At 55.9% G+C, this 142,463-nt stretch overlaps 1 protein-coding gene across 1 annotated transcript; it reads right to left on the bottom strand.

Annotated features, from left to right (window-relative positions):
- Positions 1-40,344: 40,344 nt before the first annotated feature.
- Positions 40,345-135,831, bottom strand: AJAP1 (adherens junctions associated protein 1). The gene is made up of 6 exons (XM_066374880.1): positions 135,075-135,831; positions 89,177-89,982; positions 53,051-53,138; positions 50,565-50,807; positions 48,721-48,852; positions 40,345-41,528 (listed from the first exon to the last, which is right to left on the bottom strand). The coding sequence occupies exons 1-5, from the start codon at positions 135,101-135,103 to the stop codon at positions 48,780-48,782; spliced, it is 1,239 nt and encodes a 412-aa protein (XP_066230977.1). The 5' UTR covers positions 135,104-135,831; the 3' UTR covers positions 40,345-41,528; positions 48,721-48,779.
- Between the last annotated feature and the right edge of the window lie 6,632 nt (positions 135,832-142,463).

The following is a 142,463-nucleotide window of genomic DNA, read 5'->3' as shown; positions in this document are numbered from 1 at the left end:
TGTATAATGAGTGCGGGGAACAAAGCTGTCAGCGTGGGCCATTGCAGACGTGGGGACTTGGCTCACGCGGGGCAGGATAACGGCTGGGCACTCAGGGTGCAGCCGACACGTGTCGACCAGATGCCCTGTTTACAAAATAGACCGTCTTCACCGCTTCCCTCTCGGGACACCATGGATGCGTCCGGAGCCCGTGCAGAGAGAAGTTGAGTTCGCCTCTTGGTTCCACTTTCTCATGGCGCTGACCCCCGAAGCGAGCCCCTGAACCTTCCGAAAACCAGGAACAACGTTCGCTTTGGTACAGGCAGGTCCCAGTGAGATGGGGACGTGAACGTTGCCCGGTCGGAAGGACTGGTTCTGAGACCCTGCTCCTGCCTCACACCTCCAGTCCACATCCATGTGCTTAGCAGGGTTTGCGTTTTGAGGTGGAACTCGCCTGCTGCCCAGTCTCCCCAGGACTTCAAGCTGAAAGTGACCCCATGCAGGAGGGCGTGCCAAGCCGTGACATGTGGAGGAGGAGACATGAGGGTTCATCTGCAAACGTGGGTCTCCCAGGGGGCTCATGGTGCTGGGTCCTGCAGAAGGGTCTGTGCCGGGCTCCTGGGCCCAGAAATGCCAGGGAGACTGATGATGGATGCTGCTTCCTCCTGTGACCAGTGACTGAGGGCCTGGACCAGACGGGTGAGGGGCTGAGGGAGTCACTGGCCTGAGGACCAGGTGCCACAGGGCATTGTGGGGAGCACAGGGCGGAACAGCCCACCTGACCTGCACTCCGCCGGCCTCTTGCAGGGATCTTAAATCTTCTGCAAAATGGAGTCAGTGAACAGGGCCTGACCTGTGGTGGCACAGTGGATAAAGTGTCTACCTGGAATGCTGAGGTTGCCGGTTGGAAACCCTGCACTTGTCTGGTCAAAGTACATATGGAAGTTGATGCTTCCTGCTCCCCCACCCCCCACTCTCACTCTCTCTCCTCTCTAAAATGAATTAAAGAAAAAAAATGGAGTCGGCAAAACCATCATCACGCAGGGACATTTCCGAGAAATTGTTCTCAGGAACGAACGACAACATGACTCTAATAAAGAGAACAGTCTATAAAACACTCTGGGTTCTAATTGATAATGGGATTGTGTGTGTGTGTGTGTGTGTGCGCGCGCACATGTTACCATAAGTAAGGCTAAAAGCTTCAGATAGTGTATTTAAATTTCTATGTTGAAAACCCCGGGACACCCAGCCAGGCTCTTCCATTAGAGAGAGTGCGGGGGTTGGGGGGGGAGAGATTTGCATAATACACGTTAGAGACCAGACTGAGGAGGGCACAGGACCAACGCTTTAATCCAAAGCTCTTATTAAATATTGTTTTCACTCCGATTTGCTCTTTTGAATCATTCTGCACCTGGGTTGATACCTGCTTAGCACCGCTCTCCGAATGTGTGATGGGTAGGCTCTGAGCTCTGCGGGGCTGGTGCCGGCGGTGCCCTCGGGCTGCAGGGGTGCCAGTCCAGAGAGGCCTGGTGAGCTCTGTGAGGGGGCAGAGCTGCTGGGAGGAGGCCTAGTACTTTCTCAACCCCAGTGAGAGGTCCCTTTGGAGGGAGCACATCCATCCAGGGCCCCCAAGGAGCAGCCAGCAACCCTGAAGTGCGGCAATGAACCCTGGGAGCCCCAGAAGCCTGGGGTGCGGAGAGGGAAGAGGCATCGACATCAAGTTATGAGAGGAGACAGCCAGTGGCCGGGTCAATGTGAGGTGCTAGACGAGAAGACACGCAGTTATGAAATAAAACCTTGTCACCCCTACATTCTGCACTGAAGGACGAGTTCTCTGGGTTTACACGACGGCCTCGCCCTCATACCCGTGACTATTGCAAAGGGGATGTCATTGTCAAGGTCACAGGCGTCACTGAGGTCCCTCCACAGAGCCCGGGGGTGGGGTGGTGGTGAGGGTGGGACCGAGCAGAGACCGGCTTGCACTTCGGAAGCTCTCTGGGAAACAGAGAGGACGTGGGGGTGGTGGGCTCGGGGACACAGCACAGCAAGGCCAGTGATATGGGCACACTCCTGGTTGGACTGACCCTGCCCCACCGTGAACAGACCTCGGAGGATGGTGGAGGGAAGGGGCTGCAATGAGCTGATTGGAGCAAAGCCGTGGACACGTGAAGACTGCCCAGGAACAGGAGATGACATCTCCCCTTGTCTCTGCGCTCCCATGACAGCATGAGGAAGCCCTGACCCCCGAGGACTGAGTGAATATTATAGCGGGGACAGCACAGAGAGAGAGAGAAAGTGCTACAAAACAGGAGTGTGGTGTGTGTGTGTGCATGTGTACGCACGTGTGTGCACGGTGGGGCAGAGGGAGGGAATAGGAAACAGACCCCAGGTCTTTGGTGTGGGTTCACACGGCCTATCTGTGTGTCCCTGGTACCCACAGTGTTGGATCTGAGTTCTGAGAGCGTCATCCTTGACCGTGGAACCCTGAACTTGGGGCCCAGCAGTACTGGCAGAACACCCTCCGGGGACCCAACCCTGTCACCGAGGTGGCCCTGGCACAACCCCACATCCATGGTGACCAAGCAGAGCCTTCTGTGCCGGCCGACGTTCCAGCAGAACGGCTTGCTCCTGAAATTTGCCAAATTGCTACAAATTAGTCCATAATCACCTCTGTTTGCATTCCCAATTATGGAGGGAGTGATTTTCACCCACTAAACAATCCGGCAGTTGAAATTCCCCTGGAGAGACACTCCTGACTTGAAGGTTATCACCTTCTAATGGAGATACCCCCACCTCCACCCCGGGGCCAGTGGAGCAGAGATGAGAGACTCTGGGTTTCAGCTGTCTAAGCCTGCCTTCACTGCCCGGCAGCGTGGGCACAGGCCCTCCTGGTCTTCATGCCAACACTTTTAATTTCTCTGCTGTTGTGGAAATTGAAAGAGCTCATCTGGGAGGGAGGGCGCACCACCCATGGAAATGCACCCCATTCCCAAGGTGCCCTGTGGAATCCTGGTGCCCACAGCAGGGCATCCCGGCAGCCTGCTGGTTTTCTTTCTCCCCTGGGCCATGGGCATCTCTGCCACTCTTAAGGACCAGCGTGGTCCACACAGGGCCATCACAGCATGAGGGCCACCACCACCCTTAGGAGGACTGGATCTTGGGGCTGGTCTGTCCTGTGTCAGCCTCCGAGGGCCACCATACCAGCATAACAAACCAGGCAGTTTCAGCAATAGAAATCTACTCTCTCCCAGTTCTGGAGGCCGGAAGTCCGAGATCCAGGTGTCAGCCGGGCTGGTCCCTCTGAGGCTGCAGGGGGACCCTGCGCCCTGGGCTTCCCCCGTCTCCTGGTGGCTCCCAGCCTCCTCAGCATTCCTCGCCCTGTAGACCCGTCACTCATCTCTGAGCCATCTTCACATGGTGTCCTCCCTGTGCGTGTCTGTGTCTCAATGACACCTTTTATAAGGACATCTGTCCTATGGGATTAAGGTCACCCAGTTCCAGTCAGTAGGAACTCATCTTAACTTAAGCAATGGTATCTGAAAAGAAGTTGTTTCCTGTTAAGGTCACACTCTGAAGTCCTAGGGGTTAAGACGCTGACATATAAACTTTGGAGAGGCAGATGATTCAACTCGCAACGTAACCCAATGCTCCCCTTTGTATATTCAAGCCCAGAGAGGTTAAGGAAAAGGGTCGGAGCCGGACGCGGATCAGAGAGTCCTCGCGTCCCCTCCAGTCTCGCTAACTGGCTCCCAGAGGGCCGCCCCGCCCCTCTCCCAGGACGTCAGCTCACTGAGTTCTGCCCCAGGGAGCCCGTGGGGAGGACTGAGCGAGGGTGCCCAGCTCCCTGTGGTAGGTGCCAGGCCAGTCCCCTCCCCCGCCAGCGGCCCCGGTCTCCTCATCCCTAAGGCGGACGTGGGACCCTCGCCAGAGCATCAGTGCACAGGCGAAACGGACACGTGGCTGCCGGGACCTGCCTCCCCCTCTCCAGGCAGGTTCCTCCCGGCACCCTTCCAGGTCCCTGTGCATCCTCCCCAAGCCCCGCCTTCACTACCTGGCTGCGGTCTGTCTGTCTGTGTGACTCCTGCTCCAGCTCAGCCTCTGAGTCCCCAGGGGCTGCTCCATCATGTTCTGCTCACCCCCTGGTGGACCCAGGACCTCGAGGGTGGGCAGGAGGAGAGCAGTTCCTCTGGGCGTGTTTCTGGAAGGTTCCTCACCAGGGAGGCCCTCGCCCACAGACAGGCTCTCTCTCACTGCTTCCCCACCAATGCCATTATCTCTGTATCCTGTCCCCTAACCTTCCAAATCCCCCTTCGCTGGTCTCCTCCTCTCAGGATGATGACACCCTTCCATGAGCTGCACCGGCCTGGGCATGTCTTCTCTGGCCCCTGTGAACCCTGGCGGGGAAGGGGGGTATAACTGAGGACCCAAAGTCTGTGTGCCCAGCTGCCTTTGAGGACAGGAAATGGCAGCCACTCCCCGTTGGGCCCATGCTGAGCACCTGGGTGGTTTCAGATGACCGGCCCACTGAGAGAGTGCCTCACGTTAATATTGGGGGGAAGGGGTTCTGCCATGTTGTCATGTATTAGAGCGGCCTCCCACCCCAGGACTTGCCCGAGCACAGGAGGCAGGTGGCCTCCCACACCCGGGTCCCCGTCACACTAATGAGGATGGGCCAGTGTGTGTGTGCAGAGCGGGCTGCACTAATGGGCGCCCAGAGCAGCCGGCCCCGACTCTCCTTGTCTTATTCCATTTACTGGGGAGGAAAAGGAAAAAAAAAGACTCCCTTTAAAAAATTAAGAGTTGAAAGGAATTTGTCAAAAGGCCATTACCTGCAGACATGTCGAGCGGAGCCTAATTAATGAGCAGACACAGTGCTCACGGTCCCCACATAAAAGTTAAAAACCCATTTTACCATGTTCCATATTTCCTGCTCAGCGTCGCTGTCAGGCAGATTTCAAGGAAGACAGGTATTTGCATACGGTGCCAAGCCGGCGTTTCCATAGCAACAGGCATCCTCAGAGAAACCTGGACCCGGATGGCCCGTTCCACCTAAACGCTGCGGGTGAGAGAGGCCGGGAGGGGACGCTGTGCTCGCGCCCCACACCCGTGCAGATGTGACATGGTGGGCCTCCCGTTAAAGAGGACTGGGGGTTTTGTAGTTATTGTTTGGGACTAAGCAAAAAAAAAAGAAAAAGAAAAAGATGGAGAGAGAAAGGAAGAGAAGGAGGAGGAGGAAGAAGAAGAGGAGGAAACATCTCTTCCTACCTTCTCACCAAGGAGGAAACAACTTACCTTTCTGAACACCCAGGCTCCCGCGCCTCCGGGGGCCAGTGCTCCAGGGAGGGTCATGGGTGAAGCCCACCAGGGTTGTCTCATTCTGGAAGGGAAGGGGCTGCTGACTGTGACCCAAGCCTTGGGGCATGGGATTCCCCATGACCAGGAGAAGGAAACCCAGGTGCAGTGAGCTCCCCAAGGCGTGGCAGGGATGACAGGTGCCTCTGGAGGGTCTGGCTCTGACCTGGGGGCACCGTGGACCTGAGCAGGGGCCGAGGAGACGTCTAGGAACGGGGCTCTGAGCTGGGACCAGAAGTGACAGAGGCTCCCAGGGTCTCCCAGAGTCCCCCCTCCCTCCATTACACCTCCAATTCACCAAGTTTGTCTGGGTTTTCATGGCGCTGACCAAGTGGCCCTACCACGGACCCTCCTGAGCCCAGCGAGAGGCGAGCCATCTCTCGGGCACCTGGCCGTGATGAGGAGAAACAAGCCTCCGTGCGTGTGTCAAGGCAGTTTCCTCAGAACCGTGTTCCTGTTTCCTGTGCATGCTTTGGGGGGAGGGGGGGACAGGCTCCTGGTGAGTATTTATAAACATGCAGAGATGGGGGCGTAGGGCTCCCTAATTGTAAGATAACCAACATTTTTACAATAAAAAGGAGGACAAAAATAAATGGAAGAAAACAGTATCATAAATAAAAGAAACATTTTCTTCATTGCAACAATAATACACTGTAATATGATAAATACATAATAAAAACATGTAATATTTTATATTGTAATTATGCTTACATGCCTATTAATTTTTAATAATAATTGTAAGAAAAAAGTGCTCATTTAGATACAAATACGTCCCATCACACGCAATGGATCAACACGTATTTGTATTAGATACAAATACGTCCCATCATACACATCGATCGAATACAGACATTTACAGATGAGTCTTCCAATATCAAAAAGGAGGACAGGTCGGAGGACACTTTTTGAGGGAGGATGGAACTAACAAAAGAGGGACTGTCCTCCCTAAAGGAGGAAGATTGGTCACCTGACTGGTTGTCACCCCATCTCCGAAACCCCACAATGAGCACTGTGTTCTTCTCCGCTACTTTATATCTGACAGGGCCGGGTGAGGTCCCGTGCCTCCTCGGGGACGCAGACCGGCAGAGGGAATGAACGAAAGCGCGGGGTGGTCACCGTGAATTACGGTCTCACGGTGCGCTGGGCGACACGCTATGCAGTGGCAAGAGCACAGGTGAGCATCCCGGGCGCTGTGGCAGCGAACAGGGCACCATCAGGGACAGCGCTGTTGGCCTGATGAACAGTCACAGAGAGCACCTTCCCAGGGTCGCAGGCTGTCGTCCGTCCGCGGTTCCCCGGCTGGTCTGACTCTCTGGCACGGGGCTCCTCGGGAGACGCTCGGTCGGTCTCATGTCTTACGCGGCAGGTGTGATAAACCACAGATCGCTGCCACCAGCACGTGGCCCCGCCAGTGCCATTTCTCTAGGAAGCAAGCAAAACAGACAGAGCAAGCCAGACAGATGGACCTGGTTTCTAAGGCACAGCTCGTGGAGGCTGAGTATGTCCACCAAGTGTTAGAGTGAGGCTCCGGGAGGGTGGGTGTGGGGGCTATTTTTTTTTTTTTAATAAAATAGTAAAGATTGAAAAACAGCGTATCTATCAGGGAAGGCTAGGTTGGGGCAGGGGAACAGGAGCGCAGCCTGCCTGAGGTTCTCTGAGTGCAGACGCGTGCACCGCGGTAGCTGGGGGCGGGGTCTCGTGTGCTTGACTATAATATTGATGCCAGGGAGAGACTCCATGCAACTAACTGTCTTGTCAATAGAGATCTTTCACTTACGTTATCTAGTTTACCCTCAAACCCCTACCAGAGGCAAGGACCAGAAGGAGGAGGAGAAGGAGGACCAGCACCAGGAGGAGGAGGAAGAGGCTGGGTGTGGTGCAGCCCCCCTGTTCGGCAGTATTTGGTGGTGTGACCGGATGGCGCCTTCGCTGGTCTCAGGTGCACAGACATTCTTGAGAGGTGATAAGTGACATCCTCCTGATCTTGTAGTTGAAGAAACTGAGGACAAGAGAGTTTAACCAGCCCATCCAAGACCCCACACGCATTTAAGAAGAGGCTTGGAAGCAGCTAAGATGGAGGCCGTCCTGCAGGGAAGGTGGGTTCATGGGGCCGAGAACCTCAGGGGAGCCTTCGTGGTAAGCAATGAGCAAGTCTGTCTGGAAGGCTGGTGACCGCGACCCCTGTTTGTTGACCTGGCGGCTGCTGAGGACACCTGGGACCATGGTGTCAGCCTTGGGTGGACCTGGAACAGGGTTCTTTGTATGGTATGGGTTCTTCTACAATCTGGCTGTGTCAACACGCTCTCCTTTGTACTTAAAGCCCTCACTGGGGATAGATGGTTAAAGCTAATCTGAAAATGGAGTCAGAACAGAAGTAGTGCCATTAGTTTATTGTGGCTGGAGGATGTGACCGGGGGAGAAGCATCTGGGAAGGTCCAAGTTCAAGGGAAACGCAGACACGGTGTCACTTTCAATAAGGGAGTGACTGGCAGGTTGAGATTGCCCTGAACTTGAGCTCAGACAGGTGCCACGGCTGACCTGTCCCGAGCCTGCTGTTCACCAAAGGCCCCATCAGTTTCCCATCAACTCAGTGAGGTAAGGGTTATTTTCCCCTTTGACAGATGAGGAAACTGAGGCTCAGAGATGTTACATAACTTGCCTTCAAGAGTTGCCTATTCTAAGCATCAGCGTCTGTACCCTGCCCCCAGGCCTCCTCTGATGCCTCCATCCTGACGTTTGCTGTTGTTGTGGTGGTTACGCTCTGTGAGTCACACCCCACGCCCAGGTTGGGGCAGATCAAGGAAGCCATGTTGGTCAAAGCAGGGAGCTGACTGTCCGCTTTCTATTGGGGGAAATTGTCTTGCAGCCTCAGCTCCCAAATTCGGAATCAGTGGGTGGAAGCCCTTACTCTGAACAGGTTCCCCGAAAGCCAAGCACAGCCAATGCTCTTGAGCCTGGAGAGTCCCGAGCACAGAGCTGTTTTTGTACCCGGGTGACACGGTGGTGAGTTTGACCTCCCAGCCTCCTCTGCGCCGCTCTTCCACACAAACGAGGGTGTCTTTGTGTACTTCTTCACCCAGCGTCAGAGCTGAGGAAGTGACGTACAACACCAGCCTCTGAATTCAGGAGAGCTGCAGCGGGTCAGGATGGCACACCTCTGAGACGTGCATCAGCCTGGACCATCCACACAGCACAGAGGAGGGGACAGAGCAGTCGGGATTGTCCTCCCCGCCCAGTGGTAAGTTCAGGGGAAGTGACTACAGCAGCTAACATTCCCTGGGTGCTTCCTACACACCGCATGCTGCCCTGTGCTCTCAGTCTGTGCAAACCAAGCCCCATGGCTACCCTAGGGAGTAGCTGCCTCCTCCTTAGACAGAGGAAGCCCCCAGAGAGGCTTAGCAGTGTGCCCAAGGCCAAAGGGCAGGGGTGCGAACTCAAAACGTCATGGAGATCCTGAGCTCTTGGCCTCACACTTTTGTGGGTACCCCCCAGGTCCATTGAATGAGTGGCTGGCAGGACTCCAGGAACTACGGAAACATAGCTGGGTCTTCCGGTCCATCTCAGAGTGAGCGGCTGTGGTGTTAGAGTGAACGCACCCATCCCGCCACCAGCAGGGGCCCTGGATCTCTCTGGCCAGAGCTGATGGATAAAAAAAATCAGGGATAAGATAGAAAAGTCCCAAGAGCTCTGTCTGTGCCTGGGTGATAATTCTACCTTACGTTAAACAAACTCCAAGATTTTCAGTTGCATGAGCCAATAAATTCCATTTTTGCTTAAGACAGTTTCTATCACATTTTGTCATTTTCAATAAAAAAGATCTTTAGTGATTCTGTACTCTCTCATTTTTCACGAAATGTGAAATCTAAAAATAAAGTTGTCTCTTTATCACGACAGAGGCTGAAAACAGGGAAAAGCATAACAAGATATTTAGCACCTTGGGGCTCCTTCTATGCATCAGATTGGGCTGCCCTGCCTGCCACCCCAGGACTTGGGCTATGGCTCTGCCTCTGGTGTCAGCTTTGGCTTACCCCCAACTCTCAAAGTGTGCAGGAAACAGGCTGCAACTCTGCATGTTCCCTGCCCTTGTTCAAATCTACTACCTCCAGCATCACCGCACAATCACACCCCAGAGAAAATTTACTTTGATAAACATTTTAACACAACAGATGTGGATGCCAGCAGGAGCCTGGGCAAGAAGAGAGGTGGCATGAGGAAGAAATAGGCACCAACAACAAATCTCAAGCTGTGCTCTTTAAGACTGGGGATCATTGTGCTAGAAGACCAGCATTTTTTCAACTGTTAGAGAAAACGAGATGTTGGGCAGGGAGTGAGCCCTAAGAGCAGGTACCCAACACCAGGCACCATTTGTCACTAAGTTATTGTGCTAAATTATGCTCCTGACAACAGAGCTCTGTCTCCAAAAAGTTCTGTCCACAACCTACAAATGTGCTTTATAATTTCTCCCCTAACCATCTGCATAGATGAGTGGATCAGCACGTTACAATGTTTCATCTCCTCCCAGCCTCAGCTAAACCACATTTGTTCTAATTAGAGATGGTTGCCCCTCCAACAAGTCCCACCTTCAAAGGGAGGAGGAGGAGGAGGAGGAGGAGGAGGAGGAGGAGGAGGAGGAGGAGGAGGAGGAGGAAGAGGAGGAGGAGGAGGAGGAGGAGGAGGAGGAAGAGGAGGAGGAGGAGGAGGAGGAGGAGGAGGAGGAGGAGGAGGAGGAGGAAGAGAAGAAGAAGGCAGGGGTTAGAGAATGTGGGTCCTGAGAGGCGCTACCTCCCAGCCAGGTCCATCGGTCTGTGAGGGGGTGTCATTGTGTCTCCTCCTCTGCTCCTGCTGGTGAAGTGCTGCAGTCTGAGCACAGGGTCATATTAGCAGTGGTGACAATAAAAATAATATACATAAAGGTCATGGTCACCAGAGCCTGTTCTACCTGCCCAGTTTCCATGCCAGGCAGCATCCGGGCATATTACGTTCAATATTCTGTTCAATCTTTACATCTTTGCTCCTCACAGCAGAGGAGATGGAAACATGGGGGGAGGGGTGCTGCCACTCAGCCCGTGTCAAAGCCCACAACCAGGAAGTGACTGGCTGGATTCAACCCCACGTTTGCATTCTCACACCCGTGCTGCCGGCCTCTCTCCCAGTGGAGCAAGGTTGGAGTTTAAGGCGAACCACAGACATAGAACCTGGAGCTGGGACCATGGGCAAGTCACTTGGCCCTGAGGGCCAACCATGGTGTCTATAAAACAAGGACAATGGTGTTGGGTGTGTGGGGCGGTTGTGGACCCTGGGAGCACACATGTTCATGACCTGTGTTCGTGAACACAGAGAGCATGAATGTGATGGAAGAGCCAGGTATGCACACCTGTGAGACACATATGCATGTGTGCACCGTGGTCCAGGTATACACCCTCACACTCTCGGTCCAAACCTCCAGAACTGATGACTGAAATTCGTCGGCACAGCTGGCTGCCACAGGGAAGTCCCAGAGGGCAGCTCTTCCAGGAGGGAAACCAAGTATCATGCCGCAGACTTCCTGCCCTCCCTCTGTCCTACCTGTCTCAGCCAGGATAGACTAGGTTTTGCTGCTATAACAAGCGGGCCCCACATCTCAGTGGCTCCACATAGCAGAAGTTGTTCTTACTCACTGTGGATCCATTGCAGGTAGGTGGAGGGACTGTGATCACCACCATCCTGCAGGCTGAAGCTGACGAGGCTCGGGCCCAGCCCTGCTTCCCTCGGCCTGGAAGCAGACTAGGGGATGTGGTGAGGAACACGCAACTTGGGAGTGTCTGCTCGGAGCTCTCACACACTCCCCTGCCCACACGGCACTGGCCACAGCCAGCCCCGGGCCACTCTAACTCGAATGGACCAGGGAACCGTGGCTCTCCCACATATGAGAAGAAGAAGGAGAAATTCTGCTGAAGAGCCGCACCTCCATATTGGTCTGCTTGGGCGGCTGTAACAGGACACCGCACAGGGGGCAGCTTGCAGGATAGGATTTATTGGCTCATGGTGCTGGAGGCTGGGAGTCCAAGACCACAATGCGTCACCTCCATCATCAGCATGGTCATCACATGGCCTCTTCCCTCTGTGCGTGTCTGTGACCAAGTGCTCCCTTTTTGTAAGGACACCGGTCCTATTGGAATAGGGCTCATTCTAATGACCTCACTTGAACTTGATCATCTGCAAAGATCCTATTCCTACATCAGGTCACATCCACAGGTACTGGGAGACAAGACTTCAACATCCTGAAGGAGATCTTAGGGGAGAAAGAATTCACCCCATGACACCTTCTGACTCCACAGAACCTCTGCCCGTGTGAGCCAGGCCTTTCCAGATGGCGGGACTAGACAGATAAAAAGACACAGCCATCTCTGCCCCCGCCCCCGCAGAACCAAGACTGTGCAGACATGTGCGTATGATGTCACGTGGTTGAGACCGGACCCAGATTCTTCCCCTGCAGGTAAATCACGGAGCCCCACGTTCACACAGAGTTGGACAAAACTGCTCTCGGATGGCACTTGGCAGGATATTTTCAAGTAAACAAAGTAATGGAAAAATTAGGAGGAGAAATGGAAAATTCAAGAATCCCAAACAATAATAAGAGGGACTCACAGAAACAAATTATGCCAGACGGTCTTTATTGCGTGCTTCCTCCCAGTTGGGTTCCAACAAAAAACAAAAGGAAAGAAAAAGAAAAGGTGATTGGTCCTGGTTGGTGCTATATATTTAAACTCATAAAATGTTTGAAAGCATCCTGTGAATTTTCACCGGCAGAATTATTTAAATTGGCTGGGATCGCAATGTCAGAAAGATTAAAGGCTGGATCGCCATGGGTGCCCCACGGGTCATAGTAAGCAGTAGAGAGAGAACACTTTTGAAGACCACTGCTCTGGGGTGGCAGACATCCCAGGTTTTAATTAACTTCTCTGTTAATAATTAAAATAACTAAATTGTTTCATGGTATCCTGACAACCACCACCATTGCTTCAACTACATCAACAGCCAACACCACAAACACCAGCACCACAATATCACCAAGACAACAGCATCAGCAGTAACCACCACCACCATGAGAACAGCCACAACATCAACACCCAACAGTGGTATCACCAATGATTGTCATCACCACCCCCGCCTTGGTAACAACTGCATCCACCATAAGAACAACCGAACCATAACCGGCACCACTGCAATCACTGCAGCAGTTGCAAACAACAATCACAACCACTACCGAAAGCAGGAAAATATTACCACCCCAAACCACCAGCACCGTAGCAACCATTGCAACAGTCACCACAACAGAATCAACAGCTGCAAACACCACTGCCCTATCACAGCAACCATCATCACTGCAGCAACCATTGCAACAACTGCCACCACAAAAATCAACAACTGGAACCGCCACCGTATCATAGCCACCACCACCACTGTAGCAATCATTGTAACAACCGCCACCACCAAATCAACAACTGCAAATATCACTACCTCCACCAGCACGCAAACAACAAGCCCCCACGTCAGGAAGCCTGGCCCGAAGGGGTGGGCTGCCCAGGCCCAGCCCCGTTGGGGTTTATTCCAACTTTGAGGCTGGCTCGCAGCAGAATGGAGCCCAGCCCATGACTGTCAAGCAGTGAAGAAGTGCTGGTCCAATCTGGCCTCATCCATCTGTGGGCTGACTTCCATGACAAAATACAAGTGCCATGAAAATTGGGATGTCACCAGCCTTCCAACTCTGTAACAATGGCACCAGCATGGAGCAGGTGCTCTGGATGTGCCCCTGGGTCAGTGAACAACGGGAGCGTGGAGGGGGTTTCTGTGACTGGGAACGCCAGGCAGCGGCACGCAGGTGACCTGCAGTGATGGCGTGGGCCCGAGGCTCCCTTCCGTCTCCCCGCACAGGCCAGCGTCACCGACAACTCTGTTCCCTAGGACACAGCATGGCTCACAGGGCTAGAAGTGCTCGGGTTTGAACTCACGAGGACTGAAGGAGTTCTCTCCCTTCTCCAGAAAATGGAGAAGAGAGGGAGCAGACTCGCCAGGTCTCACGGGAGTTCAAGCCAGCTTCCGATGCAGAGTCCCCTCTTCTCCTTCCCCTGCACCCCCTCTGAAGACGCCCCAGGAGAGCAAGTCCCAACCATCTCTGCTGCTCCCCCCATATGTGCTAACTGCTCTGACTTTTCTCTGTAAATAATTCATGGTTTCACAAGGGTTGCATCAAGCGACATGTCACGGAAGCCACGGCAAGGGCAACGGTTAAACCCCTGAGACTTTCTACCCCCGCGCCCCCCAGAGCGCTTTCCATCATGTCAGGGTGTTGGAGCGCCCACCGGGACATGGCTCAGGGGGCAGAGCTGGGGATGGCGCAGTCTAGTTCTGTGAACAGGGCGTTGCCAGCAGCCTGGGGTAGGAATAGTTTCTAGAAACCCCCCTGCTGCCCTCTCCAGTGTGCCCACTCACCAAGAATTGTGAGCTGAAGGTGCAGGCGTGGGGCTCTATCTTGATATGAAAATGTCTCACCATGCCCGCCCTGGGAAGTATGTTGGGGTAGAGGAGAAACACAGTTTGCAATTCAAGGAGCCCAAGCCAGCAGCATGCAGTGAATTCCTCCAAACACAGGGCGTGAAGACGTTCAGAAACACACACACCCGATCATGCTGCGTGTTCAATGACAGATCCTGGCTCGTTCTTTCCTTTGAAAAGTGTAGGATAGACTTTCCTCCAATTGTGTTTGTCAGACACAAACCCGCAGCACTGTGACCACCCGCAATCCCTGTGGGTGACACCACCCCGTGTTTTACAGCTTCCAGGATCATGGATCAAGTCTCGGGGGTAAAGCCAGGGTCTCTGTCGTAACCACAACGAGACTCGCCACCAGAAACAACACACAGTCAGCCAGCCCAGGGGAAACCGGTGATGGAATACATACACGTCCTAGTGGCGAAACACATGGATACATTGGTGCGTGAACACCCGTGTCAACAGGATAATTTGATTACAGCTCTGTCGCTCAATATTACACAGCCGCAGTCGTAAAATGCATTGATTTCTGATTAATTTTTAAAGTTCTTCAGAATTATGGATTGCAACCAGAACTGAAATTATGAGAGGAAGCAGGACTGTGATGGGAGCCAAAAAAAAAAGAAAGAAAGAAAGAAAGAAAGAAAGAAAGAAAGAAAGAAAGAAAGAAAGAAAGAAAGAAAGAAAGAAAGAAAGAAAGGGAGGGAGGGGAGGGAGGGAGGGAGGGAGGGAGGGAGGGAGGGAGGGAGGGAGGGAGGGAGGGAGGGAGGGAGGGTAAACCAAAAGAAAACATAGGTAACTGTCAGACTTTTTAATTCAGTCTCACAATGTGTATGATTATTTCCCATTTTAAATAAGTGTAAGTGTTCACTCCACTACAGAACCTGTTTGCATGTATATTTGTATTTTAAGTACAAGGGGGCCTAGGGCTGTGTACTTCCTGCCCCACGGTCATGGACTAGCCTCTGTGAGGAAGGACTTCGCCCTCACGTCCCCGGTTCCTGAATGGACAGGAGCGCTGCCCAGCCCGGGGTCTGCTCTCTGAGACGCTCTTGTCCAAGTCCAGGGCCCTGGCTTTCACCTGGGGCTCCCCATGTGCACCTGAGGGGACGTGGCCACGTGTTCTCTTTAAGGACGAAAGCTTTGGGGAGATAGCATTGCCTTTTAGGTTCAAACAGTGTTAGCTTTCTCAGGAAAAGGTTGTGTTCTATTTGACAAAGCGATTCCCTCCAAGACCCACAGGCTTTTCTGCCTGGTCTGTCCCAGGCCCCAGTGGGACGTCCTGTGACAGGCAGAGGCCCCAAGTTTACCCCCCACTGCTTTCTCAAGCCGGCAGGTGCCGGTTTCTGAACACTCCGTCCACCTGGCGTGCGGGCCCCAGAAGAGGGCCTTCCTGAGCAGAGCCCCGCACAGGCACACGCATACACCCGTGCACACCCGCGTTCCCACAGGGGCAGGGGCATGTGGGCTCAGATGGCTGCTTGTGTGTGCACGCACCCCGCCACCGCAGACACTCTTCGCACACCCTCGGGGGCTCACGGGGCACGTACCTCTGCAAACCCCCTTTGCCTGCACCTTCATCACCAGGAAGGAACAGGAAATAATCCCGCCCAGCAGCATGGCGTCTGCCCAGGAGGTGTCAGACAGATATCTGCTCCCCGCAGCAAGCAGCCCCTTCCCTCCAGTCCTCAAAGGGGAGAGAGGATGTTGTCTGGCCTGTGTTACCTGGGCTCTCATGAAGCACCTGTGGGAAGGCTGGGTGGGTAGAGGGGGCTGGTCCCCCTGAGGTTGGGAGTGTTGAACCACCTTGCAGGGGACCCTCTGTGCACAATTGGTGTGATGAGCTGGGTCTGGGGATGGGGCGTCTTTGTAGGTTTGCACAAACCCTGTTGGCAGGGTCCACGTGTGTAAGGTGGGGAGTCCACTGCAGGAGCGTGCAGACTGTCCAGGGCTCAGCTCAAGGTGACAGCAAGCCAGTAGGTGGGGCTCAGGCCCTTGGTCCTCCTGGGCATCACTAGGGGGTCCATTGGCATGGCACCCTGGTCCTCATGAGTTTAAACAGCCCAATGGTCTAAGATACTAGTTCTAGGGTTTTATCATCTTTTTTTCTACCCAGGTAAAGTTTAGAATCAGCCTTCAATTAAAAAAAAAAAAGTTAGCTTAGATTTTGATTGGGATTACACTGCATCTATTGATCAATTTGAGGAGGATTAAAATTTTAATATTGAGTCTTTCAGCCTTCAAACAAGAGAGTTCTCTCCATTGATGTAGATTTTTAATTTCTTGGAACAATGTTTGATATTTGTGTGTGTGTGTGTGTGTGTGTATGTGTGCATGTGCATTTCTTGCATGTATATATGTAGACAAACACAAATTTTATATAGCATATATGATGTTAAGTGTATATAACTACACACCATATATATATCCTTAATATATATTAATATATTAATTATTAATGAATATATTATATTAATATATAATATTTATATATAATATATATTATATTATATATAATTAATATATTATATTAATATATATTAATATATTTTATATATTAATATATATATTCTTGAATTGTTTACTCACTTGATGCTATGGTAAACTATGTTATTTTAAAAGTTTAATTTTCCATGTTTCTATTGCTATAATGTACTGATAAAATTTATTTTTGTATAATTTTTGTTGACTTCGTAGTCAGAGAACTTGATAAACTTAGCAACGTTTAGGGTGGTTCCTTAGCATGTTTTACGTACATAAGCACGTCACCTGTGACTAAAGGCAGGTTTACGGCCTTCCGTTCAGTGGGTACGCTTTGTGCTTCACGCCTCTGTGTCACTGTCCCGGCGGGGACCGCAGGACCGTTGTAAGAAGAAGTAGTGAGAGGGGACAAACTCTTGTCACACGCCTGTGAACATGAATGCAGGCTTTCACAGTGGTGTGGTTTTAGCGATAAATTCTGTTTGGTTTGGGTTTTGTGGGTTATAGATTTTTGGGTGTCCTTTGTCAACGAGGATGTGTCCTCCCATTTCTACCCCGCTAAGGCTTTTTAACATCACGGGTATTGAATTCTGTCAAATGCTTTCTCTTACCCCTTTGACACGGTCCCGTTTCTCCCTCTCTGTGAGACCACGTCACATCCCAACTGCTGCTACTTTTTTGTATATACGCCTGAATTTTATTTGGTGAAATTCTTTTAAGAATTTTTTTTAAATCTATGTTAATGAGGGATATTAGTCTGTTCTGGTTTCTTTTTTCTTTTACTTTAAAAAAAATTTTTTATTGAACTTATTGGAGTGACATTTGTTAATACAATGATATAAGTTTACTTAGAGGCAGAGAGGGAGAAAGACAGACTCCCACATGCACCTTGACAGGGATCCACCCAGCAAGCCCTCTATAGGGCGATGCTCTACCCATTTGGGGTCATTGCTCCATTGCTCGGTAACCGAGCTATTTCAGTGCTTGAGGTGAGGCCATGGAGCCATCCTCAATGCCCAGGGCCAGCTTGCTCGAATTGAGCCATGGCTGCAGGAAGAGAAGAGAAATAGAGAGAGAGAGAGAGAGAAGGGAGAGAGGTAGAGAAGCAGAGGGTCTACCTATCTTCTGTGCCCTGACCGGGAATCAAACGGGGGACATTCACACGCCGGGCCAACGCTCTACCACTGAGCCCACTGGCCAAGGCCAGGTGTACATCTTTGGTACTATTTTCTTTCAGCCAGAAAAATATAAACAGTTCTTAGTACAAGTCCAGCAGCTACATAAATTTGCTCATTTTGTTACAGTTTCTATTTCTCCTTTTAGAGATGTCATTTTTTTGGCTTCTGTGTTGCATTGTGTTTGAGGAGACATCTATCTATAGAAAGTCTGACCCTTCTTCTTCTGAAGGTGTCTCTTTTATTCCTATAAATATTTTTAAGATTTTATTTTCTATCACTGGTTTTCAGAGATGGAGTGACAATGTGCCTTAGTGTGGTTTCCTTGGTGTTTATCTTTTTAGAGTCTACGTGGCGTGTTGTGTCTGTGAGATTTAGTTTTATCAAATTGGGAAATTTTTCAGTCATTATTTTTTCAAATATTTTTCTGACACCTTTCATCTTCTTGTTCAGGGACTCCAATTTTAGAGATGTTGTGTTGCTTGACTTTTGTCCTACATGTCACTACAACTTTGTTCTTCATTCATCCTTGTCTTATGTTTGAATTGGATAATTTCTACTTCTATATCTTCAATTTCGCTTATCTTTCATCTGAAGCATTTAATCCGAGGCTAAGCAGATCCAGAGAATTCTTCATTTCGGACATTTTGTTTTCCAACGTCAGAAGTTCCATTTGGTGTTTTTCTATCTTACATTTCCCTCATATTTTTGGATTTACCTTTCCTATCCTTGAGCAGATTGATAATTCCTGTTTTAAAGATCTTGGCTGTTAATGCCATCGTTTCTTCCATTTCTGGGTCTGTTTTTATGAAATACATTTTCTCTTTGAAATTGGTCATATTATCTTGCTTCTTCATGTGTCTAGTGATTTTTTGTTGGATGCTAGACATTTTGGATATTATATTGTTGAACATCTTCTTCTTGTTATCCTTTATAATCCACTAAGTTTTGTTCCGGGTGTGGTTATTTGAGAAATCAATTTGATCCCTTTGGAACTAAAAGAAAAAAAAATTGTAGGAAGAGTCTAGCATAGCCTTTCATCTATGGCCATTGAGCCCTACTCATAAGTCATCGTGCTCTGGGGCTCTGTCCTGCAGGTGGCCAATGGTAAGCAGTGTCTCTCTACTCAGGCTGATCAGAATTCAGAACCCCAGGAATCCTGTGTGGAGTTCAGGGCTTGTTCTCCGTACAGTTCCTTCCTAGTTCTCTTACCCTTCCTTACGGAGTTTCACCTTTTCATCGTGTAGCATTTAGCAACCAATTCCCAAGAATGTTGGTGCGGATTCCTGGTACTCCTTTATCCCCCGTACATCTCTTTCCCCTTCAGTCCTGGACCCCTGCCAACTGCAAGCTCAGCATCCCCCCCCCAAACTCCAATCTCTCCCTTCTTCTTGACAAGACTGCTGTTGTCTTCCTTGATTCCCCTCCCCGTGTCACTGTCTATAAGTGCCCTCTGATTTCTCCCTTCTCTCACAGGTCACAGCTCTGCCCCGCCACTTCTCCAATGTCTCAGAGACTCTCCTCCAGCTTTTTAGTTGCTTATGATGGGAGCACAGGTCTGGTACTATTTACTTGGGGTTGGTGAGAGCAGGTGTTTATCTTTATGCTGACCTTTGAGCCTGCAATCCCAGCTCTGCCTTTCGCTTGGTGTTTGGCTTCCTGTCTCCCGTTCCCCAGAGGACATCTCCTACCCTGCCGTTATCTCCGAGCCATCCTGTTCCAGAGTGAGCTCCTTATCTCCCTCTTCCCATCAGCTGTTCCATCCACTTTCCCCCTGTGTCTGCAAAGCTCAAAATCTAGGTCATCGCCAAACATTAACTTAATCATCTGTCTCCTTTCAAAAATCGATTCCAATTTCAAGGCATGCCCGTTATTCCTCAAAGATCTTTTAAATCTACTCCCTTCTCTCTATTCTTCTTGCAACCTCGCCGGGACAGGCCCTCCTCATCCCAGTACTGTCGTTCTAAGTGAGGGACTGTAGGAGAAGGTGGGTGATACCGTACACACAAGAATACCTCTCCATGATCAACAGGGCTCTTCAGCTCTTTAGACGTGTCCAGTCCACTCCGTATCCTGTGCGCCGGGCACTTAAAGAGCTATAATGATGCCCTCCCATGCTGTTTTGCCTCCTCTCTGACTCTTCCTCTATGTTATTCCATCTTCCTGCCACCCACTTCTTTCTCGCCTCTCTCCCTCCAAGACCACCATCATGTTTAGCCCAAACTTGCGCTCACCCTAAGTTCTCACTTCAAATATCCCTTCTTTCAGAAAAGCTTCCCGTCCTTCCTCTTCCACCAGATGAGGTCCAGTGGCCTCTCTCTGGGTTTTCTTTCCCAACAGACCCCCTTCGCCCGCAGCATGGCTTCGTGACTGTCTGCTCCTCCATGAGGTTCTAGGATGAGGCTCGCGTACCTGATGCATTCATTGATGGTGTTTCCACAATCACTCGACCACGTCAGTGCTTGGCACGGGCTCTGCCATTTGTAGGATGCTCAACAAATACTTGTTAAATAAATAAACAAGTGCCTGGACACACGCATATGGGTGATGTTTATTTTGTACGGTCTTGGTCCTGTGACGGAAACCAGACAGAATAAGAAAATAATAGAAAGAGTTAGAAAGGTCCCAGGAGTAGCTTAGTCTACTCTTAGTCCACTCAGTGCCTGCCACTCCCGATAAGACAGCCAGCCAGCCTGTGCTGAGTCCACTCAGTAATGGGGAATGTACTCTTTGCCATGGCAACCTGCACCTTTCCTGAACTCTTTTATTGATAGAAATTGAACCAGAAGCATCTTCTGTGTAACTTCCATTCACTGGCCTCAGTCTTCCCTCGGAATCTGTGTAGGCAAGTGGTGTCCCTTGTTCCAATGGGAGCTGGTAAGGATCCCGGAAAGTTCCCACAGCTCCCAAGTCTCCTTGGCAAGGAAAACGATTGTCACCATACCAGCTGACATTTGTCGGGTGCTTCCCCTGCTCATCTGAATTTGACAGCAATCCCATGAAATAGCTCATATTATCAGCACCATGTTGAATGAGGTAACCGAAGCTGGCAGGGGGACTCCAGACAGGGAGCCTCAGGTGTTTAACTCTGTCCAGCTCAGATTTTAGACACATGAGTGATGGAGCCTTCAGAGGAGTCCAGCTCCAGCCCCCATCGGACTGCAGCCTGGCCAGTGACCTCAAAGGAGAACCACCCAGCTGAGCCCAGTCAACGCAAGAAAGAGGAACAAAAATAAAGTGAATTTTGTTTTGTTTTGTTTTAAACCACTAAGATTTTGATGGTTTCTTCAGTAGCAATAAACAATCTGTCTACTACAATGGACCATCCATGCTCTAAAGCAGGGGTCTCAAACTCAACTCAGCATGTGGGCCTCAGAGCAATATCACAGCCGTTCGGCAAATACAAGTAGGCCCCTAGGCTTACTTAATTTTATCCAAAATATTTTGAACTTCGTGGATTAGTCTGCGGGCTGCACAAAATTGTTTGGCGGGCCGCATGCAGCCCACGGGCCGCGAGTTTGAGACCCCTGCTCTAAAGGGAACGTCCTTCAGCATGTGGAGTGGTGTGTTACGCTGCAAACACCTCGCACGTGGAAATTTAGTTACTGGTGTCGTAATAATGACAGTAAATGTTTATTTCCTATCTTCATAATCATATTTTTTTTAAAAAATTGTGACCTCATTTTAAACTGGACATTCAGGTCAGAGTCACAGGTGACTGTGGTCTAAATGCTCACAAGGTGAAGAATGCTCACGGGGAAGCGGTGGACGAATCCCATGTCAGGATGTGTGTTAGGACGGCGAGGAAGCAGAGATAAGAGCATCCTGAAGGGGCAGAGGCAAGAGTCCAGTTGTTCCTTAGTGGGTTTGCAGTCCTTTTCCCTGGGAGAAGGGCAATCTGGGCTGAGCAGACAGCTTAAGCATGGAACACAAAGATTATGCCATGTAGGGGGACCGATGCTTTGGCCCCTGGGGTTGAAGCATGGGACAAGTGGGGAGGGGCCCGAAAGGACTGGGCAGTGTGGAAGGGCTCATCCACTGGGACACCGTTTGAGGGGAGAGGGTAGCCTCCCATTGGCAGAAACCATCCGGACTTTGGAAACGCCTCATTTGACTGTCCCATGTAGGTTATCTCACCCAAGTGTCGAAAACAAGAGGAATGGCCCCGCCATCTTATCTCAGCAGGGTACAGGGATTTATGAGATACACACGGAAGCGCTACAGCAGGAAATAATACATGACCCTGATTTGGCTGTTGTCCCACCATAGTTCTAGAAATTGACATGGTAAGGTTTTGATTGGATGGGTGTTTGTTCCGGCACCTTCCGTGCTCGGCCACCCACCCCGACTGCAGGGAGGGTGCTGCAGAACGCACCCCCGAGCTCTGGGCTGCAGCCAGGGAGGGTGGAACCAAGGCAGCTGCCCCTCCAAAGGGCCCCAGTAAAGGGCGTCTCAAAGCCTCAGTGCTTTGGTTTGCGACAATTCTGTGATGTTTGGTATTCTTACACCCATCACCAGCCGGAGCCTGAATCTTAAAGAAAGGGAAAAAAGAAATCCCCTTTGGGTGGCAGGGCTCACTTTGGTCACCTCTCAAACTAGGCACCCAGGTGATAAATGTCACCCAGAGTACGGCTTAGGGAGCAAACCGCCAGTCTATCCCTAATTAAAATCAACCCAGATCATCTGGGTGCAAGTCAGAAGTGAGAGACTGCACCGTCAAGGAGGAGGTAGGAAGGAGGGACCCTGAACGAATTCGGAGGATCTTCCACAGAATAAATAAACCGTCCCCTGGCTGTCAATTTTCAAAGGATCACTCTTTTCTAGGCAAAACGTGACTTCAAGGGCATATATTCCCCGGTAGAGGAGCCGCAATGAAAACCCCGCCCTCCCCCCAGGAAGGTCACAGAGGCAGACAGTGAATGGATTTAAAGGCTCCGTGCAGGTGCTTGGGACCTCGGAGATTTCTGCGCAGAAGATGTTTAAGGTCACGTTTGTGATGGGCCGTGAGACTAGGTGAGTGGTGGGCAGACCAACGTGAAAGTGATGCCTGTGGACCCGGCAAAGGCACGAGGCTGGGAGGGGTGAGGAGAGGGGAGGGCACAGAGCCGTTTCTGGGTGGGGGATGGCGCTCTCTGGTCCTGGCAGGTTCCTGGTGTGTGTTTGCTTCTGCTTCACACCATTAGACCTTCAGCCCCACCTGGCCCCCCGCTCGGGACCTGTGTCTGGAGCAGCCTGTGTGCGGACACTTTCCAGCGCAGACAGCTGGCTTCCTGGCGAACACCCAGACAGTCCTGGAGACTTGGAGACAGCCCCTCGTTCTGGTCCTCCTGCCGACCTCCCCCTGGGGCAGAGGGGGTGGGCCTGCTGGGGTGCAGGGGGCGGAGGCTCTCCCTGGCCGACAGCTCTCATGCCTCCGTCCCAGCCTCCTTCTGGGCTTGTTTCCTCCGACCACTGCTCACGCCCTCTCCCTCAGACACTGCTCCATTTATTCCACCCCTCTGCGCAAAACAGTAACAGTTCTTTGTCGCCTGGAGGAGTGATTCTGCCCCAATGGGGAACATCTGCTTCACCTGGGACGCCTTTCAAAGCCAGCATCATGCAGTCGAAAAGTGAGCCCCTTGTCTGGTGATCCAGTGTATGGCAACTGAGTGTGCTCCCTGCTGGTCCACAGAATGAGGTCTGAGTGTCAGGACCCACCCACCAGGCCCTGACCTGCAGCCTGGCTGACATCGTACCCTGGGCGATCCCAGGAGCAGACCCGGGCATCCCATTGCTTTCAGGATGCCAAGCTGCCCCTGGCCCACCTGACTCCTCCGTGCAGGGAAGCCACAGTTTTCCGCCGAGCTCCAGATCTGTCTTCCTTGGGGTTCCCTAGAGGCCGCAGCCCTGGGGGGATTCCTGTGCCGATGCTTCAGCAGAGGTGTTGAAACTCCGGGAATGCGACGATTGGGTGAGAGGAAGGTGAGTACAGAAAGGGACCTTGCTGGCTGCGGCCTTCCCGGAACACACAGCAGATCAGGCCGCGAGGCCACGCGGTCCGCTGGAGGAGAAAAGGAGAATTTAGCATCTGGCTACATCTTTCCCTCCTTCCCCTTAAGGTTGTTAGCTCCTGTGTGCACCCAAGATTAAACGACCTGGTCTAGAAAGGCCCCCCCTCTGAGGAAGCCAGGTCCTGTGTTGTCAGAGGGAGCTCCCAGACCCGGCGTGCCGGGCGAGCGGATGATGGAACGCAGGCCACGGCTCCCTGCACGCAGCTTGAGTCGCACCTGACCTCCGTTCAGCCTGGGGAGCCTGGCACCTGACCTCCGTCCAGCCTGGGGAGCTTGGCACAGGTAGACGCACAGGTCTCTAACACCTCACACGGCCATGGGGACAAGAAGGACAGAGGGGGCGGGCGGGAGGTGGGACATAAAGCCTGGGTGTGGGGGCGGCACAGCTGTTGCCCTGGCCTGGGCTCCACCACACAGGCCGTGAGAGAGCCGTCACCTCACCCCTGCCCGGCAAGTGAAGCACACACTGTGTTGGACTTTGTGTTTTTTCTGATGTGGTTTCCCTCCCCACCCAAGGGTGAGCCTTCTCTGCAAGCTCAGGGGTCCTCCAGGAACTCTGGGTGCAGACTTCTCCTCCCGAGAGCTTTGTCGGATCCACTCAGCCGCTGGCTGCACATAGCATTCTGGAGGGATCTTCCTGGCGGGCAGCTTGGCAAAGCAGGGAGAGTGTGGGTGCTGGAGCTGGACCACCGGCTCCAAGTCAGGCTGTGTGACCTTGGGGATGTCACTCAACTTCTCTGTGTCTCAGTCTCCTCATCTGCCAAGCAGGGATGGCGCCGTTGTTTCTTTCCTCGTGTGGTTGTGAGGAGTAATTGAGGCAATGCAAGCAGTGTGCCTGGCTTGGGATCTGTGGCTGGGAAGGACCCCACCCTGCCCTGTTGTGATGGGGTGGGAGGAGAAGTGGGGAGCCCAGGGCTCGCGGGAGGGCTGCACCCCCTCTGCCTCCCAGGCTGTTCCTTCTGTCCTTCCTCACCTCCAAGTTGGCCCGCAGGGTACACTGTGTTTTCTTTTTCTTTTTTATTTTTGCAAGAGAGACAGAGAGAGACAGATAGATAGGGACAGACAGACAGGAAGGGAGAGAGATAAGAAGCATCAACTCTTCCTTGCAGCTCCTTAGTTGTTCATTGATCACTTTCTCATATGTGTCTTGACCTGGGGGCTACAGCAGAGCTAGTGACCCCTTGCTCGAGCCAGCAACCCCTCGCTCAAGGTAGTGAGCCCACACTCAGGCTGGCGACCTCGAGGTTTTGAACCAGGTTCCTCTGCATCCCAGTCCGATCCTCTATCCACTGCGCCACTGCCTGGTCAGGCCATGCTGTGTTTTCCAGGTAAAGCTGGCCGCAGGAGAGGAGGAAGGTGGGACCCAAGGAGGATTAAGCCTCCTTCTTCTCCAGCTTAAGAAGGGGATGTTCTGGCAGGTGGGGCAGTGGTGGGGAGGGGGAACAAGGGACACAAGCAGGGAGTGGATGCACAGGTGTTCCAGGCCCTGGGTTTGGCCGCATGGCCCGGGTTGGAGCCGCCTTGGTCCTGGCTCACACCCGTGCTCACTGACCCTGATGGGCAGCGGCTGCCCCTGTGGCTGAGCCTCCACCCCTTCCAGCTTCGATCCACCATGTCTGCAGAACTGGAGCCCCACTGTGAGTCTCCCTCACGTGCGGTTCACCCCACTTACATGGCAGATCAATATTGATGTCCAGGAAAAGTTAAAAATAGTCACGGGAACCGGGCTAGAGCGAAGCTATCTCAGCTGCCTCTCCAGAGTCCTGACTAAAGCCCCCGGGGAGGGCTGGGACACCTGGCAGGGCAGGTGGGCCACTCTGGGCCGGGTTGGGCGTGAGCGCCCCCGGCCGCACGCTTGTGCGAGGTCACGTGACGCAGCAGATGAACGCCAGCCGTGGGAAGAGGAACCCCACCCTTGTGGGAGCAGAAGCCTGGATGTGCAACCAACCCTAGCAGGACAGAAGCCCCACCGCCTTCGACGACCTTTTGGGGAGAAAAAGCGGGAGGTTGTCATCTGTAAGTGAAGCACTGCTGCCCGCTGCAAGGACAGGAGGGCCACCTGTGCCCATCACTGAGGTGGTCAGGGGCCAGTGGGACCCAAGTGGAAGGTAGGGTCTGAGCTGGGCGGGTTCAGCTTTGCCACCGGCCCCAGGTGCATGCACCACACACACACACTGACCACAGGGGACAAGTCTGGTGCCTGCTGACCTTCCGAGGGGTAGCCCCAGACATCACACTTGCCCCTCCACACGTCCCCCCCACCCTACCCCCCACACGCAGACACGCCGGGGTTTCAGTGTGATGACAGCAGCAGTCCTCGTCACCTCCCATGCTCTCCCCCAGCGTCCCGCCCTTCCAAGCCCGTTTCCCACGTCATTGATTCCGGAATGAGATGTTGATTTGCTCTTTGAAAACAACACTTGGAACCGTTCAAACAGAGCCTCCTTGGCTCAGGTAAATCACAGCGGCGGGGACAGGAGCTCAGGGCTGCATGTCACTTAGAGACGCCTTCCCTGCCCCCCCCCACACCATGCTCCTGCTCCTGCGAAGCCCCCAGGGCATCCCCATGGGGATGCAGCTTCGTCCCAGCCTCATTCCGTAGGCCCCCTGCCCACTGTCACTTTGATTGAAGCGGTGATTCAACCCCAAAGGGAGCCGCCGCTTTCAATGCTTCTCATTATTTTCCTGCATAATGTCATGGTATATAAGGACCTGCGCTGAGGGACGCGCACACCCCGGCCATTACTCACACACGGTGCCTGCTCTCGAAGGCCGGCGAGGGCCCAGGCTGGCCAGTCGGGTGTCTGCCTCACTCCTGGAGCAGCTGTGGCACGATTCCTTTTCTCACAGGAGGGTAGAGCTCAGCCAGACACCCATGCCAGGGCATCATTAGGATTCTTCCCCACACCCCAAGGTGAGCTGGCATCACAGGGGGTGGTCCCTGATGGGTGCAGGGAAGCTACGAGAGAACCCAGGTCACAGAATGATGTGGGACTTCTATAGGATGAAAGGAAAAGGTTCTCAGAACCCTTGAGCACTCTCCAAACTCAGCTGCTGTGGTTGATGACAGCGTCACCAGCCTGCTGGTATCCATGAGACCAGCCAGAGTGACCTGCGGTCCTTGGGGACAGCTAACCTGTGTCCGTTACTGTGCCCACGGCTCCCTCAGTGTCACTATCGAAGACTCGTTACCTGGCAGTTTCCCGGGGAGCTCTTGTTTGTGTAGAAGCATCTCGGTGACCGCACACTGGGTGGCTGTCGCTAAAACCGTCAGCAGGAGGTCTAGACGCTGGTTCTTCTCAAGCAAGATGGGTTGACAAGTCAAAGAGATCCAGTGAGCGCACCCCAGAGCATTCAGCACCACGGAGAGCTCCAGGCACCTTCCCAGATGGACATAAGAGCTGAGTGGCAAAGCCCCAGAGCAGGGTGACCTGTAGGCTCTCTGGGCATCTTTGACCTTGAAGGTGCGGCTTCTCCATGTCACCTCACCCCTGCCACCTGCAGCAGAGACCTCAACCCCCCCCTCCCTCGTAGAGACCTCACCAGCCTGGAGAGCTCCTGCCTCAAAGGTTGGAGATCTTCCTGTATCTTCTCTGCAGAAGTTCAATTCTGAGTCATCAAGACACGCCGAGAGAGCCATGGAGAAGAGGGACCATGCAGCCTTGGGGGTGGACAGGGCACAGGGCAGCTTCTGAAGTCTAGACCCTCTCTCCAATGGTGAGCGTGGGGAGCATGCCAGGAAGAGCCTGGGGGACCACAGGCACAGTCGGCACAAGCATCTCTCCCAGCGACCTCCTTCCCTGTATCGACACAGCCTGTCCTACAGATGGGGACAAGATAATGTTGTAGGAGGTGGTACCAGAGGTGGACAGGGAGCTCGGAACCCTGGAGAAGAAGTGGAACAGAAGGAAGGATTCACAGATTCAGAAAAAGACAAAAAGAGATGAATGCGTGTGTACATTTGCAGCTGCTCCGGGTGCCGGGCGTTCTGAGGTCAGAGCCCCCTTTCCTAGGTCTTATTGCCGCACATGACCACGCAGCTGCTCCACCTCTATCCTGAACCTGAAGCCAATACCAATTCTATTCTGGGAACAGTCACTTCGAAAGGAAGCTGCAGCTCCTTTCAAAGCCCAGCTGGGCCTCCCAGGAGACGTCCAGCGGCCGCAGAACCCGCAGGTGACGCCACCTCTGTCCCCGTCACTTCCTGACCGACCCCCTGGCTTCTGCGCAGGGAGGAGAATAAACACGAACCTCCTCTCTGGGTTCACCTGTCCTCAGCATTCCCCTCACTCTTTCTTTGGGCAGATACAAAACAAGGAGAAGGGGGCAGGTATTTAACACTAGGGATGGCACCTCTGATTCCGGGGTTCTGGGCTGAATCTGTCTTTCAAATCTACCTGTTGAAAACCTCACTCCCAGGACCACAGAATGGGACCTTATTTGGAAGTAGAGTCGTCACAGATGTAATAAGCAAAGGTGAGGTCACGCCGGAGCAGGCTGGGTCCCAACCCCATCGGACTTGAGTCCTTATACAAAGGGCAAGTGTAGACACAGACGTCCACACAGTGGGAACGTCATGTGAGGACTGGGGCGATGCTGTCCCAAGCCAAGGAACCAGCGGAAGCTGGAGAGAGGTCTGGATGAACCTTTCCCGGCACCTTCAGAGGGAGAACAGCCCTGTGATCTTGGACTTCCGGTCTCCAGACGAGAGACCATAAACGTCCACTGTCCCAGGCCACCCAGTTTGTGGTGCTTTGTTCCAGCAGCTGCGGCAAACCAGTGACTCACGTTAAAAACAAAACCAGGGGGGAAAAAAAGCCCAGAAGGAAAAGGGAGTCCCCCCCCTTCCCTCCCTGGAGCCACACTGTCTCTGGACGGAGCAGCCGATTCGGGGGACTCTCTGTGGTCCAGTCCTGGGTGCCAGCCTGTGGTGGCGCGATGTCCTGGATGGTCAACACCCAGTCTATTCACGAGTCCCCTCGGCAGAGAGCAAGTCCACTGTGAGCCCCCCAGAGCAGGCTCTCTCGATCGGGCACTGACCACATCAGGGTCAGTAACCAGATTGCTCTTTGCTGTGCATCCTGCACACGAGGGAGGGGTCACAGCATCCTGGCCTCTACATGCCAGTCAGTTGACAGTAGCATGTCCCTGTCCTTAGGGGCCGTGGGGGGGAGGAGCAGAATCCCCCAGGTGAGATTCTGGGGGGTTCCATGGTGGAAGGAAGCCATGGTGTTTTCTCGCTTAGGGCCCGCGTTCTTGCTTCTGCAGAAATGCCCAGCTGTGAAGGACAGGAGTTACATCTATTATTATTATTATTATAATTATTATTATTATTATTATTATTATTATTTAGAGATGAAATGTAATGGGGTGACATTGGTCAATACAAGTAGGGTAAACCTCTCTACTGCATGTGAACTGCTGGAATGCGTTGTGTGCTCCTATGTATGTCAAAAGTTCTTCTTAGGAGACAAAGCAAACGCTGGCACTGCGGCGAGCCCTGTAGACTCGCAGCCTCGAGAATCCCGCGATCCCTCCCAGCCCAGGTTGGTTGTTCAGTTGTTTTGTAGCTGACTCAATGAGCACCTCCGACAGCTAGACATCTGAACTGCCTGTCTGTCTCTCTCATGCTCTCTTTTTTTTTAAGTGAGAGGAGGGGAGATAGAGAAACAGACTCCTGCATGTGCCCCAGTCAGGATCTACCCGGCAATCCCTGTCTGGGGCTGATGCTCAAATAACCTGAGCTATTTTTAGTGCCTGAGACCAATGCTCAAACTAGTTAAGCTACTTCCTGTGAGAGGGGAAGAGGGAGAGAAGGGGAAGAGAGAGGGGGAAAGAAGCAGATGGTCGCTTCTCCTGTGTGCCGTGACCGGAAATCGAACCCAGGCTGATGCTCTATTCACCGAGCCAATCCACCAGGACTGAACTGCCCATCTCTTGAGGACACAGATGTGGACCCTCCACACCCCCATCTCCCTGAAAATAAATGTCCCTGCCTTCTTCACTGCCCCTACAGTTGGTGGGGACACTTGCTAAGGGGACTCCCTCATACTCAGCCCATCTTTAATGTACCTGGCGGGAAGCTGACTCTATCCAGCCACATGGGGACCCCCTATTTTTTTTCTTGGCTTCAGTCCTACGCCAAAGAGCTCAAAGCAGAAGCAAGGGGACACTGGAACCCCAATGTCTCCGTCTCACTGGTGAGCAAATTGAGTTTCCTTTCATGGTATCCTGGCTGCTGATTGTTTAAATTAGTTAAACAGCCAAAGGGGCATTGTGTTTTTCTGCTTGTTAGAGATGGCTACGTCGCCCGCTCGCCACAGTGTCAGGACATTGAGCCTGCCCCTGGTTCGGGAGAGGCGGTCATCTCTTCACTTCTGCTGTCTGCCGGCCCAGCCCACAGCCTCAGAAACAAATGGAAGCTCCCAGGGGCATGAGAAGACACCGCCCCAAGCTGGGACAGGATGGACACTCGCGTGTCGCCGCAGGTCCTGTGTGCTGGGAGAGACGACAAGTAAATTGTCAGTGGCCCCTGCGGTGCCACTGGGTTGAGGGAGGTGGCAGAACGCCATGTCCCCTCCTGAGCTCACTGGGGGTGGGGGGATGATGCTTATTGAAATCTGCAGGGAATGCCCCACCCCAGCTCTCAGGGATTGACACAATGGCATCTCTCTTAGGAAAGCCGGCTGAGACCTCGCTTCTCCCACTCTGCGGACCGCAGACCTTTGACCGGGGTCCCAATGGGCAGGTCAGCTCTCCTGTGGTGGCTGACCCCTGGGACCACGGCTTCCTGACCCCTTCCCTCCTGTCCTTCAGATGCTGGTCCCTGGCCTCCTTGGCAGTGGCTGCACTTAAGACCAGTCAACTCAGCAGCAGTTTAGTCACGCTGTGAAGACGGTTCTGGAGGTGATGGAGGCTGTGATTGAGCCAGTACAGGTGGGGGGAGGGATGGATAGGGTGCTGGGTCCAGCTTGGCTTCTCTGACCTGGGGCTCGGGGCCCTTCACAAGCCTTCAGGTGCCCTGGTGGTGACTTGGTCTGTCCCACTCGTTCACTGGGGCAGCTGATGATGTGCATGACTGTGATGGTACGCTCCACTGATTCCAAACACTTAGGGCATTTGGACACGTTGATAGGGGCTCAGCTGATGGGGCACCGCGGTGCTGAGCAGGGCTTTCCTGAGAAGAGAACTGTCCTGTCGTTCCTGCTGTCTTAGACTGAGCCGCTGAGTCCTCCCCGGGGGCGGAGCCTCTGAGCCCCACCCAGGGGCAGGGAGACCTCAGCGACTGAGGCCGGGCGTCTCCCACCGGAAGCAGAATTCTGTCTATTCCCCACAGGGAGAAACAGGCTTCCTCAGCCTTGTTACTACTGATGTGGGGGCCAGGCTGTTCTAGTTTCAGTGGGGGCCACCCGTGCACAGTAAAATGTTTAACATCATCCGCATCTTCTACCCAACAGGTGCTAGCCGTACCCTTCCCCCAGTGGGACAGCTAAAGATGTCTCCAGAATTGCAAGGTGCTTTCTGGGGGCAAAACTCCCCCCCACCCCCGGGGAAGCCTGAGCACATATTATATAATTAGCCTGACCTGAGCCCGTCTTTGCTCTCCGTGAATTCCAGGCCTTCCCCGTATCCCCTTGGCTCCAGCGTGGGGGCCCTGCGGACTCTCTTGCTCCACATCGGCACAAGCCAGAAGCTTTGGGGGCATCTTCTCCCCAGGCTGTGGTCCCCACCCCCCAGCAGCATCTCTGCAGACAGACCCCGTCTGTCCCTGAAGATGCACTGGGAGCTCCCCCACGCCTGCCATCGGGGGTGGCTGTGGTCTCAAATACAACCTTCTGGACCGTCCCCACTAGCCCATCTGAAAACAAGCAACCCCAGGACCTGCAGACGGGACCTGGGAATGTCTCCCTAGCTGTTAACCCAGGCGGGCCTTGGGCAGAAATGATGGAGACTGGGATGGGAGCCTCGGACAGTGTGGACCACATGGCTCAACAATGCCATGCCCCCACATCCTTTGAGCAGGTCTCAGATACCACTGTTCAAAAAATAAGTAAACAAACAAACAAGTAAACAAAGAACATTCCGAAGACATCCTTTGGAGGTCATGGCTTCAACCCATAGCAAGCCTTTTCTCCTTTTCTTTTTTTTTTTTTTCATATTATGTTGTTGGTTTTTTTTATTAGCAACATCAGAGTACTAAATAGACAGGAACATTGATAGAAGGGTTGCATTTACAATGTTTCCCAAATACATGGCTTTGAAATACAGAAACAACTTTAAAAAAAACCTGAAGTAAAGAGATCACCTGGGCAGAAATCACCCCCGGTCCCCGTCTTACCCCCACCCCAATAGAGTGCGTCATCTCCCTTTATTAAACATGATTATGATATGCATTCAAAGGGAAACTAAATGACCACAGTTTACCTCCTTCAAGAAGGTGATCTACAAATGCGTCTGTAAGGACAGCTGTGGCATTCGATAGAACACTCAGACAGACTTCCATGTTTCTGTTGAAAAATCACAGGTGCTCCGTGTACAAGTGTAAATAAGAAGTTAACAGTTCATTGCATCCAAAAATAATTTAGGGAAAATCAAAATAAGCCCAGGGTCACTATACATAAGTCGGGGGGGGGAGGGAGTGCTTTATGTATAAATATGTGAAAACAGGGGCTCCCTGGCCACTTAATGTCCTATCCCGTGCGTCACGTTCATGGTCTTGACTTTCCCCATTCTGCAGGTGAGCCGGGGGTGGGGGAAGGAGGGAGAAGTGGGCCCCCTCTTTAAATTCATGTGACGAGGCGTGGCGAATTCCGTCTCACTCTGAGACGCTGGGAATATCTAAATGGCAGTGACTCCTTCCCTGTCTGAGACCCGTGACGCTCGGATAGAGGCCCCCGGTGAAAAACCCAGCCCATAATCTGGATGCCTCTCCGGGTCCTCTGTTCACGCCACCCCGACACCCGGAAGTGCCCAGCGGCCCGCGTCTGCCGACGGGGGACGGGGAAGCAACACGCACACGCGGTTGGCTGCCTTTTCCACTCAATCAAAGAGACACTCCAACGCTCCGCGATGAGTTCAGCGAACGACAAGTTCAACTGGAAAAGATGCTCACAAAGGCTAATTAGATTAGATCTTTGGGGTTTTTTTTTTTGGGGGGGGGGGGGAGAGGGGTTTGGTATAAAATATACGTTGCAGCCAGATCTGTCAACTGCGCTAACCACATGGGGCGATCTCTACAACTTGTCTTTGCCGGGTCAGCATTTAATGAGCAGTTTCCACCAAATTAAACAATAATTAAAGGGTTTCTGATGTTTTCTTTTTGTTCGGTTATTGGTATTTTCTCCATGTGTTGTGGTAAACACTTATTCCTTTATAAAAGCGTAGAATGACAAAGACAGCCTGGTGTGTCCTCCTCCGATGTCCGGTTTCACACCTTCTGGATCCAGTTCCTGTCCAAGGGGACTCCCGCTCGGTGGCACCGGCGGAGGCTGACACGGATGTTCTGTTGCTGTCGACCTCTTGGTCCATGCACGCACGCCAAGTTAACTAAACCTGATCAGCAAGGTCGTTAAAGGTCGCATGAGGCTTTGTTGTCGTCCAGCTTTTCACTGAAACAATTTTAACTGAAGGATGATGGTGGTCTGGGCTCCGGCCCCACCATCTCGTCTCTCCGGGGAAGGTAGGAGCAGGAAATGACCCCCATGGAGTCGTCAGAAGAAGAGAAAGGGGGAAAAAAACCTCTAAGTTTAAAGAAAACAATTTCCCAGAGCTCCAAACTGTTCACTCGTTTTCCCCAAACCACAATGTTTCACTCCAAAGCTTTCCAAGTCCCCACATTGCCCCCTCCCCACTGGCTGGTGGGTGCCCCAGGCGGAGTTCTGTCCTCCCACCGGGCAGCACAATGCGGGAAGGGCTCTGAGACCACTGCCTGAAGCTTGAGCCATTCCGTGCCATCCTGGGCTGCCCGTCCATCTTTAAGGATGAAATCCGTGGCCCGCTGACTGAGAACCAACTTTTCCCAAGATCCATTCGCCCTCTGGCTTCAGAGCAAGCCACCCAAACAAACAGAATGTGCCGTGGGGGCGTGACAGTTCGGGTCAAGGAGCGTGTGGCCACACGTGGAGCCTGTAATGCCCCGCGGACCTCTCCAAACAGCTGCCCATCCCTGTGGTTACGGCCTGTCCCTAGGAGGACAGTTGTGCTTGTATGCAGATGTGGCAGGATAGGTCTGAGCACCGTAGGGGGTCCCCTCCCCACTTCAGAATTTCCTGTGAGTTCGTGTTCACTTAGGAACTCATCAAGAAAACGGGCTCATGCTGCTTTGACCTTAAGCTGCAGGCACTCACCTAATTTGATATTGGAAACCCATACGCATGAGAGAGAGGTAACACAGGCAGCGTTCCCAGCCCCGAACAGACTTGAGGGGCAGAGGGAGAGGGTTCCCTCTGGTGGCAGAGGTGGTCACACTCAGCCTGGTCAAGGACAATGCTACTGGCTTGCTGCTACCCCTATATGGATGGACTTCAGCAGCCTAAGACTGCGGCAAACCCCTTCCCTTCTACTCCAATGAGTCCCCGAAAGGTTGGAAATTGGGTCTTGGTGTCACAATGGCTTTGCAAGTGTCCCTTTTGGCTCTTGGGATGATCGAAGAGTAGAAAGGGCGGGGATGGCTCTCTTGGGAGATGGGACAGTGGCCCAGTAGGTTGGGACCAGGGTGCTGCCTGGGCAGTTCTCTGGGTGACAACTTGAAACAATTATCGGGGGGTCCTCCACGTGTCCCTGTCCAAGCTTTTAGTGACTACAAGTCTTAACGGCACATAAGGGAGCCCAAGGGTAGAAGAAGGTAGGACCACATTGTGTCCTTGCTTCTCCTGTGGCCATGTTCTCCCTGGTCCTCTGGAGGCGGTAACTCGGCAAATTCAGAGAGACCGGCGTTCACGGACAGTCTGCCCGGCATCCCTCATGAAAGACCGCCTTGCGGAATCTCAGGAACCCCGCAGACGCCAGATGGGGAGCTTGGCTGGCTCGGTGTCCACGAAACCACAAAACTCCTAGGAGGCTGTGGGGTGTTTCAAACATTCGGGTGTGGATTTTCGCATGAAAATTCAGGTCTCCAGAGGATTCTATTTCAAGAGAGAGACTACCTGGGATGAAAACAATGAGCTTTCCTAAAGGAGAGTTGCCTCCAACCCGAACCTCTCTGCAGCCGTTCCTGCCGACTGTTACTCAGCAGATGTTTTTACCGCAAGATGCCAGGTTCTGGCAAGAGTGGAGTCAGTCCCGGGGATGACAAAGCAACTCTCTTGGCTGACGGCATCAAGCCATTTGATGAGTACCGTCCATGGCATGTGTGTGCTCTGATTCCAACCTACATGGGAGAGAGAACGAGGCCGTGTATTCATTCACTGACCCTTCCCCCACGACTCACTAGCTGTTTAAACTGCCCCGATCCCACGTGCTTACAGACCTATGAGTCCCAGAAGGGCAAAGCCTCGCCCAGTTGACATCATGCCTCTTAGGCTGCGGCTGGTCCACACAGGACTCGGATTCATGGTGGCGCAGTGGAGAAAGCATTGACCTGGAACACTGAGGTCTCCGGTTCGAAACACAGGAAGCACACATGGGAGTTGATGCTTCCTGCTCCTCCCCCCTTCTCTCTCTCTCTCTTTAAAAATGAATAAATAAAATCTTTAAAAAAAAAAAAGATTTACGGATTCCTTCAAAGCTAGTCTGTTGATCTTCTGCACAGTCACCCTGGGAGCACCGAGCAGGGGACCCATCAAGTGGGACAGGCGACGGGACTCCCTGGAGGATGTGTTTTGGTGCTCTGGCTACAAGTGACACCTACGGTAATCGGGTGACCTGTTCTCGTCACTTGCCTTTCACAATGGGCGTGGGCAGTACCTTTACATACGTGGAGTGTGCTCCTGTGGCAGGTGGTGTCTGCGAAACCATGGAGACAACCCCTCTCTCTCCCCATCCCCCGATGCCTGTGCAGTCCACGCACAACTGCCCTAGAGGCCTGAGACGAGCACCTCAGCTCTGCACCTCCCTGTGGTCTCGGGCCAGGGTGTCCACAGCTTCCCGTTTAGAGCTACACCTCCCCCACGCCAAATGAAACTGAAGGTGTGTGTGTGGGAGGGAGGGCATGTGGAGCAAGTCGGAGTCGGCTGCCCCCTTCTGGTGGGGCCGCTCCTCTGCGAAGGTGCAAGGGCTATTCCCGACCCTTCGGTATAAAGATGATGACGCACAGAGTGAAGTTCTGCACCCAGGGGACCGGCTGTTCCCACGGTAGCCGAATGGGACCCCGGAGACTGGCAAGGGCGTGCCTGCTGGCTGAGACCTTTCCAGAATTGTTTGAGGTCATGACATGTGTCTCTTCAGTTCACGGTTTGGGGGTGATTGGAAATAGGATGATCCCTCACCTAATAAACCTCTGTGTACCCGACCCCTTATGCTCAAATGCAAACTCTCAACCCTGAAATGCAAATGCTGCACAACCACGCTCCCTCCCCCACCCCAGTCGGGGAGGAAAGGCAGGTGGCATCATACTACCCCAAGACTTCATCGGGCACCCCATGGATAGTCCCTCACACTCACATCTTGGCTCAGGGTGGGGCGAGAGGGGGGAGAGAGAAGCTCTCGTTTTCATAACGGGAAGCACAACAGCGGAAAACAAGTCAGGAAAAATAATCAAAGACTCTCAGATGGTGAGCTTGGCTCGTTTATGTGGGCTGTGCTGTTTACACCGAGAGACAAACAAACGATCCGAAAACAATACGGCGCAGCAAACAGACGGACCATAGCAACCAACAGCTCGGAAATGACATGAGTCACAGCGAGTCGTGGAATGCGCTGCTCACTTCAAGGCAGATGTTGTTTGAGCAGCGGCATGATCGGTGTTGTGGGTAACTTCCGAAGAGGCAGCTGCCTTCCCTAGGAGGAGGAGGGTGGCGGCTCTCCCCGCCCCCCCCCCGGGGATCCCCTGGGGGCTGCGTCTCTGTCCTCGGACTCCGTTGTCCTCCTGGAGGCCTGGTTGGCCTAACAGTGACTTGACAGTGTTTAGGGATGTGCCTGGGGAAGGGCCCAGGGGGAGGGACAGAGCTCAAGAAGAGGGTGAGTTCCTCATCAGGGTCCACCTCTCCGTGTGCCCCCTCTGGGACCATGCCTCCCTAGAATGACTGACGGATGACGTGGAAAACCAGGTGGGAGTATGGAATGATGAAAACATCTTATCTATGGCACTGGTGTGCATTTTCACCCAGGAGGTGGGGGTAAGGCTGTCTTGCTCCCTTTGGCCCCAGAATCCACCTGAGGTCAGCAGTTGGAGAAGATGTGGACGAGAATCACAGCCAATCACAGCCAATCCCATTTCTTCCCTCTGTCTTCCTTCACCAGCCCCGTTCCCTCCCCATCACTTCTCCCTCGGGAAGCCATTTCGTTTGCTTCTGCGTTCCTATCTGTCCCTCCCCAGAGCGGGAGATAAAAACCCATGAGGGCAGGTTTTTGGTTGTTTATCTTGCTCCTCACCATCTCGCCCAACGTGGAGAAGTTCAAGTCTGAAGTCTGAGCGGTGGACGAGGGACCAGCTAAGGATGGTGCCACCGGGTGCTGTTTCTCTCCTGATTGCACGGATACGTGATGTCTTCTTAAAGAGACCTCGTGCGGTGAAGCCCCGAAGGATGTCCACAGCCCTTGGGGGTCTCCGTATCTTCTCCCGCCGTGGCATGTGGGCGGATGGTGGAAGACAGCCCTGTGGGTGTCAAGACCCACTTATGAAAGAGGTGACTCAATGTGGACAAGGTGACAGGAGGTGTTGAGGTCGCCGTGAGATGAGAGTCGTGGGGAGACCCAGCCCGACTGGAAGGGTGGCAGGTCCCGGCCCCGAACCTCAGCCCTGGCTCCCCGTCTTATCTCCCAAGAGACTGGGGTCGGCCAGCTTCCTGACCGACAGAGGAGACCGGACCAAATGGGAGAAGAGTCAAAACCAAGCGGCTGTCTCCTTGGGCAATAGAGTCCAACAGAATGCACAAGGCAAAAGGGTATGTTCATGTCCTGCCGCGACCAGGTGTGAGCCGACGTCCGGGCACAACGTTTCCGAAGAACAGCCGCGTCAAGGCCGTCCCACCCGGTGCTGGCGTGTGTCTGAGGAAGGGCAGCATACCCGCGAGGAGAAAGAGGGCCCGAGGACCGCGGGGTCACCGTCATCGCCGGCGAGTTCCTAGTAGTCGAGTTCAGAGAGCTGGTGGGGTCGGCGAAGACCAGTTCCTGCATCTAACCTGAAGGACCGTGGGGACTGGCTGGGAGTCGAAGGCAACCTGAGACGGCCACCCAAACGCAGGGCTGGGCAGGACCAGAAACACTTGGGAGAACATAGAGCATCCTACGTGGTCTTTCCATTCGACGCAAGAAGGACACTAACTGTGAACAATGACGAACTTGGCCGTACGGCCGGGCTCCCTGCACTTCCGGGGGAGGGGGAGAGGTGAGGGGGTGAAAGAACGACAGGTGGGCTCGGGCTTGGACACTCTGGAGCCTGAGCCCAGCAGCAGGTGGTCAGGAAGCGCTCCCTGCCCCATGGCACTCAGAATGTGTCAACAGAAGGAATTACACCCATTGTTTCAACCAAATCAACATGACATCAAGTTCATGAAGATGAGAAGGGATTAAGCCTAGAAATGGACTTGACGAGAGAGCAGGGAGTTCCCCCGAGCCACGCCCAGTTGTTCTGAAAGTTCTAAGAGTCTGCGGGTGAACAACGCATGGTGGTCAGTGCGCCGCCCGGAGGGCCCATGGTGGGAGTCACTGGAGGGATGAGATGGAGGTGGATAGAAATGTGGGGACTTTACCGAACCATATCGCCCTTCCTTAGACCACCTTTCCTGAGAGGTTTGGGGCGGGGGAGGGCGCTAAAGCACACGGAAGGCCTGGGCCCTGGATGCTGAGATGTGACTATGTGCAGGAACACTGAGGGGGGAGATGCTAATGGACCCTGAAATCCAGAAAGTTGAGGAGAGAGAACACCGACCACCCTGAGCATTACCTCGGCCTGGCCAAGCTCACGGGACCCCCGTATGGAACCCACTGGGCTTTGCATCTGCAGGACCAGAGGCAAGAGTCCAGAGCTTCCTTCTGTGTTGCAGACTTTACTGTGGGGGTGGGGGTGGAGGTGGGAGGGTGGACCTGCTCATTTCATTCATTGACTTCTCTATGGAGGTGAGGCTTCCAGAAGTTTCCAAGAAAAATGAGACATCTCTATACACACACACCCTCCATCAGCGTGACATGACATGGTAGGTAGCTTTCCCCTAGGTGACTGGTCCTGACAGATCTGAGTGTGGACCTAGGCTTCCTAACTGGGACACGCTGGCATTTGCTTGTCCTCAGCTGGTACCTGTGTGTGTGTGTGCCCCTGGGCCCTGCCCTGAGCATGGGCCAAGGGGCTGTGTGTGCGGGCATGAGGGGCGATCATTTCAGGTTTCCTTCGAAGGCTCGGGGTCCAATGGCCACTCCAGAAAGAATTCCGACATCCAGAGAGCAAGCAGCCTGTGGTCTGAGGTCAGAGGTGACAGGTTGGACCCTCATTCGTAGCCCCTTTGGAACCCTGGGTTTCCGCCGTCAGCAGACAAGGGTCCCCGAGCCGCGGCCTCCTCCCCAGCGGGGCTCCCTGGAGCTCAGTGCTGAAGAGCAGAGCAGCAGCCTCCACGGCCCTGGGGACGCGGCTCCAGTGCTGGCCTCGCGCTCACGCCACGCTGGGCTCACCTGAGTCAGGGAGGCCCAGGGCCAACCTCCAAGGAAACGTGTGGGGCAGAGCACGAGCTTCGGGGAGAAAAAGAAGCCAAGAGCAAAAGCAAATGAACAACAAAAAGATGGCTTCTGGTTTCTTCAGCACCACCCCCGGCGCAAAGCCGGGCGCGTGGCGTCAGACAGATGGACAATCTCTTTTCCCTCCCCCGGAGCGCTCGCTCTCCCCCATTTTGAGACAGGTAAAAGTGAACTTTCCAAGCACCAGTCCAAGGTGCTTCAGAGGGAGACTGAGCCTGGCGGATGAGTCAGAATGTCACCAGCCCACCAGCCCGTAAGTGGGGTATGGGGTCTGCTGTCTGCCAGACCTTCGACCTTTCAACCAGATGGGTCCCAGCGCTCTACGGGTGACATCTAAGTTACATTCGGGTCATTTATAAGAGACAAAGTTCTTGCACAGGTTTGGGGCATTCCCCACCCCAAAGAGGACCTGTTCTCCTCCATCTCTCACAGCGCCCCCTACAGGCAGCATGCCAGGCACTGGGGCACCTTTATAAGGTGGGGTCTGTGAGGGTGTCGCCCACCTGGGACAGGGCATGGCCTTCAGTGGACTGTGTGCAGTTGGGCCGTGTGATGAGACTCTGGTGTAGCGTTCTAGTTCCACTAGGAGGCTCCACAGGGGAACTGTTGACGGCAAACACAGAAACGTGGGCCCGCGGGGTCCCCCAAGAGACAGTGTGTTTGCTATCTGTCCCTCTAGATGCAAAGTCACCCTTGGGCTTGGGAAAGAGAGAGCAGGCAACCTCCATCCACGAGCATGCAGGCAAGAAACGGTACCGCGGGGGCTGCGGGGGCTCCTCTCTCCCACATCCAATCACTTCTCATTTTCAAACACGGGGCGGGGGGGGGGGGCTCATCAATTTCTGAGCTCCGCTCTGACACACGCACGCATTGCATGCACGCACATGATGAGGATACACTCCTTTAATTTTTGGAACTGGAAAATTTCTTTAATTCGAGCTACGCTTATATAACACAAAGATGGCCAGGAATCCACCGCCTCCCGGCCCTTGTTCTGACACTCGGGCCCGTTCGTTTGTAAAGCTGCCGGCTGCTCCGCAAAATATGCACGTGGCGTTTCGGCATCTCCAAACCACCGAATTTAAAAACAAGATAGTACGGATGTGTGTGTACATATATGTATGTGCGTGTACACATATTTATATATAAAACCACGGCATTCTTCATGATAGCCCGAGGTGACAAATCGCACGTCTGGTGGTACCACTCACCAAATATGGAGCCAATGCAGGGCGTGGGCACCTGAGGGTCTCCCAGTGCCGGTCATGGCCGGGCCCCAGGATGGACGGTGATGGGATACCAGGTCACCAGAAGGAAAAACGCTCACTCGTAGGACTGCATTTCCAGTATATGCATATATATATGCGCGTATATGTTTGCATGTCCGGGTGTGTATGTGTGTGTGTGTGTGTGTGTGTGTGTACACGCGCGCGCGTGCGCACGGGTGCCCGTGTGTGGGGCGTGCGCACGCGTGCCCGAGTGTGCAAAGTAGAAAACACCGGTTTATTCTGTTCATACTAAGCGCGGTAAATAAATCAGGTGTTGGAACCAATAACACATTGATTTTTTTTTTTTAAAAAGGAACGTTGAAGATATTCAAAAAATTGCTACAGTACAAAAACGTGTGTGTGTGTCTGTCTGTGTCTGCTGTGTGTCTTTATATAGTTTATATACAGATATCGTAACCAGAAATAGCGACTCTACCGGAAGAGATTCCCACTGAAATTTCTACAAGGTTCGCTTGGCATCGGCTTTGGCACCAAGTCTCTCGGGTCCGTACATGGCACATAATGGTATTGTTGGCACAGGTTCAGAATCGTGGTACAAATCCCAGGCTCCGTGCGGCTGCTCCCTGTCCTCTCCGCTCTGTCCGCGCGTCCTCCCCTCGTCGCCAGGTCCCTCCTTGTGTGTCCTCTTTCCATCCTTCCAAAGAAAACCGGGAGAAGGCAGGCCCCCATAGGCGCGAGCATCTTTATAAAAATATATTTGGCCTACAGCGTCCTGCTCCGAGTTCCCCACCGGCAAACAGAAGTGGTAGGTGTGGGGGACCCTCTGCCCCCTTAGAGAGTTTAGTTTTAGGGTTTTTTTTAATTTAATTTAAATTTTTTGTTTTTACAGGTTCACCAACGGAATCCTGTGAGGAAAGAGAACAAGAAAAGATTAAATGGCAGCAGCGTGAGGGGAAGGTGAGTCCATGCGGCGCTCTGAGCCCCAGAAAAGCCAAGCCCCGGTCACTGTGCTGCCCAGCAAGCTGGTGCCATGAACCAGGACACACACCCCGGAGTCCCAGGGCAGGGAGTGGGCCCGGGACCTTGTGTCTGATCACGGTGATCGAGGGAGACGCTGTGTCCGCTCCCGCACCAGAGAGGACCTAGGCTTCTGAAGAGGGGTCACCACGTGTGCAGGTGACTGAAGGCGACCAGGGCCCACTGCTCAGACCTTTCCCAGCTCCTACCCTCCAAGGGCCGAACTGCTATAGGCTGCAGTCCTCGACTGAGGGAAGCACTGGACTCCGTTTCTGTCCACTGCTCAGCTGGGAGCTGGCCCGCTGAGGCCAGGACTCGGGAGACAGTGACAGATTGCATCAGAAGAAGCACCACCTGGTTCTCTCAAGGAGGTGATCTTGCAGGAGAAAGGAGGGAGGTGATTCCCGGGTGCATGCAGGCAGGGTCAGTGGGCCGCAAAGATGCATTGACTCCCACCCAGAAGGGATGAGGGCCTTGGAAAACCAGGACTCCAAGGTCATCCCGCCTGGGACAAACCCTAAAGTTCAGTGTCCCCCAGAGAGCCAGCGAGCTACAGCCACTCTGGGTGTAGCCAGCGGGGTGGGGGTGGGGTTGGGGGTTGGAAGCACCCTAGCACAGCCTGGGGGCAGTTCCCACCAACATGGGATGTTGTCTCTTCCGGCGGTCACTCAGTCTCCACCTGCTCCCTGCAACTACAAGGAACCACAACCCTCAAGTGGGGTACAAAGCAAGGGCACTGTGCCCTCGTCCCTGCAGGGGACGCGAGTGAGAAAGTGGGGAGGGTCTGATGAGTCCAGATGACGTCGGGAAGGCACTCTGCTGGGGTCTGGCAGGCTCCCAGGGGTCCCCACACAGCCGCCAGGCTGACCTGTCCTGGCTGTCTTTGGAGCAGTTCAGAAATACAGATTCCTGGGCCCATCTCTAGGGACCAGAGTCAGTTCTTCTGGGTGGGGCCTGAGAATATGGGTGTCTGCAAGTTCAGACAGTCCCTCCGTTCTTCTCAACTGACTAGGGATGGGTTCTTTCTCCTGAATTAAATAAGGTCCCGGGGGATCTTCATCAGGACTAGTGCTGAAGGGCACCCAGGTGGCAGGAGGGGGGGTAAGAGTGGACATGGGTCCGGGCAGAGGATGGTACCCTGCTAAGCACCGCCTTCCCCGTCTCTTCCTGGAGCCTCCCTCTGCACGTCCAAACGTGTCCCACCTGGGGTCCAGGTTTGAGTGAGGGTGGTCCTCCCCTCCCCAGCCCCCCTCCTGGCCTGAAGGAGGGGAGGTAAGGCCACTGCTCATCACCGCACCTGGCCATCTACCTCAAATGTCCCCTGTGTGGGCGGCTGCAGGAGGCCCCCATGGAGCACTCACTGACCTCTGTGGGTTCAGCCTCTCTGCTGAGGGTGGGGTGTCACCTGGTGCAGAGAAAGGGGACGTCCCCTCCGACGGGGGCCAGACCACCCCTGGCCCCCCCAGCACCTTCACTCTGACTCTGCCCTGCCCCTACCCACTGCCTCCAATGTGTAGGATGGGGGGAGGAGTCGTTAAGCGAAGTAATGAAAACAGAGAAAAATGCTCATTTTGCGTGTCAGTCTTCACTCTGATTTTCTGGACGTTACAAACGTGGAGATAAATACTGTGCAATCCCATTTCAGCGAGGTGCCTGGAGGCGTCAGAGCCACAGGGACAGGGTAGATGGTGGTGACAGAGGGAAGGCTTTCAGGGGGCAGTGACAGCTGCCAGACACTGTGGATGTGCTCATGTCCCCGAGCGGTGTGCTTAAAATGCTCAGGACGGTCCATTGTACGTTATGTGTATTTTACCACAGTTTTTAAAACTTGGAAAACTAATTTTTAAACACAGGACATGAAAAGCTGGTCCTGATGACCGTCCACCCGGTTCCAGCGACCTGGGATCGTCTCTGGTCTCGGGCAGCTATCTGTTGTCCCAGCGTGGTGACCAGTGGCTGCCCCCACCCCCTCACTCCCAGACGGTCCAGAGTTGGACCAGGAGTCACACGGCTGCCGGCCCTAAGCAGGAAGCTTCCCGCAAGAACCTCTGCCCGGGCTGGTTTCTGGTCTTTTATTCTGACCTGGACCAGGTGACACGTGCTGCTGTCACGCCTTCCCACGGCCAGCTGTCTCTGGGGGGTGGGGGGGTCCAGCTGTCGCATACTTTCCTGCTTAAAAATCTTCAGAGCTTCAGGTGCCGGTTCCTGGATCCTTCTAGATGTGCCTCCCTCTTCCACTTCCTCCTCACATTCCTCCCCGAACCACAGACCTCCAGCACCAGCGGTGCCGGTCCTTTGTGGACACACCCCTTTGTCCCTAAACGTCTGCTCTATATCACTTCTGTCAGTTAGAGCAGTGGTCCCCAACCTTTTTTGGGCCACGGATCGGTTTAATGTTAGAAAATATTTTCATGGACCGGCCTTTAGGGTGGGACGGATAAATGTATCACGTGACCGAGACAAGCGTCAGGAGTGAGTCTTAGACGAATGTAACAGAGGGAATCTGGTCATTTTTTAAAAATAAAACATCATTCAGACTTAAATATAAATAAAACGGAAATAATGTAAGTTATTTATTCTTTCTCTGCGGACCGGTACCAAATGGCCCACGGACCGGTACCGATCCGCGGCCCGGAGGTTGGGGACCACTGTGTTCGAGTGTCCGGTTCTACAGCTTCTCTGCAACAGGACGAGCTGCACTGGTGTTTATCTGGGCGAGTGACACCCGTCACCCCAGCCGTCATGTGGTGCCTGCCAGGTCCACCTTTGGTCAGCCCAGTCCCAGCTCTGTGTCCAGCCCGGAGAGGGAGTTCGACACTGGGGGACAGCGGCATTGTTCCCAGCCCCTGTGACTGGAACTTGAAATGACCTGCACCTGCCCGCAGGCGTGTGCTGACTGAGGGGGCAGGCATCCAGGAGCAACGAGCGGACGGCCTCTTGGAGGACTGACAGACAGCCACGGGGGAATAAGCATCTATCTCTTCCCAGTGTCTCAGAGAGAAAGAGAGAGAGAGAGAGAACGCTCTGACCCTGAGCCTTGACTTGCCGCTTGGAGAGCAGTGCCGTCTTCCTCCTGGGCGAAGGGGTCCCCTGCAGACCCCTGCAAGCCAGGAGGAGGGGTCTCAGGTTAGCTTCCCCACCTTCCAGGCCTGCCTACGTCCCTTCAAAACCCGCCACTTGGACTTGGTTCACGGGGCGGACTCTAGCTCCTCTTCTCCAAAGCCTCAGTGCAGAGCCTCTCCGCTGGGCACGCACCCCGAGGGGGACTTGAGAGGGACACCCGGCCCAGACTGGCTGGAAAGTCAGACGTGGTGAGCCCTGGACACCCCAGCTGGAGGACACCTGGGAAGGTGTCCACTCAAGGTTCCTGGTCGAGTGGTCTGAGATGGGTAGCTGGTACTGTGGAGAAATCAGTGCCCTACGCTGCCTGGCAGGGGTTCTCGGCTCACCCAGCCCCACTGGCTACCAGCCCCTCGGCAGGTCGTGGGGTTAAGTGACCGGAGCCGGCTTTGGCAGAAGCAGGAAGACAGAGGTCCCTTCAGAGCCCACAGCTGCTGGTTAACTTCCCCACACGAGGAAAGGGCTGCCTCCCCACAGAGTTCTCAGAGCGGTCAGTTCTCCCGGGTTCTCAGCTTCGAGTGTGTGGCTTCCTGAGGGGTCTGAATGCTGCTTTGAAAATGGGCCCCTTCGCCTGAGCAGGCGGTGGCGCAGTGGATAGAGCGGCGGACTGGGATGTGGAGGACCCAGGTTCAAGACCCCGAGGTTGCCACCTTGAGCGCGGGCTCATCTGGTTTGAGCAAAGCTCACCAGCTTGAGCCCAAGGTCGCTGGCTCAAACAAGGGGTGACTCGGTCTGCTGAAGGCCCGCGGTCAAGGCACATATGAGAAAGCAATCAATGAACAACTAAGGTGCTGCAACTATAAATTGAAGCTTCTCATCTCTCTCCCTTCCTGTCTATCTGTCCCTCTCTCATCTCTCAGTCTCTGTCACACACACACACACACACACACACACACACACACACACAGAAGAAAGAAAATGGGTCCCTTCGATGGACCCATGCCGGCTGTTCTATGTTTTTTTTCCTTTTTTGTTTGTTTGTTTTTTAGAACAAAGAGCCCCAGGTTCAGGAGCTTCTCTTATTTTATTTTTTTATGAGCTGTGTCTTCGGCCTGTTTGGCTGTCTCATGCGTTTCTGATGTAAGGGCCTTCCTAATGTCCCAGGCTCTGTTTGGAAAGACCTGGGCACTGAGGAGGTTTTCTGAAGTTTACTCGTTATCTGAAGGGGGAAAATAATAGCAGGAAATTAGCCTAAGAGCCCACGGCAGGCATGTGTCTGAGCTTGCCTTCCTTGGGGCTGGAAGGGCTGCTGGCGGTTTCACCTTGTCTTGTCCAGAGCGTTCAGGCGGGCTGCACAGAGGAGGTGGCATGAGGCGAGGCTTTGCTGGAATCCATCTCACGAGCTGAGTCCGGGGACAGAGTGAACGCTACCCCGGCCGGGGCATCAGTTCCGTATGCACCAGCCCAGAGTCACCCACCTCCTCCCCCCGCCTGCGGGGAAGAGATCTTGGCCACATCTGGGTCCCAAAGATGAGTGCCCAATGGGTTAGTAGTGAGCACACCGGAACACTGTGGTAACAAACCGCTACCTTGTCATTAAAAATGCATTTGGAGAGGCTGAGCCACCCTGATGCCAAAGATAAATATCTCCGCTGGCTCTTAAACCTTAATTAAATGTTTTAGTATTAATTGCTATTTATTTAAGGGGTAATAAGTGCCCTAGTAAATCTGAGAGATCTCCCTGCTCAGGCTGCGCTCGACGCGCATGTCCAGGCATTAATTACGGGAATCAGGGACACTCGGAATCCGAACGTTTTCCTCCCAGCGAGTGATGGATGGTCGGTCTGACACACGGCCGTGGAATCTTGAAGCATTTATCAAGGGCTAACCGGGAGCCCTCCTGGTCCTCGCCCGTGGGCAGGGAGGTGGCTGGGACACTTTGTGTCCACAGGCGTGGGGGGCCAAGCATGGCCGGTGCCCAGTAACTCCTGTGGGCTCTTCTCTCCTCTCCGCCACCTACCTGTGACCCACAGCGAGTGAGTCAAGGTCTTTGGACACAGAGGTGTCCCGTACAGGGGGTGGTCCCCAAATAGCCCCTCAGGCACAGTTGGAGAGGGACATCCAGACACCTTGATGCCTGAGGGGACCAAGCAGCCTGGGGGCATCTACCCCACCTCGGACAACCTGACTGACCTCTCCGAGCAGGCCCCGTCACCATTCCGTGCCTCACTTTCCCCAGCTGGGAACAGCATTGCCAGGAGGACCAAGTTCCCAGACGTGAAGTGTTCCAACGAGCTGTCAGTTGAACGTCTGCTGTGGGGAGCTGACCCCCCCCCACCTCGGTGGGGGCTACCTGAAGCCAAAGGTGGGTCTGTCTGCAGGCCCGTGGGCCCATCGCTCTGGAGGATGGGAGCAGAGGTCTCGGGGACGCAGGGCTAGCACCTCCCCGGTCAACGTCTTAGGCTCTCATTGCATTTTAAAAACCCTCACAGAGATGCTCGCCATCACCGGGCTGGCCTGTGGGGGCTCACGGGATGGGGCGGGACCTCCTCTGTTCATGAACACCTCTGGCTTTCGGATGTGGACACAGGGCCACCCTACCTGCTCGCCGCACAGCGCCGGCCATGGCGCGGGGGACTCGCTTCAGTCCGATCTAATTACATTTATTTGCCCGTTGGCTGAACAGAACGCTAAACAGGTCATTCTGGCTTCGGGACAGGGAGGGAGGGGCTGCAGATTTAATCTGGGGCAAGCACGTGACTGTGACTGTGACTCACGAGGACCGGGATTGGGAACTAACTGATGCCTTCCAGCTACCAGAAGCAGATGGCTCCTCGAGCCCTCCCCCCACCCCCCTGCCCACCTAATGCTACCTACGAGCTGCGTCCGCGGAGGGTCCCCTGAGGCCCCCAGAAAAATACTTCCCAGCCTCAGGCCCTTCACCCTCCTCTGACAACGGGCTTTGCCGTTCATGTCCCCACAGCAGAAAGTGAGAAGAGAAAGAAAGAAAAAATACTCAACTATCAGTAACCATCCTAGAAACTGGGTTCCCTACTCAGGGAAGGGAATCTGATGTCATTTTTAGAAGGAATATCTGGAGGGGAAAGGAAGATGCTCTCTTGGTGGATGACCAAAATGGGCATCCTTAGAAACATCGAGCATCCCAAAGAAAAACAAATTAAAAAACAAAACAAAAAGCACCCAAGCCTGGGGCTGCACCCACCGACTGAGCTGTGAAACGTGCAGTCCTGGGGCGCTGTGCTCTCCCCCCAGCCCCCCGCCCCAGCCGCTGAGCGTCGGAGAGACCAGCGCAGAAGAAAGCAATTTGACATTAGCATTAAAGTTAATATCGTTGAAAGCAAAGCGAATGTTCCTAGCCAGCAGAGCGTGGAAAATTCATCCTGTTTTGGTGCCGGTCTCCCAGCTTCAAATTAGTAGATGTCTCAACTCTCCTCTTTCTTTCTTTCTCGTCTCCCTTCTTATCTCTTCATTCCTTTTTTTTTTTTTTTTCAAATTAGTATTTTAATTCTGCCCACCGCCCCCCTCCCGCGTAAGGGCGTGTAAGGGTGGGACGCCCCCCAGCCCCCCTGCCGCCTCCGCCCCCCCCCCAGCCCCCCTGCTGCCCCCCCCAGCCCTGCTTGCCTGGATCACTTCCTGTTCAGGGAAGGGGAGCCCTAACTGACTCCGGCCCGACAAGCCGTGCCCGCGGTGGCCATCCTCGGGGACGCAGGGACACGTGCAGAAACAGCCCTGGTGCCGAGTCAGGGCGCCTGAGTGTCGGTCACCCTGTCCGCTGCCACCTCGGGGTGGTGGGGGCATTTCCAGCAGGCAGAGGGCCTGCAGCCCGGCCCTCCACAGTTTGTTCAGAAAAGCAATCCCATCGGGATCCTGCCCTCGGAGCTGCCACGTGGGAAGGGCCCCTCAGCCAGCTATCCCAGAGTAAGGATGGACGGGCGGGCGAGGAAGGCGAGACCAAGGGGGGAAAAGGGCCCGGTTCCTGACGTGGGAGGAGGTACCTACCGTGATATAGACACATGGCGTCTGCCCTGCCCCCAGGAGGTAAAAAAGACTTCGGCCAGTCAGCAGGAGATTTCAAACCATTTCTCAGACACGAAGGCCACAGGAATAAGGTGCCGATCGGAAGAAGAGGGTCTGCAGCCAAGCAGAGGAAACACGGGCTTGTACGTGCCGGTCCAGAACTGACACGCGGGCCGGTCGGGCCTGCTCCAGGAATCTGGCTACCTGAGCCTCAAAGAACCCCCTGGAAGGTGACTCTCAGCCGGGCCCCACTGGCCACCGGCAAGAAGGGACCCTCCCTCCCCTTCCGGCTGGCTAACGCCCCCTTTCCACCCTGGACAGCCCTGGGGGACACAGAGCCTGAGACCCATCACAAGGGGGGCTCCGATGCAGAGGCCAGGGGGACCAGCGTTCCTGCGAAGTGGACCGTCTCCAGATGCTAGTATTTCAGTCGTGGGACAAGCACAACGCTGAGGGTGTCTGCCTGCGTTGTCACACGCGACAGGGAGGGCAACGCAGGCTCCTAAAGTGGCAACCCCATATTCTGTCACCTTTGAGACTGAGCTTCCACTGCCTGAGGCCGGGACGCGTCAGCCGAGCTTTACCTGAGGCCAAAAAGCAAGAAGCTTTTCCATCCAAAAGCTTCCTGGCTGGGGTGTAAGAATGCCAGCTGTGCCCACAGAACACAGGGGCAGAGCAGGGGACAAAGTATAACAATGACCAACCCACAGCCAACCCCTCCCGTCCCCCCCAGAGGACGAAGCGCTGTTTGGTCAGGATTCCTATCCAAGCCGACGGGCCCATTCACTGAAATGGCTGGACTAACCCTTCTGCCAACTCTTCGTGAGCTCAGCCTCCTGCAGGGCTGGGGGGCAACCGAGGGGCACCCCACTCCCGCGTCCTCCTGTGAAAGTGAGGTCCCACTCACAGGGACAGTTCTGAGGTTCCTGTCCCCACTGTCCTTCCCTCTCTGGGGCACAGTGTGGAAGTCCAATGGGGAGACACGAGGGATTTAGGGAGCACCCGCCCGTTCTCACAGACAGGATGGGGCCGCATTAAATACGGGCACTCTAGCGGAGAGTCGCCCCCTGAGTTTCCCCAACATGGTCCTGGGAGAAGCCCGCGGGGGCGCCTGGGGCAGTGAGCACCCCCAGCGGCCCGTCCTGCTCTGACCGTGGGCCCTCACATCAGCCTGCTGCCCTAACCTGCTTCCTCCTACGATTAAGTTGTTGCAGATCTTTTTCTTTTTAATTTATAAAATGGGGCATGAGGGCATGCCCGCTTTAAAGAAAGAAAAAGAATAGTTTATTGATGTTTTAATCTAACTCCGGATAAGTCGTCAGTGGCTGACTCAGGGGTTCTGGAGTCTTCCCCGGAAGGGTTTCAGGGTTGTGGCGTCCCTACAGGGTCTCGTGCGACTCATTAAAAAAGAAAACTGTTTAGTGATCCGGAGTCTGGCCGGTATTTGGTAGTTTCGCTCGATGCACTGTGGACATTGTATCGATGGGGTTCAGGGAGAGTGGCCGGGAAGGGACCACTCAGGAGAGCGAGCCTTTAGGATGACAGGCCTGCACAGCTGGCTTTGAGCTCTGGCTGATGACACCTGCCGGGGGGGGGCCGCGGGGTGGAAAGGCATTAGGTCCACGACCCAGTGCCGGTCTGGATGGGGATTCCGGCTGCTGCCCTGACCTCTCTCTGGGGAAGGGGGGGACGCCCGTCGACCCTTGCATTTGCTTGAACCCTCAGACGCACGGGAAGGATGCCTCCCCGCTGTCCACGTCCACCTCTCGTGACACTGTCCCACCCAGGGGCTGCCACAGCGGGCCTGGCTCCAGGCCCGAGCTTACCGGTTCCCGTTGAATGTGGACTTGTACTCCCCCACGGAGTGCAGCGTCTCGTCGGTGTACACGGGTACGGACGCCCGGACGCACTCGTGCGAGCACTGCAGGGTCTCGTTATAGGCCGTGAATATGTCCAGGCTGCTGGGCACCCGGGCGGGGGTGAAGTCCGTCAGGTTCTGACAGCTCTCCTCCTGCTGGTTGATCTTCCGCTGGTGGCTGTTCCTCCGAGTGTTCCCGCTCTGGGCACAGCTGGAAGAGGGAGACAGATGTTGGGAGGGGTGGAGATGGGGAGGGGGGAGGGAGGCGGGGAGAGGGGGGAGAGGGGAGGGCGGGGCCACAGCCGCCACCACGGCTACTGTGCTGCCACCGCACAACCTGCGCTGCAGGCGTTCATGGTACTCCATGAATAGTAAACGGTCACACAACCTGCACCCCCAGTGTTCACGGTACCCCATGAACTAGTACTGTATATGGTCATACCCAGCTGCTTTGGAAGGATCAACCACAATCACGCAATCAGTGTGTGTGTGTGTGTGTGTGTGTGTGTGTGTGTGTGTACCTATATGTATATAAAGTCTGAATTTTCAGTGTGTCTGCTATTACAGGGCAGGACACAGGCCACAGGCTATGGGCCATAGGACATGAGGTGAGTGGTTGGGCTGTGTCATCCCAGAGCAGAGGCCTTTTGTGGCCAAAGAATGTCAGCACCGGACCCTGGTGTTGACTCAGGAATGCCTCGACAGGATAAAAATGGATGGGAACTCCTGGGGAAACTTCTGAGCACAGTCTGGGGTGGCCCAACTTTTCATTTTGGAGGGGACTCCAAAATTACCTTTGGGGAGGGAGAAGTGGGATGTGGGGGACCCCGCCCTCCCCAGTCACACCCAGGAGTTGCAAATGAGACTGGACCATCCTTCCTTCACCCCGGGCAGGTCTGTGGAGAGAACTGTCCCCTGTGCCCCGGGGACACAGCCTCATTTCCTGGTTCCTCTGGACACCCAGGGGCTTCCAGATGCCGCCTAAGATGGACATGGGAATCTAACCCTCGTGGGTCGAGGGATCTGAAGAAGTAACTATTGGAGACCCCTCCCCATTCCTGATGTCACTCTGGCAAGTTCACTAGCAGGAGGGGTGGAAGTCCCATCCCCATGGGGAAGGGCAGCTAGGATGAAATTTGGGGAGCCCCAAACTTTGGGGGGCCTCATCAGGACACCAAACCCCTCCTTCCCTCTGTGCTCAGATCTGATGGTGGAGGGACTTCGTAAGACTGCCTCCCCCTAAGTCGTGGTGTTCCCCTGCCTCACTCTCCCAAAAATAGGGCTCCCGACTGCTGATCTGGAAGCCCCCCAACCCCCAGATCACAGAACCCACCCTGCCTGCTGGGTCTTCTTCCCTGCAGGGCTTTCGGAGGCTTTGCTGTAAAACTAGAGGTGTGGGGAAACCAAGAGGAAGGTGGCAGCCCGTCACCCAGCGGGTCACAAGTCCGCTGCCTCCTCGGGGAGGGTCAGCAGGATCCGTGGGCCACGCATCCACGCAGTCCGGCCCCTGCCCAGGAAGCCCACTGCACGCTAAATGCTGTTCCTGCCGTCTGTCCTAGAAAACGCCCCGGGTCCTAGGCGGGCTGGCCATCGGGGGTGGCTGCGAGGCCTCGCTGGTCGGTGCCAGATCTGTGCCAGCATGGCCCCTCCCCGGCCACCTCCGCTGATCCCGGAGACTGGCTCTCTGCCTGCCACAGCCCGTCATGTGGCAGCTGGAGCGGCCCCATCAGTCCACCTGACTTCCTCCCCGTGTCTGCCGGCAGTGGGGGATCGTTTGGGCGAGTGACTCCACGAGTGAGCTTTAGCTTTGATGCTAAAAGGAGCCACACTCGCTGCAGGAGTGGCTGCAGGCAGACGGGGGAGGGGGTGTGTGTGTGTGTGTGTGTGTGTGTGTGTGTGTGTGTGTCAGCAGCCGCTCCCCACTCTTCCCAGGGGTGCAGCAGGTGCCTACACCCAACAAGGCCGACCTCAAAATAGGCCAATTTCCAGGAGGAACTAGTCAAAGACACGCTGCCCGGAGCAACGTGGTAACCTAATTCAGCAAGCGGACACGGAGCGGCTCGTGGAAGAGAGAGAGGAGGAGGCTGGGCCCGGCCGGGACAGCGAGGGGGCCGGCGCGGTCCCCCCCCCCCCAGGCTGCTGCTAGGAAGTAAACTAAAAGGCTAGTGCCCTGGGTGGGTGACATCCAAGGGCACTCGGACCAGGGAAAAAGACTCAGAGCGCGAGAGCACCTGCCGCCTAAGCCAGGATGTCGGGCTCTTCAGCATTCTGCGGCGAGCGCCTCGGTGAGAGGGCTTCGCTTCCAGGCACCTGTGGCCAGACGATAGAAAAGCAATCCCCTGGGCTGTGGCCATGGTCCAAGGTCTCTGTGTGGACCTCCCCAGGGGACGCCCCCCTCCCCCCACACACACACACAGCCTCCGTTTCTGGACCAGAAGGGCCGAGGTTCCTTACCAGTTTTTTAAGACAAGAGTTGTAATCAGGGCAGCGATGACCATGATCAGGGAGACGGTGATGGTGACAATCTGATGGACAGCCAGACCTGGAAGCAGAGAAGAGGGGAGGAGAGGGGAGGTGTGAAACCGGGGTCATGAGACGGAAGGGTCCAGGAAGGAGGCGCGTGGACGTGTCCTGTTAACCGGGCCAGGAGCAGGAGCGCCAGCACTGGTCTGCGAGCAGCCCGCCCACGCCCAGGCCAGGGCCCACAGGGGATGCCTGCATGGGACAGTACAGGCCCGAAGGCCCCTCCTTCACCACACCAGGGGTTGGCAGGTGCTGTGGCCACCGGGTCTGCCCCTCACCTGGACAGAGTCTCTCTCCTTCCCAGAGCTTGTCCTGTCTCCAAGACATGACCTGGCCTGTGGGCAGCTGTGTCCGTCCTCGTACCTGTGGAGCCACTCACCTGGTGCCGGTAAGCCCCGGCTGAAGCTGTCTGTGGACCTGCCTCCCTCCTCTCTCTCTCTCTCTCCCACCCTGGGTGATTCTGCTCCTTGATTCTGAGGGCAGGGCTTGGCCTGACTAGGAGGAGCCGGGATGGCCCAGGACTTCCTGGGAAGCTGGGGAGGGAGGTCGCCTTCCAGGCTCAGGGGCACCTGCATCAGTGAAAAATGTCTTCTGCTTTCCAGGGTGCTCACCAACAAGTTCTGCCTGATGAAGTTCCCGGCCCAGCGGAGACTCTGTGGTCTGGCCCTGCTCTGTGTGTGCGCATGGTGGCGGGGACAGCAGGGACAGAAGGAATGGACACTCCAGAAGCAGGGTAGCCCGAGTCCCGGCCAGGAGCCGTCTGCTCACCTCATGTGTAGACGACAGAGGATGGAAATCTCTCCCGTCCTCTTCCTCGGTCCCCACCCGGCCTTCCTCCTCCTGACGACACATCTGTCACATCCTTCTGGGGACATGGCCATAAAGGACACCCCTGGCAGACCCCACTGCTCAGTTAGGGATGCCTGGATGGTACAGGGCTCCAGTGGACTATCCCTGCTGCCAGCAAGAGCCTTACCTGGGAGCCAGGTAAGAAAGGCCTTGAGGGGCCCTGCAGAGACCCCTGCAGGTGGCGGCACAATCCCCCCATGGGGGTGCCGATTCCCTGTGTTCTTTCCCGAGATGTCTGAGCAGCTGCTCTCTCCACTCCCCTGACTCCCAATCCTGACGTCCATTAGCAGAAGCCCACCATCACACCCGAGGAGGCCGGTGGGTCCTGTGATGAGACGAATGTGTGCGCGAGTCCCGGTGTGGAGGGTATCCAAGTGTAAGAGTTCTCTGGTGGCCTCCCAAGGGCCCAGTCTCGCAAGCAGGTGTTAACTCTCTGCTGGAAGTGAGCTTCGTGGAGGGGGAGGGGGAGGATCATTAATAAATGAGCCCAAGTTGTCATGACCAGAAAACAGCCTTCTCTTCCTGTCAGCCCCTCTTCCATTTCTTGGGGATAGAGGTGGGGACATTCCTGTCCTAAGCCTGACTAGGAAAACTGGAGAGAAGACATGAATGCCATGGGCCTCCCTCATTCACTCGTTTGTCCATTAACTCAAGAACCAGGTGTGAAACATCTCCTGTGTTCCAGGCAGTGCCAGTTTTAACCAACTCCCCTGCAGCACCAACCCTCAGGAACAGCCGCTCATTCTCTGTCACAGGTGCCCATTATTTGTTTATAGTGGCAGCATTCACTGCTAGTTCTGGCCCACGGCTTCCGACACACCAGTGCCCAATCTGCGGCATCTGGGTAAGCCTATGAGACAGCTTGGATTCTCCTGTATGACGGCCAAATCTGCTTGCCGACTGGGCCAAGCTTTATGCCACATGGACCACCCTTAGTCTCAGCAGCAACAGAGTGCCCACCAGCCTCAGTAATCTCTGTCTATTCATCAACTTCCTTGAGACTCAACTGAGACATTGTTGGCAGAGGGGGTTGACAACGATGCCTAGTTTAATGGACAATGAGGAAGAATGGCTGCTCACCCTCCATCCACACACATCCTCGGACCCAGTCAGGAGACCACCATGCTGTCTTGGAAATGGTGAGCTCATCATTCTGTGTCTGTGCTTCCTGTGATGAGAAGTAAGCTGGTGACGATGATGATGCTGGTGATAATGGTGATGGTGATGATGACGGTGGTGATGGTGGTGATGATGGTGATGGTGGTGATGGTGGTGATGGTGGTGATGATGGTGATGGTGGTGATGGTGGTGATGGTGGTGGTGATGGTGATGATGACAGTGATGATGGCAATGGTGGTGATGATGGTGGTGGTGGTGGTGGTGATGATGGTGATGGTGATGATGATGGTGATGGTGACAGTGGTGGTGGTGGTGCTGATGATGGTGGTAATGATAGTGGTGGTGGTGATGATGATGGTGATGGTGGTGGTGGTGGTGATGATGGTGATGATGGTGGTGGTGATGGTGGTGGTGGTGATGGTGGTGGTGGTGGTGATGGTGGTGATGGTGGTGATGATGATGGTGATGTGATGGTGGTGGTGGTGGTGCTGATGATGGTGATGATGATGGTGGTGATGGTGGTGATGGTGGTGGTGATGATGGTGATGATGGTGGTGGTGGTGGTGGTGATGGTGGTGATGGTGGTGATGATGATGGTGATGTGATGGTGGTGATGGTGGTGGTGGTGGTGGTGATGGTGGTGATGGTGGTGATGATGATGGTGATGTGATGGTGGTGGTGGTGGTGGTGATGATGGTGATGATGATGGTGGTGATGGTGGTGATAGTGGTGGTGATGATGGTGATGATGGTGGTGGTGGTGGTGGTGATGATGGTGATGCTGGTGGTGGTGATGGTAGTGATGATGGTGATGCTGGTGGTGGTGATGGTGACGATGGTAACAATGATCCCTGAACACTCAACAAGGGACAGCAATTATTAGGTGTGTATTATACCATTTAATCTTGGCAGTGACTCTCAAAGGTAGGTAGTCTCATCACAAATGGAAGTAATAGCTATTTGGGCACGTTTGTGTGAGTTTACTGGGTCCCATAGCATCTGCCGGCTCCCAAGTCCTTACTAAGTAGTCTCAGACTTTGTCACTCTGTTTTGGCTTTGACCTGGCAGCCTCACTTACTCCCATGGAAGAACCAGCACCCCACCCCACCCCCAATTCCTGGGAGAGGACAAGCTTCTACATCACAGACGCAAGTGCTTTGGCCTCACCACCTCGTCTACCGACAGACCCTTTACGAGTGCTCCAGGCCCAGGCCAAAGCCTCTGGGCCATTTCTGGGCAGGTCTCACCCATACCCTTGGCCTAAGAGCTGAGTCTTGTATCTTGGGCTAACCCTGACCTCTTCTGGGTCAGCAGAATTTGATGCCGATGAAGGTGCGTGACATACAAGGTCACACTGAGTGGAAGCGAGCTGGCAGTGCGAGGCCAGCCCCACTGGAGGCACTGAGGGTCCCTGAACAAGAGCAGAGCACCCTGTCATCCATTCCCCAATGTCCCCCGGGGCCAGTGGAGGCCCAGGCCACTGCCAGATGTTGACCCCTCATCTTGTTACTACAGGATTCCTTCCATTGGGTTGAGTATCTGTAACGGCCAAAGTCCTTGGAAGGAAGAGTCCCCCTAAGCAGCTGAACCTCAGTTGTTAAGTCTCTCCTCCCCCCTGCAGACCCCCCTGTGGGCAAGGACAGGACAGCGTTCATTCTCTTCTCCTGGTGGGTGTGGGGAAACTGAGGTCCAGACGGGAAACTGTGGGCTCAAGGGACCCCCCCACTCCCAACTTATGACTCTAAGAACAAAAGTCTTCATGAGCCTCTGAGCCCTTTCAGCAAAGGGCCGAATCTTCACTGTTTTTACACCCACCTGGCCCCCACGCCGCCCAACATAGGGCCCTATGACCGTAGCTGCGTGACGTTCCTGGATTATTGATGAACACTGGACCTATCACTGAAAAGTAGGAAGTAGAAACCGGGGAGCAGGAAGAAAGGTGCTGATGTGACCCCGGGGCCACCTCACGCAGGAGGCCTTTCTCCTGTCCCCCAGCGTGGAATGCCTCCAGGGGACATGCCAGGTTAAAACCGGGAGGAAAGGGCACACAGGCCAGCCGCCAGCGAAGGTCAGCAGGCTGGAAACGCAGCGATGCTGCAACGGCTATGCTCTCTGGAAAGACTTCTCTGCACGCCTGCCTTTGCCCACGTGCCCACTCTCTACCCCTCGCCCAGCCTGTGCCGTGCACCCTGCCGGACCCGCGAGGAGCCCAACCAGCAAAGTGAAACGAAATTTCCCGAGGTCATTCGGCGGAACCAGGATGCAAGGCCACTCTCTCTCTGTTCGGGGGTCCTAGTGACAAACCCAACGTCTGACTCCAAACCCAACCCACGCCTATCCACATTCTGGTGGTAAAAACTGATGAAGACCAAACTTCTGACTACTCCTCATGTACATTACAGTCATCCCTCCATAATCTGCTGGCGGGGGGGAGGGAGGGATATGTTCCAAGACCCCCCATGGCTGCCTGAAGCCGTGGATGGTACTGAGAGCCCTCTACAGATTGTGTCTTTTCCTGTACCTACAGGCCAACACTAAAGTTTAATTTATAATTAGGCAGAGTGAGAGGCTCGTAACAATAACTAATCATAAAATAGAACAAGTATAACAATATGTGGGAATAAAAGTTAGGTGAATGGCTTGGGGGTATTAAACACAAGCCATGTGATACCACAACAATGGCGGACCTCACGACCGAGACCCTACTGAGGGACTATCGGGCGGGGAGCGTCTACAGTGCGTGGACATGCTGGACAAAGGGACGAGTCGCGTCCAGGCGGGACAAAGCAGGATGGCTCGAGGTGTCGTGATGCTGCTCAGATCTGCACACAATTTAAAACTTAGGAATTGTTCATTTCTGAAAATTTTCATTTAAATAGCCTTGAACCGAAGCTCTGACCCTTAACGGAGAACTCAGAAAGCAAAACTGCAGACAAGGGAGGACTCCTATGCTTCCAAACAGCTTTTTAATAAAATGGGTTTTTTTCCTCATCAGTTTGAGAGACAGAAAGAGAGTGTGTGTGGGGGGGGGGGGGGGAAGAATGGGAGGGAGAGAGAAAGAGAAGCAACAACTCATTGTTTCACTTAGTTGTTCCATTGAGCTATGCACTCAGCGACTGTTCTCATATATGCCTTCACTGGAGATCAAACACACGAACTCTGGCATGTTGGGGTGACACTTTATCCACTGAATCACCCGGCCAGGACCCCGAACAGCTTTTTGCTTTAACGCCAGGCCAGGCCATGGGCTCTGATGGGCCACTGGGCTCATGAATAAATCAAGGGCTACAAGGCGTCCCCGCCAACCCTGTGGTCGTGACGGTTGAACACGACCCCAACCAAATGGCCCTGCTCTCAGGAGGGCCGCCTCCCAGCTTCTCTCTGTCCTTACTCCTTTCTCTCAACACTCACACTTTAAATAACGGCCCCTCCAGTCAAGTCTCTGGTAGGCCATTAATAATGCAGGCAAAGACATCTGTCCCATCCATCCTACTGAGCCTGGGCAGGGTGGTCCTCGAGCAGATCTATGCCAACTGCCAGGAGTCCGGCGTTTGGGTTGACAAGGGTGTCACCTTACGAACGTGTAAACGCTATACCCTCCCCCCTCCAAGAAAGGAAAAATACGACAACTTTTGTCCTTTTCACATCCAAGGTCAACACTCTGAATCCATCTACACACTGTTTGCTCTTCAGACCTGGTCCCCGGGCACGGAGCGTGTGCCATGCGGGACTCCTCACATCCCTTCCCTGACAGGTGTTATTGTTCCTGCTAATTTAGGGGCTCTTTCTGCTCCTGGTGATTGCCATTGTATACTAATGCGCTAGAATCAGCTGCCACCAGGATAATAAAAAATTAGACCCAGAATAATGGATGGGGACAGATGGATTACCCAGCTCTGCATCAATCAATAGAGCTTTTATGGTTACATTTGTGGAGGTTTGTAATAAGATCAGGCCCCAAAGATTGTTGGGGGAAATTAACAATCCATCTTTGGGTCCAGGCGAGTGTCTTATTAAATGAAGCAGGATCCAACAAGGGCCATTGTCCACTGCAAAAAGGAACCCATCCAGCGCCATCTTTTCTATCATTTGGGTGTGTGTGTGTGTGTGTGTGTGTGTGTGTGGCACTTTTGGCTCGCACCCTTGGGGAAGGAAAGGACAATGGCCCTAGAATTCACCGAGGCAAAGGGATGACACTTCTCCATGTCTACTGGCTCACGTTCCAGTGCAGGAATCCTGCGTCATGGGGGCAGAGACCCTGTGGCCAATGGGTCAAGGATGTCTTCATGGGCTTGACAGTTGGGGGGTGACATTGGGTGTCCAAGGTGCCAGTTCCACTGCAAAGAAACCATTCTTCTTTCCACCAAGACTGTAAAATGTCAACTGCAGAGGACGTCCTTGGCAGCCTCTGGGAACATGGTAAATCTTGGAGCGTCCACTGCAGGCAGGCAGGAGGCCAGCCCCATTTTCCGGAGGACGAGGCACTCCAAGGTTGATGCTCATTTGGAGGCACTTGGCTATCTCTTAGGGTGTGTGGGGGGTATGCTTTCTAAAATCGGGGTGTTCACTCAAAAACAAGGCCACCAGCTTTTGCAGTGGGGACCCAAAGAAGTGTGCCGTTTTCTGAGTGACCCCGCAGAGCCGTCCACGGGGGTGAGTGATGGAAGAGCCTCGAGACAAGAGCGTCAGGATGAAGCCTCCTGTCATCAGAACAGAAATTACTCCAGCATAAGGCAGAGACAACAGAGCCCCCGCCAGGGAAATGGCCCAGCGGACGTCACACAGGATGCGGCTTCCTCCGACAGCATAGTGATAGCCGGTCCCCAAGGAATCACCAAAGGGACCTCCGAGTCAGGGCGCAGCCATGATCCCCCATGGGGGACATCTAGCCACGTCTGCAGACATTCTTGCTTGTCATACAGGTGGAGGTGCTTCTACCGGCATATGGTGGGCAGAGGGTGAAGAGACTGGCAGACACCCTATGCTGCACGGGGCGGCCCCATGAGCAGGATCGGGCCCAGGTTGCCAATAGCACTAAGGTTGTCGGCTCACAGGAGAAATGCGTGAACAGTATTAAGAAGTAGGTATCCACATTCCAAACCCATGTCACACACGGTCACCACGATTCTGTCAGCGGGGCACTGTGTGGTCGACAGGTCCCGGTCACCACCAGGTGTCCTGAAAGGGCAAACTGGCGTCCTTTTCCCGTCACGTCCCCTCTTCTCTGTCCAGCCCCGTCTAATAGCAAAGGCAAGGCTGGGGGGGGGGTGACCCCCCGACAGTGGCTGGACAGTCAAGCCATGTAATAAAGCAGTGCCTGTTTCACTGGTCCAGGACGCTGTACACGAGCCCAGCGGACCTAGGTCACACCGAGGTCACGCCCAGCTCACTGCCACCCCCGAGGTGGGCACAGGGATGTTCTGCATCTCCACAGGGAGGTTGAAAGGTTTACCCCAGGGTTGCACAGTGCCATTGGGGGTCCATTGGCCTTCGGTTGGGCTCAGTTGGTCATGGAGTCATAGCTGACCGCCATGGGCTGGTCTGGACTCCGACCCCTTCATGGGTGACGCTGACACCGCAGCCCCAGCCCCCAGGTTAACAGAGATGCTCTAACAAGGCGGAACGTACTGTTAGGGCTCAGGGAAGCCTCCCAGGAGCTGGGGCCAAGGACATGTCTCTGTGCAAGGTCAAGCCCTCACTGCACACGCAGCTAAGACCCACCCAACGCGGGACTCAAGCCCGGCACGCGTGCTCCAAGCCCGTGTGTTGCTGGTCTACCGCACAGCCCACTGGAGAACACTTCTCCCAGGGGAAGGGTCAGGCCACGGCCCAGAGAGCACATAGGGGGGGTGTCTTCGCACATCCCGTGCTGGCTGGGGGCTCTGAAAAGGACTTGTTGACATTGGACACATGTCCCCTGACATCAGGTTCAACTAAAGCTGCCCAATCTCCGGATGGCCACATCCACGAGAAAGTTTCTCATACAAGGGGAACATTTTTCAAAGATTCTCTGAGCCTCAGCACTTGGTGGCACAGGTGAGGAAGGGACAGAGGGGGCCTGGGACAAAAAGATCACAGGGCAGCCCAGTCCAGACCCCAGGGGATGCACCAGTCTATGCCCACTCAGCACCGTCTCCTCGGCAAAATCTCAGCCTGTATCACCGCTGCGCCTCAGGACGGCCCCTGCCCTTTCAGACCTGGGCTCTGCGGGGCGGGGTGGTGGCATGGGGGGAGCTTGGGGAGCCCCCTCCACGGTCAGCACGTTCCTCAGCAGAAAGGCCCTCACGGAGGGAAATGCAGAACTGAGGACAGACCTTTCAGAGCCTTAAGCGTTAGCTTCTTCTGCGTGTCACTGTCCCTGCCTCTCCCGGGGAGGTTTGCAGACTCCTCCCAGGACTCTCGGGCACCCGCACGCACACACATACACACACGTGCACCCACACAGGTGCACACACACATACACATGCATGCTGAACTTCTTGCTCATCTCACGTAAGAACACCAGCAGCTGACACCAGGCTGTTTTTGTTCAATATGGAAATGACCTATTTCCTTCACTTAGCTCCCAAAAGCGCTGAAATATTTCAACAAAGCACGACAGGCTGGAAGGGGAGTGGGGGAGGGAGGACTGTGGGGCTGGAGGGGGGGGGGCAGCTGCATGCTGGGTGCTAACAGGAGCCAGTGGGGGCCCCGTGGAGGGTCACCTGCCTGGCACTCATCAGCCAGAGCTTCAGGGAACAGGGGGCCTTCTGCGGTGGAGGAGGCAGCACCGGCCGGGGCCTGGCAGCTGGGACTCTGGCCCCACATGCCGGCTGCGGAGTCTGTGACCGGATTACTCACCGTCAAAAAGGCGTGTCTATATTTAGCCCAGAAAACGGTGAATGGATCAAACATCTAAGAGAACGCTCAGGCTCTCCCCACAAAGCCTGGCTGCCATCCCGCCCCACGCAGCCCGGATACTCCTGTCCTGTGGACCACGAGCCTGGTGCTGCTCAGGGCTCCTGATCCATGGATCGAAGCCGGCGCACAGTAGGTGGCCCTCAGCGTGCTGTCACCACAGGGAAGCCTGGGCAGAGGCTCAAGCCCCTTCCTGGGACAGGACAGCCGGGGCGGGGCGTGCGGCCTCTGTGCAGGGCCCAGAGCAGACTCTGCGGACGCACCAGGAGGACCAGTGCCGGGTCTCCAGTAGAACGCCCCAGGACGCTCAACACACAGCCCGGCCCCTCTCCCTCCCAGGGTCCAGTCCTGGGGCCTGGCTCCCACCAATCTCCTTGAGGCTCTTGTTAAAAATACGCTCCCTGTGCCTCAGGCGTCTATCCAAAACCAACAGACGGGAGCCCAGGGCATGCATGTCACCTCCCTGGGGCCTGTGCCCTCATCCCCTACTTGTTTTTGGTGACTTCTCAGCGTGTTGACTGCGGCCTGGACAGACTCACCCATCTGGAGGGAGGGAACAGGTCTGGTGGATCATGGCCTCCAGTCCGCAGGCAGGGCGGCCAGCTGAGTCCCGGGGTAGGGAGGGGGCCTGATTCCAACAAGAAGAGCCCTCACCCATCGCTGTGTCACAGATAGACTCCTGGGACGGAGACAAGTATAACAAGGAACCTGACCAGGTTCTGCAGCTGATTCGACTTGCGTTCTGACCTCAGCTCAGCTGCCTCAGGCCACCTGCGGGTGGAACTGCCCCGAAGGGGGAGGGTGCTGCCCCAGCCCAGCGGCTCCTCTTCCTGGGGTCTCAGTGGCAGAAAGGAGCAGCGTCTGGGACTCAGTCTGGAGAACCTGCGTTCACAGGAAAGCTGCCCCGATTCCGAATCCATGGGCTCATGAAAACGCCTCCTGCGCTCGGGCTGCCCGGAGGGGGGGGGGGGCAAGCTGTCCCGAGCAGGGGCACGGACCGTGTGCCCTCCTGCTGAGCGCAGCGGCACGGGGACCTGTCTCCGTACTGTGCCTGCAGGACGTCACACAGCCTCCCACCCTTTCTCTCCCTTCATCCCGTGCAGGCCTGACAGTCCCCCGACGAGACGGGATTGAAGGGTGACACACCACGCGTCCAGAAGGCTCCCGGTACCTAGGGAAGTGCATTCAGCCATTGTTTTTGAGGACCTACTATGTGCTGGAACTGGGCTAGACACTGAGTTACATCTAGGAACAAATGCAGGGGAGTCCCCACACTGACTAGGCCACATTCAGAAAGCTAAGGAACCAGGAACCTACCAATCACACTCAAAAATGAATGTATCTGTGACAGGGTTTCAGCGATGAGAAGGCCTATCGTGAGATAGCCCAGGAAGTCCGGAAAGGGTCCCTGAAAGTGTGAAACTGGCACCCCAGGAGCAATATGTCACCACGGTGGCCCCACATCTTCACCCCACCCTCCCGACATGGTCTTTCCTGTGTCACATTGCAGTGATGCCCCCTCCTCATAAGAGGTGACCCCACACACACATACCCAGTACTGATCTCTGGGCCAGGCTGGTGATGGAAGCAGAGACCAGACATGGCCATGGGCATGGAGCTGGCTCTGTTGCACTTGCTGCCACCATGAGAGTGTGCCCAGGACAGCTGCTGGGGATGCAGGACCCGTAGAGCCAATCTCACAGCCTTAATCACCAGGACTAAGTTCAGCCCCGATCTGACAGACAGCAACCCCAGGCATGCAAGCAATCCTTACAAACCCACCTTTACAATGTATGCCTGAGACATGGTACTGTTTGTTACACGGCAATTCCGGGGCCATAGCTGACTGATACACCAGGTGAGATAGGAAGAGGACAGTCTTCCCGGCAAAGAGAAGAAAGTTCACAGAGGAAGGTCAGAGTGGGACTGCCTGGGAGGCTTCATGGGCATAATGCTATAGGGGGTTACCGCTCCCCAAAGGGCATGGTGATGCCCAGGCCAGAGAGCTCAGAGTTTCAGACATCGCCAAGCACCACATGTAACCCGCCCAGCCTCACTCACTGCTACCATGTCCCTGTACAACTGTGCACAGAGAAGCCTGTCTCAGGCTCTCCCTTTGGATGCTGGGACCAACGTCACAATTGGGATGAGCTCCGGCCTTGGAGCACGAGGAGTCAGAGCAGGGCTGTCTGCAACGCACGTCCAAGACAAATATCACCAGGAACACTTGGAGTGGCGTTGGCCCTGGGTTGCAAGCCGGCGACCACTGTGTATGGACAGGCATCCCACAGCCGCACTGTATGGCTCCCTGCAGCTCTGAGTCCCAACCAGGGCTGGCTTCCTCCAGTTGGGGACCTGGGGTGGCCACCACCATGTCCACAGTGAGAGACGCTCCCTCAGGGACAAAGTGACAGAATTCACCAGCAGTGTACCTTCCAGTGAGTTCTGAGTCAAACCTTTCAGGCTAAGCTGGGTCCGAGAGGCAGGGTGGGAAGGTCCGGCCTCGTCTCCTGGGAGCACCTTGCAAATCTTGCAAACGGAGCCCCAAGGCACTGCTGGCTGTCAGCTCTGCCTTTGAAACCCCCCAACAGCATCCACACAGCCAGCGGGAGGGACGCAGCCACCCCCACATTCCAGTGCAATCACCGGGCAGCTGGGAGGTGGGGGGACCGCAGTGCGGCATCGATGGGGAGGGAAGCAGGGGTGCTCCCAGCACCAGCTTCCCAAAGGGGCTCTCGGCACATTTGAAAAGCTTCCTGGTGTGGAATATCATTAAATCTAATAGCCTCTGTCTTTATGCTGCTAACTGCCATTCCATTAAAAACAACAGATACATAGATGCATTTAAAAGGTCCCAACACCCCCAGTCCTCAGCCTCAGACAGAAGTCCTGCTTGGTCCTCCTGTTACCCCGGGGATCCCCCCTGTCCCACCAGGCTGGGACACTTGATGAGACTCTCTGCTGCTCTCACCCACCCCAGCTCCGAAGCAGAGCCCACCCGTTGGGCCATGGACCGAGGACTGGACCGAGACCACATAGGACCGGTCCTCTCTGTGCATCTTGCCCCTGTGTTCGCTGCAAGGTCAGGGCAAGAAAGGGCCGGGCAGGGGTGGCCTTGGGCACTGTCCCTGTGATACTAGGAGAGCAGGGAAGGGCGCCTGCCGACAGGAAAACAGCTGCCCTTCTGCTTTGCTGTGGGGCCCCTGATGTGTTCGAATCCGTGTCTGCAAGACGGCCTCTTTCAAAGCACAAGGCTGAGAGACTTCTTCAGGGAGAACAAACAGCCACGAACAGAGACACGTGCAAGCGCAGGCTGGGAAGTCAGGAGCTCAGAGAACAGGCAGGCATTGTTCGCCCTCCCCCAAAATGACAGCTCTCTAGAGTCAAGAAGGCGTCCGTGGGCTGCAGAGATGGCATCGGGGGCTGAACCCCATGGAGGAGGGCGGGCCCTCCAGAGACGTGGGAACCGCTTTCTGTCTGCACCACCCCACCCAGCTGCTGCAGAGCAGCCGACGGTGGAGTCTGCCGATACCACCTATGAAGGGCCAGCCGGATACACATTTAGGCTCCATGTCTCACAGTCTCCGTGGTGACCACTGGCCTCTGCAGTTGTAGCCAGTAAGATTGCTCGTGAACACTGACATCCCTGTTTCAAATAACTTCCTCAGCCCTGGCCAGCTGGCTCAGTGGTAGAGCACAGACCCTGTGTGTGGACATCCTGGGTTCGATCCCCAGTCAGGGCACACAGAAGAAGTGACTATCTGCTTCTCCACCTCTCCCCCTCCCCCTTCTCTCTCTTTCTCTCTTCCTCTTCTGCAGCTGTGGCTTGATTGGTTTGAATGCATCAGCCCTGTGCACTGAGGATGGCTCTGTTGAGCCTTTTGCCTCAGGTGCTAAAAATAGCTTGGTTGCGAACATCAGCCCAAAACAGGGTGGGGGGGGCTGCCAGGTAGATCCTGGTCGAGGTGCATGCAGGAGTCTGTTTTTCTGTCTCCCCTCTTCTCACTTACAAAAATAAATAAATAACTTTCCAGTGTTATGAAATATTACCCTTTTGATTTTTTTTCTCCAACCATTTAAAAGTGTGTGTGTGTGTTGGGGGGGAAGCCATTGATAGCTCTCAGAATGTAGAAAAACAAGAAACAGACAGGATTTTGGCCCCCTGGGCCACAGTTTGCCAACCTCTGGTCTAGAGTCTGAAATTCTCCATGCAGCTTTTCCTGTACAATGTCTAGCATGAAACACAAGATTACCAGACCCAGGAGACAGGACCAAATGTACAAACACTAAGAGGGGGAAAAAAAAAGAGAGAGAGAGAACGAGACAAAAGAAATAGTCTGGTAGAATATCCCAGTAGGGGAATTATCAGGTGACAACTTTAAAATGATGGCAAATGATACAGTAAAGGAAACAGATTACAGGATGAAGCGTTTCTAGAGACAACTGCGACCCTAATCAAATACCAATCGTGCATATGAATATTTTATATATTTACATGTAAACAACAGACACTATTGCTGCTAACTCCTGTGTGATTAGCCTTGGACAGTCCTTGTTTCTCATGGGGGTGGGTCCTGGATTCTCCATCTGTGCAACGAGGAATTGGGCTCACATCGGTGGTCCTCAAACTGTTCCCCCTTCCAGGGGCTGGAGAAGAACCGGGGAGGAGATCCCAGGGTCTCCACTCTCTTTCCTCACTGTGTGGTCCCCCTTCAACCTGTCTTCCACACGGGAGATACAATATTTCAGTAAAAGGAGCTTTGAGAGCCTTCGGATTGATGAGTTCACCAGGCCTTGTCAGCAACAACGTTACAAGATTCGGTGTAAGGAGGAGATGCCAGGTAGGCTCCCACCAGCGTCCTCAGAGGCAGAGACAGGATAATCAGGAGAGGCCTCCGGATCTGCTGCGTGGCCAGACCAAGGGGCCGAGGAGCCCCCCAGGTCACAGCTGGCGGGAAGTCTGGGCGAAGCACAGGAGGAGGCCTGAGCAGATGGGGACCCGAGGCCAGGTCTGCGGCAGGCCACGTCCTTGCGGGCTTGTGTGGCCTCCCTCTCCCCAGAGCACCCGGCCTTTGTCTCGTTCCTTGAATTCCACATGTGGATCCCGGTCTTGCAGATGCCTCATGAGAAGCAAACTTTCCTCAGAAGAATAAGTCACTCAGGTGACAGTGTAATGGAGGCGGGGGAGCACTGGGGAGGGCAGTCAGGGTCATTTCTTAGTGGCAGAAGGGACTCAGAGAAAAGGGAAACCTGAGTTCTGATGCAAGTGGTGATGTTGGGGAGGGGTGTCGGGGGGAGCAGACCTGGCCAGGACTCCACACCGGAAACCACACCTACTTACCAGATTCAGACTCCACAATACAACAGCCCTATTGTCCAGCACCTGTGATGCGCCAGGTGGCCACTCGCCTTCCCAGCTCTGTAGCGGTGTCTGGACCAAACTGCCAACGTCCTTCCCGGGACCTTAGAATAGTCTTCCAGAGGCAAGTAGTTAATGAACGCCATTAGCCTGGGCTTAAGGCAGGTCCTATATCCAATGACACACAGAAACGCAGGACAGAAATCCACATGGTGACAGAGGAAACGATGGGGGGGCGTGTACAGCCACAAGCCAAGAACAGCTGGAGCCACCAGACCCACAGGAAGAACCCTCCACCTGCAGATGTCAGAAGTCGATGTCCCTGGGACGCCATCCACCTCCTCTGGACTCAAAGCCAAGGGCAAAGGGCTGCCTCCCAGCTCCGGAGGAGGAGGAGGAGGAGGAGGAGGAGGAGGAGGAGGAGGAGGAGGAGGAGGCAGGCCTTCATCTCTGGTCCTCCACGCTCCCCCAGGGCACTCGCTCCCCTCCCAGAGCTCTAAGCCCTGCATAATTCATTCTGGGGGACAGCTTCCTTCCAGCAGAATATCAGCAGCTGGCTGGGGGGGGCAGAGTGAGTCCAGCAGGAGCTGGGGGCCCCCAGGAGTGCCCCCTCGGACCCCTTCTCAAGGCTACGCTGAGCTTATTATTTCCTAACCAAAGCCCCCACACCTGCCCTGCTGTGCTGGGTGGAAGGCATGGGTGTGTATGTGTGAGGGGTGGCACTGCTCCCAAAGGCAGGGAGAGGAGTCAAGGACTGGAAATGGGAAGAGCAAGTAGAGGAGCCAAACACCTGTCCCCCCTGAGGAGAAGGCAGCCTGTGGTTGCTCAGCACACGCAGCTGTGCGCCAGGGCCCAGCCGGGGGCACCGAGTAATCCATTTAGGAAATTGTCACCCCAGACTCGCCAACAACTCCAGGCCTGGCGGGTGTCTCGGATGACCGTTTGTTACTGTTACATGTTGTCATTTAGCGTGATTGCACACAAGGATTTGATTATTGCAAATTCTCTCCAGGGAGGCATTCCCGTCTCACCGCCCCCGGGCAAACCATCCTGCCGGCCTGAAACCACAGTGTGTCTCTGTGTGCGCAGGGCCTGTGTGCCTGCATGGGCTGCGTGCCTACGGCTGAGCATGTAGAAATGTGTTTAAGTGTGCACATGTGTGTGCATAGGTTTTGTGTGTGCATGAGGGCATGTGTGTCTGTGTGTGTTGCACACATATGGTTGAGTTTCAGGACTGCATACACATGTGTGCACCTATTTTGTATGTGCATGGGGGCACAGGTGCCTGTGTGTGCTGCATGCATCTGGCTGAGTGTGCAGCATGCATGTGGGGGTGTGCACACACATGGCTGCATCCGTATGCAGACTGGCCTCTCTCTGGTCCAGCTTGGCCAGGCCTCTCTCTTCCTCCATGGAGCCTCCCATGACTCTCGGCACCGTGCTCTCTGATAGAGCTCAATAATTGCTCTGTTGATTGATTCATTGACCTTGGACAAATCACTTAAATGCTCTGCCTACTCATCTGCCAAAGGGAAAAAGAAAAAATACGTGAGCGTCCTTTACAAATCAGGAAGCACTGCACAAACGGGAGGATTAAGTGGAAGGCCAGGCACGAGAGGCACGCCTCGCCAGACCGGCACTTGGGGGGCCCCTGAACCTGCAGGCCAGCGCCAGGGCACGCGCCGGGAAGCTCTGGCTGGCTCCACGGCCCCCGACCAAATGACTCAGGCCCTCCAAGGGCCAATTCGGTCTGCATGCTCAGATGTCCCTGAAGGTCACTGTGACATTGACCGGAAGCCTGTGCATCTCTGAATGTCCTCTCTCCACTCGCCTCTCCTCCCCTAAACCCTTTTCTCCCTCCTCAGTCTGTCTGTGTAGACCCCACTGCTCCCTCAGAGAGAAACACCGCACTGCATCACCCCCGACCCCGCACTGCCACCATGGCGGTCTCAGGGGTGCTTGCTGGCTGCGCGGGCATCACCCCAGGGCACGCCTTCTCCCACGCACGTACCACCCATACTGAGATCGGCAGGTGAGCCCCGTCGGAGTTGGCAGGCTGATGATTCCGCGGCCAGTTCTGAGTGGGGAGAGGCGGGGATTGTCTCCTGGCAAGACCTCCCGCAAACAGGGTGGATCCAAGCTGACCTTCACTTTGCTAATCCACCCCAGAGGCACAGAGCACTTAAGGGTTCAGGTCAAAAATGTAAAAGACAAACCCTTCCGTGGAGGGACAAGAAAGGGGGAGACATTAGAGAACCATTCAGGCCCAGCTGGCTGTGAGCGCCTGGCAAGGGCTTCATGGTTACCTCGTGGCTTTCTGTGGATGAATGACTGCGCGAATCAGTGAATGACTGAGTGGATACTGAATGACTGAGTGGATACTGAATGACTGAGTGGATACGTGAGTGAATGAATGAATGGAGGGTAGACACCTGGACAAGGGGGCGGGAGCGAATCAGTGAATGACTGAGCGAATCAGTGAATGACTGAGTGGATACGTGAGTGAATGAATGAATGGAGGGTAGACACCTGGACAAGGGGGCGGGAGCGAATCAGTGAATGACTGAGCGAATCAGTGAATGACTGAGTGGATACTGAATGACTGAGTGCATACATGAGTGAATGAATGAATGGAGGGTAGACACCTGGACAAGGGGGCGGGAGCGAATCACTGAATGACTGAGCGAATCAGTGAATGACTGAGTGGATACTGAATGACTGAGTGGATACATGAGTGAATGAATGAATGGAGGGTAGACACCTGGACAAGGGGGCGTGAGGAAAAGTAGGTACAAACCTCACCTACAGTTGCTACCAAATTTGTTTTCTGTATTACTCTGTCCATGCTGAGCCCTTTCTTGCCCCTTTAATTCCCCACAGCGTGTCTTGTGGCCCCATAACCGTCCACCTCCCCCAGCCCTGCCTCTGCTCCCTCACCCCCACCACACGGGGGTGCCCCTGTAAGCAGTGACCAGTATCCAGAGCTTTGCTGTCACAAGTTCTGTCCCATGTCCTGGTTCCTCAGGAACTCGGGTGAAGTTCTGATCACCCGACAAGAAGGTTGCCAGAGTGACCTCGTGGGGTTCCCCTCCCTGCTAAAAGGACACATTCCCCCTCTAATAAGAACCTTTATTCAGCCCCCAAATGTAGCCACCTGTGGCGGTGGCATACAGCCACCGTGGGGCAAATGTGTGGACACACACGCCAAGCTTCACGACGCCCTGGTCACATCCTGGAGGCAGCTGTGGAACCAGCACAGGGTCTGCGTGCGGGCACAGGGACCTGAGGGCATCTCACACCTGGATCTACCTACCAGGCACCTGGAAATCGGAATGCAGTCTGGTGGGTCAGTCATGGCCACACACATCCATTTCCCTACAGGACGCCGCTACCAAAGTAAGGATCTAAAGCGCATTCGGGTAGCAAAGACCACTGAATAGGAGGGATTTCGTGAGGGAAAGCCAGAGTATTGTCTCCGAACGACGTTTCTAACTGCCAGTGGGGTGACAATATTCTTTTTTTTTTGTTTTTCTTTTTCTGAAGCTGGAAACGGGGAGAGACAGCCAGACAGACTCCCGCATGCGCCCGACCGGGATCCACCCAGCACGCCCACCAGGGGCGACGCTCTGCCCACCAGGGGGCGATGCTCTGCCCCTCCGGGGCGTCGCTCTGCCGCGACCAGAGCCACTCTAGCGCCTGGGGCAGAGGCCAAGGAGCCATCCCCAGCGCCCGGGCCATCTTTGCTCCAATGGAGCCTCGGCTGCGGGAGGGGAAGAGAGAGACAGAGAGGAAGGAGAGGGGGAGGGGTGGAGAAGCAAATGGGCGCTTCTCCTATGTGCCCTGGCCGGGAATTGAACCTGGGTCCCCTGCACGCCAGGCCGACGCTCTACCGCTGAGCCAACCGGCCAGGGCCGGGTGACAGTATTCTTGTGGTGACTTGTGTTGGTGATTCACGAAGGCAGTAATGCTTTTTCTGCGTGTGCGTGCACATGGGCTGGCAGAAGTTCAGGGAGAAATTAAAAAATGTGATGAGCTTTTAGGTTTATACTGCTCACAAAAATTAGGGGATATTTTATCGCTTCATATTCATTTTGAAATATTCCCTAATTTTTGTGAGCAGTATTCTTGAACTCATTTTAATTTGTATCTGAAAACAACGTCAAACTCGGAGGGACAGGACAGAGACACCCTCATCCCTGCCCCAGGGGTCCCCTCCCCGGTTTCACCCAGGGTCCCAGCATTTTCCGATTTCTGACCGGGTATTAAATTTTGTTTCGGCTCTTCACTAATCTCCTGAAATCGGGATTAATGCCCAGTCTTTCCCTAGACTCTCACGACCTTGGCATTTTTGAAGATGACCGATAACCAGTCATTTTGTAGAATGTCCCTGGACTTTGATTTGTGCAGTGTTTCCTCATGGGCTATGGATTTGGGGAGAAAAATTGCAAATTGGAGCCGTGCTGCTCCCGGTGACTCCTCCTTCTTGGTGGGAACTGGAGGTTGGCTTGACCCCTCCCTCTTGGGGCAGCCTGGACCCCCCAGTGGGCGTCTCCCAAGTTTCATCCCTGCAAAGTCACTCTCCCCCGCCCCTCTTTGTGGGAATAAGAATTTTCTGGGTGATAATTCAAGGTGTGAAGTCCTATTCCTCAGACAATTTTCACTACCCCCCCCCCTTTTATCGTCAGCTGGTGTTTCTGACCTGAATTGTTCCTGTGATGGTGGCAACTGGTGCTAATTTCAGCGTTTTTCTGCATTTACTGGCTGCCGTTCCACTGTCAGAAGGAGCTTTCTCCTTTTGTTTCTTTATTTCCTTGGGGGTCCCCACGTCATTCAAAGGCTCATTCCAGCGTTTCTTATTTTGTATCAGAAACTCTCAGGTTTGGCCAGCGGAGCCTCCCTTCAAGCTGGCATCTAAGTGTCTTTCTGACATGGCCCCAGCGTTCTGTCGTCACCTGCTTACTTTCCGGGATAACAAGACATCCCAGGACCAACTTGTCCCTTCCCCAGCTCCAGCACTAGTCATTCGTTTGAGGAGAAATGCAGAATGTCGGAAACCGAGGCACGCTCATCGCTCCTGGGTGCTACAGCTCCTGGGGCCGGACCCTTCGGCCGGGATGTGTCTGTATGAATACTTTTATGGAAAGCCATGCGTCTGCACCAATACATCTGCAGTGGGTTGAATCGTGTCTCCCCTCAAAATTCACATCTATCCAAAACCTTGGAGGGTGACCTTATTTGGAATAGGGTCTCTGAAGTTGGGATGAAGTGATGATGAGGTCAGACCGGGTTCATGTGGGCCTTAAATTCAATGGCTGTCTCTTTGTACAAAGAGGGGAGGCCACACAGACATGGGGAGATGTGAAGACAGAGGCGGGGAATGGAGGGATGTGGCCACAAGCCGAGGGGTGCCGGCAGCCACTAGAAGCCGGAAGAGACCGGAAGGAACCCTCCCTGGAGCCTCCAGCGAGAGCTCAGCTCTCCCAACACCTTGATTTTGGACTTGTGGCCTCCACAAGAAAGAGGTAATACATTTCTGCTGTTTTAAGCCCCTTGGGTTGTGTGTGACGCATTTTTACATGCCATCCCCCCAGAAACCAATACAACCTCCAAATCTAGCCTAACCCCATCGGACCATTCTATCCCCCTCTACCCTGTCTGTGCCTCCTCCTCCTTCTGAGACACTGGGTCTGATCTGTGTCTGCTCATCTGCTTGCTCAGTCCCCTGTACTAGGCGGGTCCCTCTACCCTGCTGGTCACTGTCCTCCCAGAACGGCCGCTGGGCTCCCTGCTTCCAGCCGAGACAATCCTGTCTTTCCGGGTACGAAGTCTGGCGGCTCTTCCATGGCCAAAACCTCCAGAAAGTGTCTCTGCCTTAGATGCTTCCTGAGGACAAATGCCGGTGACAGAGGCAAGATGCCTGGGCTTGCGCTATCCAAAGCTCTCTTAGATCCTCTTTTTTTTAATTTTTTTAATTTTAAAAGATATTAATGAAAGAAATACACAGAACATAGAACACTAACCATTTTAAGAGCACAGGTCAGTCGTGTTGAGTACGTCCCCACTGCTGGGCAACTCTCTCTGGAAGTTCATCTTGAAAAACGAAAACCGTCCCCACCCCACAGTAATGCGGCAGCCCCAGAACCTGACACCCACCCGTCTACTCTCTTGTCCCAGTCTGATGACACTGGGAACCCCGGATCAGTGGAAACATACAGCATGTGCCCTTGTGTGACTGGCTTGCTCCCCCGAGCGTGAGGTTCTCAGCATCCACCTGTCCGGCAGCATCAGGTTCTCAGCATCCACCCGTCCAGCCGACAGCACGGGTCAGACTTCCCTTCCTTCTTTTAAGGCTGACTACTATTCCGCGGAGGGTGGATGGGCTACATTCTGTTTACCGGGTCCTCCATCGACGGGCACTTGGGTCACTTCAACCATTTGGTGACTGTGAATAGCACTGCTGTGAGTGTAGGTGTGCAAATGCCTCTTTGAGTCCCTGTTTCCATTCCTCTGGGGATAAGCCCTGCCACATGCGGTCACCTCCTGAGACCAGAGGAGCCCTGAGCTACATGAGAGTGCCCAGTGGGGAGGGGCGGTCCAGAGCACCCTCTTAGGGGACAGAGGGTGAGAGAGAGCTTGGGACATTGTGTGCATGGGGGGGTGGGGTCCCTACCTACCCCCCCCCTCAGAGGACACTCCTATGCCAAGGACATAGGAAGGGACTCTGGTAGGGAAGCGAAAGGAAATGTGCACCTGACCTAACAGACAACTTGAAGTCAGAGGGGAGTGAACTGCGGTCATGCCCTGCCCCGGAGAACGGAAACCCGAGTACAAGGGAGAAGAAGAAGAAAGTAGAACCAGAATTTGTGGCTCCCTCCCCTTCTTCAGATGGCTGTCATTAAAATAAATAAATAAGTATATATATTTATTTATTTACTTACTTATTTATATAAAAATATATATTTTATATATACAGTATATATATTTTTTATTTATATATATTTTTATTTATATATATTTTATTTATATATATTTTTGTTTATATGAAAAATATATTTACATATATATATATATACTTTTTTTCTTATTTACATATGTATATATATGCTCTGCGGATCAGTGTGAGAACATGGAAAATGCCGGCCAAGATGACTAAGTAAGGAGAGATGAGTGCAGACTGGACCCTGGCTCTTGGAAACAGACCTGGGAATCTGGGAAAAGTCAAATTAACGTGTGGGCTGATTTCCCCCGAAAACCTGGAAGGCAGCAGCGAGACCGCGGATGAACGCTGACACCAGGGAAACTTGGGAGCGCCGGGGGACTGTGTCATGGGGGCATTTCCAACACCGCCCTGGGGCCTCTACCCGGTCATCGGGGTCGGCAGAGGGGTAGTGTCTGTGTTGGGGACAGACCAGCTCTCAAAGCTGGCAGACCCCTGGTCACTCAGCTCCTGGTCAGTGCCAGGGGTCTCACCCAGTAGATGATGGAAATTCCAGTCTCCTGGGGAAGGAGAAAGGACATCTCTGCTGCCTCCCATAACCAAATGTCCAGGTGACCTCACCTGCTTCCACCCTGCCTGTCTACCTCCCTCGCCTCGGCCCATTTAAACAAGGCCCCACTGTGTTCACCAAGGTATTTCCGGGACCTGTCACCGTAGCCGGCGCAGAGTAGGTCAGTAAGGACCAATGCCCCGAGGGAGAGCACCCCATGTTCCCTGCTGGCCTCGGCCTTCCTCTGCTCCGGGGCAATCATCCGAGATCCGGGTCATCCTCATCGTGACACCTCACATCACTCATCAAGGGGGCTGGGCCCTCTAGCCTCCGTTGTGCGTACTGCATAGTACCTTTAAACAATACATACACCCCAAAGAGCTGCTGACAGGATTGAAGGGGATAAGGCCCCGGGCTAGTGCAGTACATCACCATAACCCTGCAGACCGGCGCTGACCCCCGCTCCACCCCTTAGATGCTGTGTGACTTTGGGCGAGTCCCTTCACCTCTCTGTACTCCCATTCCTGCCTCTGCTGCTGGGACGTGAGCCGTGTCCGTCCCCCGGCCCTGCTGAGTACCTCACAGGGTTTAATTCACATCGAGCACTCCGACCCTGTGGCCAGAGTCACAGCCTGGCCGCACCCTCCCACCTCCGTTTTCCAGGGCTCCGATGGCGTGCTGCTTTCTCGTAAGGGGCGGCGTCAGCATTGGAACCTGGCCCCTCCTCATCCACCCAAAACAGGGGCCCAGGGCTCGGGAGAGCTGTGGGTCAGTCTCTGGATTTTCATTGTCACGATGGACATGGGCCTTTTGTAAGCTGCTCCCGGGTTTCTCCCAGCGGAGCCAAGTCCATACCCGGATCGCGGGGCAGACACAGGCAGGCCCCCAGTGCTGCGGCGAGGCCCCGCGCGGTGCGCCGACAGAGCGTGGCTGCCCGCCACGTGGCGCCTGCTCCCTCTGCCCTCAGCTCCTTTGATCCACATTTCGTAGGGGCATCTTGCCCTAGAATCACGGGCACAGAAATCAGAGCAAGAATATTCCGCGTCCTATTTCTGGCTCTGACACAGACGACGTGTGTGGGTGGAGCAGAACTCCAGAAGTTTCTTCTGTCTCTGGGAGATGGTGCAAGTTGCGGTGGGCTTCTGCCCCTGCCCCTGCCCCTGTCCCTGTCCCCAGGCTGGACGGGGACTCCCTGCGGCCCACTGACAGTGGGTCAAGGCACACTGGGCAGTTCCCCAAGTCAGGTCCATTGGGGTTCCCTGGACTGGGGAGCAGGAATCCGTTCTCCACGCTGCTGTGTTCTTCCAGAACAATGACAGAAGGCATCCCGGGACGCGGGAGGTGGCTGTTTCGTGCCTCCGGTTCCCACAGGCCTGCGTGTTTCCTGAGGACAGGCCGGGACTGCCTCACTGATGGCTAAGTCCCCGGCTCCTCACACAGAGACGGGCACTGAATACGAGGGGTTAGGTGAGTGAAAGACTGAGCCAACCACATTCTCCTGGGTATCTCCCCCTGACTGCATAACCTGCTTCCCAACCCTGCACTCGGAAATGACCATCCCCAGGGACGTTCAGGCCACGGGCAAGTCCAGACCCACATTTCCCTCGAGTCTCAGCATGAACAGGCATTTTGAAAGCAACGCAGTTTTGTAAAAATAAACCAGGTGACACCCTGAGCCAGGCCTGGGAGGGGGGGGACCTGTGGCCCTCCCGGACTCAACTCTGCAGGGGCAGGAGGGGAATAAAATGGGCGGCCTGCAGCCCGCGGGGCCAGGAGGTCCCACGAAGATGCCAAGGTGAAAATAAGTGTTTTAACAGTTTCTTAATTGTTCACCATGCTCACAGGCCCAGAGAGACCCCAGCGGGCAGAGAAGAGTCCGGAATCCTATTTTAGGTCATCTGCAGGGAATTTGCACAGGATGAGGTCACAGGGAGCCGTTCGGGCCGAGACGTCTGTCTCCGGAAGGAAGGTCCCCGAGGGTCTCCTGGGGTCGGCAGGGAATGAAGGAAGCTGTCTGTTCCAACTCACCGAGAGCTGTCACACGTTACCATGTATGAAGGGACGTCTGGACAAGGAGGGGGCACCCCACTTCACAGGGGAGCTCACTGAGGTCTCCTGGGGAGCGCACTAGCCCCCTCCTGTGCTCCTCCTGTTCAGTTGCTGTGCACCAGGGTCCCCGGGCAGCATGGGGCCCCGGGACGGAGTGACACTCCCTTACAGTGAGTGCCGGCACCCACAAGGCAGTCTGCAGACAGAGTACAATTCTGAGGGGTCCCCTTGAGGAGCCCAGGCTTTGCCACTGGCCCAGGCTGGCCCAGGTGATGCCCCAGCAATAAAAGGTCCTATCGAGATGGCATTTGGGTCCCCTGGATCTGCAGGGCCTCCTCAGTGCGCCTCAACCCTGAGCGTCCCACCACCATCCAGCTGCCTTTTCAGGCTCTCTGGGGACAGGAGGAGGACAGTTAGGGGCTCTCCACTCTGGGGTTTGGCTGAAAGGCTTGTTCTTGTACCCTTAGAGACCCATGGAAATGTGTGACATCGACCCCAGGGGAAGGGACACATCTATCTGCTCACCTTGGAGCCACTCTGCCCAGAGGATATTCCCTGCTGATGACATCCAGAGGGCTCTGTGGGCTCACAAAGACGCCCGGAGACAGGGACAGGCGCCTCTCCCACCCCAACCCCACCCAACCTCCGTCACTGTCATGGTGGAGATCAGAAGGGGGCACCGGGGCCTCTAGGGCAGGGTCTTGGGGGATGGGCAGCAGTGACAGGAACAGTGCTGGTGACAGTGCCTGACAGAGGCCCCTCCAAATGGACGTTGGGGGAAACCCCAGACGCCCAGAGCGGAGGGGGCGGGGGGGAGTCTCCTGGGAGCCTCGTGCGAGCATCTCTGCCTTTGCCCTGGGCAGGCGGAAGCTGGTGGGACTGGCCCCTGTGAGTACCAGCTACCTGCATCGCCACGAGCTCACTCAGGGTGGCCCCTACATGTGACCTGCTAAGCTTTAGGGATACATACCCTAAGGCACCTGCTTCCTCCTCCTTCTCAAGCTGTCCCTGCAACTTAGACTTGAGATGATGCCAAGAGGGGCCCCGTCCCCTGTGCCAACCCTCCCCCACGGCCCCTTAGCCTGCCTGACCTGTCCCAACCTGCGCTGTCCCCTCCCTCAGCTTTATTTAGGCATTGTTGACACACTAAAATGTATGTATTTAAAGTGTGCCACAGCATGCTTTGGTATCCCAACTTTTCCTTAAGCTTTCTTAGGGGCAGTGAGGGCTGCGTCCACCCAGAGCCGGCCACCTTCTGACGGCGTCTGCGTGGATGCCAGCTCTTCTTCACTTGAAAGGAACAGCAACAATCACGTGGTCTCGTGAGCGAGTATGTGCGATCTCCTATTAGTGCATGGACTTGACTCCACGAGGAGACACCCAAGGGGAGAAGCGACACGTTTTCTGCTTTGGGGAAAAAGCAGGTGTGCAGGTGGAGTTTGATCCAGCTGGGCGGCGACAGGAACCGCTCCAGCACCGAGTGTGCGAGGGGCCGGGCCAGCGTCCCGTGTCGCTAGGACTGTCCACACCTCCCTGCGCACTTCAGAGTTGCCCACCTCCAAGCTGCACCTGGCAGGTGCTCCAGCCCGCTCGTCTCTGTGGGGAACAGGGCTGTCCTCATCCAGCAGGGGTGGGTGGGCTCAGGGCCAGAGGACAGCCGTGGCTGTGCTGTCCTCCCTGGGGAGTCGTGTCCACCCTTGGGCTCCGGCTTACAGGCAAGCCCTCTCCCACAGCAGAGAAGGGGGTCCTGCGAGGCTGCTGTTACCTGGGTTTGTGGAAGATGCCACACGCCTTCCAGGAATCGATCTGCATGAACAACACGTCCAGCAGGAAGACACGGTGGCTTGCGTTTCTGCGTTTCTTTGGAATTTGAAAAACGAGATGAGACCTAGAGGAAGTTAAGGGCCTCTCCGTCACCCACAGCCTCACCAGTGTGGGCTAGGGGAGCCGCCCATGCATCCCGGCTTCTGGGATAGCTGCGTGAGCCACTCCGCAAGATTTCCTGTCCAGCGTGTCCAAGTGAGTTCCACCCCGAAGCTGAAGTTAACAAGCAAGGCAAGCTTCACAAGAATCGTCTTCTGAACGCAGCGGCTGGTCGCTCCTCTCCCCTCCCTCCCCCCGGCCGCCTGCTCTCACGGGACATGAAAAAAGCCACGAGTGTTCAAGGGAGAGTTCCAGAAACATCTGTTCTCGTGGGGCAAGAGCTCTTGTGGGGCCCTCTGCTGACGTCACGTCTCCCCAGAGAAGAGAGAGAAGAGCTGCATTTGGTTGGTGATAGGGAAGAGGATCCAAGGGGTACATTTATGGGTTGAACTGTGTCCCCAAAAAGGACGGTCCTAACCCCCAGCCCTCCATATGTGGGAATGTGACCTTGTAGAAATAGGGTCTTTAAAAAAGTGATCAGGTTCAAATGGGGTCATCAGGGAGAACCCTAATCCATTGTGACCGCTGTCCTATGGAAAGAGGAATTTGCACAGAGACAGACGCACACAGAGGGAAGGTGGCCACCAGCAGGCTACAGAGAGAGGCCAGGGGCAGAATGTCCTTGGCCACCCTATGGAGGACCAACCCCGCCTACACCTTGACCTTGGACTTCCAGCCTCCAGAGAAAAGGTCTGCTGTGTAAGCTGCATGGCCTATGGCGACTTGGGCCAACCAATGGAGGTCCCCGTGGCAGGAAGACCCGCCTCCTCCCCTGAGGTTGGACTTCTGTTTGGCTCCAGCTGAGGCTGGGATGACTCATCGGCACCACGTTGGAATGGGGCAACCAGGCAAGTGGACAGGGCAAGTGGGTCATCGTGACCCCGGAGCTCAGAGCCCAGGAGCCCAAACGCAGCTCTCTGTGGGGTCTGAGCATGGAGCGTGTGGACAAGTGGCTTTCTCGCCCCCGTCCCCGCCCCCGCCCCCACCCTGCAGCTGGACCGCCCAAGCATCTGGATTGATGCAGTGACACTACAGGGACACAGACCCTGCTGAGTGTCCCTCCCCGGCTGACTGGAACCCCCCACAAGTACAGGGGGAACTTGTCAGTACCTTAGCCAGAAGCCGGCCGCTTATTCATTCACTGAAGGTGCTATTTACGGGCAGGAAGTCGAGATGGCCAAGTTCATTAATTAATGACCCATCTCTGGGTGTTGATGTATAATTCATTTCAGTGATTTTTCTCCAAGACGCAGAAGAACAGTGAGCCCGGAGCTAGCCAGGGCCGGAAGGGAGGGGCAGGCGCATTGCCCTCAGGGTCCACGGGCCCCTTGAGCAATGCGAGCAATGGGGAGACCGACAGCAGCAGGGTCCTGCAGCCAAGGCTGGGGCTGGTGGACACCCCTGGGGACCCATGTGTTTTGGGCCAGAGACTCAGCGAAACTGGCCCCCCAAAGAGCTGGTGACAGAGAGACGGACAGGAGGGTGGGCGGAGGAGGACCGGGTCCCGGGTCCAAGGTGAAGACAAAAACTGAACAACAGGGGCATGAGGTCCAATTATCTGTGGCCCACAGTGGACGTTTCCAGGGCTTGATGCTGCTGTCCAAACCAGCTGAGGCAAAAAGAATGGTCACGGTGCCTGACAGCCCAGCCGGACCCCTCCGTCACCCATGACCACCAGGTGTTCACTCAGTCTGACAGCCAGCCCCCACTGTTCCCCACACGAAGTCACCCTCTTCTCCCCAGCCTTGGCCCCGCCCCCACCAGCACAGTATGCCACCTCCCCTCCCCCCCATCCTGGGCTGCAAACCGGGCCATCTCCATCCCAGGCTGCCGGTCCTGCGTCACACTGCTCTGCACACACTCCACATGTCCGTCTCTGCTCTAGCGCAGGGCTTCCTGAAGGGGGGAGGGTCCTTCCTATGCTCTCAAGTGACCCCCACAGCCACCTCGGCAACAGCGCTGGGGGGATGCAGGAGGGGCTGAGCGGGGAAGCAGGGAACCGAGCTGAGCAGGACTAGTAACACGGGAACAACGTGGGAAGAGCCATGTCCATCTCAAGGATGGAGTCTGCTCCACACACCCCCCCATGACCTCCAGACCCTCAGAGTGGCATTCTTCACACTGACCAGAAAATGAGTGTCAGCTGGGTGCTGTGCCAGGAGCCAGGGGCAGGGGACGCGGGGCCCGGGGCCAGAGGTTTGTGTTGTCCCTCTGAATTCCCACGCTGGAGCTCAGGCGACATTCTCTGTTACCGCTATGGTGGGTGGCAGGGCGGCCAGACAATTGGCTATCACCTAAGAGAGGCCATGGTACAGGCCAGGCGGCTGGACAGGGCACCCCGAGGCTCCCCAAGGGGAGGGTGTCAAGGACAGGTGGGGTATGGAGGAGGACAGGTGGGGTATGGAGGAGGACAGGTGGGGTATGGAGGAGGAGGCGACACGTCCCCAGCGGAGGGAGGATGCGGGGCCTGGCCGCAGGGAAGCCCTCCTGAGGTCCCCTCCCCTTCCCACCTCCAGGCTGCCAGGTCCTTCGTCACAGAGCTGGACAGGTGCCTCTCTGCCAGGGAGCGAAGGGAGACTTTACGTGCCCTGATAATGACCGAGGGTCCGACGGATAAACCGAGGTGGGGGAGACGAACAGCTGGGGAAGTGACCAGGACGGTAGAGGCTGAGAGCTAACGGCACGTTGAGAAACACCGTCCCTGCCTCCCCTCCCCCGGTCCTGGCTCTGCCCCCATGGCCTCTGCCCCAGGGGAAGGCGGGGCCCCGTCCAGCTGGATCACATCTGTTCTCCATTGAGAAGCAAGCAACCCACACGGTCAAACGGAAAGCTTCAACTTTTGGGATAACGGCCCGAGGCCCTAACCGGTCCTCAGCCACCGGCCGAGACAGCGAAGTTGGCAGGACTGAGGTTGGCCTCGCTCACCGCCTGCTCAACCTTCGGACATGGACTCCCAGCCTCACCTCCATGGCGTGTCAGCCCATCACCGACCAGAGGCTCCCAGGCCCTGCTGAGAACAGGCAGCTGACTGCTGGCCGTGGTCTGGATGCAGGGCTTGGGGTCCACATGCCTGCAATGTCTGCCCTCCTAGTTCTAGGCCTAATTCCTTCAGAGGAGGCTGCTGAGAAGGACAAAACGCATCCCAGCACAGCCATCCTGTCCCCCCCACTCAGCCACACAGCGAGGAGTATTTCACAGGCCACCTGAGTCCATCCGCGCCGCCCCAGCCCACTGTGAGCTCAGCTCTCCCCGGGATTAACACAGTTGAGTCTCAGAATAACCTTGCACGGTAGAAAACATTACCCAGGTCTGCAGGCAAAGAAGCCCCTCCCCCAGCCTCGCCCCGCCCGATGCCATGCGGGCCATCTGGGCCTGGGTCAGGCCTGGGTCAAGACAGGCGCTCTCCTGGCAGGCCTCAGCTTCACGGCCCATGTGCCCCGTCCCTATGCCACCTCAGCAGGGAGGCTTTGAGCCCTGCTGCTCCAGGAAACTTCTGGAAAGGGAACTCGCTCCTCTCTTATTGCTGACCATCAGCTCCTGTAACAGACTGAGAGGTGGAGACTCACTGAACCACACGGAAAGCAAAGCCCCATGGCCCGTCCGACCATATGGCACGTGAGTCACGTGTCTGCCAGGATCTTGGCTGCGCGTCCGGAACCACCGGACGGGGACCACCGGGCAGCGCTGGAGCTTTCTCTTGGAACCCACCGGCTGCCGAGGTGAGGCTGATGCTTCTTCTACCAGGTGTACTTGCCCGGGACCCTTCCGCATTAAGACGCCCGGACTAACTAGGGTGGGAAGGGCTGCACCCAGCTCACGGGGAGGGCCACTTCCCACCCCAGACGGCAGCTCTGGGATCCACCCACAGCCGTCGCCCCACTGGTCCCCGGGATGACAAGAGGCTGAAGCTGGGACGCAGGGAAGGGCGAGGAGGTCCCCAAGGGTTCACCTTGCACAGGTGACGCGTGGGGAAGGCAGGCAGGCCAAGGCCATTTTCCTAGCTATCTGCAGAAGGGAGGCAGGGCCCTGCGTGTTCTTAAATCACGTCGGGGCTGGAGGAGGGGCTCCAGGGTTTGCCCTCCCTGCGTCTGTGCTGAAGGCGGTGAGACCAAGTCCTGGGTCTGCCTGGCTCTCTCTGCCCTCTTGGCGTCTGGACTGACCAGAGCTCTGGCCTCCCCACCCAGCCGTGACCTCCCCCATCCCCCATGCTGACCTCTGGTCCTCAGCACCCCTGCTCACCCTCTCTGTCGGTCGGACTGGGCCGTGGCCCAGATAGGACTGGCTGGACTGACCCCTCCTCCGCCAAGCCATGTTTACAGAATAACAAGGATGCCATAGCCCCATCCATGGCTTTGTGTCATTTTCATCCCAGTTCTCAGCTGCATTTCTCCCTCGTGGAAGCCGGCGTCCTGAACCCATCTCATACCCCCAAACCGACCTCTCACCTCCCTGAAAAGAGGGCGAGGGGCCAGTTTCCCACCCCCTCCTCCACCCGTCGGCTGGCTCAGCTTTTCACGTCAGCGAGGCGTGGACAGAGCGGACGGTTCGCTGCACGAGGGAGCCAGCCGGAGCCTGGTGCTCTCCGACCAGCCCTCTGAACAGAGGCAGATACAAATTTCTAAAAATGATGTTCTGTCTAGTATTCAATCTCCACGCTTGGAATCGTTCATCTGTACACGGAGGAAATTCATAAATCCCATGCCCCGAACGGATGCCCAACGGGCCTGCCATCAATCCAGTACTTGGTGAAGTGTGGGGGGCAGGGTAGGGGGTGTGGGGAAGACATGCTGTGCAGGGCTGTGTCGCTTGCACCCCCCAGCCTGGCACCCTCCCTGGGAGGGGACCCAGTGCCAGGTAGAGAGGGACAGTCCATTTAGGCCTCTTCCTACAGCACTGGAGGACCTGAGAGAGGAAAGGACCGGGGAGTGGAGCCAGGCGGGGCCCAGGGAGAAAGTGCCTTAGGGTAGGCACTGGGGATCTGTAAGAATTAAAGAAGCTTCAGGTCCCTAACTGCTCTTAGAAGGAGAATGAGGCCCCCGGGGGAAACAGAAGCTTAGGAAGCACTAAACATAATAAGTTGGAGCAGGCAGCGTGCGGAAGGGAAATGAGAGAGAGCCAGGATGGAGTCGTCAGGAGAAGCATCTGAGGAGGCTGCTGTAATGAGTCGGGGCTCATTTATCCATTTGCTGTGAACACAGCTTCGCTCAGCAGAAGCAAAGGGGTGCCCTGGGAGGCCGGACAGGCCGGAGAGCTGTGGCAGGCGCCGCAATCCCGCCTGGGGCCAGGAAGGGTCCCCACGGAAACCACGGCCAGCAGGAGGCACTGCCCGCACACGTGGCCCCCGTTCATTCGGAAAGCCCCGGGTGAGACCCTCCCTCCGGGCCAGCCTCGCCACCAACCAAGAGTTGAGGACGCTTCGCAGGACGTCCGCCGCCTGCCTCCTTGCGCGTGGACGCTCTCATCCCAATTAAGCCACTCCAAACTTTTTGAAGTTCATGAGTCATTTGCTTCAAACAGCTTTACATTGAGGACGGCTTTACTTCCCTGGGAGCGAACACCCAGCAAGTTAATTAAAAAGGGGGTTCAGCATCTCAACCACACAGCGGGAGGGACCCTTCTCGCCACCCCCCCACCCCCACCCCATCCCCAAGCCCAGTCCTGGCGCTTAAAAAAAAAGAAGTGTTTCGTCATCACAAGACTTGCTGCCGGTGTTGTTTTTGCTGTCTAAGTCGGGTGGCCACGGGGACAAGAGGAGATGACACTAGCCTGTCCCTCATGCTTCAGAGGGGTGCAACTAAAGGACACCGAAGGCCCCCTGGTGACAAGGACAAAGCAACTTAAGATCACCCTTGGAAATGCACGAGCGAATCCCAGTGTAAAAATTACCGGGCAGGACTGAGATGACATCCGAGCCATCTCATCCTTGAGCAGCTTGGGTGTCACAAGTACGTGATGGATCCTTCACGGAACAAACCCTGAATGACAGTGGAGATCGACAGGGCTTCTGGCCCCTCCTGGGTGGTGCACCTGCCCACAGCTGTGAAGGTGGACAGCTGAGGAAGAGGCCAGATGTGTCTGAGCAGGTGGGAGAGTCTCGGGGCCCAGGTGCCAGCAGGCAGGGTCTAAGAACACCAGGGCCAGGAAACCCGAGCCCAGCGCTCGCAGTACGCCGGACACCCACGGCCCAGGGGACAAAGGAGTAAGGGAAATCAGCTGGCTTGAATTCCCCACCGCTCCTGTTATGAGATTAAAGCCCAGGAAATGACTTTCTATTTTCCTCCCGAGAGACATTGTGATTCCAAACTGAGAACATGATCAGCAAGAGAGCTGTCACAGGACGAGAGCACTTCGTTCTGGGGAGCCCTCCTCCTCTCTCGACCTCAAGTGAACTTCTAACCTGTCTGACACTCGCCCTCTGCCAGCGCCCTGGGAGGCCGCAGCTCAATGCCTTCGAGAACCTGATCTAGGTGATTTTCCATCCCAAGCGGTTCCTCACTAGTGCCATCTATACCTCTGCATGAAACACCAAGGTCAGGGGCGAGGACATGGAACCTTGTCAAGTGACCTCATCATCAGATGACTCCATAACAGAGCAGCAAGTGGAGCAGCAAGCTGACGGCAGCAAATCATCACAAAGATAATAACTGTCATCATCAACACCATTACCACTGTCACCATCATCACCACCATCATCATCACCATGACCATCATCACCATCATCATCATCACCATCACCAGGACCATCATCACCACCATCACCACCATCATCACCATCACCACCATCATTATCACCACCATCATCACCATCATCACCACCATCACCATCACCATCATCATCATCACCATCATCACCACCATCACCATCACCATCATCATCATCACCATCATCACCACCATCACCATCACCATCATCATCATCACCATCATCACCACTATCTCCATCATAATCTGCCCATCACCATCATCACCATCATTACTATCATCCCTATCACCACCATCACCATCATCAGCATCATCGTATCCATCATCATCATCACCACCATTGCCATGACCACCACCATCATCATCACGTTTAGAGCAGTGAACATGTACTGAGATGCTATTATGTGCCAAACACTGAGCCCCTGATACGTACTATCTTGCTTAAATCTTTACAACTCTATGAAGTAGTTAATTCTGTACTTTCCACTAAGACCCAGAGAGGACAAGCGAGTTGCCCAAGTTCACACAGCTAATACAAGGAGATGATGCCAAGAATGTGAAGGCAGGCAGTGGGCCGTAGAGTACACTAAACTAGGAAAGACTCCCAACCACTTTGCTTACTGGGGGATTCTGCGAGGGGCACCCTTTCACAATTCCAACTGGCAGTCCAAGTCCATGTCATGTCAGCTCCTGAGGGATTGCCGAGTGCCCCACATCACCAGACCCCTGCCTGTTCTGTGCCCACCAATGCCTACACTACTGACAGACAGGAGAACGTAACATGCCCCTCTTCAACATTTCTCTACAGAAGCAAAAATAAAACTTACAACTTCCAAAATCTGATTCCAAACATCCCTCTTTGGCCAGCAGAACTGACTTCACGAATTGCTTCTACCACTTCCCAAAACCCGAATCCCAGACTTTGGGGTGCTCCTGGCAGTACATGAGCATCCGTGAGGGTGCTGAGATGAGGAGACTCCCGCGTCCCGGGCACCCTGTGTGCCCTCGATACCTGCAGCAGACCTCTCTGAGTCACTCCTACTGGGTATAAAAACAACTGGCACGTATACGGGGGTTCTTAGGCTCCAGGCTCAACACCATTGTTTTGGCTCATTCATGGAGCCCTCAAAGCAAACACTTGGGAGAAGTGTGTATTTGATTTTTGCCGATGAAGAAAATGTAACCAAGGAGGTGAGAACCCTCCCAGGGTCACACAGCTCCACGCAGCGGAGCCCAGATTCACATGTACCACTAACTGTGCACGCACAGCCCCGGGATCCCCGGACGCCTCCCCGCCAGCTCCCTAGCCACCTGGAATTCTGCCTGAGATGTGTGCATAGCAGTCACGCTCCACAACGAGTGTGGGGCCCAGGTCTCCATCCGATGATTGTCAAGGCAGTGGGGATTCCCGGAGTGCCTGCTTGGCCTCTCAGTGTCCTAGGGTGGGGAGAGCTTGTGCCACTTATGTTGGACCAGCTGGCCTTGGATGGTTCCCCATTTAGAGGAATCATTTCAGCATTTCTTGTCTTTCCTCGCCTGGCCCTGGTGGCTGAGGACCACGGGCTGTCCCTTCACAGCATCCGGACTCACTTCCCAGAATAACATTTCTCTGCGCGAGAACACACGTCTTCCTGTCCCTCACCACCGCCACCCCCCCCCCTTTAAATCTGCTTTGCTAAACAAATTAATGTCACACCAGATTATAGGTCGAAGAACCATACATCTTTTCCAAGAAAATCGTCTGTCGAGCTGGATTACCAACATCCCGGGCACCGCGAATTAATTCGTGCGGCCTTGCGACGCTGTCCCCCGGCATTTAACCTCAGGGGTAACGAATGTAATTCGGAATAAACGAGAGCTTGTTTGCTCGTCTGTGTCTACATCGTACATGATGTGTGCGGAGGAGACAACAGGAACTGCACGAAGCACTCGGTTCCATCACCAGGATGGCTCACGAGTTTTATTGAGGGTGAAACGAATGCTTTGTCAACTGCTCTCAGCACTGGGCTCAGAGACGATGGATTATAGGCCCGTGAAGCCGCAGGCTCCGGATGGGGCCCCCCAGGGTGGGGGTTGGGGTGGGGGCTGTGCTCGGTCGGCCCTGCAGACCCGCTCCTGTGGTGCACCCAAGCTCCCGGCCCGGCCCGGTCCTGTCCTGTCCTCAGCACTGAGAAGAGGGCTGAGTTTCGCTTTCATTGAGACGCTGCTCTCTAGGGAAGAGGAGCTCAGGAGGTGAAGCGCTGCTCTCCCGTCCCAGTGAATGGAGAAAGTAGGCCACGGAACAAAGCCACCCACTCTACGAAAACCTGTCCAACGACTGGCTGAGGTTGGCCAGCTGGCCAGCCGGCCAGGGCGCAGGCACTAGTACAGGGGTCAAGTGCAAAGGAAATCGTGGCAAGTGTGCCGCAGACAGACCCCCAAAGGAGCGATATTCTCCTTCCCCTGGGTTCTGAAGAGGACTGCCCTGGACCTGCGGAGCCCAAACCCTTAGGAAGTGCAGAAGCCAACCGGGGGGTGGAGGGGGCTGCCCGGGGTCCCCCTCCCTCTGTGCTCAAGGCCTGCACATCGTGTGACCTCCTCTCCCCAAGTTAACAAGTACAGCTGCTTGTCGCACGCACAGACCCAACCTATGAACTTGAGTCACAGTGGGGCATGGTCCATGGCCTGTGCAGAGACACAAAGGAAGCTTGAGGCGGGTTGGGACACAGAGTCCCCTCCTCTGACCTTGTCTCCTCCGGTCATGAGGTGGGGCACCTGCTGGTGGGTCTGGTTGGAGGGACAGGCTTGGGCCTGGGAGGTTTCTTTTCTTTTCTTTTCTTTTTATTTTTTTATTGATTTTAATTTATTATGTTTACATAGATTCTAGTGTTGCCCCAAATGCATCCCCCTCCTCTGTCTGGGAGGTTTCTAAGAGCTCCTCCTTTTGCAGCAAGGGGAGGACGGGGTGCAGGCGGAGAAGCAAAAGCAAAGCACACCACAGGAGACAGCACACAGCCAAGGCACGGACACAGCCCTCACACACCCAGGGCAGCGGAGGCAGAGCACCCGGAGCCACTGGTTCCAATCTCCATCCTCCAAACCCCTCCAAGGAAATGACACTCCCCAACCCGAGTCCCTCTTATGAAGCCTCAGCCCACCCAACAGGAAGCCCTTCCTCCCTTCCGGCCTCAGTCTCCCCTTCTGTCTAACGTAATTTCTAACTCCGGGCCTGCCTGGCAAGGTGGCATCCACAGAGCCACAGCCTGGAAGGAACCTGAAGACTACCCACGGTCCTCGACTCGGGGAGATGCGCCCACATCCGGCTCCCGAGCGGACCCTGGGACACGGGGCTCTAACGAGACGGCCCCTCGCACAGCCCAGCGGGCACAGACGCCACGTCCAGGCCTGTACCTCCCACTCGCCAAGGTGGCCGTGGCTCTTCCTTCTCCGCCTCCACGTCATCTGCCAGCAGACACGCGAGGGCAAGTTCATGGACACACAGCGTTTGCCTCTCCAGCGGTCCCACACCCAACCTTTTGGCCTTTGTTTTAGGTTCTGCCACAGGGACTCACCGTCCCACCAAACGTCACCTCACCTGAGCACAGCTCAGCAGTCAGTCCCCTTCTCAGGCCAGACACGCCCCTAGGAAACGCCGCAGCCCAAGCAAACCCCAACCAGAAAAGAGGGGGCCTACCTGAGGTCTCCCCCAGAATCCGCGGGGGTTTGGTGTCTTTGCCACTGCCTTTGCTGGGACCGGTGGAAGGCTCCGTTGTGCTAACCCCAACCGGGATCTTATTCCTGGGGTCCAGGGGCACAGTGACCCCCCGAGTCTGCAGCGTCATGGACGTGGTAGCCATGGTGGTGGTGGTGGTGGTGGCCGTGGCCACCGTCGTCTTCCGCGTCGGGAAGCTGAAGACAGTGGTGGGGCCATTGGGAAACGTGTTGGACCCCAGGGCGTCCTCCTCGCCCGTGGGCCCCCACGCGATGAACTCTGTCTCTGTGGTGGGCCGGCCCCCGCGGAAGTCGAAGCTGTCGAACCCCGCCGCCTGCAGCTGCCTCCTCCCTCTCCTCAGCAGGGCCTGCTGGTCCGAGGCAGCCCCGCCGCTGCCCACCGTGGGGGACGACGAGGAGGAGGTGCCCAGGGAAGGGCCAGATTTGGCAGCAGCTGGGGGTTTGGCAAGCCCCCCTTTGGGCACCAGGACGGCCACCTGGTCCCGGGGTCTCTGCGCCCGTTTGGCACGAGGACTTTGCATCTGCCCGTGACTGCGCTCCATGCGGGCCGGGCGAGGGCTCCACACGGGTGCCGGGATCCGGGCCGGCTGTCCACTCTTAAAACTCCACAAGCGGGGCGGCCGGTGCGACGGGCGGGGTAGCAGCCGGAACTCGGGCCCGGGGCCCAGGGCTTCACACGTAGGCAGGTCCAAGGCGAGCTGAAACATGGCTATCAGTATCCAAGCATGGCTTCCCAGGGGGCAGCCCGGCCAGCGGATGGACATGAAACTGCGTGGGAGAGAGAGAGGAGGGTCAATGCAGCCGGCGCTTGGCGCTGCGGGGGCGTCTCTCCACCCCCGCTGCCCCGCCCACCACCAGGCAGGGAGCATTAATTCTCACTTCAAAGGGGAAACCGAAACCCTTCATTAGTTTACTTCAAAGGCCTATTCAGCATGATCTGTTAATCAGCTTTTTAAAAAGAATAGTCCCGGCCACGCGTGTGCGCACGAGAGCAGCTTCCCAGCCTGCGCCGTCACCGTCACATCGCTCCAAGGAGCCGGCACTGCGCTGGACGGGTGCGTCACCACGGTCCACGGCACAGATGGAAACCGAGTCCCGAGCCCCCAGCTGGCAGCTGAGAGGCTGGCCTCAAAGACCCCACTTGGTTAAAAAACGCCCAGAATGAAACAGGCAGCCAGGACGTGCGGGGAGGGGACGGCAGGGCCGTCCCCGAGGAGGCTTTCCTCCAGGTCACGAAGGCCACCCACCCAAGGCGGAGACCCTCCCCACGCAGCCGCCTCTGCTGGGGTCTGGAGGGACAGGTGGCCACTCTCAGTGCGATGGGCCACTGGACCTCATGTGGCACAAGGCCAGGCACGTGTCGAGCCGCCGCCAGCCTGGCTCTGTGTTTTGCAAACCTGCACCTCCCCCTCGTATCTCAGCCGAACGCACACGCCGTAGAGCAGGCTGCGGCCTCAGATAGCTACACTGGGGAGGCTTCTCATTCTAGGCCTTCTCTGGACTTGGCTCAGGAACATGCGAGCTGCTGGTGACCTACGGGAAGTTCACAGAGGCGCCAGCCCTGCCCGGGTGAGCCATCTGGGACTCCCTCGAAACCCTCCTCTCCACCCCTGAGGTCCTGGAAGCCGGAGAAGGGCGGACCCCACATAGCCTGGCCACCTCTCAGGGTGACATGAGCTTCCAGGTGCGCTCACCGAGTGTCACCTGAAATCCAGAGCTCAGGGACCGCCCCACAGAAGGGTGTGGGGACCCGGCCCACGCACCCTCACCCACCTGCTTAGATAACTGAGAACCGGTTCCAGGTGCCGTTCCAAGTCAGCACACATCACCAGCCTCACCCGGGAGAACTGACAGAACATTAGTGACGGTCGTGGGTGGGGGTGGGTGAGGCCATGTGGGGTGCGTGAAGCCGCCGGCTGGAACAGTTGCTCCGAACTGGCCCGGGGAAGTGGAGTTGGGCAGTTTCCCTTTACAAGGTGCAGCGTGGCTTTAAGAGGAACTGTATCAGTGAGCGAGTGTGAGTCACTGCCTGTGTGTGCACGGGAGCGTGTCTCAGGCTTGCATGTCTGTGTGAGTGTGTGAGACTGGCTTGGTGTATATGTCCGAGTGTGAAACTGAGTGTACGAACGAAGTGGAGTGCATCACTGAGTGTGAATGAGTGGGTGCGTGTGGGTGTCAGCTGCATGTGCGCTAGTAGGAGAGTGTGCCTGTTTGTGTGCGAGTGGCCATGGGTGTGTCCCCCTCACTCCACACTGACCCCGCCCCCCAGGACTGACCCTTCCTCCTGGACACTTAGGCAAGTGCTAGTCCCTGCAGGTCATCTGGAGGTTCAAAGGAAGAAACAAGTTGTATTCAGGAGTGCTAATTACCAAAAAAAAAAAAAAAGACTAATCCCCAAATAATAAGGCCCCAGTTTTGCCATCAGCACAAAAGTGCTTAGCTGCAGAAATTAGGAACCGCTCATTATGCTAATGGCCCCGTACCCACTTCTGCCAGCACACAGTTTCTCTGCACAGCAGGCCAGGCCCGGGGCAGGGACCGTGGCCCAGTCTCCACGCACAGGGATTCAGGTTGGTGTGGATCCCCCGTGTGCACACTCAGGGCTGCTCCAGTGCGGCCGCAGCCGACTCTGTGAGGACAGAGGGTTTGGGGCCTCTGGTTCTCCCAGCACTCCGCACATTCGGACAGAAGCCTGGCCCTCAGGGGAACGAGACACTGCTTCAAGCAGGTGTGGTGTCTCGGCCCGGAGGGCACAGTGGCAACTGGCAGGCTCCCCCAGACCTCATCAGTCCTCCCCAGGAGCCAACAGGGCCCACCAGGCCCCCCCAGGCTGGCTGAGGAAGAGCAGCCACAGTAAGCCTGCCCACCGTCAGCTCTTGGGGAAATATGGCCCCAGGAAATTAAACAGTGGCACCTAAGCCTGTGCTTGCCTGCCTGCCCCGCATAACTTCACACACAAGATATTTCTGTCGCTTCCCACCAACCGTGAGCTGTCATTGGTTACCATAGAAACCCCCTCATTTCCACCCAGCCGCCTAGCTCTTTGGCAGAAAAGCCAGCCAACAGCAAGGGCTGGAGAGCTTGGTTTGTTTTCCTCCTCGAGTCTGGTTCTGTACTTCCAAAAGTGGTAGACTTGCTTCGACAGGGGGAGCAAGGCGGGGCAGGTGACAAGTCCGGGCAGAGGCTGCCCTTCATCCCCAGCAGCCGGGACACACAGGGCCGGCACCCAGTAAGGCACCCCAGTGTGGTCAGCCACCCCTCGAGTGAGCAGAGGACCTCACACATTGTCATGGAAGCCTCTCAGCCACAACGGTGACACCGCTAACCGTCCAAGCCCGTGTGCACACACCAAATGGGCTGGGTCACAGAGCAGACAGTGCCGGCTCCCCCACACTCTGGGCACACCCAGAACCCTTAAATACGAGCCCTTATTTCATACCCACAAAATGGCTACAGGTGGGAAGACGGGCTCTTCCACGTGCTGGGGGAAGAGGTGTGAGGACACGAGAACTCTCACACGTGGCGAGGGGAACACAGGATGTTGCAGCCACAATAGAAGACAGCTGGTGGCTCCTCAGAGATGTCATGGCTGGCAAACCGGCAACTCCACTCTCGAGCATAAGCCCAAGTCCACACAGAAAGGCGTCCGTGGGAGTTCCGGAAGCATTATCCCTAATCGTGGAAAGTAGGAACACCCCAGCGCCCATCAGTGGGTAAAGAGAAGAGGATCCGTCCCACCCATGGGTCAAGAACTGCTGACCCCTGGAAAACAGGATGGGAGGGGACAGAAGCCAATCACAGAACTGGCCAATCCACGGAAACAGGAAGCGGATGAGAGGGTGCCAGGAGCTGGAAGCAAGGAGTCAGGGTGTCTTTAGGGGTGATAAACTGTTCTGGAATTCATAGGGGAAACGGTTGCACAACCTTCTAACGTACCTTGACTGGTAGCACACATTTAAAAGGCAAATGTCAGAATATGTAAGTTATACCTCAAGAAGCAGACGTTGTGCAAAGGTCATGGAGAAACCAACCCAGCATGCATTGCAGGGGACGCCCAGGCCAGAGCCGGCTCCTCTGAGCTGCAATGTACCCACAGCAGAGACCTGAGATGCGTCCATGTGCGCTGTTCCCGAGGTCACCGCACTGAGGATCCTGCTCAGCAAGGTCCCAGCACAGACTTTCAAATGAAGACCAAGCTCCCCCAGCCTGTCCCCTCCCCCACCCACCGATTGCTTCCAAACAAACAGAGAACTTGGGCTCCATCTCACCTCATTTTCTAGCTTGCAAGCTCTCTGCCTGCTCTCCTTTTAAATTTTTATTGAAGTCTCTTTTCCTGAGGACGGCTTAATAAGATTCCGTGAATCGAGATTCAATCTGATACCTTTTGTATATTTCTGTCACCAAAGAGAGTCACTGTCAATTAAGAAAGACAAAGACATCTCTCCCACCTCCGGCGGCACTGTGTACCCGAGGGGGCAGCTGTATCCACTTGCTGGAGACCCAAGTGCGAGTCTGGGCTGGAGTCCAGAGCTCACGCAGGAGCCCCGGGGCTGCACGCAGAGGCCATCCCGGAATCTCCAGGATGACCCGGGACCTCAGAGGTGTCCAGCCAGGGGTCCATCCACCCTGGTTCTGCCAGGGGCAGTGACAAGTACCCCATATACAACCCCAGCACCAGATGACTGGGAACAACCCCTGTCCCCAGAGTGTCTGCTCCTGGGCTTGTCTTCCGTTGGCTCAGGACACAAGCCACCATGGGAGTGATTCTGTGTGACGGAGGGGCCACGGGCTGATTGCTCTCACTCTGCTAGCCCGGGTTTTGTATCCTTCACACGAGACGGTTGCAGCCGGCGGGCCCGAGCTCTTCTCACCTTCTCAGACGATGTCACGCGCCTGGGATGTTAACTGACAGGCACAGCAGGGATGACTCTGGGGGCTCAAATGGCAGAGACAGAGCTGCTTCTCCAGCAGATGGCTGACTCTCGTGGCCCATGCTCCTCTCTGGATGTACCCCCTCCCCCCACCACTACAGACCAGGACGTCCCTGCACCTGGGGCTCAGGGGACCCAGGAGCCCCTGCTGACTCTCCCAGCACCCCCTCAGCAGGACCCTAGGTCCTGATGCTTCCTGTCCCACCCACATCTGTTGGTTCATTTGCCTAAATAAACTTGTCACTTTAGAACAGCTTTCGAGTTGCAGAGATGGATCAAGAGCAGAGTGCCTGTGTGGTTGTCCCAATGCCCCGGGGTTAGCATCCGACGTCCCCACGCTGTGCCTGCCGTCCCCAAGCGGAAACACGCTTCTATCCACGGAACTCCACAGTGTACCTGGCTTTCACTGGCTTCCCCCTGACATCCTCCTTGCCTTCCGGGACCCCAGCCGGGGCAACGTGTGACATCCAGTCATCACATCTCCTGCGGCTCCTCTTGGTGACAGGGGCTCCGGCCTCCCCTGTTTCTGATGAGCTGACAGCTGCGGGGAGGCTGGTCGGGTAGTCGGCAGATGCCCCTCCCCCGGGGCTGTCGGCTGCGCTCTCACAGTGAGCCTGGGTGGCGGGCTCTGAGGAGGAACTCCAGGCTGCCCTGCCCTCATCACCTCACACCAGGGGCTCCTGCTGTCAGCGTGACTCTTCACCATTCACGTGACCTTGGTCACCTGGCGGAGGTCCTGTCTGCCAGCTGTCTCCAGTGATTGACTGCCCTCCCCATTTCCAGAGGCTAATGTTGGGAGCAGATCACTAAAAGTGGGTGGGGGGCACCCACCACTTCTTAAAAACTCTTCCAAGCTCACCTGTTTGATGGACAGAACAAGCCAGAGGTCAGAAGAAATGGCCTGGCACAGAGCTAAGGATGTGAAGCACTATTTCCTTTTCCTTTAAACCAACCCCCGGGCCATGGACCAGTACTGGTCCGTGGGCCATTTGGTACCAGTCCTCAGAGAAAGAATAAATAACTTACATTATTTCCATTTTATTTATATTTAAGTCTGAACGAGGTTTTATTTTTAAAAAATGACCAGATTCCCTCTGTTACATCCGTCTAAGACTCACTCATGACGCTTGTCTCGGTCACGTGATACATTTATCCGTCCCACACTATAAAGGCCAGTCTGTGAAAATATTTTCTGACATTAAACTGGTCCATGGCCCAAAACAGGTTGAGGACCACTGCTTTAAACCCTGTGTGCGCAGTGCTCCCGGGAGCGGGCTGGCGGAAAGTAGCCGGGGCACCCAGCCCCCAAGGGGTCTCTTCCCGGAGGGACCTGGAGGGAAGCCTGGGGTGGAAGACGACGTGGAGATCTGTTTGGGCTCAGAACCACCTTCTAGAACACGACAGCATTGCTTTCCTCGTTGCAAAGACAGGAGATCGAGGGCTTTCTGGGAATAAACCCCAGACCCCAAAGCAGCGGCTGAGGGGACGAGAATGCCTTGGTTTAACCCCTGACCTTTGGGCAGGGTGAAACTCCAGGTGGGGAGGGCCTTTTCCTCACCGCCCTGCTCTCCTCCCGATCAACGTGCGCTCCATCAGGAGACACCGACCTTCGGAGGTGGGGAGGCGGGGGGCGCGCTGGGGGCCTGGCACCGTGAAGCCGGACACTCAGGTCCTCCCGCCTCCTTGCTGGTCGCTGGTCGGAGCTCTCCGGCACTGCTGCCTCGGGGGGAGGGTGCAGTCCCCAAGGCCAGCTACGTCCTTCCCAATAACCTCTGGCACCAGCCTCAGCCTGTGTGCCCGACCACCAGGGGGCGTTCCCTGGGCCTCAGGAGTGGAGACCTCCCCTGCTTGGCTCAGGGGCAAGCACAGGTTCTTCTGAGAGGCGGGCTCTGATCCAGGTTCCTCATGAGAAAACAGCTGAGAGGCAGGTGCCCGCTGTTCACATCTGACGTCCATGTGATGTCCGGTCAGAGCCGCTTCTCACTTCCCCTCGGGAGTGGCCACCATCCAGAGCACCCGCCCTTCAAGAAAGTGCTCAGGGTACCTGGCAGGCTTCCTTCCTCAAAGGCTGGAGGGGACGCCAGGCACACATGTCCTAGTGGACTCACGGAGAGGGACCAGCACAGGCACTATTCATTTGCATATTGGATAGAATCCTCTGGAACAACAAGACTTCTCCGGCGGCTGTCCTTCCAGGGAATGTGGAGGGCCTCTTGGCATCCATGAGAACAGGTCTCACGCCTGGGTCTGAGCCTGGGAAATGCTGATGCCCGAGTGGACCAGGGACAGCGGCTCCTGCTCACTCCCAGGCAGTGGGCTCAGCACCCGGCAGAGCAGGTCATCACAGGGGAGAATGAGAAGACCCTGAGCACGCCCACATGTGCATCACCAAACCATCTCGCTGGGGCTCATGCTGGCCTTGCCAGGGGTCACAGGGTGTCCAGGCTGGAAGGACAGTGACAGCCATCTGGTCCAGATCACTCGTAAGTGGGCTCTTCAATCCACTGGGGCCGAGTGGAGTTACCAGCTTCACCTCGGTATGAGCTGTGGTCAAGTTTGTGTGAGAAATATCAGGCAAAGCCATGTGCCGCCGGTCTCTGACTGACCCGTCCCCTGCCCTACCTGTTGGCCGGGTAGTCTCATCCCAGACCCTCGTGGCCCGGACAACGGCAACACGAGAACCGCCAATGGAGGGGCCAGGCTGGGGGCACAGTGAGCCAGCATCGGACATGGACAGAATCCAGGGTTCAGGGACCTGAGGTCTCTGTGCGCCGGACTGCAGACGGATGATACTAGAAAAAGAGGAGCAAACACGAAACCTCCCTAACCTGAAACGAAGGTTACTCCTGCCCCCTGACAACCCATGCGGTGGCCCTGCCCTGGACGAGGGGTGCTGGGGTGGGCATTGGGCCCTCCCCACCTTATACAGCGGTCAGGGCCCTGTGGTCTCAGGGCGGAAGATAGTAATCTGGCACCCCAGGGACACCTCACAAGGCTGGTGATGCCCATAGGGGGAGAGGGGGTGCATTTAACAATGTCCGCACACACTTCTGTTATAGGGAACTGGGAAGGGGGCTCTGCTGCTGGGCCAGGGACTCGGCACCAGACCCCCTCCCACCATGACTCAGGCAGCCCCAAGCATCCACAGGGCTGTGTCGAGACACCCTCTGGCTCACCGACGATCTGCTCATATGTGCCAAGGTGGTGGAATCCACCATTTTTATCCCCAAGAGAAAGAGGCTCGGAGGTGATTGTCCCAGAAAAAGCACTGGTGTGGTGGGTGGCCCAGGGGCTCGGGGACACCGCCCAACTTCCAGTCTTGGTGCTGCGTGACCGGGCAATCCGCATAAACTCCCTCTGCCTCGGTTTCCCCACCTGTGAAATGGGGTGAACACAAGTACCCACGCCCTGAGGTGTCACGGGACTCCATGGGGAGCGAGTATGTTAGACGTGGCCCGTGTGAGCGTTCCCGAGCATCCCCGTGGCCCTCAATGCTGTGGCTGAGGCTGAGAGCCCATCCGCTGGAGCTCGGAGCCCCGCATCACAGGCAGAACTCAGAGGAGCGAGGCTGCTCCTCCACAGGTTCCGCAGGTGCTGGGAGGAGACTGAAGGAGAGCGAGCGGGCTGGTGCTGGCGTCTGGTTGCCTGGGCAACGTGCCCGCGAGCATTCTGGAGGAGGGAGGTGGTGACAAGTGGAGGGTGGGTAGCCCTGTGGGCGGGAATGTTCTCTCCCCAGGAGCGGGGAGTGGGCCAAGGTTCTTCTATGCGTCTGACACCGCAGTGCCCGCCACTGTGGCCGAGCCTCCGTGCCCTCCTGCCGACTTCCTGCCTGGAACGGCAGGTGGGCCATCCAGGACCCCATGGAGTGCCCTGGGCCCAGCTGCTGCCCCCCCCATCGTGTCTGTGCCCTCTCTGAGCAGTGCCCGAGGTGTGATTAGCAGCTGGCTGCCCCACAGCTGCCCAGCCGGGTACCCTGGGCCATACCTCCCATGCCCCTGCTGCAGGTGGAAATGAAAGTCCAGGATGAGCCCCCTGCACAAGCTGGCCCATCCTGGGGCCAAGCCCTGTCCCTTCTTCACCCCACTCTGAGCAGAAGAACAGACTTAGCAAAGCCCAACATTCATGGGAGCTGGACGAGAGGCCGGTGTCCAGTAACCTGACCTGCACCGAAGTCACGCCACAGCGTGTGCGCTCAGAAGGGCCCAGCCGGGCCGAGTCAGTTCCGCGGCCCGCAGGGCTCTCAGCCCGGGTCTCACGGGAGGATCACCCAGCTGGGGAGAGGGCAACCACAAATGCTGAGACTCAGGCCCCACCTCAGACTCACCAACTGGCTCTGCTGGGGACCAAGCCCAGCACCAGCCGTGATTTCAGAGACTGCCCAGGGCCATCCGGAGTCAGGAGCCAAGGAACGTTGCCTGCTCCTCACTCAGACTCAGTTTAATCCAAGCGTCCGTCCGTCCATTTTTAACCAGAGATAACCAGAGGAGGAGGGGAGCTGTGGGCAGGACTGGTGCCGGGTGACCCTTCAGAACAGGGGTCCTGGGTGCAGCCTTGTGGTTGTGGCTTCTTCTGTATCATGGCACACTGGGCCGGGCAGTCAGGCTGGAAGGAGGCTCACGGGGAAGTTCTCACACAGTCATAGGGAAAGACAAGAACCATTGCAGAAACATCCCTTCGCGGGACACCTGCCAGGAGAGAAAGCGGGACACGGGCCCATACCGCTCCCCACACGCATGCAGCGACGAGCCTGCAACCCACGCGGGTGGAGCGGTGCTCCCTCCTCCACCCCCTGCCCATCAGGCACGCAGCTCCGTGTTTCACACGCTTTGCTTCGTCTCCTGCTGTTCGCACAGCAGCTCCAGCCCTCGGAGAGGAGCGGCTGTTACTCTCAGCTCACTCGCGGAAGACAGAAATGCACAACGTAGTAGCTGCTTTCTTCCCTGCAACGGAGGTCTCACAAAACGATGACAACCAATGCCAAAAACGCGGGCGCAGGGGGCCCCACAGCCATGTGGAGGAGAAGGTTCCAAGACGGGCGCGTCCCTCCCAGGTTTCAGGTTGTGCAGACCGTCTGGCCGTCTCCCGAGCGGGCGGCCGTGGCGGCGTGGAGAGATGTGCGTTTCTCCTGGAGAACATTCTCAGCGTTTCCGACCCCATCTCTCCCTGGCGGGAGGTGGCTCGCTATTGAGGGCCTTGTCCCCTGAAAACGTGGGCTCAGGAGGACGAATGCCGCCCGCTTCCGAAGCTCCAGACCCGCTGAAGTCCCCACGGCTTCACGAAAAATGTCTATTTTGGTTCGGTTGCTATCGTTCCGTTGGTATTTATGAAACTTGGTCGGCGTGCCAGGCCTTTTCAAGCCAACCGAGAGAAAGGGGAAGAGCAGCGGGGTAGGGGCTGCCTCCGGCTCGGAAGGACGGGCGGGGCTGTCCCATGCTGGCATTGCTAGGACTGGCGGAGACAGGAGGGGACGGCACTGGTGGGCAGGGAGGGCAAGGTCGCCGAGGGGGCGTGCTGGGGTCAGATCACCGGCCCAGCCACAGCACGGCCCGGGGACAGGTCCCATATGTCCCCTGGGCACCAGCTCCTGTGACAGCCATGTGCCCGCCTCGTGCAAGGGGGTGTGACAACGCAAGACGCTGGCATAGCTCGGCAAAGGGCTCAGCGACCCTGGTTGGGAACAGAAAGGAGGTCTGGGCTCCGGGCTCCGGGCACAGGACCTTAACGCACAGCAGCTGTGTGTCCGGCGACCAAGAGCTCCAGGGCACCGGCGAAGGGCTCCAGCTGCCCCTGCCCAAGCTGCCCGTTTCTGGCCTCCAGGATCCTGGGACCACCCCTCGGGGAAAGCTGGGGTGATGCGTTTCTTCCTGGGGGTGACTGCTTAGAGGGGTTCAGTGTGGCTGAAGCATCGTGGGTCCTCACACATCGGAAGATAAACCGAGGCAGGGCAAACCAGTGGTTGAAGAGCTCAGAGTGGGTTTATGAAGGAGGGGAAGGGCCTGGTGGGGGCGCGGCTGATGGACCGGGATCATCACATGGACCAAGGACGCCAGGCTGCTAGGGAGGGGTCCTTGCGGCAGCCAGCTGAGCTTGAGGGGAGGGACGGTGACCTTGAGGGTCTTTCTGAGTCTGTGACAGACAGATTTTGGGCAGCATGATTAAGGGGGGCAGGGCGCAGTCTAAGACAGTCAGGACTCAGCCCACCTAAGGAGACTCGGTCCATTCCCTGCCGAACACACATCACAGTCAGTCCTTCACACCCGAGTGTGAATGAGGCAGAGATGGAACGGGACCTTTGCAGGTGACCCACGGACTCCACTCGGGCAGGGAGGGCAGGGGCTCTTGGGGGCTCCTTCCTCCAGGGCCCTCCTCCTATCTCCCCATCTACGGACAGGGAAAGCAGAGGACAGTCACTTGGAAACAGGCCGTAACTGCCAGAAGTCCAAGAAATCACCCATGCAGATCCTTCAATGTAGGTCAAGTTCTGTCTCCTCTTCCGTGTTCCTGACAGGACAGAGCTGGCAGGGAGACAGGCTTCGCTGCCCATCCGACCCCACACCCACCCCTGCCCAACGCCAGCCCGTGGGGAAAGAGAACCAGACACACATCCCAAAGCTGGCGTGGGGGGTGAGGTCACAGAGACGCTGCCCTGGGGGAGGGCCCCGGGAGTGAAGGGCTCACCCCCAACATCCCAGGGGCCACGAGAACAGTCATGTGCTGAGGGCTAACCTCCTGGGCAGGCTCCCTTCTAGGTCCTCGTTGGGCCATCCCCTGTACCCCGCCAAGGCCTCCGAGAGGGACGGCCCACTCCCTCACAACACCAGCAAGGGCTTGGATGGCTCACAGGAGTCAGCACACCTGCCCAAGGACACCAGCCAGTGGATACTGCTGCAAGAACCTGGCACCTGCCCAGGGGCCTTGGGTAGGGGGCAAGCTGCCAGCCGGCTCTGCAGAGTCAGAGGGAGGTGAGGAATTTCTGCCTGACGTGAACATTTCTGCTCGAACCACCGCCACCACGGGTTTCCCGGCCTCTGTTTGAACACCAGTGGAAGCGGGGAGCTCACTACCTTAAAAGAACCCTGAGTGGAATGTGGGGCAGTGGTTCAGTTAGAATAGTCTTCCGGTGTGAACAATGCATGGTTTCTATCTGGGGCGGGGGCTCAGGGGTAATCTATCTCCTGAGCCGCACTACCACTACTCCCCACAGACTCACACGGACACACATGGGCATACATGCATGCGCACATGAGCACACACACTTGCACACGTGCCCAGGTTCCCAGCGACCCCTTTCCGGCTCTCCCGACGTCTGCCCCAGCAGCACAGCCGCCACGCCCCACCCTCCCGGCCCCGCCACCAGACACACACCCTCTGGCCTGAGCCTCCAAGGGGAGTACCCAGAGCTGGGCCACAAATGCATAAAGCAAAAAACCGGCATCGTGACCACAGGTGTGGGGACACAATGCTGTCACTTGGGGAAATTCTTCCCCAAAGAACCCAGGGGAGCCTGGCCAGCCAGGTGGCTCAGGCAGGGGCTTCCCAGGGGGCTGGAACTCAGAGCTTCTTCCTGGTGCGATCCTGACATCCTGACCATGTCCGGAGCGGCAGGTGTCACAGGGTTCTGGCCGGAATGTTGGGGGTGGCTAAGAGGGGACAAGGAGGCCCCAGCCTCCGCCCGCCCCCTGAACACCTGGCTTCCAGTGCGGGTGGTGTTGTGCACAAGTCTTCACCAGCTGTTGGCTACTACCGAGAGGACTTGGGTGTGGACACGTTCCCTGCCTTCCTCACTCAAGAGAGGAAGGGGTTCATATGATTCTCTGGAAACTTCTGCACCTCCCACCCTCACCTACAACCTTCCCTTCCCAAACCCAGGGGACAGGCCTCTGCTGTCACCGAGACCCCACACCTATCTGTTGAGGAAATGAATAAGTGAGTGAATACATTTAAGTCACTTGGCCCCCTAAGCCTCAGTTTCCCCCATCTGTCAGAGATAGGAAACAGCGCCCGCTGGACAGGTCTGTGGGAGGCACCAGTGCTGGGCCGGTCTCCACTGCCATCCCTGGAGGGGCCCTGACCATCACGGTCTCTGATGGGCTAGGACCACCTCCCCCAGTGCCAGCAGAGGACGCTGCAGCCCCGTGCATGGAGCTCCTGGCATCCCCCCGGGAGGACTGTGAGGAGGATTCTGGCACAGGGACCTCCCCCGGTCTACCAGCTCTAGGGGCAGAGGTCACTTGGAGACAGGGAGCAGCTCCAGGGAGGAGCACCCTAAAGCCCGCATGATGGATCCCCTTCCCCACCCTTCCCCCACGTCAGGGAACGAGCCTCAAGCCTCACTCTCCTCCAGCAATCGTCACTGCTGACCTGACATGGCTAGTCTCGCTCCCCGAACCCATGATGCTTAGCACACGTGTGGCCACCCTCCCTCACTTGGGGAAGGAAAAGCCACTGCAGCCAATCGGGGTTAGGGCTCCTACCCCCACCTTCCCCACCTCCAGGAAGCCCTCCTTGTCCTTCTTTAGGTATCCTCCAACCCTTCCCCCTCTCCCCCACACCACCTCCCAGAAGCCCTCCATGACTATCTATCCCCCATTTTACTTTCTCCCAGACACCACAGGGGTTCCCCTGAAGCTCGGAATCCACCTCCACCAGTGCCCGCCTGTGACATCCTGTGACCAATGGTCGGCACCTCTACCCCCGACCCCACCGCGGTCTGGCGGCCTTTGCATCCTGGCAGCATCACAGAGGCTTCCCGGGCTCGCTCAGAAGCTCTCTCCACACAAAACCGGGGAGGAACCTGCCCCCAAGCCCCAGGGCTGCGGTGGGGGAGGGCTGGCGCCCAGAAAACCAAATTGCAGCCTGAGGTGGGCTCTTATTAAGCTTAATCGTTATTTAATATTAATTACACTTTAATGCGAATGTTAACTGTGCTCCTTAATTTTTATTTTTATCCAATGACCGCACACCCATTAGCCACCGCAACGATGGGGGCTGAAGTCCTAGGGATGGGGAGACACGCCCCACCCTCTCCAGTCCCGCACAACCCGCAGGGCCGGGCGCCGGCAGGCGCCTGCCTGGACTCACTGTTGCCCACCTGCCCGTCTCTGCACCTGGAGGCCAGGTGGGTTCTCTCATCCACATGTTCAGGGAAAAATGAAAATGTGGACCCCATCCCCCCAAGGCCCCAGGTGGAGGAGGAAGGAGGCACATGGTCAATCTTGGGGGTCTGGACCCTCAAGCCCAACAGTCCTGGGTTGAGATCCGCTCAACCGCCCATGCCCTGACTGCCCCTGCGTCTGGACCCGTGAGCCCTGGCATCTTCAGCTGCACCGTGCATGACAGTAGCTGCCCGTGGGTGTTCCAGAAAGAGTAGGCATGGCGGACATGAAGTCCCTAGCACGTGGTCACGGTAGCAGCGTCCCTGGAGTTTGTGAATGGCAGCTCCCAGAGAGACAGCCATGTCCTAACACCCCCACCCCACCCCGAGCATGGGGGGTTACTTGGGAAAAGGACCATTGCAGAGGTAATTAAGTTAAAGATCTTGACCTCATCTTGAATTGCCTGTGTGGGGCCTTAACACAGGGGTGCCCTCATGAGAGAAAAGCGGGGGAGATTCCAGAGACGGTGAGGAAGGCCACGTGAGGGCAGAGGCAGAGGCTGGTGTGGTGCGGCCACAAGCCAGGGGATGGACGCCTTCCTGTCTCTCGTCCTGAGCCCCCATGCATCTCCCCGTCTGCGGTCCGCTGTCACGGCGGCCCCGGGAAATGCACACCCTCGCGACCATTGGATGAGGGGTCGCTGAGTGCAGGAGACCCTGCCTGCCGGCTTTAAGAAGGGAGTGAAGATGAGAAAAATCACTCAATTAGCTCAGCAGCTCTCACCAGCATCCGCCAGGTGCCTGGTGCCTACTTGTTGGAGGTGATCCTGGAAAGAGAGGCCCCGCCATCTGGGCTATGGTTTGGGTCAAGAAGGGAAAACAGGAGGTGGTCCCTACAAGAAGGGGCCCTGCCAAAGTTAGGTCGTTCAAGGGCTGCCTGGGTCCCTCTGTCTGTCACCTGACACCTGCCCCTTCCCCAGCCTGGCAGAGGCTGTGATACCCAAGCAATCAGACCTTCTACCCTGAGGCCTCAGGTTGACCAGATGGCTGATTGCAGGTCACCACCGGCACCTGTTCTACAGTGGGGTGTGCACTGGGGCACAGAGGGGAGACCTCACACTGTACCCCAAGATGGTACACCAAGCCTGTCTGTCCCCTGCCTGAGGGAGGGAGCTACTGCCCCAAACTGGGATCTTGTCACTGGTCTCAGAAGAGGCTCCAGCCAACAACAGCCTGAAGAGAGAGGCTGTGTCTGGTCATCTGTCAGTATTACTGGTTAGGACTGCAGCTCCCACAAACTGCGAGACGCTAATCATCAGCAACTTGCAGACCATTTTCAAATAAACCAGCACAGCGAGGTGTTCAAAGACACTCCCCTGACTGAATAAGCGTCCGCGTAGAAGGGAGTGATCGGCAGGAGCTTGTTTACATCCTTTCTGCTCCAGGACACGGGGTTTCATCACCTGGAGGCCTCGCCCGGCCCACTGGAGAAGCTGTGGGCAGCACTCACCGCTGCAGACCTGCCGAGTTCTCATGCGGAATTATACACACAAAACCCAGCTCCCACTTCATGGTCAAAGGGGCAACGCATTGCTGGTGCAGGAAGAGGCAAGGTCACGTCCTTGTGTTCCTGACTGATGGGCCAGGAGCGTTTCCCAGCTCCTGGTTCTGGGCACAGTCACTCTAACGTGAGCCCCAGTGGCCAGGAAGGCTGGCTGTCACACACGCATGGGACAGCCCCCGGACAGTGCTAGGCCATCAACACACGGTCCAGAGAAGCCTTGCTAAGAAGGGAAACTTCCTGCAGCTGAAGGCTGGCTTGGCCCTCAGTCTTTGTTCCTCCTGCCATGATGACTTAGGATGACAAAAGGCAGAAGACAATCGTTCAGGACCAGGTCTGTCTCCACACTCTGAGGGCACCCGCGGGCCCTGCCGCCTGAACGAGGAACTCAGCCAGTGCTCCGAGCAGCCCGGGGGAGGTGAGCTCCCCCGAGCCTCTGATCCTGCCTCTGGCCAGTCGCTGTAACCGCTCTGCCTTTGACTCGCCGCCCTTGGACACGGCAGTCTGCCCGCACCTTAGTGTTCCCGTCTGTGAAATGGAGAGGCGCCCACTGTCCTCAGTGGGTAACACGCACACACACACACAGCTCTACTTGGGAGCACGTGGTGAGACAGAGCCACCTGGAGAACCCTTCTCAGCCTCGGCGTCTCCCCGGGAGAGGCAGCGGGCGTGGAGCATCTAAGAAACCTGAGCAACAGAGCGTCTGGGACCGGAGAGCCGAGATGCTGTTCGTGTTCTCCCCTCCCGGCTGCTCTCCCCTCCACGCCCCCCTCCCTGGGCCTCCCACCCTGCACCAGGCAGGCCCCTGAACACCCCCCTTATTAAGCAACACCCCCCCCTCATTAAGCTGCCAGCTGGCAAAGCGGAAGCTCACGCCTAAAGGTGGCCTGTGGCTCCCTCATCCCCGACAAGCGGGGAGTCTCTGGGCTCCTCCTTCCCGTCTGCCCTGCGAACTCTTCAACCTGCAAGACGTGCTGAGCTCAGAGCCAATGGGACGGAGAATGCCACCCACAGAGGAATGTGATCAGCTGGTGAAAAGCTGCCCCCCAAGCAGCTGGATGCAGTCCGCCCCCACTCAGGAACAGAGAGAGCGGCCACGGTCCCTGCGCCCTGGAGCTCACGTCAGCAAGACACTAAATCCATGGGGGCGTGCCATCACGCACACTCACACACACCACCAGGCCCAGCCCGTCCAGGCCTGTTATGAGCTGTTCCCCATGGTTCTGCCCACTCCCTACACCTCTGTCTTCTTCCTTCCGGTCCCCGCGGATGAAGCTCTCCTGACCCTTCTCTCTGGGCACCTGTCCAGGCTCCATGCCCTTCTCCGAGGCTCTCTGCATCCCCTCAGGAGCTGTCACATAAGCAGTGACCTCCCACGGCCACAGCAGGAATGAGAGAAAGGGCACGCAGAAACGTCACCTCAGCCAGGTAAGCCACGTGCTGATCCGCCGAGCTCCGAGGCCAGGGTCAGAGCAAGCGTTCCCGGGAGGAGCGGGGATGGCAGGCCCACAGAGAAGAACGCTGCTGCCCGACCTGCGACACCCTGGAAGGGCACGTCCCACATCAACCTGCTCTCCGAGGTCGGTGATGTCACATGTCACATCAAGATCATGGAGGGGGAAGGCTCAAGGTCATGGAGATGGAAGGAAGGCTCACAGGCTCTCAGGGGTGCCCCAGCACCACGTCACCTCAAAGACAGCGGGCCCAGGAATCTGCACTCCCACCAGCCCTCCATGGGCAAGGCAGTGAATCCAAGCTCTGCAGGCCAATGGGGAATGCTGGACAACTTTCACTGTGCACGTGCTCCAGACCAGCGTTGTGGAAGGAGCTTTACTGCGTCAATCAGTTTAATCCTCCCTCAGCCACTGGATGCACTATCATTCTGCAGATAATGGGAAAGAGGCGCAGAGAAGGTGACCGATACACCCAAGGTCACACAACAGGTAAGAGTCCAGATTGGAATCCCGGCCATCTGACTCTCACTCAACTCTGACTTAGGGTTGAGACTGTGGCGGGTGGTGCAGTCAGACCTTGCACTCTGCTGGCTGGGCTCCGAGGGGCACAGGGAGAGAGTGGGGGGAACTTTGGGGCCTGGGCGATACAGGAGGCTCAACAAGATGCAGCCTGCCTCCCTACCAAATCAACATCATCATCATCACCATCATCACACCCACTTCCAAAATCCCAGGAAGCCTCTGCACGGCTCTGGGTACCGTGGGGCTAGGGGCACACAGGCAGTCTTGACTTTTGAGACCATACAAAAACAGGCCGCCCCAGTGAAGGTGCCACAGAGCCACCTGGAAAGGGGGAGCTCAGAAGGGGCCCTGGAAACCCAGGGGCAGCTGAGACTCGGCGGGCCCCTAGGGGCTGATGTGGTCTCAGAGGTGGGGGAGGGAGTGGGAAAAGAGGTCCAGGTGGGGGCACAGGTGCAGGTGGGCCTGGGTGGGGTTGGAAGGAGGGGGCCACACAGAGGAAGGTGAACACTAGACAGGTGGCCAGACTAGATGGGTGAGGGGGTAGACAGAGTGCCCCTGAGCAGAGATTCTATCCTAGCGATGCCGACCAGCACTGGAATCGCAGTCACCAGGTAGTAAAAAAAAACAGGGACCTCGGCCACAGTCCACTCTGTGCTACATGGGATCCAAGGCGCACACGTGCAGCATCTCCAAAATTGGGAGAGCGAGATGCGACTTAGCGCCGAGGGACCACGGACCACGGTGTCATCTATTGGCTCTCCGCCAGTCTCCCTGGATGCCTCCGGGCTGTGCATGCCTCAACTTACTCCTCTGTAAATTGGGACTTTCGCCGGCTTGCTGGGAAAAGACCACGGCACTGCGTCCAACACTCAGAGCAGCACCCGCCACGAACGGTGGGAGGAGAGATGCGGTAGCCCAGCTGCTGCCTCCATCCCCCTTGTTCTGCAGAGGGGGAGACCAAGGCAGAAATCCTGACCCACCTGCCTGAGGTCACAGAACTGACTGAACCGCCCCCCAATCAGGGCTGTCGGAGCCTGAGCACGTGGCCTTCCTGCACGTGGCCTGCGTCTCCTCGGTGGGAGGTGCAAATTCAGGACCCGCCCTCGGAGAGGCCTGCCTTCCTCCGCCCCAACACCGAGCTCCGGACTTTGTCGGAGCTGGAGGCGGAATGCATCTGCCCCAGCCGCCGTCTAACCGTGTCCCTCCGCCCCAGCTGGGGTCTGGCCACGGAGCAGACATGCCTAGATAGACGAACCCAGGCCCCGAGTCAGGCCAGACTCCAAGACCGCGAACACAGACTGTCCCCCAGCGCCCTGGCCCCCTCCTGTGGGTCCCCCCCCCCAGTCCTGTCCCGGGCGGGGTGTGGCTGGCAGCCTGGCCCGGCTCTGGCAGACAGTTGGCCTCCTTCCCTGGGCCGGTGGCTGGCAGATGGGGATGCTGACAGCGTGGCCCAGTTGACACCCCTCTCAGCGGCAGTCTGTGGCAATTTTGCACGCTGTCTGTGCGGCCTGAAAACACGGACTTCCAAAGGGCTTCGCCAAACAGTGCGGGCATTTAGCGAGCGGTGGGCGGACAGGGGGGCGTTTCTTCAAACCGTCTGAAATAACACTCGGTGTTTGTCCAGTCTAGACAAAGGGATTTTGTATGCGTTTGGCTGTTTAATCGAAGAACTGCACCTGTCTCTTTGATTTATTTAACTCTTCCCCTCAGGATTTTAAGCCAATATCGGGCGCTAGAAAGCACGCCATCTCAAACAGCACTCGCTCAGAAGTTTATCTTCGCGATATCTCCAAATCCGCCCCAATTCTGAAGTCAAAGACCTATTATTTAGCTCATATATCGTGTAGGTTATAAGATACTAAACTGTAATCCCGCAGAGAAATGGCCCATTTCCGTTCCCCTTCAGCCAAAAGTCCATATAAAAACACTGCCGGGGAGATATTGGTGCTGTAGCTCCGGCTCCTAAGTGGCCAATGCCACACTGTACTTCACATCCCTCCCGTGAGGGGAACAGCTTCTTGTGTCTATAGATACTAAAACTGCCGTGCACCTGAAAATACAACAGCCGTTATCCTAACCCGCAGCCATCTCCGCCAGGCATCTGTACAGAGCTCCGGGATGGCTTTGCGAGGTGGCAAAATGGACAACAGTGGCCTGGATGATGGCCGGAGAAGGGGACCAGCAGGAGGGGTTTCTGGGCAGTCCTGTGATGGTCATTCATTCACAAGTGACCACAGAGGTGAAGTGGCATGGGGACTAAGGCAGGCAAAGCCTACAAACCCACAACCCAGCTTCTTCTCAGCCTCCAACTCCTACAGGAGGCTATAGTGGGGTGCATAGTGTCCCCCACAAAGCTCATGTCCATAATGTGACCATATTTGGAAATAGGGTCTTTGAAGATGTAATTAAGGTGAATGAGGTCATTCAAATTATGGTGGTGGTGTGATGGGTAACTTATGCGTTGACTTGACAGGCCCAAGAGGGCACCCAGACATTGGGTCAAGTGTGTGTGTGTATCTGTGAGGGTGTTTCTGGGCAAGAGTAACACAGGAGTCAGAAGACTGAGTAAAGCAGTGTGCCCACCCACAGTAGATGGGCCTCACCCAATCAGGTGTGCTCTCCCCATTGTGGGTGGGCCTCAGCCAATCAGGTGTGCCCTCCCCGCTGTGGGTGGGCCTTACGCAACCAGGTATTCCCTCCTGCTGTGGGTGGGCCTCACCCAATTGGTGGCAATCTGAACAGAACAAAGGTTCTAAGAGGGAACTTCTCCACCTGCCTGGTTGGGCTAGGACATGGCTCTTTCCTGGCCTTTGGGGACTAACCAAAATGCCAGTTCTTCTGTGAAGACTGGGCTTCACACCATTGGCTCTCCTGGATCTTTAGCTTCCTGACTACAGGTCCCGGGATGTGCCACTTCCATACTCACACGACCCAATTCCTCATAACAAACCCCTCTTTATTTACTTATTTACTCATACATGCACACTCGTGTGTGTACGGATCCCGAGACACTCGCTGCTCGCTGCACACTTGGCATCTCCAAGGATCAGGACGTGTTGCCAATCACAGTATTTTAGTGTCGACAGGCACTGGTGTCAGCAATGGACGGCTCAGCCGGACTCCCTGTGCTGACCCCAGCCCTGGCACCTCCTGGCGGTATATATACACTCGTGTGCATGCAACACACATGCAAGCACACATGTACATGCACACCTCTTCCTGGGTCTGCTTCTCTGAGAACCCCAACACAACTGGTGTCTTCGTAATAAGAGAAGGGGACACATGGACACACAGACAGATGGACACGCAGACAGAGGTAACCCTGTAAGGCACAGGAAGAGACTAGAGGGACGCAGCCACATGCCACGGAATGCCGGAGACAGCCAGCAGTCACCAGGAGCGGGACAAGGCGAGGAAGGACACTTCCTTAGAGCCTCCAGAGCTGGCACAGCCCACAGACACCTTGACCTTGGATGTCCGCCCTCCAGCAGTGCCAGAGAATCATTTCTGTTGTTTTGGTCCCTGGCTGGTGGCAGCCTCAGGAAATTGATCAGCTGGGTTACTCAGGATCCGAGGCTTAGACCAAAGAGATCAAGACTTGAGGGTCATGCATTCATTCATTTCTTCGTTCTTTGATCCGTCAGATATTTATTGAACGCTTACTATTTGACAGTCTCTGTTCCAGGATCTAGAGACAGAGGGGACAACGGTTGGCACTCACCGAGTTTATATTCTAGGGGGAGGAGACAGGCAAGACGCAAATCAGGTAGAAGGCAGAGTCTGTCAGACAGCCATGGGTGTTCTCCAGAGGAGCGGCTGCACCAGGACACAGGATACGCAGCCTTTGAAATAGGGCGGTACTTTCAAGACCGGGAAAAGCGGAGGGTACGCGGTATAGGGCTGTCTTCCCCAGCCCAGGTCCTCATCAGCGGCTTGACCCTGGCCTTCAGGTGTGAGACATGCACACCTCATTGTGTGGTTCAGAGACTCACCGTGTGGCCTTGGGTAAGGCACTGAACCTCCCTGTGAGTCCATTTTCCCAGCTGTCCATTGGGGGTAGTGACAGGGTTGAGCTCACCCAATTGTGAGTCCATTTCCCAGCTGTCCAGTGGGGGTAGTGACAGGGTTGAGCTCGCCCAATTGTGAGTCCATTTTCCCAGCTGTCCATTGGGGGTAGTGACAGGGTTGAGCTCACCCAATTGTGAGTCCATTTCCCAGCTGTCCATTGGGGGTAGTGACAGGGTTGAGTTCACCCAATTGTGAGTCCATTTTCCCAGCTGTCCAGTGGGGGTAGTGACAGGGTTGAGCTCGCCCAATTGTGAGTCCATTTTCCCAGCTGTCCAGTGGGGGTAGTGACAGGGTTGAGCTCACCTGATTGTGAGTCCATTTTCCCAGCTGTCCAGTGGGGGTAGTGACAGGGTTGAGCTCACCCAATTGTGAGTCCATTTTCCCAGCTGTCCAGTGGGGGTAGTGACAGGGTTGAGCTCACCCAATTGTGAGTCCATTTTCCCAGCTGTCCGTTGGGGGTAGTGACAGGGTTGAGCTCGCCCAATTGTGAGTCCATTTTCCCAGCTGTCCAGTGGGGGTAGTGACAGGGTTGAGCTCGCCCAATTCTTGTGAGGACCAGAAGACAGGTTTCAAGGTAGATGCACCAGCCCATGGTCCTGCTGTGTCTGTGTTAGCTGTTATTTGGAGCCCCCCCCCCAGATAAAGAAATTTACCACAGTGGTGGACAGTCACAGTGGTCCCTGCCTCCCAGAGTTCACGCCTTGTATTGTCCACTCTCCTGAGAGCAGGCGGAACCACCACTCACTTCTAACCAACAGAAAACAGCAGAGGGGGTGAAGTCACTTCCGGGAGAATGTTACAGAAGATCCTAACAGCCCTCCTGTCAGGGGACTCTCTCTTCCGCTGGCTTGGAAGAAGCAGGCTGCCATGCTGTGCGCTACCCTTCAGAGAAGGACATAGGCCGGGAAGCTAAAGGCCAGCAGGAACCGAGCCCTGGGTCAGGCAGCCTCCAGGCAACTACATTACTAGAACAGCCCTGAGCCCGGACGTGGGTCCTTCCCCAGTCCAGCCTCGGATGAGACCATAGCCCATCCGACATTCTGATCGTAGCCATGCACCCTACCATACCCAGCTGCACCAGGCCTGGGCCTCCGACTCACAGGAAGTATGAGATAACAAACGTGTGTTGTTTTAAGCCTCTGAGTTTGTGGCGATTTGTTACACAGTAGTAGCTCACTAACACAGACACTCTTCATCTTTAAAAGCAGGCGGAACACTGTGGCGCACAGGGCTGGGCCAGATTCCCTGATATCTGTGATATGCTTTCTGCACAAGACACTGTTACCGGTGACTCACAAACACATGTTCTGCACACTGGGAGCCATAAGAATCCTGTGAGTCTCAGGCCACAGGGAAGATTCACAGAGATTAGTAACTCAGTGTGGCCCCTCGGTACCAGAAAAGGGATGTCCCATTACGTTTGCAGGCAGGGCTGTACCTACAGCAAGCAGGTGTTTCAATCTGCCCCTCTGGGGGCTGCCAGACCCATGACCCACCCACCACCAAGCTGATTCACCCTCACCAAGCCACTGACAGGGAAAAATCACACAACTCCTGTGAGTAACAAGCTCTCCATGCCATGTGCTATTCATATTTCTTATAAAAGCGGCTAAGTCGGCATTCCGATTGGAACCAAGCACCATTCCTAGCTCCCAGGCCACTATGGGCAGAGAAAGAAAGCGTCTCACTTTCATCATGTACGGGATATATGTATGTAGTCACTGATTCTCAAAGACCTGCGCACAGTCTCTCGCACACACGCCTGTTTATTTTCTGGAGTTGCGAGTCACCGGCATTCAGAGGCAAATCTCCATGCCCATGGATATCTGCCGGCTGACTTTCAAAGGGCTCCTCCTGCAGACCGCAGCTTCACGCCCACTGCGCAGCAAGCTCTGTCTCAGATGTTAGTTGCTGTTGTTGTTCTATTTTTCTAATCCTTCACTCCCTCCTTAATCCCCTCTCTGTCCTCCGCTCGGCACAGCAGAAGGCGCCAGGAGTGGCTGGGACCCCCTCTGGGAAGACAACAGACACGCCGCTGGCCAGTTCCCGTCGAGGTGCTCCGCTGTCTGAACAGTTCATTTACTACAAATAAAAGCAATTAATCCGAGCAGCACGCTCGGCGGGCAGCGGCGCGCACCGGGCAGCCTCTCTATTAGTGGAAGCGGGTAGGGGAGGTCGGAGTCCTCGGCCTTCCGGAGCCCCACTCGCTGGAACATGCACAGCCCACCCTGACTGTCTGTCTGCCGGGGGTCCCCCTCCATAGCATCCTGCCACCTGTCACTCAACTTGGGCAGACACAACGCTAGTGGCATGAAACTCATGCTCACCACAGGTAGCTCATCTCATCCTTGGACATTTCCTGCAATGACAACATCACTATTTGCCTTGAGCTAAACCAGCCATGCCAAGACTCCTGCCCACGGCTTCCCGTTCTGTCGTGGGGTCCACACATGTAACGTCACTGAGAGCTCAGCTGACATGGCCTTGATCCCCTCTGACTCTCCAAGCCGTTTCCCCTCCTGGATGAACAGAGAGTTCTGACGTGCACACATCTCATCCCCCCCACCCCATCCATGGGGTCAGCACACACTGTCCAGATGCCGACTGGGAATGTGCTGGGACCGGGGACCCACAGGGGCCCCCCCACTCTTCTGGACCGTCTATCCCAGCGAAAGCAACCAGAAGGTGAACAAGGCCATCGGAGATGGTCCCAATGCCTTACAAGCAAAAAGGGGTGTGACAGAGTCTCAGGGAAGCTGCCTGACACCGGATGGCCAGGGGCACATGCCAGAACAGACAGTGGGGGTGAGAACACACAAGCCCAGGAAAGTGCTGGGTACCAGCACACTCCGGGCCGTTGTTCCTGCTTCTGGAATGTTCTCTTCATGGCTCCCGCTGGATGGGCTTGGCCTGGCTCGTCTAGGCCAGGGAGCAGGACTGTCACGGGCATGGATCAGAATGTCCACGGCCATTGCTGAGCTGGTCCTGGGGACTTCTGCAAGCTCAGCACTGGCTGGGCATGGACACAGCAACAGCAGGGCTGCCGTGCAGACCATGCAAAGCCGGGCGTGGGCCGATGTATGTCCGTCTGAGGAAGCCGGGATGACTTAAGAATGAAACTATGAGCTTGTCTCTCTGCCCATGGGAGAAGTTGCCTTCGCCTTCCTCCCCCCCCTCCCAGGGCTGGGGGAAGGCCCACACTCCCACCATACCCCTCCTGACAGCAGCACATCACTGCCTTTGGGGGACTTTTTCCTAACTCCTGTAGACAGCACCATCGCACATATTGTCCCTGCTCTTAGCAGACTCGATAACGCAACACGACTCGGTGTCTAAGAGGTCAGACCCCTCAAGTTAACTTATTTTGTTGCCTGCCCTCTTCAGTGCCATGTCAACCCCAAAGCCTGAATGACAGATGAGTGGGGGACCCAATGATCCTCTGTCCTCCTTACTTGGCCCGCCCTGCTCCGGCCCCCAAATGAGCGTCCAGGGGCTCCGTGGGCTGGAGTCCCCAGGGGCCTGTCTCCCGCCTTCCTCCTCTCTGATGTGTGCGTCACTGGAAAGCTGACATCACAGAGTCCCTCGGAGAGCGTGGGCCGCACTATCTCTGAAGCGGGGAGGTGCAGGAAGTAGACATGGGGGACCCACAGGGACAGGAGCAAGGGGCAGACGCTAATCTGGTCAGCTGGGCTACAACTGCCCAGAAGATGCTGCCACCAGACACAGCTCTCCTAAGCCAGTGGCCTCTCTCAGAATTCCGTCCCAAAGTTTGGACTCGTCATAAACAAATTTCATTTTCACTCCCTTCACATAAATTGTCTTTTTTTGGGAACAGGTTAAAAAAGAAAGAAAGAGAAAGAAAGAACGAGCGAGTGCAGAGAAGGAAGTCGGAGGCGCGTGACTAATTCACAGGCACTGCAAATGAAAGGAGGAGGCTGCCCACGGGCCCACTGATCTCAGCGGCGGCGAGAATGAACTAGAAACAGCCATTCTGAAACACCAGGAGCCCTCAGCCACAGAGGAGGAGCCGCAGGGAGTGGCCGACAGAGCTGGCCGTCCCTGCCCAAGGACATAGAGCCGGAGCCCGCCGGGCGGGCATCCCCTCCAGTGCAGGACATGCGGAGGCCCTGCCATTGCTGCTCACAGAAACTTCCCTGGAGGGCCCAGGATGTCCTGACTGATGGAGAAACCACTGTCTACCATTCCCCGCTTGTCTGCCCACCGTGCCTTGGGGTCATGTTAAGTGGCTTTGGCTACACGATGACAATGGTGAGACCGGGCAAGAGCCCCAGACCCTGGTGCAAAGCATGCTGGGTAATAAAGGACTGAACCTGTGAGAGAAGCCCGGCCTCTGCCCTTGGCTAGTGGGCGGTGTGTCTTCAGGACCTAGAAGTGCCCCACCTGACGTGAGCGCCTGTGTTTCCATAGGGGTCTGGGCCACCACGCCGTCTCACAGCATGGTGTATAAAGTGGGGGCTTTGGGTCATGTGGGATCTGCTTGACTGCCGTGGGGCTGGAGACTGAGGTCAACTATGTGGGAAGTCAACCAGGTCTATGTGTCTGAGTCCCAGCTACTCCTTAGGACCCCAAGACTCAGGCGAGCTGCCTGGTGGGCAACACTCCATGTGTGCCCTGTCACCAAGAAAGTAAGACGTCCTGAGTTCCAGGGGAGCGGAAGCTGGATTCGGTGCTTGGTTCCTGCCCGTGCTCTCTGCCCCACGGACCTCTTCCCTCAGCCGATTTCCACCTGGCACCTCTCTGTGTAATACCCCTTCACCACGAGTAGGAGGGCTTTCCTGAGCCCCGTGAGTCCTTCTCGCAAGTTTCGGAACCTCAGGGTGGACCTGGACCTTCAAACACCACAGCTGGTGTCAGAAGTGGGAGTGGCCCTGGAGGACCCACAGACCCTGCAGTCGGTGTCAGAAGTGAGGGTAGTCCTGGGGACAGCTCTCTCCAACCTCACACTGCCGGCCCTTGAGGGGACTCAGGAGGGGTATGGTGGCCCAGGAGAGGAGGGGACAGGTTCAGCTCTGGGTCCTGCGCCCTCCCAGTAGCCCTGGTGCTCTGACACCCGGGTCTCACGGTGAGGAGGCAGCGTTGTCCTGCCTGCAGGAAGATGCCGGAGCCGGTGCCCAAGGCGTCTCCATGGCCACATGGCAACGTGATTCATGCCCCTGAGAAGGATCTGTGCTTGAAAATGCTGAATGCGGAGAAGGAAGCGCAGAGCGCAGGGACAGAAATAGGCGCAGGCAGATGAAATTAGGCCTTTGTGTGCACAGAACTTTCTGCCAGAGACCCCAAAATACAGGGACGGGGGGGGGCAAAGGAGGGTGCAGCCCGCTTACTCCGCTGGTCTACCTGCCCCGAAAGATCAGAACTGGACCCCTGAGAGCATCTCCCGGAGCCACAGCCCCGGAAGGTCCCAGCTGCATCTCTCCATCTTTGTCTCTGTGTTGAAAGGCACCTGTGGTCACCCTGGACCCACCTGGATAACCTAGGACCATGTTTTGTTTTGTTTTGTTTTTCAGAACAAACTCATTAGCAACCTTGATTGCTTCTGCAACGTCCCCCACGGAGTGTCAGGTGACGTATGCAGGGCATGGTACCACATCATAAGGGTAGAACCCGCTCGGGGACCATGATTCTCACCCCCACATCACCCACAAGACAGGCGCACACACCACTGGGGCCCCAGCAGTGCGACAGACAGACAGATAGACAGACACGGCTGGCCTCTGCCGCGGAAACACTTCTACCATGGGTTCTGGCCCCCAGTCAGTGCTGCTTTGGGGTCCACTGAGCTGAGAAGTTCATGGCAAACAAGTCTGTTCCCAGACCCCTGGGGCTAGAGGGTTATCAGCATTTGAAAGCACAGAGCATGCAGAGGTTGCCAATTTGATCCCTGGTCAGGGCACATCCAGGAACAGCGTCCCTGTTTCTGTGTCTCTCTCCCTTCCACTCTCTAAAAAAAAAGGTAATAATAACAAGATAAAATAAGTAAATAAATAAGAAATAAAGCACAGGGCAAGATCCGGAATAGAAGAACAGAAATATACTATAACCCAATGTCACAGACGAAAACCCTGACTGCGTGTGGCCCTTCCAGGCGCTGGTGGCTGGGCTGTTTAGTTTTCATCTGATGTGCCTGGAACTCCTTAATGTCCCAGTGATCGGGTTCCAGTAACCTCAGTGACATTCGGCAGCCATAACGTTCAGCCGTGGCAGGCTGGCGTGACCCCAACTGCTCCTTCCACCCAGTGTGGCTGTCACAAGCTCCACAATACCCCCCACCCCCTAATAATCCACACCCCGTGAGATGCCCGGATCCTGGGCTTAAACGTACACACCATAATGTGATTCACAAGCAGCTCCGTGGGGCTCACACCAGCTGCACCGAGCCCAGGGGTAGCGGCTGAGAGTCCCATGAGGACTCTACCTCATGGGGAAGGAGGGTGGTGGCTCATGTCGGCACTTGTTTCTGAAGTCCCCGCTCTCACCACGGGGCCTGAGCGAAGGTGGGTTCTGCACAGCGGGCCCCGGTCAGACCATTACCATGAAAACAGTCTGTGGCAGTTTCCTGGGAAACTCCCTGTGCCATTAATCACATTTTCTGGTCACCCAGGGATTCAATTTTGCTCAGTCTCCAGACTCACAAAAGCAGGAGAAATAATGGGCCAATATCTTTTAGATGAGAAGCACAGCTAACAAGGTTTCCATGCCATTGTGCCAGGGTCCCCCGATGAACAAGTAGATGGCAAGAGGCAGAGGGTAGGAGGGGCGTCTGGAGCCGGATGGGAAAATGAAGAGGGTTGAGGCTCGCCACCCACACCTGATGGGCAGAACGGTCCAGGTTCCCAGGCTCTGGGAAGGTGGGATGTGAGGATCAAGGGAGATGACGTACCCACCCCACGGGACGCTTCCTCAGGTCCTCCTAACAGTGAGCTACTGTTGTGATTTTTATGAAGATAATCATCATGTCAATCGTGCCCTTACTATTCCTTGGACCTCAGTATTTCCTACAAGAAAATGAGCCAAATCACCCACGTCTACTCACCGCTGTGAAGGACAGCGGAAGCTGCGCAGGGGACAGACGCGTGACGAATGTCTACAACACAAGCGGTCACCACTCCCATGACTTCCACAGAGAAGTAACACAGGACAAGGTTCTCTCAGATCTTCTCAAATTACCCACTCCCCAAGTCATCCCTTTCTAGATGTTTTCCAAAAATGTAAACCCCCAACTTCAACTTAAGTTTGTCATGGGCTTTGTCCTCTTCTCTTAACAAACAAACAAAAAAAAAGTAAGGGGGCAAAAGAACATTCTGGAAAACTGTTCCAGCTAACTCGGGTTTGCTCCTGCTTTGACACGTTTTCCTGACCGCGTTGCCTGGTGGGTTCTTGGGATAGGAAAGCTCAGAAGGATGAGGCCGGGTGGTGAGGCCGCTGCCATGCCGCTGCCCGGTGACTCGAGAGGGGACAGCAGTGTCCCAGGAGGCAGCGGCCGAGCGGGCACCACGCTTCCGTGCCAGCCAGACGCGGCTCTCAGGGAACAAGCGACAGGCCCAACAAGCCCAGGTCATCGCAGGGCAAGCTCAAGTTCAGGGCACGCACTGTACCGTCGAGGTCCCCAGGTTACCGTGGCATCTCACTAAAGGGATAAACATCGACCGAGTCGTTTTTCAACAGACCCCAGGGCTCGGCTCTGAGGTCCAGGCAGAGGGGAAGCGGAAGTCACCGGGAATAAGATGCATCCCAGGGGCGATTGCTTTAATCCACTCCCAGAATGGCTCATAATCGCTCTTTAGCATGGAGCTGGTGAAAGGGCTGTTCCTCTGTCCGGCCTTCTCCCTGGGGGACGTGCTGGGAGGGCAGGCAGGACAGCTGCTCTGCGTCCAGCACTCCCGCCTCCCGCCCACGGGCAGCAGAGGCCCGTCTGTGATGGGACGGGGCCAGGGTGGCTGTCACTGGGCAGCCTGGTGCACGCTGGCATAGGGGTGTGCTTCTCATGCCGTCACCTCCTCCCGGCCATACGCACGGTGATATCCCCACCCTTCACGTGAGGCTTAGAGGGACTGTGGGCACTGCCCGTGGCCCCACGGGGGGCCTGGCCGCGTCCTGCCCAGGGAGCCACAGACAAAGCCCATGTTCCGAAGCGTCGGCCCTGAGGCAGGCGCCCCAACGATCCGGACACGGAGAGCGGAAGAGACACTTCCGGGACTGTGCACAACAGCCAGCAGGGAAAGCCCCCGAACGTGTCCCCCAATGGATGTGTGGTGGAATATTATTTGGCCATAAAGAGGAACAGAGCACCGATGCGTGCCACAGCGGGGACGACCCTCGGAGCACACGCTGCTGAGTGGGAGGGGCCAGGCAGGAGAGGTCACACTGCGCGGGTTTCATCCGTGTGAACTCCTCAGGATAAGCAACTCCATGGAGACGGAAGGCGGACGGGTGGTTGCCAGGGGGATGAGAAGGGGCAGGGATGGAGAGTGACGGCTGACAGACCCGGTTTCCTTCTGAAAGATAAAAATGTCACGGGACTAGCTCGTGGAGAGAGCCTGCACGGCACTACCTGCTAAACGCCGCTGAGGTGGACGCTCCGCTCAGGTTCATTTTATGTTTGGTGCGTTGTATCTCCACGGGACAGTTTTTTGATCGAGTCAGGGTCCCTCCTATGAAACCCAGATGGGTCCTGGGGCCACTCCCATAAATCTTACCGGCCTGTGACTCTGTAAAATCCCAGGACTCCTGTATGAGACAGGGTCCCGAAGGATGCCAGGGCCCGAGGGAGACTGTGGGGGGGCGGGCGCTGTGGAGCCCACCCCTCCCAGCGTCCCTCGGAGCCTCCATGACGTCGGCCTCTCACCCAAAACGAGTGGGATACAATTAAAAAAGGCTCTGCCTGTGGACATCAGCCTGAGACACGCTCTCGGGCGGGAGCCCCCGGTCCAGGGTCACACCACAGGCAGAACAAGGAAAGGAGGCAGCCGGGCTCTCTGGGGGCCCCCCTCCCGCCCGGGGCTGGGGCAGGACAGCGCGGCTGCCCAAGTCTCGGGACGTTCCTCTAGGAGTCCGCGGGGGCCACGCTGCTGACTTGGCATGACCTCCGACAAATTGCTTCACCCGGCCCTGCCTCAGTTTACCCATCTGTGAAATAAGGCTAACGATATTTCCTGACCTGGAAGAGCTGTTAAAAGTCTGTTAATTAAAGTGTTTGAACTGCTTGACAGATGATGGATGTCAGGGCCAAAATTTATTAATTGCTGATTTTCAAGACCACTGATGCCTTACACCCACTGCCCCCCACCCCCACGGCACACAGACACATGCAGACACACACACACACACACGAGCAACAGTTCTCTCTCTCGGCAACTTTAAGGGGATATTAGCTTTACAGCCATGCAGGTTTGGAGCCATACGTGGACAAAGGAGGCAGCAACCCTAATGACATTCTTTGGAGAGAAAATCAAGTCCCCTAAAGTCGCCCCCCCCTACCCCTGGCCACTGGGAATTTCCACGGCTACTCGGTGCTGTTGGATTATTGCCTCTCATCTCCAGGGGCTTATCCCCAAATATAAATGTGTCACGTGGGCAGGTGAGGAGAATCTTCCGGGGGGGGGGGCTTCTCTAAGGGCTCAGAGGGGCTCGGGGACCTGGTGGGGGCAGGGCTCTGAGGGCTGAGAAGAGGTAGAAAGGGGACACAAAGAGAGTCGAGGTGGCGGAACAGGCTGTGCGTTGTCCCTGCGTGGTCCTGGGCCATCGTTCTCCCAGGAGGAATGGTGAGTGAAAACAGACCAGACGGCCGCAGGACAGCCAACTGCGGCCACGCTCCTGAGCTCCTCCTGACACCTGGGGTTTCCCAGGGTTCCACCCAGACCTCCTCCTGCCTGCCTGCCTGTCTGTCTGACCGTCCTCCACGGGGCCAGCACCCGACTGCCTGACCCGCCAGCTTACAGGCTCTGCCCCGGGTGGCTCCGCCAGGTCTGCTGGCTGCCCTGACTCTCAGCAGCCCCCTCCTCTCCCCACTGCAGTGCCCAGGGTCCATGTTGTAGCTGAACACACAGGAGGAGGTCTCAGGGCTTCCCCAGAACCGGCAGCGTTTCTCAGCCGGGACTTGGCGTCCGAGGCCCCCACACGCTGGCCCTGCTGACCTTTCCAGATTCCTCTCTCCTGCTACCCCCACACCTTCCTCTCCCGCAAGGGAGAAAGGGGTCCCAGTGGACCTGCTCTGCCCACTCCTCACACCCGGCTCCTCCCAGAGACAGAGGCCTGGGGGAGGGGTCTTCAGCAAGTGATGGAAGTGCTAGGTGCCTCTGTGTCCCCTTCTGTGAAGCGGGTACACCGTCAGTGCTAGTAAGCGGCAGGCCCCTGCTGCCTCAGCCCAAATGCACCTTCCTTCTTGGGCACACCTGCCTTCCTCCCATGGGTCCCACCAGATGGGGGTTGCTGCCCCTTCCTCCAGAAAGCCTTCCCAACTGCACCAGGTATGGCTGCCGGCTTCTTCCTCTCGGCTCCCGCAATGCCGTCCGGGCCTCGGCTACGGCTCCGCGTACAGGTTTCTGCAGAACCAGGGAGGCTTCCCCTGTGTCCACACGAAGCTCAGCACCCACACACAGTAGGTACACCAACATGCCTGCTGATGGGAGCCCGCAGTGGGGACTCTTCCTTGGCCCGAAGGCCAAGAGCTGCGGTCCTGGATCAGCTGTCCCTTGGGGCACCACCCGGGTGGTCAGTGCCACCCAACTGCATCCCGGACCCAGCCAGGGACCCCAGGCGGGAGAACCTGGACAGCAGGTGGCCACACGTGAGCCACCTCTCAGGTTTTCTGGGGCATCACGCCTCGGCGAAGAGAATCAAATTAGCCTGAAAACGCTGAGTGAAGGAGGAGACCGGAGCGTGAGCACCGAGACCACTGGGGAGGAACGGGCAGTAAACCGGCCCAGTGCTGGGCTCCGGGCAAGAGACCGCAAGTGCCTGCAAACCCGCGAAGGGCGTGAGGCCACGGCACCTGAGCCTGGAGCCTCAGGGGAACGCTCCATCCACATTTCTTGGGACTGTGCAACACGGGTCACACAAACAAATGTGCTGACTCTTGTCTGGCAGAACAGGCTCCCTAAGGAACCAGTGCCTTCCAAGAAAGCCCGCAGAGGTGGGGGGCGGGAAGCATAGCTTCCTTCAGCATGTGGGCACGGCCCTGAATGTTCTCTTTAGAAAAAGGAGGGGGCGGGCACCATGAGGGAGGCGGGCCCCGAGGGGGGTCCTTCCCTCCGGATTGTAAGGGACCCCCTGGCGAGTCCCAGAGTGTGGTTGGAACTCAGCTGGGCCAAGGCTGATGCTGAGGCCTTTGTCATGGCGGTGGACCCCACGGTTCCAGCAGGTTCATGGCAAAACACAAAACAGAATGCCCCTGCCTGGGAACTGGCTCTTTTACAGAAACATCACCTTTCACAAACGGTGCCCACACGCTAACAAAGTCCACGGGGTGCCCGGGGAACTGCCTCCCCCCTCATCCAGGCTGGCTGACAATTTGGGAGACTGATTCCATGGTAGAACACTGACTTTTGATCACAGTGGCCGTCGGTCCGGGAGGGCGGTCATGGGACCCAAGCCAGAGGTGAGCTAGATCATTTAGATGCCGGAGCCAAGTGGAACGTCACCCAGACAGGCGTGAACCTGGCCTGGCCTGTCTCCAGAACTGCCGGTTACCTCCCGGGGATACCCTGGAGCTGTCTGAGGACGACGCCCCCGGCCCACCCCTGCAGGAGGGTCCTGCCACTGACCCTGGGTGCCGTTCTTCCTCTGCGGCTGCCCGGCTGGTCCCCAGGTGGGGCTCCAACCACATGGACAGGCTTCTGTGGTCACATGGACACTCCACGGTCATCGCTCTCCTAGCAGGCTTGGAATCTCCTGAAAACCGGGAAGCGCCCTTTCTACCTCCGTACCAGGGGGCATCCACGAGTGTCCCACACGGCCAGGCAGGAAGGAAGCTAGCCCAGATGCCAGCCTCTGACTCCATGTTTTGCTGCCTGCCTAGGCCTGGTGGACATGGCATCCCTTAAGTACATCCCAAACTCACTTGTTCCTAGACTGGGAAGAACAGGATGAATGACTCAGGAGACATCTGGAGCCACAGTGCCTGGGTATGAGTTTCAGCTCTGCCATTTCCTTGCTGTGTGACCTTGGGCAAGCCACTCAACCTCTCTGTGCCTCCCCTGGAAACAGGAGATAATTAAATGCCTACATCACAGCAATATTGTAATGACGAGTTAAGATCTGTCAAGTGCTTAGAATGGAGCCTGGGATAGAGTGAGCATGGACATGTGACATATACACCTCATGAGGTTGTGCAACCCGATTGCCGACAAGCTCCACCTTCAGTCCTCTCAGGAGGAAGGCCACAGCAGGTGTAACGAACCACCTTTAGGCAGTGTTCCCTGTCTCAGCCACAGGGAGAACTCAGAATCCTTCTCAACACAGAGCTCAAGGCAGCAAGTACCACAGAGCCAGCACAGGGCCCCAGAGATGAGACACTTCCCTGCCCCGAGGTCTGGGGAGCCCTGCTCCTGACACCAAAGGATAAGGTTGCATCTGAGAGCCAAGCCCCCCCGAAGGCCGGTTGGGCTGTGCCTCTCGTCCACACACACGGGGCCAGCCTAGAAGGATGTGGTCAGGTTCCTCGAGTCCCCAGCTCTCTGAGGCACCGCCCCCACCTGGGAACAACACAGCGCAGTGGAGGAAACAGCCCCTTGCGCTGCAGCATCCAACACACAGAAAACCTCTCTCCCAGGAAGCTTCCTGCAAGCACTGCCCTGTGCCTACGGACCCAGCTCTGTCCCTCTCCCTAAAATGATGGCCTGCAGCTCTTGGCTGCATGGGTGGACGTCCCTGAAGTGGCACTGCTGTCCCGCTCTGAGGTCAGCACAGCTGCCTAGTAACTCCAGACGACTGGGTGGCGGGGGGTATCGCAGGACCACCGCCAACCCCCTGCTCACAGCCCCAGCCCGCACGCTCCATCCTCCAGAGTGGGAACCACACCCAGGCCAGCGAGGAGCCTGTCCTCTGTCCTCTCCTGGGTCCACACACTCCCCTCCAGCACCCCCCCATGCCAAAGCAGAAAGTGGAGCACCCTAACTGGATTCATCTCACGAGAGGAGCGCCCTGTGGGGGACCCACTTGACCTTCCACGAATGTTTATCACCTGACAAATGCACAGGTAGACAAAGCTATGCAGAGTCAGCTCATCTCTCTGACATGAAGAGAAGGAACCCAACCAAACCTGGAGCTCATAACCCAGGGGGCTTCTGGTGACCCCGGAGCACTGACACCTGTGGCGAGAGACACGCAAATGACGTGCCCACAACATGCCTCATGCCTGAATGTTCACGGCACCCTGACTCGTACGAGCTGCAATGGAAAAAGCAGCCGCATGCCCCTCCCTCAACAGGTGGGTGGACACGCTGGCGGTGGCGCGTCCAGGAAAGGATTTGGAAAAAAGGACCTCACTGTGACGTAGGTGGTCCTCAAGGACAGCACGCTCCGTGAGGCAAACCAGACTGAAAAACAACATCACGTGTGAGTGACAGGAAATGCCCAAAGAGGCAAGGCAACGAGACAGAACCCAGCTTAGTGGCTGCAGGAGGCTGTGCGCAGACATGGGGGCTGACCATCCGCCCCACAAGGGCTCTCACCGGGGTGATGGACATGTCCTAAGTGTGGACGGTAGTACAGCCGCCAAATGTCACCGAATTGCACACTGAAAATGGGTGAGCACAACAGTGGATGCATGCTAGCTCAATAAACACGCTTGACAGCTCACACTCACACGTGGTGGGCGTCCCTTTCACCCAGACGTCTAAGCTCTGCCAACCCCGACTTTCTCAACGTGACCATTCATTCATTCCCACTGTTTAATTTCACAGGAGCGCCCCAGAGGGCCCCCTTGGAATTAGTGACATATCTATTTTTAATTATTAAATAGACTGAATAACAGTATCTGTGTCACAAGGATGTTTTCCTCCCTTTGTGACGTTGCGTTAATTCTTGGCTGCCAAATCATCTCTCGTTGAGGCGATCAACCCTTTACTTTAAAACCGCAGATGTCTGAAGGACCTACAGATTCAGCATCTGCTGGATATGGGGGGGGGGGGTACAAAGTGCTGGCCTGACGTCACAGCCGCTGGGTCCTTCGAGTTTTGTTTTGTTCTGTTTTTTTTTTTCCTTCTAATCCCAAAAAGGCAGTATGTAACTTAAGGGAGTGAGATGGAAATTTTACATAAAGGACAGGAGCCACAAGGGACAGTGAAAACAGTATGAATGGACCTTGCAGTCCATGAAACCTGGGTCCAAATCCCAGATCGCCCACTAACTAGCTGTGTGACCTCAGACAAATGACTTAACCTCTCTGAGCTTCAGCATGCTCTTTTGTCAAATGAGAGCAACGACACCCACTTTGCAGGGATGCGATGACAACCCTGGGGATGAACTGAGAAGATGTACATGGGTGGGGTCACTTAGCACAGTCTACACTGCAGAAAGGTCCAGTGGGCTCCAGTGCCTCCTCACTGGACATCAGAGGGAGGGGAAAGAGGAGGAATGAATGGGTCTAGTTCACGGGGTCTCAGACGCTCAGAGCCAAACCCAACACAGAGCTTCCCAACTCATCATCACCCAGCTTCATCCAGCAAGCATTTGGATGGCGTGTGTGCACGTGGGCGCTCACACACAGCACACACACGCACACGCCCTCTGGTCACGAAGACCGAAATGAAAACAGCAGAGACCACAAACTAACATCCTACTTCACAAGTGTGGAGCCCCTGTCTTCCTGATGCAGAAGAGGGAAGCCCACCGTTTCTCTGTCTGACCCGGCATCCTCAGAGCATGGTCCGGAAGCCGCCCAACGTGCCAGGGGAGGAAAGTGGGGCTGGTCCCAAAAAAAAAGGCTGCTCTATTTTCAGAGCTGACCTGATTTATGTGAGGATCTGGACAGCTCTTCTTATCCAATAATTATGCTCTGGGTCGTTTATTACTGTCACCGATGATGGATTTCACAACATTAGCAGCGCCACGCGCATTCGGAGGCTTGCGGTATGTTGCATCCTAAACGGGGCAGAATCCCAACATGGCAAAGCTCTTCGAGCTCTTGTTACAGCCCCCTCCCCATTCTCACATCCTTCGTCATGGCCATTAATCCCCAGTGCACAGTCCCTAGAGAGGATGCACACACAAACACACACACGCACGCACTCAAAACACAACCAGGTACTATTCTCTGTCAAAGAACTAAAAATATTAGTTTGTTTTCTTAAGGTTAAATTTTTTTTTTTATTGTAGATTCACAAGTGCTAGGAACTGTAACCCAGAAGGGTCTTATGCACCCTTCACCCACCAACCCCAGGATGCGTGACATCTTGCACACATGCTCATGATGACACCAGCAGGACACTGCTGCTGGGCACTGAGTGTCCCACAGTGTGACTGTGCCCAGTGTCCCACCACTCAACCCCCTGAAGGGCAGCTGGGTTGCTTCCAACGTGGGACCATGACAAAGAAGGTTCTGCCATAAACATTCGCGGACAGGTCTGCATGTGGACATAAGTTCCATATCTCTGGAATAAATGCCCAAGAAGAAAATCATCCAGCCGCCCTTTCCGTGTCATGAGGAACTCCCCAACTGCTGTCCAGGTCCACGGGAGCCAGCCGTGTGCGCGCCAGTTCCGGCACATCCTTGCAGGCACTGGGTGTTGTCCTTGTTTTGTACTGAATATTTCCGCCATTCAGATGGGTGGAGAGTCACGTCTCACTGTGGTCTGAACCTGCATTTCTTTAATAGTTCTTGGCGTTCAACACCTCTCCGCATGCCTTTTGTTTTTTCGTCTAAATATCCTCTTTGGTGAAATGTCCCTTCGAGGCTTTTACCTGTTTCTAACTAGACTGGTCAATATTTTTTTTAAAGCTAATATGGGGGGTTGACTACCTCGTTTTGACTGTTGAGCTTGGAGAGGTCTTTATGCATTTTAGATACGAGCCCGGTGTCCAACAGGTATTCTGCAAACATGCTCTCTCACCCTGTAGCTGTCTTTCTATTCTCTTTAAAAAAAAAAAAAAAAGTATTTCAAAGAGCAAATTTTAAATTTTCGATGAGGTCGACTTTATGGTTTTTTTTCTTTCAAAGAATTCTCATTTGACTGTCACGAGTAAGAATTCTTTGCCTCGTCCTGCATCTTGAAAATGTTCCTCTTATTTTTTTTTTCCTAAGAGTGTGACTGTTTGACATTGTACATTCCATTCTGTAATGCAGTTTGAGTTCATTTTCTATCAGGTGCGAGACTTAGGTTGAAGTTCCTCTTTTTTTCTTCGCTGTGAATTTGGATCTCCCGTCTTTCCAAGACCGTTTGTCGAGAAGGCTATCTGTCCTCCCCTGAATTGGCACCTGTGCCAAATTCAGCGGGGCGTATTTGTGGGAGACAATTTCTGGATTCTCTATTCCATGTCATTGATCTACGCGTCCGTCCTTACATGGACACCATCCCATCTTAATTACCGTAGCTATAGAATAAGTCTTGTGCTGAGAGAGACTGATGCCTCTCCTGTGAGAATTCTTTCTTTTTCTTTTTTTAAGCTGTTTTTAGCCATTCTAGTTTCTTTTTATATCAATTTTAAAAATAATCTCATCTATGGGCGCAAATACATTGCTGGGACTTTAAAAACATGTCAAACCACTCCATCAGTTTGAGGAGAACCAGCAACCTTAACTGCGTTGAACCTTCTCATCTGTGGACAAGGTACAGCTGGCTGCTCACTTATTCCGACCGCCTAGATGTCTCTCATGGGTCTGGGTATCCTCACCACACACGTTGTCGACATAACGTGTTTTGTTTGCATTTATTTCAAAATCCTCACCATACATAGTGAGCATAAAGTGTTTTGTTGCCTTGATTTCAAAATCCTCACCATACACATTGTCGGCATAACGTGTTTTGTTACATTTATACCAAAATGTTTCCTTGCAGCATCCACGTGTTCATCGTTGGTAGAGACACGCAAAAATAAATAAATAAATAAATAAAATCTTGTATCCTGCGACCTTGTTGAACTCACAGGTTAGTAGTTCAGGGTCTTTTTACAGATAACGTGAGATGTTCCATGTGGACAGTCATATCACCGGCCCATGTCAGCAAACCCAGGCAGGTTTTCTCTTCCTTTCTCAGGCCTTTCCTTTCCTTTCCTTTCCTGCCTGTTATCTCAGTGGTTGAAAATTACAGGAGGGTCCTGAGTGACCGCAGTGAGTGAGAGGGTCCATCCTGGCCCCGTGCCCAGTCTCAGAAGAGAGCTTCCAGTTTCTCAGCACGACATCTGGGTCAGTGGAAGGCTTCGGTGGACATCCTTTTCAAAGTCGAGTACGTGCCACCTCCATTCCGATATTTCTGAGAGTCCTCACAGATGGGTGTTGAATTTATCAGACACACACAGTCATGTGCTTTTTCACCGGCAGCCTTTTGCTATGGTAGATGGCGTTGACTGATTTTCAAATAGTGTACCATTTTTGCCTTTGTAGAAGAAAGCCCACTAGACCACGGCATATGCTTCTTTTTACATACAGCCGAAGTGTACTCGCTAATATTTTCTTAAGAATTTGTGTGTGGGGGGGGGGGGGGGGGGAGGGGCTGGCCAGGTGACTCAGTGAATAAAGTGTCATCCAGCACACAGAGGTCACAGGTGTGAATCCGGTCAGGGCACATAAGAGAAGTGAGAGTTGTGCAACCAATGAGTGCACAACTAAATGGGACAACCCAATGGAACAACGAGTAGATGCTTCTCTCTCTCTCTCTCTCTCTCTCTGTCTGTCTCTGTCTTTCTTCTTTTCTCTCTCTCTCTCTCTCCCTTCCTCTCTCGCTCTCTCTCAAATCAATGGGGAAAAGATTATTTTTAAGGATTGGGTCGGGGGGTTCCATTTTCACAAGTGATACTGGTTTCCAGGTTTCTCTCTTTGGACGATCTTGGTTTGGTTTTGACTTCAGGGTGATGTCAGCTTCATAAACCGATCTGAGAGCGTTGGTTTCTCCACCGCGCTTCCCTGGGGCCGCCGGAACGTCCCCACTGGGACCTTCCCTTCCTGCAACCTAAACCGCGGATCCCAGGAAAGGGGCCCCGAAAATGCCCTGCGGGGCCCCAGACCCTGGAGGTCCACCACTGAGCGCTTGCTCTTGAAGCCCCTGGTGTTTAAACGACCCCCTCCCCGTCTGTCCACTGGAACTTGCAGCACAGCCGGCACACGTCCACGGGAGGAAGTTGCACCAATGGACTGTCTGGGCCAAAAGGAGCCACGTGGTCTGCTTGCGATTCAGTCGCCCCCACACCTGTCAGTCTGCCTCCTCTCGGGGTCTGAGAAGGAACCGATGGAGCCCGGCCGACCTGAGTCAGGGGAGGTAGAGTGAGAGCTTTCTCAGAGTTCAAAGTGGTCACCACGCAACTTAGACAGAACTCCGCAACTGTGGAATCATCCCACACTACAAATCCTTTACTCTCCTCTTTCAGATACGTGGGCTCTGTCTCTAGCTAACCGTGACCTGGTCCTCATTAAGTCTCAATCCCCAAGAAAGCCAAGGGGGAGGGGAGATCTCAGCGTCACTGTAAGGCCAGTAAGTCTACCATTGGCCCCAAGCCCCTCCCCAAGTGTGCCTGTTCTCCCCTGGTGGTACCCTGGCTCCCCCCATCCCACTGACAGACGTGTGCCTCCTGCCTTCACGTTCTCTCCCCAGTTACGCCCACCTTTCCTTCAAGACACTTAAACATTGGGTGCTCTAGCTCCTACTGAACTCATAACGACTCAAAGGGTTCAACTGCATCATTTTTCCTGAACATGTCTGCGTTCCAATGATAATCCTCAAGCCAAAGGAATGAATCTCTAATGGTGGAATTGTGAGCACCAGGAAAACCACCAGGTTGAAGAAGCGATCTATCTATCTGAGTCTGAACAGGGCCTCTGCTTAAGACTAGCCCTAGCTGGGCATTCCTTCCCTACGCTCAGCATGAAACGAGAGACGAGTGACCACAAGGACAAGACTTGGTAAAGCAAGGGCATGGGGCCATGCAGACACACATACTCATCACAGACATATCGTGGGTGTCCACTACGCCCCAGGCGCTCTTCAGAAGTTGGGGGGTGTGAAGTGTGAGATGCAGTCCCCGCTCAGGGACCAGGGCTTCTCTCCACTGCAAAGCCGATACCTACATGCAGGGTCCTGAGACCCCCCAGCAAACACACACACGGCCAGCTACAAAGTCCTGGCACTACTGTTCCTGAGGTCACACATGGCTGAACATGACTTTCCTCAGCAACCGCACAGCCCAGACAACTGCCCACTCGGGGCTGGAGAAGGGGGGGAATGGGAGGGCAGAGAGGCAGCATGCCTTGCCAGGACAACCCTCCTTGGCTGGCCACTGAGAGAAAGTGCCACAATTGGCGGACGTCCCAGTGAGTGGACAGAACAAGCAGAGGGAATGGCAGGCTGGGGAGGTCACAGCGCAGATGGACCCAGCGTGGCTGCCACCAGCCTTTCTCTGGGCAGGAGGAGGTAAAGCAATGAAGTGATCCCTTTTGGAGAGTGCACACATTGAGTGGAAATAGAAGCAAGAGCCCCACCCCCTGCCCCCGGTCCCCTGTTGGTCCCACGGCAGGACCCTGTCCTGTGATAACGAATCAGCCCTCCAAGCCCGGCTCTTTCTGGGTCCTATTAGAAATGTCTATCAATTATGAGGACCCCGCAGGTGGATGGTGGGTTTCCGGCTTCTCACTGTTCCCAGGGCTCTTTCCAAACAGAGAGAACCTGGATCCAGGCACAGATCCCGGAGCCACGTCCCGGGGCCTCGGTGTCCCAATTACCTCAGTGCACCCAAAGGCTTCTGGGAGGCAGTTTGGCAGCTGCCTCATCCCTGCCACCCCCTCCAGCAGTGGTCGGGGATAGAGACCTCATTGCATTCTCCTGTATGGGGCTCTAGGGCTGGCACTGAAGCAGTACTGTCCCCAGCTGAGTGCTGGGGTACAGAGAGCTGTCCCCAACCAGTGGGTTGGAGCAGCCAGGTCTTCTCCGGATGGCAGATCTGATCCAGCCCAGACATGGACGAACAGTAGGGGGGCCAGAGCCCCCACCTGAGGGACCCCAGAGCTCCTCTGACAGGCATGCCGCAGCCTCTGACTTTCTATTAACCGAGAGCTCCTCTGAGTTACATAACTGCCACTCCCCACGCCCGGCCTCCTGACTCACCTGCTCTAGAATTCCTAGAAGGGGTCTGAGAGGCAGTGAGTCCAGCTGGGGCCATGTGGTCTGTGGGCTCCAGCAAGGCCCTGCTCCTTTCTCCCCCTCATGTCTGACTGGCATCAGGCGGGAGAAACCCTCTCGAGCCAGACTACAGACAGGAGAATCTAGATCAAGGATATATTTGGCTTCCCAAGCTAATCTTTACATCAGTTTGGTCTCTACTGACTTGTAACCCTTTGAAGAAAACTGGGCAGGTGCACACGGAAGGCAGATGACTCTTACATAACCCCAGATAGAGGCCCCGGGCTCTGGGAGGCTCCACAGTGCCGGCGTGTCCGGCCAGGGTCTGGCATTCACCCAGGTCATCGTGACCCAGGGCGCGGCTTCAACCACGTGCTCCAGGCACGCTGTGGTCTGCCCACAAGGAGCCCGAGGCAGGGAAGGATGGAGACACACTGTCCTCAGCCCACTTCTGCCAAACACCTTGACGGTGCCCAGGTCATCAGGGCCAGGACAGGGTGAACGCGGCCAGGAGGAGGCAGGAAGCAGCAGGAAACAAGCTGGCCCCTGCCTAGGGACCAGAAGACGGACAGAAGTCTCTGGGAGACCCAGAGCTGTCTCAGTATGTGAGCTGGATGCACGGAAGGAAAAGGAAGCAGGTGATTAAAATAAATCAACAGAAGGAACAGCCTGGGAGGATCCTGCCACCCCCTCCTCCACATGGACCATGGATCCCCCAGGGCTGGGGGCGGTGTGAGGGTTAGGGGGTGCGCCCACGTGGGAGAAGGATTTGAGCTGCCTCCTAAAATGGCGACACGTCCCCGCCTCATTGCCCCTGACGAGAATCACATCCACGATGCTCCATGGATTCCAGCTGCAATACATTCGGAAGCAGCCAGCCGCTGGACACGGGCGTGAGCAGGATTCACCAGGAGGGCCAGGTCTGTTGACAGAGCATCTGGCTGTCCTCTAATGCCCACGTACAACCCCAGCGGCTGGAGGACATCACGGCAAGGCTGGTGATAGCTGCCCCGCTGGGTCCATGCGGCGAGGCTGAAATGTGGCACAGCGTGCTCTGGGAACTGCGAAGTGGCCCCCGTGGAAGGAGAGCGTGTGACATCATGTGGTCACACACCCTGCCCCTCCCCCATCACAGCCACACCCCAGGGCCTCCCAGACCGAAGGGGCCAATGAGGAACCTTAGGGTAGGAGAACAGACACAGCGACTCCAGGGGACAGGGCCTAGGAAGCAGCCACAACTTTGGCTAGCCACTGAGGACGCCCCACGAAAGCCCTGCTCATGCAGAGCCCCGGCCAAAGCAGTGGAGACAGGGTCGTGCGGCCTCACCAGGGAACCTAACTCAGAGCTGGGCTGCCTGCTGAGCAAGCACCCCCCACCCCCTACCCCAGCTGCTCCTGGTGCTCAGTGAGGTCCAGCTCCAATCAGGGCAGCAGGGCGGCAGCTGGCCACCCTCAGGAGATACCTGGATCTATGGTGATGGAAGGAAGGGTCGTCAGAGCTTGGCCACAACCACCCCCACCAAAAAAAAGCACAAAAACAGCTCAAAAAAAAAATTTTTTTTAAAAGACTGCATGTTTCCCCTCCTAGGAAGGGGAGGCTCCTTAACATATCTCCTCTCAAAAACAGAAGCAGAACAGCAAGTCCAGACTTTGTCTTAGAAGCCGGAGCTGAGAGCCCCTCACTCAGGTAACAGCCAGAGTCCTCTTGCATTACTTGGGCTCCCAGATCGGTGTCTGCCCATCACGTCACAGTCACAGTCACAGTCAGGCTGCACGCCAGCCAGCAGGAGGCCCAGGGCTCACCTGAGAGCCACAGACCAAGCAGAGGTGACGGCCTGACTTCAAGAAAGAAGTGCATTTCAGGTCTCCAACATCCAGTCCCTGCAGGGCTCTCTTGTGCCCACTGGTGCCCGGCATAAGGCAGGGCATACAGACCCTTCGAACACAGGACCCTTCTCCTGGCCCGGGCCACTGCTCTAACACACAACAGGACTCTCTCCTATCTGCCTTCCTCCCCAGCAGGTGACAGTTCATCCTTAGAGACCCACTGGCAGAAAATCTCCTGTGCTAACAGAAGGGAAAAAACAAAAAGTCAGACTTCAAAATCACCAGCCGAACTATTTCCTAACCCCAAGCAGAGCTCACTGGGGGGGGGGGGGGGGGGACACGACACACTCTATAGGAAGTGCACTAGTGGATTCTGAGCCCACAGAGAGCCTTCTTGCCCTGGTATTTACTCTCCTCTCCCCTTGTCAAAATGTACTCATCTCTCAATCTAGCAACTTAGTTACCAAAAGAAAAAAAAAATGTCGGTTCATATAACTTGCCAGCAGTCAGTAATCAAGGGCCTAGCAGCTAGCGGTTCCGGAGGTGCTCAGAGGTCTTGTGGGGGGGCCACCGGATCGTTCCCAAGGCCCTGGGTTCTGGCTGAGACCCGAAGGCAGAGGGTAAGGTGCCTGGAAGGGTCACGGGCAAAGCCTTCTGCTCCATTTTGTCTGCGTCCAAAACCTCATCTAGTCCAAGCACACGTATAGGTAGATGCAGGCCGGGGCCAGTGCCCACAAACCCCAGCCGCCTCGCCATTAACCTTTGGAAGCCCACGCCGGCAAACAAGACCCAGCTTCTGGGAGAGGGAATGTCGCTTTCCAGAAAAAAAAAAAAAAAGGTCAATCATAACATTGGACAATTTCCTCTAGATGTTGTAAACAGTCTTTACCCCAGGAGTGGAGAACCATCTCATCTATCAAGGGTAGCTGGAAAATGCTTGCAGAGCTCCGCCCGCCCGGATTTCTCAAAATCAGGACGCGCACTCGATCCTCCCTGGGGCTCACTCCGCCCCGCCCCCTTTGACCGGGTGGCGGTGGGGGCGGCTCAGGCAGCCGGCCGGGCTTCACCGGCCCTTTCCTCCCCAACGCGGGAGCGCAGTGCATCCCAGTGGACGGACTCAGGAAGCGCACGCCGGCTCTCTCCACCTCCGCCTACCTCCTCCCGGCTCTCGGTGGCAACCTGGGACCCAAACGCCCAGCTCCGCGGAGCCCCAACCCCAGCCCCAAGCAGGAGGGTGACGGCTCTGAGGCACTCTGCCCCTCAAGGGGACAACTGTGTCCGTGCTGAGCCCTAAGCCGCCCTAGGTAGGGGTTGAAGCCCGAGCGCCAGCCCAGACGGGCAAAGTTTGCGGAAAAGGGTCTTCCTAGGTACCCCCCCCCCCCAAATCACGGGCTCCAGGCTGGAAACCTCGTTCCAGTTCGCCCTGGAGTCCGAGACACAGACATGGCCCGGAGCGCTCCCGTGGGTGTTTCAGTATGTGAATGGGGGCGGGGGGCCGCTCGCGCTCCCCCAGAACCCCAGCGTCTCCAGCCCCATCTGCCCGCCAGCTGCGTGCACCCGTCGGGCCTGGAGGTCACCGGCAAACAGCTGGATAGGCAGCTGGAAGCCCAGGAGGCGCCTGCTCGACCACGGAGCACGGAGGAAGAGGAGAGACGCGTTGAGAGGCTGTTTGGTTTTTGCTTTACTCAACTCCGCCTGCCAAGCTCTCGCCCGGAGCGGGGAGCTCTGGCTTTCCCCAGCAGCTCCGGCCCCCTCCCCGGGTCCACGGCCCGCCGGGTTCACGGCCCGCCGCGCCCAGCGGCCGGCGCTTCGCTCCAGGCCCCGGGGAGGAGGCGCGCCGAGGCGGCCAGCCAGGACACTGCGCTGCTGACGCCGTGAGCCGCGGGCTACCCTGCCCAGACCCCGGACGCACGGAGAGAAGAGCGGGCCGCTCCCTGCCGAGCCGCTGGGCTAGGAGCTCCGGACTGGCGCCCCGACCCGGCTCCGGGTGCACCCCGTAGTCCGCTCACGGAGAGCGGGGAAGGGGTCTCTTTATTTGCAACACTGAGGAGAGCGCCCTTCCGCTCAGCCCGGCACCCACGCACCCACCCGCCCCCGGGCGCTGGCCGGGTCGCTCACCTGAGTCCTAAAAGCTGTTGAATCCACATGGTCACGTTTCGGGGAGCGAAGCCTCAGACCTTGCTCGCCCTGGCCATCTGCGCGGCGCCCGATCCCCCTCGCTTCCGTCCCGCGGAGCCTGTCTCCGGCTCTCGGTCCGCCGCCGGCCGCCTGCCGCCGGCCGCGGGGCGCAGAGCGAGTCAGAGCGCGGCCGCGCGGGGCTCCATGCCGGCCGGCGCGCCGCCGCCGTTGGGGAGCATGGCTCAGGCTGGGCGACCCGCGGGGGCGCACATCCTCCGGCCGGGGTGCGGGGCTCACGGCCCCTCTGGGAGAGACTCGGCGAAGGCAGCGGCGAGCCCGCGGGGAAGGGGGCGGCCGCCCAGGAGGGGCACACTTCCGTGCTGCGGCCGCGCAGCGAGGGTCCGAGGAGCAGCGGCTTCGCCCTCCGGGGCAGAGAGGACGGAGGCCAGGCAGCGCCGCCGCGAACAGTGCGTGTTTCTAGCCTCCAGTCGGAGCCACGCGCCGAGGGGGCGGCGCAGTCCCGGGATGGGGGGGGAGCGGTGATGCGGAAGGACGCGGGTCGTCTCCGCGCGCTCCCAAGTCAGGGGGCTCTGCTGGGGGCTCCTTCGCCGGTCGGCAGCGCTCAAGTTGGCCGGGGGCTCCGTCTGAGCGCTCGTTCTGCAGACGGTCGCGGCGCCGGAGGCGGGCAGGAGGCGGGCACGGGAGGCGCGCGGGGCGAGGGCGCCGTGGAGCGCGGGGCGTGGGGACGCGCGGCGGCGGCGCGGCGCCGAGGAGGCGCGCGGGGATCCCGAGGCCCCGCCGCCCGCGCCCACCGCGCCCACCGCAGGGCTGCCTCCCTCTGCTCGTCTGCCTCTCCGCGCACTGTCCTCCGCCTCCCCGAACGGGTCCCAACTCCGCCTGCCTGGCCGGGCTAACGTCACCCGCTTCCCCGCCCCTCGAACTGGAGCCCGAGCCCCCTGTCCGGCCCCGGCTGCGTTCTCCGCCCCGCCTCGCGGGGGCCCGACTCCCCGCGCAGGGCTGTGCCTAGCCCAGGCGACCCCAGGCGGAGCCCAGGCAGGCCCCTCCTTATCCCCAGCTCGTCCGGGTCCCCACCTTGGGAAAGGCCCGAGACAGGCCGTGGGCTCCGATTGGACCGCCGAGATGGTGTTGCCACGGTAACTGGATGGCATGCGAAGCAGTTCGAGGTTCCGACCCGGTTAAGGGTGCGTCCAGTAGACCCAGACAGCTGATTTGGGGAGGGGGCGTTTCGGAGGGAGCACTCGGGGGGCGCATGGAGAGGGGCTGCGCGAAAAGTTTCCTCCAGGTGGAGCTGCGCGAAGGGGCCACGTACCGGTCTGTGTGTGTGTGGGGGGGGGGGGGGTCCGCTACCAGGATTCTTTCTTTTCCTGCCGCCTAGACCCCCGCCCCAGGCACCGAGGGAAGAAGGCACTGCTTACATTCCTGCTCAGAGCAGAGCATCTTTTGCCCAATCCAGTCCAGCCCGGAATCCCGAAGCATCAACAGTCCTGGGCTGAGTGCAGGGCAGCCCCTGCCCAACTGCCCGAGGCCAGAGGCCCAGACTCCGGAGGGATTTCAGCAGAGTTAGTGCCAGGACTTGGCCTCCGGATTCTCCACCAGGCACCACTGGCTGGGCCTTTTCCTCATCCCAATACTTCCCCTAGCCAACCTGGTCAGGCTGTATTTGCAAGACAGTGACCAGTGGAGGAAAGACACCTGATGGGGAACCCCAGTTCCCCAAGAGAAGGGACAAAACTCACCCTGATGGCTGACCTGCTGACTCCTTGAAAATCCTCAAAGTCCCGCTTTCAAACCTCCGTGCGGGGGTGGGGGAGTGCAAACCTGGGCCTTAAAACATGTTCTAGGGAAGCTCTTACCAGGCAGGTGTGGACTTGGGGTCAGAGAAGGGGAGGTGGGGTTAACTAACAGGTGGCTTGATCTCTGCCTGTGCACCACCCAGCTATGCTCTGGAATCCCCCCCACACACACTGGGAGGGGCAGCTGGGACCTGAGGGTGCCAGCCCAACATGGCTGGCACTGTGGCCACCCAGGCAGGCCCTTCACCCCTGGACCTCCAGGACTTTGAGGCCTACAGGAGTCTGCTGTGCCCACCCTGGGGGACGAACGGGCAGCGAGTCTCCTGGGAAGACACCAGAGGAGAGAGAGGCCGGGGACAGGGATGTGCGGTGGGAAGGACCCAAGTGTCCACACGGACAGGCCAGAAGCCCCTGGTTGCTAACTTTGGGGTCCTGGGTGTGTTATGTAACCTCTCTGACTCTCATTTTCTATAAAAACGTGCTTGGCTTGGCTTGGTTTGTTTTCCCTTCCACACGGAGATTCTAACGGGGACGAAATGAGAGGGGCTCTCACATCGTGCCACTGTTGTGGTCCAAAGAAGCGCCCGTCTGAGTCGGCACCTCACCTGCCCCTGGTTAGTCCTGGGTCATCATCCCCTGGAGGCCTCTCACTGACCAGCTGGGGGACAGTTCCCTCTTAGGAAAACAGGGAGGTCCTGGAACAACAGGCAGGGCCCAGGAGAGTAGGATGCCCACGCGGCTGCCACCTAGCGGGACCGAGCGGGAGTGCTGCAGCAGGGAGGCCCTCCCACAGCAGCCAGAATAACCCTGGAGGAGGCAGCAGGGCCACATGGCCCAGGGCTTCCTGACCCTCTCTGTTCCACGGACCTGGGGTCACCTTGTGCCCCCCTGCGGACCCCATCTCAGAACTCTTCCTAATGCATGCACTAAAGTGCACAGAATTATTAGGAAGCCAATGCATGATTAAAATGTTAATAAAACTGATTTTTGAGATAGCAATACATGCTTTTTATTTTATTACTACATTAATGACTCGGCAAACCAAAACAAACAAACAAAAAAAACAACATCATAATGTGGGTGTTGAGATGGGCAGTGGTCCTATTTTGCAACACCCTCCATCTCAGAGATGTGACAAGATGACATCTGACAGTCAGAGGTCCTGTCGGCCACTGCTGCCTGTCTCCTCCATGTTATAGTAGAAGGGAATGTTAGGTTTCTGTTACAGTTTGCAAAACTAAAGATGTGATTTTGACCCCCAACCAAGTGTAAAGAACACCCTTGAGTTCTATCCACCTGCCGTGGGGGTCCCAAGACCCCAGGTAGGAAGCTGGGGCTCAGGACACAGCCAAAAGGAGCATCCTCTGAAAACACAGCTGGAGCTAAGCTGTGACAGTCGACAAAAGGACAATAGCAGATGCGCCCCCAAGTGTGTGTGCACCGCTGGCTTCTTAAGGAGGCCCCTCCCACACCCAGGCGGCCTGAGGGCCAAGCCTGGTTCAAGCTGGGGCACACTCCTGACTTCCTGCTCTGGAGCGTGGATAGCTCCTGTCCAATCCTTCCACAGAGACCAGAGACCGCCCTCCTCTTGTTATTTTGTTCTTATTTTTTGTCTTGATGGAAACATTGTCATTTTTATTTTTTACCTGCTGGAAAATAATGAAGCCCGGCTTATATTTCACTGTTAGTGTAACTGCTTTCCCTGCGCCTTGACAAGCATCTCGAATTTGGGGCCAGAATTGGGAGGGTGAGCATGTCGTCCAGAACACAGCACACACAACTCACTCTCTCTCTATCTCTGTTGCACACACATACACACACACACACACACGTCAACAGCGGGTGAAAAGAGAAGTTTTCAGATGTCCCCACCACCTCATGCCCGGCCCTGTTACCCTCACTGGGAGAAATCTGTGCCCTGGCCCTCCAGGAACACCCTCACCCGGGCCCTGCCCTGTATTCCCAACAGAGCAGTGGTCTGACCGCTGCAGGAGGTCCACCCACTTTGAGGCTCTCTAGACCATTTACCTAATGGCCTTCTCAGACCCGACTATTTTTAAACCCCAGCCAAAGCCAAATTGAACTGCCATTGTTCATTCTTCTCCCGTGGAGGCAAGTGTGTCTTAAGCATGACATTTGATTAAGTAGCTAAGTTTGTGATTTTAAATAAAAGGGAAAATGCTGATTGAAATTATTGTACGTCTCTTTAAAGTGGTCAGTCGCCCTCCGATCTTCCCTGTCCCCCGGCCTGGCTAGCTCCCCCCCACACACACTAATACTTGCATGGGGTGATGGGAGATGGGGGAGGTGGGAACTCCAGGCCCCTTTTCCTTCCTTCTCCCAGCAGGTTAGGTGCTCAGATCTTGGAGTTTCTCCCCTGCACCGGAGGCGCTCCTAGGTGAGGCAGCCCAGCAGCCACCCCGGCTGGGTGCAAGGGCCAGGCATCAGGGACAGAGGCCGCAGAGAGCCGCTTAGACCACTCCCCCCCAAACACACACACACACACACACACACACACACACACACACACACACAGACTCACAGGACCATGACCCTCAGCCCAGGGCTGGGAAGAGAACATGTCAGGTCTCACTCAAATATAAGAGTGATTCAGAAAGAGAAGAAGGGAGTCCCAGGCTGGCTGTGGGCAGCGCCGTCTCTCTCTAGGAGCTGGCTGAGAACGTGACCCGGCCTGGCATGGAGAAAATCCCACGTCTCGGGGCCTGTAGGGATTCGCTGTTCCAGCAGCTCTTCCTCTTCTATTCCCATGGAGGACTCACTTGCTTTGCACAGTAAAGTGACACCGTTTAAAGGCAGCCCTTCCTCGGCACGGTGGGGTCAGGAGGTCCGGGCATGGAGCCAGAGGGAGGTCAGGGGCTGGGTGACTGACCCGGGGGTGGGCTGGCTGCGGGGCCCAGGTGAGTCCTTCCATTTTCTCGTGACTATGGCCGGGACTGTCTAGTGCTGTGAGTGGTTCCGGTACGAGGCAGTGTGGTGGTTGCGTTAAAGGTCACTCAGGGAGCGATGAACAGGCTTGTCTCTGTTGTGGGGCAGGTAGAGGGAAAGGGGACCACTGGTGGGGGAGCCCAGGCAAAGAGCTGGGACAAGGTGACTGACTTGGAAAAAAGATTTCCTCCTTCAGAGTCCTGAAAACTCCGCCTCGGGAGAGGAGAAGGTGCAGGAACGAGGGCCAGCCTGCACGCAGGTCTCACATGGGGCTCTAGGCTGATTATCTGGGTATTAGGGGCGAGGAAGGCAAGAGGGGGCAGGAAGTAGTCGTACAAATAACTCTAGGGCTGAGGAACAGGCCTGCTGACACCCGAAGGCCTGACTCCGGCTGAGTGGGAGAAGGGAGAGGACGGCCCAGCTTGCCGACTGAGCCCTGAGCGTGTGCTGTGAGTGGATGAGGCTCCCTGGGGACCAGTATCTCCTGGGAGGAGCTCAGGGAAGGGGGTCTGAGCCGGGAGTAGTTGCTGCTATCGGCTGATCCAGAGACCCTTGGCTCCAGGCAGAAAAGACAAAGTTGGACACCAGTGAGTTTCCACTATGGATGTCTCTTCCCAATCAATTTATAAACCACATCGGTCAGCAAAGGCAGGATTACATTGTATCAACAGATAGCCCCCAGGGCTGGGTGGCCGACTCCAGCGCAGCTTGAATTCTCGCTTGTGCTCTTAACCACCAGTAGCTGCCCCCCGCCCTGCGGCACGCCATTGCATTCTGGGACCCCAACTGACAGAGCCGCTCTTAGCTGGACATCCCCGTCACATAGCACAAGGCAAGGAGTCCTGATAAGACCTCCCACGGCCCTTAGAGTTCTGCTGGGAAGGAGCACATGTCACTTTAATGCCCATTTCAACCATCTAAAGCAAGTGACAGGGTCAGGCTGACATCAGTGGGGTGGAAAGTATAAACCTCACACAAGGAAGGGCAGGAGACACTTTGAACACCCACATAATCTTCTTTATTTACCCGTAGGTATCAACAATTCAAGAAAATCGTTTGTACCTGGCTCTCACTGAGCCTCTAAACTTGACCATATCAAAACCCCATGAAGGAAGTATGTTGTCTGCCAAGCATGCTCAGTTTCCATACCTATTGCTGCCTCTGAGCTCTAGGTGGATCCTTGAATATCAAGGTCAGTATGATTCTGATCTCTCCACTTTCTTACCTCTCAACAGCAACCGGGTGGTGGAGGGAATTGGCTCAACGCTAACAAGAAAGATGGTCAGATAATGTGTCTTTGAGGGTTGTATTTCTCTCTGGAGGGGAGAGCTATAATTAGTCAAAATAAATTATCACCGCCATCATCACCATCATCACATCACCATCTCCATCATCACCACATCGTTGTCATTATCACAGGAACCATCATCACCATCTCCATCCTCACCATCATTGTCATTATCACAGGAACCGTCATCACCACCATCATTGTCATTATCACCGTCATCACCATCAACACCACAATCATCCCCATCCCCATCATTTTTAGAAGTTCTGTTGGTGCTCAGGATCTACTGAGAAATCCATTCTTAACAAACCAAAATAAAAAACCAGCAGATCCTTCCCTGGCCTCCTTTCTCAGCCAGGAATTGTCAGAGCCCATCTTCCTCAAACAGCCGCTTAGGTGGCATCTTGACTGCTCACAGCCAATCTAGAGAGTAATTGAGCAGAAAAGCCACTTCCTCTAACAATGTCTTCTCTGAGCTGTTATCCCCGAGCTTGAAGAGGCTTCCAGAACACACCACGGAGAGAGGAAGACATGTCACTCGTCTAGTGCCCCTGGAGCAGGGCAGATACCCAGCTGGTTCATCCAGTGTGGTCTGAAATCCACCCTGGTCTGTAAGCGTCCACCACCTGGTGTGTTCCTAGACATCTGCGATCTCGCTGAATCCCTGGAAACAACTCAGAGAGGCGGGCGATGTCATCCTACCCGAACTTAATGCATAGACTCTTAATTACCGTGGCAGTTCGGGCACCAAGACGGAGTGTGGCCACAGCCGCAGAGCCAGGCCGGGCTTCTGGGCGAGGACCTGAAGCCGGGTGGGCAGTTGCGGGCACTGGTTCCAGCTGGTGTGAAGGGATTTCAATATTGTCACATTCAGCAGGCTGCTGGGACTCAGGCCTGACCACTGCATATGTATACAGGGTTCAAGGCCATGTCCAGGATCCGTCACAGAGGGGAAGGGATGCCTGGCTGATCCAGCCCGGGCCTGGCCAACGCCTTGGCTTTCTTTAGTGTAGCACACGGAGGACGCCAGAGAAGGCCCCTGCTCACCGCATTTTGCCCCTTGCCCCCTGAGTGTGTTGAAAGCACAGCCCCTGGCAGGCAGCATGGGTTCAAAGCAGCAGTGTGCAGACTCTGCCCATGGTTGTCCTGGGCCACGTTGGTCCACATACAGGATAGCCTGTCTCTGCTCATCAACACGGGCCCTTCATTTTACCTTCGCAATTGCGCTTCTATGAAGCGTCCGTTTTTTATTGAATCCTCTAGGGAACTAGGGAATGTGGCTGAAGTTCCACCTCCTATCCAGCCTTCCTTTCTTCTTTACTCACAGAACTTCGGTGGTGG

The sequence above is a fragment of the Saccopteryx leptura genome, chromosome 3, assembly GCF_036850995.1.
Source record: "Saccopteryx leptura isolate mSacLep1 chromosome 3, mSacLep1_pri_phased_curated, whole genome shotgun sequence".
NCBI classification, from domain to species: Eukaryota; Metazoa; Chordata; class Mammalia; order Chiroptera; family Emballonuridae; genus Saccopteryx; species Saccopteryx leptura.
The sequence above is the reverse complement of the archived record's forward strand: the minus strand, read 5'-3'. Positions and strand labels throughout refer to the sequence as shown.

Excerpts from the sequence above, each read along its gene's own strand:
- AJAP1 (XM_066374880.1), bottom strand. The coding sequence starts at position 135,103 with ATGTGGATTCAACAGCTTTTAGGACTCAG. Across the intron at positions 89,983-135,074 it reads CAACAGCTTTTAGGACTCAG|TTTCATGTCCATCCGCTGGC; the intron begins GTGAGCGACCCG and ends TCTCCCACGCAG. Across the intron at positions 53,139-89,176 it reads GATTCTGGGGGAGACCTCAG|GTCTGGCTGTCCATCAGATT; the intron begins GTAGGCCCCCTC and ends CTCTGCTTCCAG.